The 106,158-nt window shown below is 47.2% G+C and overlaps 1 protein-coding gene across 2 annotated transcripts; it reads left to right on the forward strand.

Annotated features, from left to right (window-relative positions):
• Positions 1–6,160: 6,160 nt before the first annotated feature.
• PRDX4 (peroxiredoxin 4) lies at positions 6,161–98,208 on the forward strand. Of its 2 annotated transcripts, XM_063956234.1 has the most exons (8): positions 6,161–6,500; positions 25,908–26,025; positions 27,217–27,333; positions 28,773–28,895; positions 40,266–40,396; positions 59,881–59,915; positions 60,562–60,608; positions 98,073–98,208. In XM_063956234.1, exons 1-8 carry the CDS (start codon positions 6,269–6,271, stop codon positions 98,074–98,076), a joined length of 807 nt encoding a protein of 268 aa, XP_063812304.1. In that variant the 5' UTR covers positions 6,161–6,268; the 3' UTR covers positions 98,077–98,208. The 2 variants fall into 2 exon arrangements, with proteins under 2 accessions (XP_063812304.1, XP_063812303.1); XM_063956233.1 differs by lacking the exon at positions 60,562–60,608 and having other exon boundaries at positions 6,163–6,500.
• The last annotated feature ends 7,950 nt before the right edge of the window (positions 98,209–106,158 follow it).

The following is a 106,158-nucleotide window of genomic DNA, read 5'->3' on the forward strand; positions in this document are numbered from 1 at the left end:
CCAATCACACCGTACAACTTGTGATCTGAACCCAGTTAACAGTATGACAACGTAGGAGCCTCTGAACAGACGGCTCACAACAAGAACAACACGATTTTTTTGTAACAATAACTATGTACAAGTATTGCAGACAATCCGCACTTGGGATGGGCGCCCAGCATCCACTACGGACTACGAGAAATAGATTTATCGGTAAGTAAAATCTTATTTTCTCTAACGTCCTAGTGGATGCTGGGGACTCCGTCAGGACCATGGGGATTATACCAAAGCTCCCAAACGGGCGGGAGAGTGCGGATGACTCTGCAGCACCGAATGAGAGAACTCCAGGTCCTCTTTAGCCAGGGTATCAAATTTGTAGAATTTTACAAACGTGTTCTCCCCCGACCACGTAGCTGCTCGGCAGAGTTGTAATGCCGAGACCCCTCGGGCAGCCGCCCAAGATGAGCCCACCTTCCTTGTGGAATGGGCCTTGACAGATTTAGGCTGTGGCAGGCCTGCCACAGAATGTGCAAGTTGAATTGTGCTACAAATCCAACGAGCAATCGTCTGCTTAGAAGCAGGAGCACCCAGCTTGTTGGGTGCATACAGTATAAACAGCGAGTCAGATTTTCTGACTCCAGCCGTCCTTGAAATATATATTTTCAATGCCCTGACAACGTCCAGCAACTTGGAATCCTCCAAATCGCTAGTAGCCGCAGGCACCACAATAGGCTGGTTCAGGTGAAACGCTGACACCACCTTAGGCAGAAAATGAGGACGCGTCCGCAGTTCTGCCCTGTCCGAATGGAAAATCAGATATGGGCTTTTATACGATAAAGCCGCCAATTCTGACACTCTCCTGGCTGAAGCCAGAGCCAGTAGCATGGTTACTTTCCATGTAAGATATTTCAAATCCACCGATTTTAGTGGCTCAAACCAATGGGATTTGAGAAAATCCAAAACTACATTAAGATCCCACGGTGCCACTGGGGGCACAACCGGGGGCTGTATATGTAGTACTCCTTTTACAAAAGTCTGGACTTCAGGAACTGAAGCCAATTCTTTCTGGAAGAAAATCGACAGGGCCGAAATTTGAACCTTAATGGACCCCAACTTGAGGCCCATAGACAATCCTGTTTGCAGGAAATGTAGGAATCGACCCAATTGAAATTCCTCCGTGGGGGCCTTCCTGGCCTCACACCACGCAACATATTTTCTCCAAATGCGGTGATAATGTTGTGCAGTCACCTCCTTCCTGGCTTTAACCAGTGTAGGAATGACCTCTTCTGGAATGCCTTTTTCCCTTAGAATTCGGCGTTCAACCGCCACGCCGTCAAACGCAGCCGCGGTAAGTCTTGGAATAGACACGGTCCCTGCTGAATCAGGTCCCGTCTTAGAGGTAGAGGCCACGGATTTTCCGTGAGCATCTCCTGAAGTTCCGGGTACCAAGTTCTTCTTGGCCAATCCGGAGCCACGAGTATCGTTCTTACTCCCCTTTGCCGTATAATTCTCAGTACTTTGGGTATGAGAGGCAGAGGAGGAAACACATACACTGACTGGAACACCCACGGTGTTACCAGAGCGTCCACAGCTATTGCCTGAGGGTCTCTTGACCTGGCGCAATACCTGTCCAGTTTTTTGTTGAGGCGAGACGCCATCATATCCACCTTTGGTTTTTCCCAACGGTTCACAATCATGTGGAAGACTTCTGGATGAAGTCCCCACTCTCCCGGGTGTAGATCGTGTCTGCTGAGGAAGTCTGCTTCCCAGTTGTCCACTCCCGGAATGAACACTGCTGACAGTGCTATCACATGATCTTCCGCCCAGCGAAGAATCCTTGCAGCTTCTGCCATTGCTCTCCTGCTTCTTGTGCCGCCCTGTCTGTTTACGTGGGCGACTGCCGTGATGTTGTCTGACTGGATCAACACCGGCTGACCCCGAAGCAGGGGTTTTGCCAGGCTTAGAGCATTGTAAATCGCTCTTAGCTCCAGTATATTTATGTGAAGAGACATCTCCAGGCTTGACCATACTCCCTGGAAGTTTCTTCCCTGTGTGACCGCTCCCCAGCCTCTCAGACTGGCATCCGTGGTCACCAGGACCCAGTCCTGTATGCCGAATCTGCGGCCTTCTAACAGATGAGCACTCTGCAACCACCACAGAAGAGACACCCTTGTCCGTGGCGATAAGGTTATCCGCTGATGCATCTGCAGATGCGATCCGGACCATTTGTCCAGCAGATCCCACTGAAAAGTTCGTGCGTGGAATCTGCCGAATGGGATTGCTTCGTAAGAAGCCACCATCTTTCCCAGGACTCTTGTGCATTGATGCACAGACACTTTTCCTGGTTTTAGGAGGTTCCTGACAAGTTCGGATAACTTCTTGGCTTTCTCCTCCGGAAGAAACACCTTTTTCTGAACCGTGTCCAGAATCATTCCCAGGAACAGCAGATGTGTTGTCGGGGTCAACTGAGATTTTGGGAAATTCAGAATCCACCCGTGTTGTTGCAGCACTACTTGGGTTAGTGCTACTCCGTCCTCCAGCTGTCCTCTGGACCTTGCCCTTATCAGGAGATCGTCCAAGTAAGGGATAATTAATACGCCTCTTCTTCGCAGAAGAATCATCATTTCGGCCATTACCTTGGTAAAGACCCGAGGTGCCGTGGACAATCCAAACGGCAGCGTCTGAAACTGATAATGACAGTTTTGCACCACGAACCTGAGGTACCCTTGATGTGAAGGGCAAATTGGGACATGCAGGTAAGCATCTTTTATGTCCAGGGACACCATAAAGTCCCCTTCTTCCAGATTCGCTATCACTGCTCTGAGTGATTCCATCTTGAACTTGAATTTTTGTATGTACAGGTTCAAAGATTTCAGATTTAGAATAGGTCTTACCGAGCCGTCCGGCTTTGGTACCACAAATAGCGTGGAGTAATACCCCTTTCCCTGTTGTAGGAGGGGTACCTTGACTATCACCTGCTGAGAAAACAGCTTGTGAATGGCTTCCAATACCGTCGCCCTGTCTGAGGGAGACGTTGGCAAAGCAGACTTTAGGAACCGGCGAGGGGGAGACTTCTCGAATTCCAACCTGTAACCCTGAGATACTACCTGCAGGATCCAGGGGTCCACCTGTGAGCAAGCCCACTGCGCGCTGAAATTCTTGAGTCGACCCCCCACCGCTCCTGAGTCCGCTTGTAAATCCCCAGCGTCATGCTGAGGGCTTTGCAGAACCCGCGGAGGGCTTCTGTTCCTGGGAAGGGGCTGCTTGCTGCCCTCTCTTACCCTTTCCTCTGCCTCGGGGCAGATATGACTGTCCTTTTGCCCGCTTGTTCTTATAGGACCGAAAGGACTGCGGTTGAAAAGACGGTGTCTTTTTCTGTTGGGAGGGGGTCTGAGGTAAAAAGGTGGATTTCCCGGCAGTTGCCGTGGCCACCAAATCCGATAGACCGACGCCAAATAATTCCTCCCCTTTATACGGCAATACTTCCATATGCCGTTTGGAATCCGCATCACCTGACCACTGTCGTGTCCATAAACTTCTTCTGGCAGATATGGACATCGCACTTACTCTCGATGCCAGAGTGCAAATATCCCTCTGAGCATCTCGCATATAAAGAAAAGCATCCTTTAATTGCTCTAAAGTCTGTAAAATACTGTCCCTATCCAGGGTATCAATATTTTCAGTCAGGGAATCCGACCAGACCACTCCAGCACTGCACATCCAGGCTGAGGCGATGGCTGGTCGCAGTATAACACCAGTATGTGTGTATATACTTTTTAGAGTAGTTTCCAGCCTCCTATCAGCTGGATCCTTGAGGGCGGCCGTATCAGGAGACGGTAACGCCACTTGTTTTGATAAGCGTGTGAGCGCCTTATCCACCTTAGGGGGTGTTTCCCAGCGCGCCCTAACCTCTGGCAGGAAAGGGTATAATGCCAATAACTTTTTAGAAATTAGCCCTTTTCTATCTGGGTTAACCCACGCTTCATCACATACATCATTCAATTCCTCTGATTCAGGAAAAACTACAGGTAGTTTTTTCACCCCCCACATAATACCCCTTTTTGTGGTACTTGTAGTATCAGAGATATGCAAAGTCTCCTTCATTGCCGTGATCATATAACGTGTGGCCCTACTGGAAAATACGTTTGTTTCTTCACCGTCGACACTAGATTCAGTGTCCGTGTCTGGGTCTGTATCGACCGACTGAGGTAAAGGGCGTTTTAAAGCCCCTGACGGTGTCTGAGACGCCTGGGCAGGTACCAACTGGTTTGACGGCCGTCTCATGTCGTCAACTGATTTTTGTAATGTGCTGACATTATCACGTAATTCCATAAACAAAGCCATCCATTCCGGTGTCGACTCCCTAGGGGGTGACATCACCATTACCGGCAATTGCTCTGCCTCCACACCAACATCGTCCTCATACATGTCGACACACACGTACCGACACACAGCAGACACACAGGGAATGCTCTATTGAAGACAGGACCCCACTAGCCCTTTGGGGAGACAGAGGGAGAGTTTGCCAGCACACACCCAAGCGCTATAATATATATGGGAACAACCCTATATAAGTGTTGTATCCTTATAGCAGCTTAAATATATTAATATCGCCAAAAAAAGTGCCCCTCCTCTCTGTTTTACCCTGTTTCTGTAGTGCAGTGCAGGGGAGAGTCCTGGGAGCCTTCCTCACAGCGGAGCTGAGCAGGAAAATGGCGCTGTGTGCTGAGGAGAATAAGCCCCGCCCCCTATTTCGGCGGGCTCTTCTCCGGAATCTGTGAGATCTGGCAGGGGTTAAATACATCCATATAGCCTCAAAGGGCTATATGTGATGTATTTTTAGCCATAAAAAGGTATTATATATTGCTGCCCAGGGCGCCCCCCCAACGCCCTGCACCCTCCGTGACCGCTGTGTGAAGTGTGCTGACAACAATGGCGCACAGCTGCAGTGCTGTGCGCTACCTCAGGAAGACTGAAGAGTCTTCTGCCGCCTGCTTCTGGACCTCTTCCATCTTCGGCATCTGCAAGGGGGGTCGGCGGCGCGGCTCCGGGACGAACCCCAGGGTGAGACCTGTGTTCCGACTCCCTCTGGAGCTAATGGTGTCCAGTAGCCTAAGAAGCCAATCCATCCTGCACGCAGGTGAGTTCACTTCTCTCCCCTAAGTCCCTCGATGCAGTGAGCCTGTTGCCAACAGGACTCACTGAAAATAAAAAACCTAAAAAACTTTTTCTAAGCAGCTCTTTAGGAGAGCCACCTAGATTGCACCCTGCTCGGACGGGCACAAAAACCTAACTGAGGCTTGGAGGAGGGTCATAGGGGGAGGAGCCAGTGCACACCACCTGATCCTAAAGCTTTATTTTTGTGCCCTGTCTCCTGCGGAGCCGCTGATCCCCATGGTCCTGACGGAGTCCCCAGCATCCACTAGGACGTTAGAGAAATATTATTAGACTCACAATGTCCCCATCACTCTAGACAGGGTGATATACAATGATTTGGATGCCTATTGTTTTATCACACCCTGGGTAGAGTTTAGTTAAAGTGTTGGGCACGACCCGATAAGTGTCATTTGGGTGCCCAGACTGGTCATTTTTTTCACATTTCTGCTCGCCAGCAGCAGAAATTTTCTCAGCTCTCCCATTGGCAGAAACAATTGGGGGTATGCGATAACAATTGAATTGTCCCCTTTGTTTTCTCTTTTTGTTGGATCAATTTTGATTCGAAGTGTAGCTATCCGTAGACTATTCTTTCAGCGAAAGGAGCTTAGTGGCAATCACAGTCATTACTTGCTGGTTTGTTCCATTGGAAAGATGCAACATTTGCAAGGGATTGCAAATCCTACAAAATATAATGCGTGTAGATCCTGCAGAGCTATATACAGATAGATCTCTGTACATACATGTACTATATACATACCCTCCAACATGACCCGCCCCACTAGGTACAAAATGCTCTGTTTCTGGACTTCCCTCTTAATTTATTATTGCCATCACCTGTGAAGAAACAGCTTTCTTATACATCTTATCAAGTTCAACACAGGTGATGGAAATCATAAATTAAGAGGGAAGTCCAGAAACAGAGCATTTTGTACCTAGTGGGGCGGGTCATGTTGGAGGGTCTGCTATATATAAATAAATATAGAGTGCTGTAGGGTTAATGTGCGCCCCTCCCTGCAGCCACCACCCCCTCCCTCATATCTCCCCAGGATTCCCGCCTCCTGCTCCTGCACTGAGTGGTGTCAGCTGTCGGTCACACACAGGCCCCTGTACGAGTGTCTGGTTGCCGCACAGGATGGAGTCCCAGCAGCATCAGCGCCGGCACACAGTGCTCCTGGCTTTCTGCTTTGCAGTGCTCCAGGCGACCGTTGCCACCGCCTCTGCCCCGGAAGACAAGGAGCAGCCTCGGCCTGGCCGGGCCAGTCAGGACGGGGAGTGTCACTTCTACGCCGGAGGACAGGTGTACCCCGGGGAGGCGACCCGTGTGCCGGTGTCCGACCACTCCCTGCACCTCAGCAAGGCCAAAAGTGGGTAATTCAGCGCGACAGGGACCGATGCTGCTGCCCCCAGTGCCGCCTCCTTCCCCGCTAGTGCTGCGCTGTGCTTCTCCCATTGGTGCAGTTGCTCATCTATTAGACTCAATCCAGCAGCTGAACGCAGCGTGTGTTCTCTCTCTGTTCTGGCTCCTGACTTTCTGACATATAGATATTCTATCCCTTTTCTTTGTTTTTCTTTTTAACTATGGTTTTAGAACACTTGCAGAATGTTAGTTGCAGCTGACTTAGCTGTGGGATTGTTTTCCATCACCCAATCAGGGTGTTTCCTGCCTCTGCAATGGGATCACTTGACTTATACCCCTTCTCCATCTATGATGTGAGTCGCAGCCGGGAGCCTGACACTGGTGCTACCCGGCTGCGACCCGCATCGATGGCCCCTTTCCCATCAGCAGTCACCATCTTGGCATATTGCCGGGTCGGTGGCGGCGCTGGGAGCTCACACGATCTCCCAGCGCTGCCCTTCCATACAGTCTAAACGGGAGCTGTGTCGCATCGACACGGCTTCCGTTTACACTACAACCTTACCCCGGGTCATTCCCGTGTCCTACCCGGGTAGGATTCCCGGGTCACTTAATCTGGGTTTTTGCAGAGAGACCCTTTTCCACTAGCAAAAAACATGGGTTTAATGCGCGCCCCGTGCATTTACCCGTGTGTTTTGAGCTAGTGGAAAAGGGGTACCAGTTTCAAGGTATTGTTGTGGCTTTAATCAATGAGGACTAAGGGGTCTATTTACTAAGCATTGGATGGAGATAAAATCGCTAGGGATAAAATACCAGCCAATCAGCTCCTAACCGCCATGTCACAGGCTGTTTTTGAAAAATGACAGGAGCATATTGGCTGGTACTTTTATCTCCAGCGACTTTATCTCCATCCAAGGCTTAGTAAATAGACCCCTAAATACTTTAACCCATTTGACTTTATTTAGTGAATAGATGTTACAGATGTCTCCCCCCCCCCCCCCCCCCTTTTTAAACTTTTTGTGCTGTGGGACCAGTTGCATCAAGTAGCCCCTCTTGGCAATGGTGTATCTATAATGGGTGCGGTGCACACGGGCCCCTGGGTCCAGAGGGGGCCCACACTGCACCCATTTCTTCTATACTCCTCTTTCCGGCATCCATTGGCGACTGTGTGTGGGCCCCCTCCTCTCCCGTAGCCGTCACCGCCGCTGCTAGTGCACTGAGCACTAGAGACTCTGGCACAGTGCCAGAGTCTACAGCGTGCCCTGTACACTCTGGCACTGTTCCAGAGTCTCCGTGCTGAGAGCGCAGACAGCGGCGGTGACGGCTACAGGAGAGGAGGGGTCCACACGGAGTCTGCCCACGGGTCCCCTCCTCTCTAGAAACGCCTCTGCCTCTTGGTGTACCAGGTCCTGTGACTTCAGTTGTGGCATGCGTCAGCAGTCACTAGATGGCACCCAACGGAGCAATTTAATTGTTGCTCCGTTTAAGTGCGATTGCTACCGGCACCTATACTTCAACTCGCAGCTCCCGGGGGTGACAAGGTGAAATGGGCAAAAAAGTGATCTGTTTGGGTGTCCAAATGTCTCTTTTCGTAATTGCGCCCAGCACTTTGGTCAAGTTTACCTGTTTGCACCAAGTAGCCCCTCTTGGTTTACCATGCCCTGTGCGGCTCGGCCACACCAAGGGCAGAATTCAGTTGTGGCATGTGCCGGCAGCCACTAAATGGCACCCAACGGAGCAATTAAATTGTTTCTCCGTTCAGGTGCGATGACTGCCGGCACCTGCATTTCAAATCGCAGCTCCCGGGGGTGACAAGCTGAAATGTGCAAAAAAGTGTCCTGCATGGGCATCCAAATGGCACATTTTGTAATCGTGCCCATGTCGTGGTCATGTTTAGCTGCTATATGTGACTAAACACGGTGGGCGCAATCAGTGTGAAAGAAAACAATTGAATTGTGCCCCACGATCTCCTGTCACTTTAGATGGGAGATCGAGGGCGTAAAACAATTAAATATCGCACCAAGTGTCTGTATTACTTGTGTTTAATCTACTTTCACAACTGCAATTGCTAGTGTACACTGACAAGTGAGTGTGCAGCATATGTGCGAGTTTGAATCTCTGTTAATAGAACTTTAATGCAAACATGTGTGGCTTTTCCTCCCGCCAAGTCCCATAATGTTTCAGGTGAGACTTTGTACATGTGTAATGGGCCCTACACACTGGCAGATAAAACAGAACGTTCATATCGTTCCGTGTGTAGGCACCAATGATTAACGATGCGTGGCCCCGCGCTCGTTAATCTTGGCGCCCCGTCGCTTATGCATGCAGGCCAATATGGATGAGACTGTCCATATTAACGTGCAGTGCTACGGAGCCGGGTGATGGGGGGGGGGAGAGTGAAGAAACTTCACTCCCCCCCCCCCCCCCCCCCCCCCCCCCTGCCGCCAGGACTTATGGGCCCTACACACATACCGATCCGCCGCCGAGCAGCCCGACGGCGGATTGGTATGTGTGTAGGGCCCATGAGACCAATTTCTGTGCAGTTAAAGTCACAGACTACCATCTCTAGAGTACACAGTGAGCTGCTGTTCACTGCACCTGTGATACGACTAAAATACAAGATGTGAAGAAAAATGAGGTACGCTATGTGACTCAGTCACTTTGTGTGTCTTGCTCCATATGGAGTAAAGCAGCCCAGTGTATGAGGACACATCTGTACATGTGGCCTTTTTCACAGGTACAATGAGCTGTGAAGGTTGCTGTTGAGTGATACAAAAAACAAAAACAAATTAAACCGTAAAAGTTGTGAGTCGATTTAAGTTATGTTCTATGTGCTGTTCTGATGCCATTGAAATGGTAGCAGTAGCGCTCTGAATAACACATTTTAGTTTGCAGCCAAACGGTTGTATATTAAAATGCACAATATTGGTGCAGCCATATGAATGGCTGACGTGTTCTGCATAGCCTGTATCAACACACACCACCCTTCCCCCCCCCCCCCCCCGCCCTTCAGTCTGCTATTTCACACTGTGAAAGCATTAACGCTAAGGGAAGTATTTATTAAGCTCGGAGCGATAAAATTATGAGGGATAAAGTGCTAGCTAATCAGCTTCTGCCTTATGTTTTACAAGGTGTTTGAAAAATGACAGGAGCTTTGCTAAATAGCCCCCTAATTCTTGTTTTTTTTGTTTTTTTTCTCCATCTAAAACTTTTCACTGAGAACAGAAATGTTAGTTTGGTAGCTTAACCTTCTCTTTTTTTTTTTTTTAAATTTATTTTACTGGTGATTTCGGTTTTAGAATTCTGACTGTTGTGTTCCAGGTACACGAGGTGTTGGTTCTTTGTACGTTCCCAATACAGCCTGTTTTTGCTTTGTTTATTTTAGCTTGCTAGAGATACTCGCTTGCTACTAAGGACACGTCATACATTACTATTAGAACTTGGTGAGCCTGTGCATGCGGGCTAATTCTTATCTGCTCAAAAATAATAATCCTTTATTATTGATTTCTTGCTTCTTTTTTTTTTCTTTCTATTTAAAGTTTATTTTATGACTAGAGAAAAAAAAGAGAATGACAATACCTTTTACTGAAGGTTAACACTGACCTACTCAGGAGAAATGAGTGGCTGCACTGGAGGTGGTTGATAGACAGTTACAAGATCGACATCATAGCGTCAACGGGGTCAAAAGATCGGCATGAAAAAGATTGACACTTTTTTGGGGGGGGGTTACAACTTTTGCTGCATTTATTATCCAGGTCACAAACTATTACCTTTAGTAACCTTGTGCTGAGCTAAATCACCAAGCCCAAAACGTGGCGAGTGAAGCATTTCACAAATTCAGGTTAATATGTTTAAAAAACACAAAAATAACATCCCCCAAAAAATGTCTATCCTCTGTGTCACACCCAGCTGCACAACTCTGTGCTTCATACGGTAGGCCATGGATGTGCAATGAGGTAAATGGCTCAGGAGGCACTGGCTAATACAAGAGCCAGATTTACACACTATGGGCCAGATTCAAATGTCCGTCGCCCCCCTATCGCGTCCGCATGCAGTATTCTAATGTAACTGCCGACGCGATCATGAAGAGATCCATTTGGGCGCCCTAACGGGTCTCTTCACGATTGTGACCATTACTTTAGTCAGGTTTAGGTGCTCTGCGCGCCTAAACCAAGACTGTTCTGGGCATGAGAACGGGGGCCATTTGAATATAGCCCCACTATCTCCCGTCACTTTAGACAGGGGGTGTGTGAACATTTGAATTCCCCCCTATATATTAGCCCAAGGGTTCATGTGGGCATTATACACAGTTGCAGCAGTATATACTGCTGGGAAATCTCAGTTTTGATCAGAGATGTGCTTAAAGGTAGGCAGTATCTCACCTGCCTTAAACTTTACTCCAGAGTTTTGACTATAAAAAATTATTGGAATAATACAAAGAAGGTATTTCTAATATATTCTTTGTATTTTTTTTAATATACTTTTATATAGTCAAAACGTTGGAATATATACTGGAGTATGACAGGAAAGTCTCCTTCTCACCTCACGGCATGTCACTGTAGTAGACCAACATTGTAGATTTTTCCGCACACTGCAATGAGGTGTGAGGAGAAAATGCAGTGTCGGCGGTCACAAGGTGCCGGAGAAATGGTCGGAATGCTGGCACTCTGCAGCCATCACCGCTCAAATACCCCTTATTGTGTTCATGCATATTTATAAATAAACTACTTACCACTTAAGTTTATAGTACAGAGGTTTTTAAACAATGTCCTCAAGGCACCCCAACAGTACCCACGGCTAAATTCTTAAGGGTACGCCGTACCCGCCCACTTGCACCGCTGCTGTTACATGGCATTTAGGAGCTGATTAGCTGGTACTTTATTGCTCTTGATCAATTTCCACTGTGTCACCTTTTTAAGGCTTGATACATTTGGGCCCTAGGGGGAGATGTACTAAGCAGTGAAAAGAGTGGAGAAGTGAGCCAGTGGAGAAGTTGGCCGTGGCAACCAATCGACTGCTCTGTGTTCTTTTATAGTATGCAAAATATAAATGTTACAGCAATGCTGATTGGTTGCCATGGGCAACTTCTCCACTTGCTCACTCACTTGCTCACTTCTCAATGCTTAATACATCTCCCTCTAGTCTTTTATTATATAGGGTGCCCCCCCCCCCCCCCTCACTTACATATTGTCCTAATGAATGACCAAATTATCTTGTCAGCATTGGACTGGTTCAAAAAGACTAATAAGGGGGATATGTACCAAGCAGTGATAAAAGTGAAGGAGTGAGCCAGTGGAGAAATTTCCTGTGGCAACCAATCAGCTGCTCCGTACAATTGTATAGTATGTAAATTAGAAATGTTATGTCAATGCTGATTGGTTGCCATGGGCAACTTCTCCACTGGCTTACTTCTCCACATTTATCACTGCTCAGTACATGTCCCCTTTGTGGCCTATTCATGAAGCAGTGAAAAGAGTGGAGAAACGTTCCAGTGGAGAAGTTGCCTATAGCAAGCAATCGGCTTTCAAGGAAGCCTTTATTAAGGCCATTCTATAAAATGTAAGGGAGATGCTAATTGGTTCCCATGGGCAACTTCTCCACTGGTCTATTTATCCACTCTTTTCACTGCTTCATGAATAGACCCCCAAAAAGGGAGCGATGTATCAAACCTTCTTAAAAAAAAAAAAAAAAAAAAAAAAAAAAAAATAATAATACATGTGGAGAAGTTGTCCATGGCAACAAATCAGTTTCCAGATATTATTTATCCGGTGCATTTTCCTCACTGTATTCCCCCTCAACTTACTTTAAACCAAATGGAAAACCTCACACAAGTCAGTGGATAGTGTTCAAAGTTCCAATGTCTGTATATTGTCATCAGGATACACAGCAAACGCAAACAACATACCTTTTATAGGTGCCCACCAACAATGAATGTTCCCATGCGTTCTTTGAATTTATGGAACGAGATTACAATAAGAAATTACTGGAAAAGTGCAAGAGTAAGGTGTTGTCCCTAGATAGAACGGCATTATTGGACACTCCTCGTCCTAACAACGTCTAGGGGAAAAGTACTACTTTGGGTTAATAAAGTTAACATGACATCACCAGTAATTAACAAAACTGCTAAAACTTTATGGCTATTGGTACAAAGGGACCCTAAATTACATTTGAGTGACAATAGATTGATGTCTTGCCATTCTCGGGGCCTTAATCTTAAGTATATACTAGTAAAAACTGATACTACTAGACCTATACATAAGAAAAGAACATTTTTGAGTAGCAATAGAGTTGCACTACGTGCCAGTTTTTGATAGCAGGCGACTCATTTAATCACCCACATACTGGGAAGGCATAAGATTCGCCACTATTGCAATTCTACATTTGTGATTTACCAAATAATTTGCCCGTGCGGCTTTTGTTATATCGGTAATACCAAAACTAAATTCAAAGAACGCATGGGTAATCATAGGGCTGCGACACGAGCAGCGTTGGCAACAGGTGTGAGTGACCAACTGGTTGCTCGTCTTTTTTTATGAAGCACGCCATCTGTTATCTAGTCTCCATTACAGGATGATTGATACTGTTCCGGTAAAAACTCGCGGGGGCGACTGCTCCCTACAACTTCTAAGTTGTGAGGCGCGGTGGATTTACCGCTTGAACGTGATTTACCCGAAAGGGTTAAATGAGAATATCTCATATGCTAATTTACGTTGAAACTATAGCCTTTTGTCTTGATTGGTTATATAAAAATATATCTTATGGAAATGATTCAAATATTAGGATTGCTGTTTGATGTTAATATTTCTTGTAATGCATTTTTCTCTGACGTCCTAGTGGATGCTGGGACTCCGTAAGGACCATGGGGAATAGCGGCTCCGCAGGAGACAGGGCACAAGAATAAAAGCTTTAGGATCAGGTGGTGTGCACTGGCTCCTCCCCCTATGACCCTCCTCCAAGCCTCAGTTAGATTTTTGTGCCCGAACGAGAGGGTGCAGGCTAGGTGGCTCTCCTGAGCTGCTTAGAATAAAAGTGTATTTCTCTGACGTCCTAGTGGATGCTGGGACTCCGTCAGGACCATGGGGGATTAGCGGCTCCGCAGGAGACAGGGCACAAAAATAAAAGCTTTAGGACTAGGTGGTGTGCACTGGCTCCTCCCCCAATGCTGGCAACAGGCTCACTGCATCGTGGGACTAAGGGGAGAAGAAGCGAACTCACCTGCGTGCAGAGTGGATTGGGTTTCTTAGGCTACTGGACATTAGCTCCAGAGGGACGATCACAGGTTCAGCCTGGATGGGTCCCGGAGCCGCGCCGCCGGCCCCCTTACAGAGCCAGAAGAGCGAAGAGGTCCGGTGAAATCGGCGGCAGAAGACGGTCCTGTCTTCAGACTAAGGTAGCGCACAGCACCGCAGCTGTGCGCCATTGCTCTCAGCACACTTCACACTCCGGTCACTGAGGGTGCAGGGCGCTGGGGGGGGGAGCGCCCTGAGACGCAATATAAACAGATAATACCTTAGGTTGGCAAAAGAATACATCACATATAGCTCGTGGGCTATATGGATGTATTTTAACCCCTGCCATTTTTACAGAAAAGAGCGGGAGATAAGGACGTCGTGAAGGGGCGGAGCCTATCTCCTCAGCACACAAGCGCCATTTTCCCTCACAGCTCCGCTGGAAGGACGGCTCCCTGACTCTCCCCTGCAGACTTGCTACAGAATCAGGGTAAAAAAGAGAAGGGGGGGCACTATTGGCAGCTAAAAATAATATAAACAGCAGCTATAAGGGAATAACACTTATATAAGGTTATCCCTGTATGTATGTGTATGTATATGTATATGTATATGTATATGTATATATATATATATATATATATATATATATATATATATATATATATACACATATAGCGCTTGCTGTGTGCTGGCAGACTCTCCCTCTGTCTCTCCAAAGGGCTAGTGGGGTCCTGTCCTCTATCAGAGCATTCCTGGTGTGTGTGCTGTGTGTCGGTACGTGTGTGTCGACATGTATGAGGAGGAAAATGATGTGGAGGCGGAGCAATTGCCTGGGTTAGTGATGTCACCCCCTAGGGAGTCGACACCTGACTGGATGATCGTATTTAAAGAATTAAGTGATAATGTCAGCACTTTGCAAAAAACGGTTGACGACATGAGACAGCCGGCAAATCAATTAGTGCCTGTCCAGGCGTCTCGGACACCGTCAGGGGCCCTAAAACGCCCGTTACCTCAGTGGGTCGACAGATACTGAGTCTAGTGTCGACGGTGAGGAGACAAACGTAATGTCCAGTAGGGCCACACGTTACATGATCACGGCAATGAAGGAGTCCAAACGACATATGGAAGTATTGCCGTATAAAGGGGAGGAGTTATTTGGGGCTGGTCTATCGGACCTGGTGGCCACGGCAACGGCTGGAAAGTCCACCTTTTTACCCCAGGTCACTTCACATCAGCAGAAAAAGACACCGTCTTTTCAAACTCAGTCCTTTCGTTCCCATAAGTACAAGCGAGCTAAAGGCCACTCCTTTCTGCCCCGGGGCAGAGGAAGAGGAAAAAGACTGCACCATGCAGCCGCTTCCCAGGAGCAGAAGCCCTCCCCTGCTTCTGCCAAGTCTTCAGCATGACGCTGGGGCTTTACAAGCAGACTCGGACATGGTGGGGGCCCGTCTCAAGAATTTCAACGCGCAGTGGGCTCACTCGCAAGTGGACCCCTGGATTCTACAGGTAGTATCGCAGGGGTACAAACTGGAATTCGAGGCGTTTCCCCCTCGCCGGTTCCTGAAGTCTGCTCTACCAAAGTCTCCCTCCGACAGGGAGGCAGTTTTGGAAGCCATTCACAAGCTGTATTTCCAGCAGGTGATAATCAAGATACCCCTCCTACAACAGGGAAAGGGGTATTATTCCACGCTGTTTGTGGTACCGAAGCCGGACGGCTCGGTGAGACCAATTTTAAATCTGAAATCCTTGAACACTTACATAAAAAGTTCAAATTCAAGATGGAATCATTCAGAGCGGTGATAGCGAACCTGGAAGAAGGGGACTATATGGTGTCTCTGGACATCAAAGATGCTTATCTCCACGTCCCAATCTACCCTTCTCACCAAGGGTACCTCAGGTTTGTAGTACAAAACTGTCATTATCAGTTTCAGACGCTGCCGTTTGGGTTGTCCACGGCACCTCGGGTCTTTACCAAGGTAATGGCCGAAATGATGATTCTTCTTCGAAGAAAAGGCATCTTAATTATCCCTTACTTGGACGATCTCCTGATAAGGGCAAGGTCCAGGGAACAGTTAGAAGTCGGAGTAGCACTATCTCAGGTAGTGTTACGTCAGCACGGGTGGATCCTAAATATTCCAAAATCGCAGCTGATTCCAACGACACGTCTACTGTTCCTAGGAATGATTCTGGACACAGTCCAGAAGAAGGTGTTTCTCCCGGAGGAGAAGGCCAGGGAGTTATCCGAGCTAGTCAGGAACCTCCTAAAACCAGGCCAGGTGTCAGTGCATCAGTGCACGAGGGTCCTGGGAAAAATGGTGGCTTCTTACGAAGCGATTCCATTCGGAAGATTCCATGCAAGAACTTTTCAGTGGGATCTACTGGACAAATGGTCCGGATCGCATCTTCAGATGCATCAGCGGATAACCCTGTCGCCAAGGACAAGGGTGTCTCTTCTGTGGTGGCTGCAGAGTGCTCATCTACTAGAGGGCCGCAGATTTGGCATTCAGGATTGGATCCTGGTGACCACGGATGCAAGCCTGAGAGGCTGGGGAGCAGTCACACAGGGAAGAAATTTCCAGGGCTTGTGGTCAAGCATGGAAACATCTCTTCATATAAACATTCTGGAACTAAGGGCCATTTACAATGCCCTAAGTCAAGCGAAACCCCTGCTTCAGGGTCAGGCGGTATTGATCCAATCGGACAACATCACGTCAGTCGCCCACGTAAACAGACAGGGCGGCACGAGAAGCAGGAGGGCAATGGCAGAAGCTGCAAGGATTCTTCGCTGGGCGGAAAATCATGTGATAGCACGGTCAGCAGTGTTCATTCTGGGAGTGGACAACTGGGAAGCAGACTTCCTCAGCAGACACGACCTCCACCCGGGAGAGTGGGGACTTTCACCCAGAAGTCTTCCACCTGATAGTAAACCGTTGGTAAGAACCAAAGGTGGACATGATGGCGTCCCGTCTAAACAAAAAACTAGACAGATATTGCGCCAGGTCAAGGGACCCTCGGGCAATAGCGGTGGACGCTCTGGTAACGCCGTGGGTGTACCAGTCAGTGTATGTGTTCCCTCCTCTGCCTCTCATACCAAAAGTACTGAGAATCCTAAGAAGGAGAGGAGTAAGAACTCGTGGTTCCGGATTGGCCAAGAAGGACTTGGTACCCGGAACTTCAAGAGATGCTCACGGACGAACCGTGGCCTCTACCTCTGAGAAAGGACCTGCTCCAGCAGGGGCCTTGTCTGTTCCAAGACTTACCGCGGCTGCGTTTGACGGCATGGCGGTTGAACGCCGGATCCTGAGGGAAAAAGGCATTCCAGATGAAGTCATCCCTACCCTGGTCAAGGCCAGGAAGGACGTAACCGCAAAACATTATCACCGCATTTGGCGAAAATATGTTGCGTGGTGTGTGGCCAAGAAGGCCCCTACAGAGGAATTTCAACTAAGTCGTTTCCTCCATTTCCTGCAAACAGGACTATCTATGGGCCTAAAATTAGGGTCCATTAAGGTTCAAATTTCGGCCCTGTCGATTTTCTTCCAGAAAGAACTGGCTTCAGTGCCTGAAGTTCAGACATTTGTTAAAGGGGGTACTGCATATACAGCCTCCTTTTGTGCCTCCAGTGGCACCTTGGGATCTCAATGTTGTGTTGAGTTTCCTAAAGTCACATTGGTTTGAACCACTCACCACTGTGGACTTCAAATATCTCACATGGAAGGTGACGATGCTGTTAGCCCTGGCTTCAGCCAGGCGTGTGTCAGAATTGGCGGCTTTATCATATAAAAGCCCTTACTTAATTTTTCATTCTGACAGGGCAGAATTGAGGACTCGTCCTCAATTTCTACCTAAGGTGGTTTCTGCATTTCACATGAACCAACCTATTGTGGTACCTGCGGCTACTAGGGACTTGGAGGACTCCAAGTTGCTTGACGTTGTCAGGGCCCTGAAAATATGTTTCCAGGACGGCTGGAGTCAGAAAATCTGACTCGCTGTTTATCCTGTATGCACCCAACAAGCTGGGTGCTCCTGCTTCTAAGCAGACGATTGCTCGTTGGATTTGTAGTACAATTCAGCTTGCACATTCTGTGGCAGGCCTGCCACAGCCAAAATCGGTAAAAGCCCATTCCACAAGGAAAGTGGGCTTATCTTGGGCGGCTGCCCGAGGGGTCTCGGCTTTACAACTTTGCCGAGCAGCTACTTGGTCAGGGGCAAACACGTTTGCTAAATTCTACAAATTTGATACCCTGGCTGAGGAGGACCTGGAGTTCTCTCATTCGGTGCTGCAGAGTCATCCGCACTCTCCCGCCCGTTTGGGAGCTTTGGTATAATCCCCATGGTCCTTACGGAGTCCCAGCATCCACTAGGACGTCAGAGAAAATAAGATTTTACTTACCGATAAATCTATTTCTCGTAGTCCGTAGTGGATGCTGGGCGCCCATCCCAAGTGCGGATTGTCTGCAATACTTGTATATAGTTATTGTTACAAAAATTCGGGTTATTATTGTTGTGAGCCATCTTTTCAGAGGCTCCTTTTCGTTTTATCATACTGTTAACTGGGTTCAGATCACGAGTTGTACGGTGTGATTGGTGTGGCTGGTATGAGTCTTACCCGGGATTCAATATCCTTCCTTATTATGTACGCTCGTCCGGGCACAGTATCCTAACTGAGGCTTGGAGGAGGGTCATAGGGGGAGGAGCCAGTGCACACCACCTGATCCTAAAGCTTTTATTCTTGTGCCCTGTCTCCTGCGGAGCCGCTATTCCCCATGGTCCTTACGGAGTCCCAGCATCCACTACGGACTACGAGAAATAGATTTATCGGTAAGTAAAATCTTATTTTCTGCTGCGGGGTACACTGGGATCCACAAGGAAATAACATTGGGGTGTAGAGTAGGATCTTGATCCGAGGCACCAACAGGCTCAAAGCTTTAGACCAGGGGTGGGGAACCTCAGGCCCGAGCGCCGTATAAGGCCCGCAGAGCCACTTGATCCGGCCCGGCCAGGCTCACCTAGCCGGGCGCCCACTGAAATTTTGTTACTAGTGGGCGTCTGGCTTCTTACCCTCAGTAGCAGCCGGAGGCAGGAGCTCACTCCTGAGCTCTGGCAGTGTGCGTGTGCTGCTGTGCGGTGTTATGGGAGAGATGTCATGACTTCTCTCCCATAGTTCTGAAGAGCGAGTGGCCATGCGGAGGGCAAAGTCCAAAAGCAGGAGCGGGGCTGGTGAGTATTGTGGTTTTTTATTTCTTTTAATGTGTGTGTGTGTGTGTGTGTGTGTGTGTGTGTGTGTGTGTGTGTGTGTGTAAGCGGCGCTACTAGGGAGCATATATAATGGGGCATAACAACTGACTGGGGGCATATCTAATGGGGCATAACAAGTGACTGGGGGCATATCTACTGACTGGGGGCAGGCTCATTTTTAAGTTGATAATTTTTGTAAAATCTAACTGAGGCTTGGAGGAGGGTCATAGGGGGAGGAGCCAGTGCACACCAGCTAGTCTAAAGCGTTTACTTTTTGTGCCCAGTCTCCTGCGGAGCCGCTATTCCCCATGGTCCTTACGGAAGTCCCAGCATCCACTACGGACTATGAGAAATAGAATTATCGGTAAGTAAATTCTTATTTTTTGCATGGCCCCCGAAGGATTTTATAAATATCCAAATGGCCCTTGGTAGAAAAAAGGTTCCCCACCCCTGCTTTAGACTGTTCCCAAGATGCACAGCGCCGCCTCCTCTATAACTCCGCCTCCATGCCAGTGAGCATAGTTTGTAGTTGGTTCCTGCAGTAGCAGGTCACTTAACAGGGATCTGCCTCAAGTAGCCTATTTCTTAGCTTTAGCTTCAACAGAAAGGATTGTACCAGTGCTGCAGCAGGCTGTGTCAGAAGACGTCCCTGCAGCAGCTCCATCACCCCCAGCAGACTCTGTATATTCCCGCGCCGCGGTTGCCGGGTCACTACAGCGAAGGCGCCGGCTTTCATTCCTCTGTCCTCGTGAGTCACACATGCCGCCATCTCCCGGATCGCGGGGCCGCTGTCAAGAGGGAGGTAAGGGGCCTCTGTGCCAACGCTGTACATCGCGATCCCGCAGGAGGCGGGCCACGCACACAGATTACTGGGCTACTGTTCCACTGCCACCAGGGTGTTTTTATAGGGGCACAGGTCAGGGGGGACATTTGTACAATTACCCCCCCCCCCCCCCGCTTCTTTTACTGCCCGCACGCCCGGTGGGGATGCCAGCAGGGGGAGTAGGCAGGACCTGAGGCCCCTCCCCCCAGCCCCAGGGCACCATTTCTGTAATGTTCCCGCTCTGGAGCTGCATATCTCTCTCCCTCACTCCTGATCAGCGGCCATTACAGGTGGAGCCGAGCTGTTTCTAGGACTGCTGGGGCAAATCCTCCTCTGTGGAACCGCCTGACTGCCAGTGCTGTGCTTCCTACAGGACATTTAAGTATTCTACCTGTCACTGCGACTGTGCTAGTTAAGAGAGTGTATACTGTCAGGGTTGTGTGGTACAAACACCCTATGATATACATCCAGTGCTTACTGTGTTTGTTATATCTATTATCACATATAGCCATACTGAGTATTGCTTTGTATTGCTAGTCCAGTGCAGTTTATGGTACATAATTTCTGCATGGTATGTTTGTGACTATATACGTGTGTGTGCATGTAGCTGCTGCGTGGCTGCCTTATTGCAGGGTATTTCACTCAGCATGCTATTCCTATATTACTATATCTGTGGGGGCCAAGTGTTTCAGGGTTTTTTTCTCGGATAATATAGGTTTGTCTCACAAGATATATACTACTGGAGTATTTTTTTACTTGTGAGTTATAGTCACCATATATTTTATTCCTATTGAACCCTCGGTCTGTGCCAGCTGCGGCTGTTATTCTGAGAGTTGTTACTAGGTATAGTGCTACTAATTATAAATTTACTGTTTGTACCGAGTTGCCCTTTACTGTGCGCATTATTATGTCTGCTACACGTGGCAACGACGTTGGGGCCTCTCCCACACTGCGTGGTAGTGAGGCCACTGACGGAATGGAGGATAATTTAGCAGCTGAGAGTTCAGGTTCAAGGACTTCTTTGCCTCCCAGTGGGTCGGTAGCACTTGGGGCATCACAAGAACCACCTTGGGCTACATTGTTAAACACTCTTGTAACAAAATTGACGCCCTCTGTGGGACCACCTGTGCCGTTACCACAGATTATGGTCCCCGCTGTGAACCCGTCATGGGCGGATCAGCTTTCCACTCAGTTACAGCATTTGAACCGATCCATGTCCAAATCTAAGGGTCACTCTCGCCCGCATAAGACTAAGTCGTCTTCTAAAAGGGCCCTTACCACCTCCCGATCCGCGGCCTTAACTGATACGTCCTCCGAGGAGGACCGTGCTTATACTGATCCCTCGGACGCTGACCCTGATGTTTCAGATGGGGAGGGGAAATCGTCCGTGGATGTCTCGGATTTGATTGAGGCGATATGGCTCATTCTTCAGGTGGCTGATGATTCTGAGCCTGAGACTGTCTCCTAGAAACCCGTTTAAGCGTAAGAAGGTGGTTAAGCAGGTCCTACCCTACTCTAAACACCTGATTGACATACGTCAGGAATCCTGGGACAATCCGGGGACAAATTTTACACTGAATAAGAGACTGTTGGCTCGCTATCCTCTCTCTGCGGAGGTGTGTAAAAATTGGGGAAACACCTCCGTTTGTATATTCTCATGTGGCGCGTATGGTTGTTTCCTGTGCCCTACCAGTAACTACCGTCACCTCTCTGAAGGAACTGACTGATCGTCGGGTGGAGGGCTGTTTAAAAGCGATTTATACCCTGTATGGGGCTGTTCAAAGGCCAGCTATTGCAGCGACATGGGCTGCTGAAGCTGTTGAGGCGTGGGCTCAGGAACTCGAGGCGGAACTGCCTTCGGATGCTTCTGAGCATGCTCGACAATGTCTCTCGTATATTGCCATGGCTTCTTTGTACCTTAAGGAGGTGGCCTCCGATGCTGGGGTGCTCGCGGCCAAGGCTGCTACTGCATCCGTTTTGGCCAGGCGTATCCTTTGGTTGAGATCCTGGTCAGTGGATTTGGATTCCAGAAAAACCCTAGAGGTTCTTCCTTTCAAGGGAGACCTTTTCTTTGGAGAAGACCTCAATAAGATTGTGGTTGACCTGACTATGGCTAATACAGCTTGCCTACCTAGTACGCCTCCTTCCGCACAGAAGGCTAAAAGTACTTTCCCTCGGCCCCTTCGTACTCCAGGTAAAGCAAAAGGTCAGGCGTACCCAAAGCAAGCCCGTGCTTCAAGACCTGCCAAGCCCAGACCGAAGCGTGCTTGGGCCGCCCGTCAGCCAGCTTAAAAAACTGAGAAGCCTGCCGCATGTCGGGGCGGACCTCCCCCTGGGGGATCCCAGGGTGGAGGGCCGACTTCTAGGTTTTTCCCAGGAATGGTTGAAGACCACTTCGGATACCTGGGTGAGGGAAGTCGTTGCTCGAGGTTAAGCCATACCCTTCAAGAATCGCCCTCCTCATCGATTTTGCCTAACAGATGTGCCTCTGGATCTGGCAAAAGCAAACACGTTGCACTCGGTGGTATGTTCCCTCCTGTCCACAGGAGTGGTGGTATAGGTGCCTCTGACTCAGAGGGGCGGGGGTTTTATTCACCACTGTTTCTAGTCCCGAAACCGAACGGGTCCTCGCGGCCCATTCTCAATCTGAAGTCCTTGAACAATCCTGTGCGAATTTCCAAGTTATGTATGGAAACGCTGCGCTCTGTTCTGGCCATGGAGCCTGGGGACTATATGGTCTCCATGGACATACATGATGCCTACCTACATATTCCTATTGCGGTATCTCATCCGCAGTACCTGCGGTTTGCAGTGGGCAACCTTCATTACCAATTTCGGGCGTTACCTTTTGGTTTGACAACAGCTCCGCGAGTCTTCACCAAGGTTATGGCGGTCATGACGGCCACGCTATGCCGTCAAGGGGTCAGGATACTACCATACCTAGATGATTTTTTTAATCCTGGCGAGTTCCCCAGAACTTCTCCTGTGTCATCTCGATTTGACAATCCAGTGCATGAAAGCCCACGGATGGCTGATCAACTGGAAGAAATCCTCCCTGGTTCCAGCTTGGAGCATGGAACACCCACAACCAGCGGTTGTTCCTCTCTCAGGAGAAAGTCCTGAAGCTTCAGGACAAGATCTGATGCTTCCTATCCCGTCCGCAAGTGTCTATTCATTCGGCAATGCAAGTGCTAGGTCTCATGGTGTTTGCTTTCAACATGGTGGGGTATGCTCAATTCCATTCTCGCCCTCTGCAGAAGTTGATTCTGTCCAAGTGGGACTGTCTGCCTCACTGGATAAGATCTCGCATGATCTCCCTATCTCCGGAGGTCCGTCTGTCACTGAGCTGGTGGCTTCAGGACCAACGATTGAGCAGGGGCCGTCCCTTCTGGATATCCAACTGGGTCCTGCTGATGACGGATGCCAGTCTGAGAAGTTGGGGCGTGGTGTTGGAACAACACTCTCTCTCCAGGGTCGGTGGACCGAGGAGGAGTCTCTACTCCCAATAAACATTCTTGAGCTGCAGGCAGTGTTCAGTGCGTTGACAATGGCCCAGACCTGTTCAAGTACAATCTGACCGTGCCACCACGGTGGCGTACATCAATCATCAGGGAGGCACTCGAAGCTGCATGGCAATGAGGGAAGTATCAAGGATTCTTCAGTGGGCAGAACGCCATCTGACGGCCATATCGGCAGTGTTCATTCGGGGCGTTCTGAACTGGGAGGCGGACTATCTCAGTCGTTGGAACGTGCACGCCGGAGAATGGAGCCTACATCCGGAGGTGTTTCAACTTCTCATGGACAAGTGGGTCTCCCAGATGTGGACCTGATGGCGTCTCGACACAATCACAAGGTTCCGGTCTTCGGAGCAAGGACAAGGGAACCGCAAGCAGCGTTCGTGGATGCTCTATCAATCTAGTGGAACTTTCGGCTGCCGTATGTGTTCCCTCTGGTGTCCTTCCTGCCCAGAGTAATACGGAAGTTCAAGCAAGAAGGAGGAAACCTACTTCTGGTCGTTACAGCGTTGCCCAGGCGGCACTAGTTCTCTGATCTACAGGGCCTCTCGTTGGATCGTTCCCTTCTACTTCCGCAACGACCAGACCTCCTCGGTCAGGGCCCTTGTGTTTACCAGGATTTGGCCCGTCTGGCTTTGACGGCATGGCTCTTGATGCTTCTGTCCTGAGGGCCAAGGATTTTTCTGAGGCGGTCGTTCAAACTGTTGAAGGCCCGTAAGCTGGCTTCTGCTCGGATATACCATAGGGTTTGGAATGCTCCCTTTACTTGGTGTGCGTCTCACAATCATGACGTTTCCAAGTTTAGTACGGCTAAACTATTGGCCTTTCTACAACAGGGCCTAGATTTAGGCCTGCGTCTGGCCTCCCTCAAGGTTCACATTTCTGCCTTGTCGGTTTGGTTTCAGAGAAAGATCGCTACCCTACCTGATGTCCATACTTTAACTCGGGGTGTGCTGAGGATTCAGCCTCCTTATGTGCCACCTGTGGCCCCTTGGGATCTGTCGGTGGTCTTGGAGGCCTTACAAGAGTCTCCGTTTGAGCCTCTTACCTCTGCTGACCTTAAGTGGCTTTCCCTTTAAGGTGGTGTTTTTGCTGGCTATTGCTTCAGCTAGAGGGGTCTCGGACTTGGGTGCCTTATCCTATAAGTACCCGTATTTGATTTTTCACCGTGACTGGGCGGTTCTTCGGACACGCCCAGGTTATTTACCCAAGGTGGTGTCTTTCCATCTTAACCAGGAGATTGTAGTTCCGGCCTTTAATTCTCCTGAATTGTATTCCAAAAAGCGGTCTTTGGATGTGGTACGGGCTCTCCGTATCTGTGAAGAGAACTTCCTCCATTAGGAAATCCGATTTCTCTTTTTGTGTTTGGTTTTCACAAACGTGGCTGGCCTGCTTCTAAGCAGACATTGGCCAGATGGGTTAGAATGGTGATTGCACATGCTTATGTACAGGCTGGTCGTCCGGTTCCTGCTACCATCAAAGCCCATTCTACTCTGTCGGTTGGACCTTCTTGGGCGGCCCACCATGGTGTGACCCTTGAACAATTGTGCAAGGCGGCTACGTGGTCCTCGAGGAACACATTTATTAGGTTCTGTGCCTTTGATACTGCCGCTTCCCAGGATGCTCCCATAAGGAACGCACTGTACATCCCTGACTAGGTCATCTCCGATGTAATTTCCTTGTGGAGCCCAGTGTACCCCGCAGCAGAAAACGAGATTTATGGTAAGAACTTACCGTTGTTAAATCTTTCTGCGAGGTACACTGGGCTTCACAAGACGCCCACCCTGACACACTTTGATTTTTTTGGGTTGGTATTGGCATAGCCGCTGACGCCTTCTCCTGCGGTGAGTGTGGTGTAATTGGCTACGAGCGGTTGTCGTCTCTGGTACCTGCTACTGCATTGGGCTGGTTAACTAAACTGAGCTCACTGGCATGGAGGCGGGGTTATAGAGGAGGCGGCACTGTGCATCTTGGGAACAGTCTAAAGCTTTGAGCCTGTTTGGTGCCTTGGATCAACATCTGGATGTAGGGTAGGATCTTATTTCCTTGTGGAGCCCAGTGTACCTCACGGAAAGAGATTTAACGATGCGGCGGTGGGGAGGGTGAGCGGTCCCGGCCCTGACGCCCACAATCATTGTTGGTGAGCACCTATAAAGGTATGTTTGTGTTTGCTGTGTATCCTGATGACAATATACAGATATTAAAACGTTGAACACTATCCACTGACTCATGTGAAGTTTGTACAGAGCCTGAGTGCTGCACCTCTGCACGTTGTTTCACGTTTTTTGTGAAGGCACAGCTAAGTGGAAAGCATGGAGTGCCAGACCTGGAAATAAATGTATGTATGTTTAGAGGAAAGAGAATGGTCAAGTGTTTACAACCACTACATACAGCTAATTGTAAATTCAGAGTGCAGGTAGGGGGGCTTTTAAAGTAACTAATGAGTAAATACTGTATATTTACAAAATGGATTGCGCTAAAAGAAGAGCTTGGCACAGTTCTTTTCTGAAATGGAAAACCCACCCCACCGTTTTCAGGCGTATGCATGTTTATGTACTACACAGTATAAAGCTCTTTAAGCACGTGTGACCATTCTTTTTACTACTTTTTAGTTTCCAAGCCAGCGCCATACTGGGAAGGAACAGCGGTGATAAACGGAGAGTTCAAAGAATTGAAACTGACAGATCACAAAGGAAAATATTTAGTTTTCTTCTTCTATCCTTTGGATTTGTAAGTATAGTTAATCTTCTTCCTTTTTTTCTTTTTTTCCTTTTCTGTATGCGTGTCTAGAATAAGCCCTTTTTCTTCATTACTTATTGGCAGCATATGAGACAGCACTCTGCCCACCCATTCATTGCATGCCAATGGTGGCACGTGACCGTTGCCTGCACCCACCGTATGTTTGCTGGATTGTATTTTGTGACCTACTGGTCTAGCATCAAGTGGTACTGTAGATTTGAGTATAGAGCAGTGTTTAGGTAGAGAATTCGGAATGATTCAGACGGATGTTATAAAAAAAAAAAAAAATGAAAAAAAAAATATATTTTCTATCAGTCTGTCATGGTTTTTATTTTTGTAATTTTTTTTTTTATTAATAAGACTGTAGAAAGTTTAATGAAGGCCTAGAAACTTCAGATGCAATGCATTCCGTCTAGCTTGGTTAAGGTAGTTGTCCATGAGGTGTACTTTTGAGCCTTTGTTCTTTATTCTTTAAGCATATTGTATCATTGGTATTGATGTCTATGTTTAAGACTAATTAAGCGGAATTTAAATGTAATATGCGCTGGCAGCAAGCAGATGGCGCCCCATGAAGCTATTCAATTGTAGCATTGTTCGGTCATGATCGGCTGCTGGCGCTGACACTTTAGATCACACCCACCAAGGGTGTGAGCTGACGTGTGGAAAGTGACCCGTTTGGGCGTCCAAATGGCACTTTTTGGGATCGCGCCCATTAGGCTATTTGGGTGTAGCTGCTTTACATAACTAAAACCACGACTAATGGGCGCGGTAACGGTGATCAATTGAGTATCGCCCCTGTGATCTCCAGTCACTTTAGACAGGAGATTGGGGTGCGATAACAATTGAATTCCCCCTTATGTATTACGTAATCTCTTCTTAAAATTAGTTTGTCCTTTCTCCAGCTGATTCAATCCTCATTAGGCATCTAATCACTGTATGTACAAAAATTCTCTACAATTATTTAAGATTTATCGAGGTTCATTCGTAATGTTTGATGGGTTAGAATTTGTAGTGAGATAGCTGTGTCATGTTGCGCTACAGCAAATATGTTTTTTTTTTTTTTTTCAATTGATATTCGTATCAATCTCTTGAGATGCATTGAAGTTTTCTAATATTAGAAATGTCTGTTTTGTTTTCTTACTACAACTAACTGGAGTTTTGTTTTCTCCCATTTGTCTCTAGTACCTTTGTATGTCCAACCGAAATTATTGCTTTTAGTGACCGCATAGAAGAATTTAGATCGATAAATACTGAAGTTGTAGCCTGCTCAGTGGACTCTCAATTTACTCACTTGGCATGGTTTGTATCTCCGCACACTACACTTCTTTTTTTTTTTTTTTTTGTATCGGGGTCGTCCTGATCATGAAGTACAGGCAGCTTTTGGTGCTAGCTTTAGTGCTTTTTGCTTAAATACTTTAACGCAATTGGATGAAACACATTCTGTAGTTAACTTCATGTTAATAGATCTTTCATTCTTGTCTACAGGGACAGTAAGGCTATCCTGTTTTCTGCTCCATTTTAAGTGGTGGAAACAGGGCTGCCTAAAGGTGGCAGGGATGTGGGGGGGGGGGGGGGTGGACTGCAGTACCAATGCCGGACAGAGGAGGCCTGTCTGTGCAACTGCAAATGAGGATATCTGTATAGAAATGTCCTCAACAAAATGTCCCCCACCCTGGAGGAGACCAAAAATATGACAATATGGACAAACAAATACATAGGAACACAAAGAAGCATCACGCTTAACATTCTTCAGAGAGGAGGCAATATTATGTCTGCAGGATCATTGCAGACCATGTAGCACACTGGGAAAACCTTTCTGCCAGCAGTGAGGCAGGGCTATTGTATCTGTATGTATGAGGTGGATGGGACAGGACTGGGTTTAGGGGTCAGGTCCCCCCCCGATGTATAATGATATTGGCCGCTGAACATCCTGCCCCCCCCCACCCAGGGCTTAATAACTCACCAGCTGTACCTGTGCTTGGTACCTCTACAGCCATTCCTCCCAACCAGTTTGTCCGTCCACCTCTCCAACAGCTGCTGCTCCGGTGCGGCGGCGGGAGAATGCCGTGTTGTATCGCTGCTCTGATGCGGGGGGGGTGCGGTGACTGACTGCTGTATGCACGTTGCGCCAGGTAGAGCCCCCTTATGCACGTTGCATCAGGTATTTATTATTTATTTATTACCAACTATTTTTATATAGCGCACACATATTCCGCAGCGCTTTACTCACTCACATCAGTCCCTGCCCCAGTGGAGATTACAATCTATATTCCCTATCGCAAGTATACACAAGACACATTCACACTAAGGTTAATTGGCTTGAGTACCCGGAGGAAACCCACGTAAGTACGTGGGAGAATATACAAACTCCGCACAGTTAGTGCCATGGTGTGAATCAAACCCATGACCTCAGTGCTGTGTGGCAGTAATGCTAACCATTACACTATGTTTATGCACCAATTGATGCTCCACCCACATCCACAGCTCCACCCCCCAGGGGACACTGCTTATTTTGTCAGTCCCGGGTTCCACAATTTCTGATGACAGCCATGGGTGGCAAGGTGTTAAAGGATCTATGATCAAAATGAGAGAATGTTTTATTTTATTTTTGGCTTTCACGGGTATAGGTTGTATAAACCTGGTTAGGAATTGGAATTTAGACAGCTGCAATCATTGTGGGCACAATTAAAAGTGACCATATAGTGTTTAAATTGTTGGATACATGTTTCTTCTGATAGGATAAATACTCCAAGGAAGCAAGGTGGGCTTGGGCCCATGAAAATTCCTCTTTTATCTGACTTGACTCATCAGATTTCAAAGGATTATGGTGTATACTTGGAAGACCAAGGTCACACGCTCAGGTTTGTGCATCTAACTGCATTCATATGTCTGACTTACTTATAAATGTTCTTTCTCTATCGTCCTAGTGGATGCTGGGGTTCCTGAAAGGACCATGGGGAATAGCGGCTCCGCAGGAGACAGGGCACAAAAAGTAAAGCTTTACGATCAGGTGGTGTGTACTGGCTCCTCCCCCTATGACCCTCCTCCAAGCCTCAGTTAGATTTTTGTGCCCGGCCGAGAAGGGTGCAATCTAGGTGGCTCTCCTAAAGAGCTGCTTAGAAAAGTTTAGCTTAGGTTTTTTATTTTACAGTGAGTCCTGCTGGCAACAGGATCACTGCAACGAGGGAATTAGGGGAGAAGAAGTGAACTCACCTGCGTGCAGGATGGATTGGCTTCTTGGCTACTGGACATCAGCTCCAGAGGGACGATCACAGGTACACCCTGGATGGTCACCGGAGCCTTGCCGCCGGCCCCCTTGCAGATGCTGAAGTAAGAAGAGGTCCAGAATCGGCGGCAGAAGACTCCTCAGTCTTCTAAAGGTAGCGCACAGCACTGCAGCTGTGCGCCATTTTCCTCTCAGCACACTTCACACGGCAGTCACTGAGGGTGCAGGGCGCTGGGAGGGGGGCGCCCTGGGAGGCAAATGAAAACCTATTTTGGCTAAAAATACCTCACATATAGCCTCCGGAGGCTATATGGAGATATTTAACCCCTGCCAGAATCCGTTAAGAGCGGGAGACGAGGCCGCCGAAAAAGGGGCGGGGCCTATCTCCTCAGCACACAGCGCCATTTTCCCTCACAGAAAGGCTGGAGGGAAGGCTCCCAGGCTCTCCCCTGCACTGCACTACAGAAACAGGGTTAAAACAGAGAGGGGGGGCACTAATTTGGCGTTAGAAATATATAAAAAAGATGCTATAAGGGAAAACACTTATATAAGGTTGTCCCTATATAATTATAGCGTTTTTGGTGTGTGCTGGCAAACTCTCCCTCTGTCTCTCCAAAGGGCTAGTGGGTCCTGTCCTCTATCAGAGCATTCCCTGTGTGTGTGCTGTGTGTCGGTACGTGTGTGTCGACATGTATGAGGACGATGTTGGTGAGGAGGCGGAGCAATTGCCTGTAATGGTGATGTCACTCTCTAGGGAGTCGACACCAGAATGGATGGCTTATTTAGGGAATTACGTGATAATGTCAACACGCTGCAAGGTCGGTTGACGACATGAGACGGCCGACAAACAATTAGTACCGGTCCAGACGTCTCAAAAACACCGTCAGGGGTTTTAAAACGCCCGTTTACTTTAGTCGGTCGACACAGACACAGACAGGGACACTGAATCCAGTGTCGACGGTGAATAAACAAACGTATTCCTTATTAGGGCCACACGTTAAAGGCAATGAAGGAGGTGTTACATATTTCTGATACTACAAGTACCACAAAAGAGGGTATTATGTGGGATGTGAAAAAACTACCGTAGTTTTTCCTGAATCAGATAAATTAAATGAAGTGTGTGATGATGCGTGGGTTCCCCCCGATAGAAAATTATGGGCGGTATACCCTTTCCCGCCAGAAGTTAGGGCGCGTTGGGAAACACCCCTTAGGGTGGATAAGGCGCTCACACGCTTATCAAAACAAGTGGCGGTACCGTCTATAGATAGGGCCGTCCTCAAGGACCAGCTGACAGGAGGCTGGAAAATATCATAAAAAGTATATACACACATACTGGTGTTATACTGCGACCAGCGATCGCCTCAGCCTGGATGTGCAGAGCTGGGGTGGCTTGGTCGGATTCCCTGACTAAAAATATTGATACCCTTGACAGGGACAGTATTTTATTGACTATAGAGCATTTAAAGGATGCATTTCTATATATGCGAGATGCACAGAGGGATATTTGCACTCTGGCATCAAGAGTAAATGCGATGTCCATATCTGCTAGAAGATGTTATGGACACGACAGTGGTCAGGTGATGCAGATTCCAAACGGCACAAAGGTGTATTGCCGTATAAAGGAAGAGGAGTTATTTGGGGTCGGTCCATCGGACCTGGTGGCCACGGCAACTGCTGGAAAATCCACCGTTTTTACCCTAAGTCACATCTCTGCAGAAAAAGACACCGTCTTTTCAGCCTCAGTCCTTTCGTCCCTATAAGATCATATCTGCCCAGGGATAGAGGAAAGGGAAGAAGACTGCAGCAGGCAGCCCATTCCCAGGAACAGAAGCGTTCCACCGCTTCTGACAAGTTCTCAGCATGGCGCTGAGACTGTACAGGACCCCTGGATCCTACAAGTAGTATCCCAGGGGTACAGATTGGAATGTCGAGACGTTTCCCCTTCGCAGGCTCCTGAAGTCTGCTTTACCAAGGTCTCCCTCCGACAAGGAGGCAGTATGGGAAAAAATTCACAAGCTGTATTCCCAGCAGGTGATAATTAAATTACCCCTCCTACTACAAGAAAAGGGGTATTATTCCACACTATATTGTGGTACTGAAGCCAGAAGGCTAGGTGAGACTTATTCTAAAAAAAATTTTGAACACTTACAAAGGTTCAAATCAAGATGGAGTCACTCAGAGCAGTGATAACGAACCAGGAAGAAGGGGACTATATAGTGTCCCGGGACATCAGGGATGCTTACCTCTATGTCCCAAATTTGCCCTTCTCACTAAGGGTACCTCAGGTTCGTGGTGCAGAACTGTCACTATCAGTTTCGGACGCTGCCGTTTGGATTGTCCACGGCACCCCGGGTCTTTACCAAGGTAATGGCCGAAATGATGATTCTTCTTCGAAGAAAAGGCGTCTTAATTATCCCTTACTTGGACGATCTCCTGATAAGGGCATAGTCCAGGGAACAGTTGGAGGTCGGAGTAGCACTATCTCGGATACTGCTACAACAGCACGGGTGGATTCTAAATATTCCAAAATCGCAGCTGATCCCGACGACACGTCTGCTGTGCCTAGGGATGATTCTGGACACAGTCCAGAAAAAGGTGTTTCTCCCGGAAGAGAAAGCCAGGGAGTTATCCGAGCTAGTCAGGAACCTCCTAAAAACAGTGCATCATTGCACAAGGGTCCTGGTAAAAATGGTGGCTTCCTACGAAGCAATTCCATTCGGCAGATTTCACGCAAGAACTTTTCAGTGGGATCTGCTGGACAAATGGTCCGGATCGCATCTTCAGATGCATCAGCGGATAACCCTATATCCAAGGACAAGGGTGTCTCTCCTGTGGTGGTTATAGAGTGCTCATCTTCTAGAGGGCCGCAGATTCGGCATTCAGGATTGGATGCTGGTGACCACGGAGCCCAGCCAGAGAGGCTGGGGAGCAGTCACACAAGGAAAAAATTTCCAGGGAGTGTGATCAAGTCTGGAGACTTTTCTCCACATAAATATACTGGAGCTAAGGGTAAATTTATAATGCTCTAAGCTTAGCAAGACCTCTGCTTCAAGGTCAGCCGGTATTGATCCAGTGGGGAAAACATCACGGCAGTCGCCCACGTAAACAGACAGGGCGACACAAGAAGCAGGAGGGCAATGGCAAAAACTGCAAGGACTTTTCGCTGGGCGGAAAATCATGTGATAGCACTGTCAGCAGTGTTTCATCCCGGGAATGGAAACTGGGAAGCAGACTTCCTCAGCAGGCACGACCTCCACTCGGGAGAGTGGAAACTTCATCGGGAAGTTTTTTCCACATGATTGTAAACCGTTGGGAAATACCAAAGGTGGACATGATGGCGTCCCGTCTGAACAAAAAACGGGACAGGTATTGCGCCAGGTCAAGAGACCCTCAGGCAATAGCTGTGGACGTTCTGGTAACACCGTGGGTGTACCAGTCGGTGTATGTGTTCCCTCCTCTGCTTCTCATACCTAAGGTGCTGAGAATTATAAGACGTAGAGGAGTAAGAACTATACTCATGGCTCCGGATTGGCCAAGAAGGACTTGGTACCCGGAACTTCAAGAGATGCTTACAGAGGTCTTATGGCCTCTGCCGCTAAGAAGGGACTTGCTTCAGCTAGTACCATGTCTGTTCCAAGACTTACCGCAGCTGCGTTTGTCGGCATGGCGGTGGAACGCCGGATCCTAAGGGAAAAAGGCATTCCGGAAGAGGTCATTCCTACCCTGGTCAAAGCCAGAAAGGAGGTGACCGCACAACATTATCACCACATGTGGCGAAAATATGTTGCGTGGTGTGAGGCCAGGAAGGCCCCACAAAGAAATTTCAACTCGGTCGTTTCCTGCATTTCCTGCAAACAGGAGTGTCTATGGGCCTCAAATTGGGGTCCATTAAGGTTCAAATTTCGGCCCTGTCGATTTTCTTCCAGAAAGAATTGGCTTCAGTTCCTGAAGTCCAGAAGTTTGTCAAGGGAGTATTGCATATACAACCCCCTTTTGTGCCTCCAGTGGCACTGTGGGATCTCAACGTAGTTCTGGGATTCCTCAAATCACATTGGTTTAAAACCAGTCAAATCTGTGGATTTGAAGCATCTCACATGAAAAGTGACCATGCTCTTGGCCCTGGCCTGGACCAGGCGAGTGTCAAATTGGTGGTTTTTTCTCAAAAAAGCCCATATCTGTTTGTCCATTCGGACAGGGCAGAGCTGCGGACTCGTCCCCAGTTCTCTCCCTAAGGTGGTGTCAGTGTTTCACCTGAACCAGCTTATTGTGGTGCCTTGCACCTACTAGGGACTTGGAGGACTCCAAGTTGCTAGATGTTGTCAGGGCCCTGAAAATATGTTCCAGGACGGCTGGAGTCAGGAAAACTGACTTGCTGTTATCCTGTATGCACCCAACAAACTGGGTGCTCTTGCTTCTAAGCAGACTATTGCTAGTTGGATGTGTAATACAATTCAGCTTGCACATTCTGTGGCAGGCCTGCCACAGCCAAAATATGTAAATGCCCATTCCACAAGGAAGGTGGGCTCATCTTGGGCGGCTGCCCGAGGGGTCTCGGCTTTACAACTTTGCCGAGCGGTTATTTAGTCAGGGGCAAACACGTTTGTAAAATCCTACAAATTTGATACCCTGGCTAAGGAGGACCTGGAGTTCTCTCATTCGGTGCTGCAGAGTCATCCGCACTCTCCCGCCCGTTTGGGAGCTTTGGTATTATCCCCATGGTCCTTTCAGGAACCCCAGCATCCACTAGGACGATAGAGAAAATAAGAATTTACTTACCGATAATTCTATTTCTCGGAGTCCGTAGTGGATGCTGGGCGCCCATCCCAAGTGCGGATTGTCTGCAATACTTGTACATAGTTACAAAAATCGGGTTATTATTGTTGTGAGCCATCTTTTCAGAGGCTCCGCTGTTATCATACTGTTAACTGGGTTCAGATCACAGGTTGTACAGTGTGATTGGTGTGGCTGGTATGAGTCTTACCCGGGATTCAAAATCCTTCCTTATTGTGTACGCTCGTCCGGGCACAGTACCTAACTGAGGCTTGGAGGAGGGTCATAGGGGGAGGAGCCAGTACACACCACCTGATCGTAAAGCTTTACTTTTTGTGCCCTGTCTCCTGCGGAGCCGCTATTCCCCATGGTCCTTTCAGGAACCCCAGCATCCACTACGGACTCCGAGAAATAGAATTATCGGTAAGTAAATTCTTATTTTCCAACATTAACACTGAGATTATATAAATGTCAAGCCACTTTCTACTGAAATATTTGTTCTTGGCCCTTCTGTTTTGAGGTTTCATCAACAGTGGCTCTATGAAGAGAGTACTGACAGGTTTTTGCTAATACTCAGGGATTCTGAAGATATGTTTGGTTAATTTACACTGATTCTCTTAGATGTTACCCAATAGCCTTATGTTATTTTGCTGTTGTGAACAAATGGATGTTATTTGTTTCCCTATTGTACTGTACATATGAAATGAGTCTCACAGATACTGATTTCTCTTATTAACTAGTGCAGGCCTGGCCAACGTGTGTTTCCAGCTGTTGTGGAACTGATCACACTCTATATACTAGCTATAACAGAAACATGGCTCACACAAGGTACATTCTACTAGGATTTTCACCCCTTTCTCTCTGCGTTTTGCAGCTATCTATTGCCCAACTGGGCAACCCAAAAAGTTTCTGGAAGATTTTTCTGTTTGGCTCCCTCACTTTTTATCCTCTGACATATCCACCATCATTATGGGTGATTTCAATATCTATGTTGACAGTTCACATTCTCCCGATGCCTCCAAACTACTCTCTCTAACCACCTCTCTTGGCCTCTCCCAATGGACTGACTCCCCTACTCATCAGGAGGGCCACTACCGTGATCTTGTATTCACCAGACAATGTTCTGTTTCTGAACTTACTAACACTCCTTTCCCCCTCTCAGATCACAACCTTATCACCTGCATACTCTCCTCCATCAGTTCAAGCTCAATGTCCCTGAAGTCTTCCAAGCCGCTTCTAACCCACAGAAATAACGCTATTAAGTTTCAACAACTGTCTACCTCACTGCAACCACTGCTCTCACCAATTTCTACATTCATCTCTCCTGAGACTGCTGTACCACACCTTAACCAAACTCTAGAAACCGCACTCGATGAAGTGGCTCTGGCTACCCCTACTCCACATAGACTTAGATGTCAACTGTGGCACTCTAAATACACAAGGCACCTACAAAAACTGTCAAGTAAAGTAGAACACCAGTGGCGTAAATCTCATAGTTCAAGTGACTTGCTCACATATAAGACCATGTACCACTCTTATCGTAATGTACCACTGTCAAACAAACATATTTCCAATCTCTCATCTCTGCTGAAGCCTCTAAACCCAAGCGACTTTTTAATACATTTAAATCGCTTCTTGTCCCTCCCTCACCCAACCCACCAGCCGCTGTCAGTGCGCAAGATCTTCTTCCTATTTCAAGGATAAGATCTGAAATGAAATGGTATGCTCTTTCACAGCCAGTGACCTGCTCAACTCCCCTTCCTGAACCCTCGAACACCTTCTCTTCATTTGATCCTACAAATGAAGATGAAGAATCTGCACTCTTCTCATCTGCGTACTCTACTACCTCTCCCCTTGACTCTATACCCTCACAAATTAGTGAAGCTCTGTCTGCTGTGCTCATCCCAAACTTTACAGATTTTAGTTCTCTCTCTGTCTACTGGTATCTTTCCTTCTCTGTACAAGCATGCAGTGATTACTCCCATTCTGAAAAAACAAAACTCTGACCTGAACACTCTCTATAACTACCATCCCATTTCTCAGCTCCCATGCCCCTCCAAGCTACTTGAGAGACTTGCCTACACTCTCCTCACACACTTTCTTAACTCACACAGCTTACTGGACCCACTTCAGTCAGGATTTCATGCCCAACACTACACAGAGACAGCACTGACTAAGGTAGTGAATGATTTGGTCACTGCTAAATCTAAAGGCCATTACTCACTACTTAATCTCCTTGATCTCTCTGCTTTTGACACTGTTGACCACTCTTCTCATACAAACACTACAATCGCTAGGTCTGCAGGACACAGCCCTTTCTTGGTTCTCATATTACTTATCTAATTGCTCCTTCAGTGTTCGTTTCTCTGATTCCACCTCCTCTTCACTACCTCTATCAGTTGGAGTACCGCAAGGCTCAGTCTTAGGTCCTCTGTTTTTCTCTATCTATACCACATCTCTTAGCAAACGAATCAACGCTTTTGGATTTCAGTACCGTCTGTATGCGGATGATACTCATCTACCTATCCTCCCCAGATTTGTCACCATCTGTATTGGGCCATGTCACTGAATGCCTTTTTTGCCATTTAATCTTGGATGACATCTCACCATCTCAATCTTAATATTTCCAAAACAGAATTAATTATATTGCCAATAGTAGTTACCAACCTGATATCTCTAGCAGTGTTGAGAATTCTACAATCATCCCTACCCCTTAAGCTTGCTGCCTAGGTGTCATTCTTGACTCTGAACTGTCCTTTGTTCCCCACATTCAATCTGTCTCAAGATCATGTTACATACATCTAAAAAAAACAGCCAAAATACGACCATATCTTACACAAGACACAGCAAAAACTGTAATCCATGCTCTCATTATCTCCCGCATTGATTATTGCAATAGTCTTCTTACTGTTCTTCCCATACATAGGCTCTCACCACCACAATCCATATTGAATGCAGCTGCGAAGGTAATCTTCCTCGCTAGACATTCATCGTCTGCAGATCCGCTCTGTCAGTCCCTCCATTGGTTACCGGTATTCAGTCGTATTAAATATAAAATACTTTTACTTCCATACAAGGCTATTAACCAAACTGCACGAACATGCATCTCTTCACTCATCTCAGAATATCTCCCTACCCGACCTCTCCGCTCTGCACAAGATCTGCGTCTCTCATCCACATGTTTTACTTGTGCACCTTCAAAATTACAGGACTTTATCCGGGCTTCACCCACTCCGTGGAATGCCCTCCCACGCACAAAAAGACTCACCTCTAGTCTCCAAACCTTTAAACGTTCCCTGAAAACTCACCTCTTCAGACAAGCCTACCAAATTCTAGACCCACCCACATAACCTTCAGTGATTCCCTATCTAATTACATCCTCTCTGTACAGTACACATAACATCACATATCTTGTCTTTCTTTACTCTCACACCCTCCTGACCCTTGGCCAACATTGCTGGGTGATCATATCATACAACCCATTAAGAACCTAGCAATCCGGTGGATCATTATGCAATAGGTAGCATCTATCCTTGTGTATCAATTCCTATTTCCCTATAGATTGTAAGCTTGTGAGCAGAGCCTTCCTACCTCTCTCTGTTTTTACCCAGTTTTGTTCTATTACTGTTGTTCTAATTGTAAAGCGCAATGGATTATGCTGTGCTATATAAGAAACTGTAAATAAATAAATAAATAAATCACTGGGAGCGTATGCTGGGACTTGTAGTTTTGCAACAGCTGGAAAGCCACTGGTTGGCTAGGCCTGCAAATGGGACCCTGCATATGCCAGGTCCTCTTAGTCCAGCTGCTATCATCCCACCCCTTCCTTGCTGTATTACTTACCTTACCCACTACAATTGTGCTCAGACTTGCATAAATAGCTGCACTGCCAATGTACACATTGCGCATGGAGTTTAAGTTGAGTATGTTATACTTGCGCTAGGAGAGTGGGCTCATTGGCATGTTTGTAAAAGTTCAGTACACTTTTTTTTTTTTTGTTTTGTCTTTAAGGTTGATGCACTTTATTGTAATGTATGCAGGGAATAGTGATGACTTCTCAGTGCACCAGGAAATTCGTCTTTCCCCATGTTTTAAACGTGACCCGGGTCAGATGACCTGTATTACCTGTTTACACTGTAGATCACGTGGGTCCTTCCCAAACAAAACCCTGCTAGCTACCACTGAAGGATTGCCAGGTCACTCGACTGTGTGTTTTGAGGGAGCAGTTTTATCACTGACCATAAATCCAGGGTTGATTCACGTGCAGACACCTGGGATTTTTAGATCTGTGGAAAAAGGGCTATAAGGCATCAGGTGTAGATGTGTCTACATTTTGGTTAATTTTATTATGACTACCAATGTTTTGACCCTGCCTTTTATAGGGTTGATGTGACTTCTTTTATATCTGGCACAAACAATCTCTCTTGTTTGTATTAGGAGTATAACCCTACCTAAAGGGCCCTACACACTTGCCGATTACATTGAGCGATATGAACGATCCTGTTCATTAATGAGCAAGAAATCGTTCATATCGCTCAGTGTGTAGTCACTAACGGTGAACGATGCGCGGCCCCGCACTCGTTCATAGTTTGTGCCGGCTCGTGTATGCATGCAAGCCAATATGGACAAGCTCGTCCATATTAGCATGCAGGGCTATGGGGCCGGGTGACATCAGGGAGTGAAGAAACTTCACTCCCCTCATCACCCCCTGCCACCACCGCGTTGACTGTATCGGCCGTCGGGCACCTTGACCAATGTGTAGGGCACATAAGTGAACTGGCTTTGGAAGTTGCAACGTATTGATAATGTATAAAATACAGGCTACTCGGTAACGACACTGAACACCTCACTGCCTGATAAACTGCAGCTACTCGTTACATTGTATCTAATCCTGGGCTTATGTGCAGTCTGATACTTTAGCTACAAGCAGATCTATTATACCTTTATTATTGCAATGGAAAAGGAACCAAAAATGCCCTGGTGCTATTTTATCTACACAGACAAAATAACATTAAATATATAATTATTTGATACATTTGGGTAACTGCTTGTGAATGGAACATGGCTGTATTTCATATTAATTTACTATTCTGTCACTCTTGTATTTTTTTTCTAGATATTTTGCTTGATATTAAGTTAAACGGCAAAACCATTGTTTTAAAGATAAAGAATTAACTATATTTGAATCTGATATACAATCCTAGTGTACTGCCAAACAGCCTTTTTTTATTTTTTTTATTTAATTCCACAAGTGCGCATAACTTTGGGCGGCTGGTAGCGTAAATCCCCAATCAGGCCTCCTGTTTGGGTTGTTGTTGTTCTGCCAGATGTCACCGCTAACATCCCATTATTGCAGGCATGGCCCACATGTGGCTTTCCAGCTGTTCCGGTAAACATCCCAGCTTGCCAGGGGCAAATGCAGGATTTATAGGGGGGTGTTTCCAAATGCAATCCACAATCTCCCACTCTGCAGAACATTGGAGCAAGTGCAGGAGTCTTGTGGAGCTGTAGAATAACCTAATGCAGACCCTGGTCCTTTTATACATTGGATACTGTATAGAATACAATATTAATAATTAACACTATAGATGGTCTCTAGTATAGGCTGTATAAAACATCTTTATCTAAAATAACAAGTGGTCCAAAAAAGGATCAACATACCATAATAAATAAATACGCAAACATAATAGATCCAGAAGGAGACGGAACTGCACTTTCTAAGCACACATTCTTCCACCTCATGGTAAAGCACCTGTCATTTCTTACTGGCGGCTACTCTCTGGTCCAGTGCACTGATGGAGTATTCAGAGCCACACACGGCAAACCTGGCAGAAGAAGCTGCTACCACTGGGCATGTGCATCAGCTCTGCTCTGTCCCTTTAAACTGCACTGGTGGCATATACTATTGCTATTTTGGTCATAATTTAAGATGCTGGCCAGGTGGAGGGGGGTTGCCAGGCAACTGGAAACCCCCTTGCTCCCTGCATTTTCCCCATGCATGCCCTGTCATAGTGTTAGCATTTCCTAATGACAAAACTGTGTTTTGCAACAGCTGGAGAGCCACAGGTTGACCAGGTCTGCCGTAGTATTTTCATTACCTCTATCTTGTACAAGACTTGGCTGTAGAAATGTCTTTACAAGAGCTTGCAGTCTTGTAAAAATAGGGTGGAGACACGCAAGTGCCTGCCTGCTCCATTAGTCACTAAATATTGAGACTACTATTTCTTTCTCTTAGAGGGCTTTTCATAATAGACGACAAGGGAGTCCTCCGGCAGATTACAATGAATGATCTTCCTGTTGGGCGATCTGTAGATGAGACTCTTCGTCTTGTCCAAGCATTCCAGTACACAGACAAACATGGGGAAGGTAAGTGATGTGCTGTCTAACTGGGGTGAAACAGTGGACAGCATTGCTGCCTCACAGCACTGGTACTATGTATGCAATAGTGTGTGTGGATAACTTAAAAATATTATTGGATTTCTCCTATTAAGAAGTAAAATCTATATAAAAAAAGTCACATTTAATTGAAGGCACAATGTGTTTATTCTCCTCCCCCTACTATTGAACGTTTCTTCTTATTGGTTTTCCTTGTTTCCATCCAATTTAAAAAAAAAAATGGTTTCGACACATGGTACGAGAGTAGTAATGTGTGATGGCTAAGCTTTTCACCTTTATAACAGCCATAATGTATGGGTTAATTCTGTAGCTGCATAGAGACTCCTCCTCCTTCTCTTTGGTGGCCCATTCCTTTTCTCGGCAGCATATGTAGTGAAGGACAGGGACATGCGGTGAGCTAAACGGCTCAAGAGGCACTGGTGAGTACCAGAGCCAGATTTACACACATTATATGAGCCAAAGGGTTCATGCGGGCATTAGATACAGGTGCAGGAGTGTATACATGTGGGCATTACACACAGGTGCAGGAGTGTATACATGTGGGCATTATACACAGGTGCAGCATTATATATACATGTGAGCGTTATGATAAAGCTAAATATTTATCTTACTTAAAACCCTTTAAGAGGTCAAAGAACACAGTACGCTATTGGCGTACGGAATACCGTAAGGGTACGCACGTTGCGTAACAATCGCTTAGCCGTAGTCGAGACGCTCAAGCGTCACGTTCGCTCACGGCCAAGAGATCACAGGCAGGCACGCTATTGGCTGCCGACTAACGTAATGATACGCTATTAGCGTAGCGGACGCTCGGGACCACGAGATCACAAGCGGCGCTGACGCTCAGTGTAAAACCTTTATATCTATACCATAAAACAATGTATTATGCAGTAAACCTTGGTGTAGTGATAGGGTGTAGATGTAACACAGTGTAACCTTATTAACTTAAAAGCTGTTCGAGCGTCTCCGACGCTCTGAGAATACTTAGAAATATAAGAAATACACAGATACCGATCTTAGGTTCTAACACCTTATATAAACGTTCTATTTGCAAAAGAATAATACAATACAAGTCATACACTACCAATATAACATAGACTAACTAACCAGATAACTACACATGAAATACAATACAATACAATTACGTTTAAGGGAAAATGAGAGAGGGAGAGTAGAGAGAGAGAGAGAGAGAGATATGGCTCACAATAACAATAAAGACAATATGATTGCGGAGAAAACTTACGCACAAAGGAAACAATCGCATGCGCCTCTGGATATCCAGCTCCCGATTATCAGTGGTGAGAACCGTTGAAGAGAATAGAGAGCTGGATCAGATCGGCTTGTCCTTTTATACACTACACACAATACAGTACAATGGTCCCTACAATCTCATTGTTCATTGGACACAGGAATTCGTCTTCGCATTATAACAAAAGGTCATAGGTTGATTCATACAGGTGGGCTGTGACTATTTCCAACTGCTCAGGTGGGTGGGAAACTAGGTTTCCCGCCGCATGGATAATAAAGTGCAAATAATAGTAAAAGTCCATAAACTTCTTATGTCCATAACTATTCGCACGAGCGATTAATCAGCTTCAAACCAACACCGGAATATTGCTAATTAAATACTCTTCCGATGGATACTAAACTCCACTGTATAACCCTTGTCCAACCCTTCGTATCAAACAAAGAGGGATCTCTTTGTTCATGAACATGCTACATTAACTAAACTTTCAGATTCTATCAAAGGGACCATAATCTACAAAATACATTATATGGTTAAAATATGTAACGATCGAGTCGCACGCTAGACGCACATAAACTCTACCGTAAATGCGCATACCGTGCGGGTGCACGTAACAGCGGGTATGCGTACGCACGGGAGAGCGCACGCATACGCAGCGCGGACATGTATGAGGTGCAAATATGGCGGTGTGCATCATGATATTTTTCTGACTTTGACAGTTATACAAAGGTGCAGCAGTAAATACTGCTGAAAATTTTGGTTAGTTTTGATCAGATGTGAGGAAAAGATAGGTAGGAGAGGTACTGGCTCACCCGTCATAGACTTTTTACTCCAGACTTGACTATAAAAATGATTAGAATAATACAAAGAAATATTTCTAATATATTCTTTGGATTTTACATATTCTTTATATAGTCAAAACTCTGGTTATAGGTTCGTATGACAGGAAAGGCTCACGTGCTTCACCCCACCGCATGTCGGTGGTGAAGGAGCCTTTTGTGAGTGCAGGAGGTCCCTGTGATGCACCACATGAAGTGCATGCAGGGACTACTGTGGCTCCCTGTGAACACTTAATTGCATATTACAAGTTTTGCTGACGATGGGGAATTCTGTATACAGCGCTATGAACTGCTCTGTGACAATTGATGTTACATGGATGATTTATACTCTGAGCCTGGGCTCCACCCCAAAAAGCTGAAGAGTAACTGTTCTATGTAAGGTAGTAATGTGGATAGGTTAATTAGTAACCCTTTCATTCTCTGTACTCCTAAAACTTGCTGAGGGGGGAAAAAAGGTAACACGTCTAATGTTTGTGGTGCATGTGTTACTCCTTTCATGTGTGGATTGTAACCCAATCCCAAAAACTCCCAGCCCCGCTGCATGTACAAATGAAACAGATCACTTTCTGGGTTGGTGGTACAAATGTCAGTTGGTTTGCCACTAAAGAGAACTTATACGCAATTTGGATCTCATTTGTCCCTGTATATTAAAGTACGGGCTAGATAAGGTATTTTCAACTCCAGTCCTCAAGTACCACTAACAAGTCATGTTCTATGGATTTCTTTAATCATGCTGAGGTGAGTTAATCGATTGTGCTGGTCAGTTATTATCCCACCTGCTTCCACAGACAAATCCTCAAAACATGACCTGTTGAGAAATCTTGAGGGTTGAAATTGAGAACCACTGGGCTAGATGTACAACTTGGTCTCTCTGGTGGGAGGGTTTAATTCCCAGGTTACTGGACTTGGGATGAGCCGTTTTCACTGACATATCCCAGGTCCATGTGCGGTGGAATAGGGGTATTATTGATCCTGATGGATCTTATATACCCCTTTCAGACCGCAAATGACGTGTCTCACCCGGGAGCCATACACGGTGCTTCCCGGTGTGACCCCCCCCACCTCAGACCCCTTTCACACTGGCATCAGCAGCCTGTCCATACAGTGTGAACGGGAAACGTGTCTCATAGACCAATCAACCTGTTCACAACGACCAGGGTTGAAACAGTCACTACCAAGGTTGAAATACTGGGTCGCTCGACCTGGGACATCTCCCATGGGCCCTTTCAGACCGCACAGCATCCCGCTCATGTGTAATAACCCATGTTACAAGCTGTCATTCTAAAAGGGGTATTAGCGGTAAGTCAGATGAGATCAAGGAAGAGCCCTGGATATTTAACCCTGATACTGTGCATGTTCTTATTAAACTTAGGCTGGGTACACACACTAGAATTTCATACTTATAACACAATGAAAAAGATAAAAAATGATTCAGCAGTATAGATAACAATATGCTACTCAATCATCAGAATGAAATCTCCAACAGGTATGTATTCAGTCCTGAAATAATATTGAGTTTGGTGTATAGCAATAATGAACAATATGGATAGCGATTTGTCTCCCACAGTTAAGTGATTGGAAACAGTTCACAGCAATTTGTAATTTTGAGTGATATAGAAGTTAGGAGAATTATATATGCAAACAAAGGTGTATTTACCTTTCATTGAATTAATGACACTCACTGTCCTCGTGGCCACTGGGGCTAATATCCTTTAAAGGCGGCCATATCCAGAGGATTATTTGTAGGACAAATAATTTTTATCTCGCTCTCCACTTCACCTCTTTATTTGATTTGCGTTGTATCCCCTTACGTTGTTGTATCCCTTTACGGGATAATATTCACCGTTGCCAATGAACTGCTACTGCAGTAACTGATGAAAGGCTTTGTAGCGCTATCTGTGACAATTCTCTGCTACGTGTGTATGTTTCCTGCAAGGTAGCTGGTGGCTGGGACGCTCCCGCTGCACACAGCAGCTAGGCGCTCTCTGTTCCTCGGTTCGACTTTAAACGTATCCGTCTGTGCCGCGGCCCAGTGCTGCCAGTCTGTGCTCACTCCGCAAATGATGTGGTGACATGTTTCTCCGACTAAACTATCATCGGCGGCTTCCTCAGACCAACTAAGTGATAAATCATAGTTACTTAGTGAGGTTGAAAAGAGGCAAAATGCCCATCTGGTTCAACCTGTATTCTGTGTTAAGATGTTCTTTATTATAAAGCACCTGCTGAAGTATTGGTTTAGTGCACAGGTTCTCAATCTGTCCTCAGGATCCCACACAGTGCATGTTTTGCAGGTAACCCAGCAGGTGCACAGGTGTATTAATTACTCACTGACACATTTTGAAAGGTCCACAGGTGGCGCTAATTTCACTTGTGGTTCTGTGAGGAGACCTGCAAAACATGCACTGTGTGGGGTCCTGAGGACCGAGTTTGAGAACCTGTGTTCTAGTGTATACATATTTAACCTAGTAAGCTTTTCCTCTTATTCCAGTGTCTCTAACCCCTTAATCAATTTAGTAGCTCGCCTTTGAACCCTTTCTAGTTCCCCCCAATACCTTTTTTTTTTTTTTTTTTTTTTTTTATATATATATATATATATATATATATATATATAGTATGGTGCCCAAAATTGAACACCATATTCAAGGTGAGAATGTACCAATGATGTGTACAGTGGCAGGATTACATCCTCGTCCCTTGTCTCAATGCCGCGTTTTATGCACGCAAGCACTTTTTCTCTATCGTCCTAGTGGATGCTGGGGTTCCTGAAAGGACCATGGGGAATAGCGGCTCCGCAGGAGACGGGGCACAAAAAGTAAAGCTTTAGGATCAGGTGGTGTGCACTGGCTCCTCCCCCTATGACCCTCCTCCAAGCCTCAGTTAGATTTTTGTGCCCGGCCGAGAAGGGTGCAATCTAGGTGGCTCTCCTAAAGAGCTGCTTAGAAAAGTTTAGCTTAGGTTTTTTATTTTACAGTGAGTCCTGCTGGCAACAGGATCACTGCAACGAGGGACTTAGGGGAGAAGAAGTGAACTCACCTGCGTGCAGGATGGATTGGCTTCTTTGGCTACTGGACATTAGCTCCAGAGGGACGATCACAGGTACAGCCTGGATGGTCACCGGAGCCTCGCCGCCGGCCCCCTTGCAGATGCTGAAACAAGAAGAAGGTCCAGAATCGGCGGCATGAAGACTCCTCAGTCTTCTTAAGGTAGCGCACAGCACTGCAGCTGTGCGCCATTTCCTCTCAGCACACTTCACACGGCAGTCACTGAGGGTGCAGGGCGCTGGAAGGGGGGCGCCCTGGGAGGCAATGAAAACCTATTTTTGGCTAAAAATACCTCACATATAGCCTCCGGGGGCTATATGGAGATATTTAACCCCTGCCAGAATCCGTTAAGAGCGGGAGACGAGGCCGCCGAAAAAGGGGCGGGGCCTATCTCCTCAGCACACAGCGCCATTTTCCCTCACAGAAAGGCTGGAGGGAAGGCTCCCAGGCTCTCCCCTGCACTGCACTACAGAAACAGGGTTAAAACAGAGAGGGGGGGCACTAATTTGGCGTTAGAAATATATAAAAAAGATGCTATAAGGGAAAACACTTATATAAGGTTGTCCCTATATAATTATAGCGTTTTTGGTGTGTGCTGGCAAACTCTCCCTCTGTCTCTCCAAAGGGCTAGTAGGTCCTGTCCTCTATCAGAGCATTCCCTGTGTGTGTGCTGTGTGTCGGTACGTGTGTGTCGACATGTATGAGGACGATGTTGGTGAGGAGGCGGAGCAATTGCCTGTAATGGTGATGTCACTCTCTAGGGAGTCGACACCGGAATGGATGGCTTATTTAGGGAATTACGTGATAATGTCAACACGCAGCAAGGTCGGTTGACGACATGAGACGGCCGACAAACAATTAGTACCGGTCCAGACGTCTCAAAAACACCGTCAGGGGTTTTAAAACGCCCGTTTACTTTAGTCGGTCGACACAGACACAGACAGGGACACTGAATCCAGTGTCGACGGTGAATAAACAAACGTATTCCTTATTAGGGCCACACGTTAAGGGCAATGAAGGAGGTGTTACATATTTCTGATACTACAAGTACCACAAAAGAGGGTATTATGTGGGATGTGAAAAAACTACCGTAGTTTTTCCTGAATCAGATAAATTAAATGAAGTGTGTGATGATGCGTGGGTTCCCCCCGATAGAAAATATGGGCGGTATACCCTTTCCCGCCAGAAGTTAGGGCGCGTTGGGAAACACCCCTTAGGGTGGATAAGGTGCTCACACGCTTATCAGAACAAGTGGCGGTACCGTCTATAGATAGGGCCGTCCTCAAGGAGCCAGCTGACAGGAGGCTGGAAAATATCATAAAAAGTATATACACACATACTGGTGTTATACTGCGACCAGCGATCGCCTCAGCCTGGATGTGCAGAGCTGGGGTGGCTTGGTCGGATTCCCTGACTAAAAATATTGATACCCTTGACAGGGACAGTATTTTATTGACTATAGAGCATTTAAAGGATGCATTTCTATATATGCGAGATGCACAGAGGGATATTTGCACTCTGGCATCAAGAGTAAGTGCGATGTCCATATCTGCCAGAAGATGTTTATGGACACGACAGTGGTCAGGTGATGCAGATTCCAAACGGCACAAAGGTGTATAAAGGAAGAGGAGTTATTTGGGGTCGGTCCATCGGACCTGGTGGCCACGGCAACTGCTGGAAAATCCACCGTTTTTTACCCTAAGTCACATCTCTGCAGAAAAAGACACCGTCTTTTCAGCTTCAGTCCTTTCGTCCCTATAAGAGTCATATCTGCCCAGGGATAGAGGAAAGGGAAGAAGACTGCAGCAGGCAGCCCATTCCCAGGAACAGAAGCGTTCCACCGCTTCTGACAAGCTCTCAGCATGACGCTGAGACCGTACAGGACCCCTGGATCCTACAAGTAGTATCCCAGGGGTACAGATTGGAATGTCGAGACGTTTCCCCTGCGCAGGCTCCTGAAGTCTGCTTTACCAAGGTCTCCCTCCGACAAGGAGGCAGTATGGGAAACAATTCACGAGCTGTATTCCCAGCAGGTGATAATTAAATTACCCCTCCTACAACAAGAAAAGGGGTATTATTCCACACTATATTGTGGTACTGAAGCCAGAAGGCTAGGTGAGACCTATTCTAAATCTAAAAAAATTTGAACACTTACAAAGGTTCAAATCAAGATGGAGTCACTCAGAGCAGTGATAACGAACCGAGAAGAAGGGGACTATATGGTGTCCCGAGACATCAGGGATGCTTACCTCCATGTCCCAAATTTGCCCTTATCACTAAGGGTACCTCAGGTTCGTGGTACAGAACTGTCACTATCAGTTTCAGACGCTGCCGTTTGGATTGTCCACGGCACCCCGGGTCTTTACCAAGGTAATGGCCGAAATGATGGTTCTTCTTCGAAGAAAAGGCGTCTTAATTATCCCTTACTTGGACGATCTCCTGATAAGGGCAAAGTCCAGGGAACAGTTGGAGGTCGGAGTAGCACTATCTCGGATACTGTTACAACAGCAGGGGTGGATTCTAAATATTCCAAAATCGCAGCTGATCCCGACAACAAGTCTCCTGTGCTTAGGGATGATTCTGGACACAGTCCAGAAAAAGGTGTTTCTCCCGGAAGAGAAAGCCAGGGAGTTATCCGAGCTAGTCAGGAACCTCCTAAAATCAGTGCATCATTGCACAAGGGCCATGGTAAAAAAATGGTGACTTCCTTCGAAGCAATTCCAGTCGGCAGATTTCATGCAAGAACTTTTCAGTGGGATCTGCTGGACAAATGGTCCGGATCGCATCTTCAGATGCATCAGCGGATAACCCTATATCCAAGGACAAGGGTGTCTCTCCTGTGGTGGTTACAGAGTGCTCATCTTCTAGAGGGCCGCAGATTCGGCATTCAGTTTTGGATGTTGGTGACCACGGAGGCCAGCCCGAGAGGCTGGGGAGCAGTCACACAAGGAAAAAATTTCCAGGGAGTGTGATCAAGTCTGGAGACTTTTCTCCACATAAATATAGCTAAGGGTAAATTTATAATGCTCTAAGCTTAGCAAGACCTCTGCTTCAAGGTCAGCCGGTATTGATCCAGTGGGATAAAACATCACGGCAGTCGCCCACGTAAATAGACAGGGCGGCACAAGAAGCAGGAGGGCAGTGGCAAAAACTGCAAGGACTTTTCGCTGGGCGGAAAATCATGTGATAGCACTGTCAGCAGTGTTTCATTCCGGGAATGGAAACTGGGAAGCAGACTTCCTCAGTAGGCACGACCTCCACCCGGCAGAGTGGGAACTTCATGGGGAAGTTTTCCACATGATTGTAAACCGTTGGGAATTACCAAAGGTGGACATGATGGCGTCCCGTCTGAACAAAAAACGGGACAGGTATTGCGCCAGGTTAAGAGACCCTCAGGCAATAGCTGTGGACGTTCTGGTAACACCGTGGGTGTACCAGTCGGTGTATGTGTTCCATCCTCTGCTTTTCATACCTAAGGTACTGAGAATTATAAGACGTAGAGGAGTAAGAACTATACTCATGGCTCCGGATTGGCCAAGAAGGACTTGGTACCCGGAACTTCAAGAGATGCTCACAGAGGACTTATGGCCTCTGCCGCTAAGAAGGGACTTGTTTCAGCAAGTACCATGTCTGTTCCAAGACTTACCGCAGCTGCGTTTGACGGCACGGCGGTGGAACGCCGGATCCTAAGGGAAAAGGCATTCAGGAAGAGGTCATTCCTACCCTGGTCAAAGCCAGAAAGGAGGTGACCGCACAACATTATCACCACATGTGGCGAAAATATGTTGCGTGGTGTGAGGCCAGGAAGGCCCCACGAAGAAATTTCAACTCGGTCGATTCCTGCATTTCCTGCAAACAGGAGTGTCTATGGGCCTCAAATTGGGGTCCATTAAGGTTCAAATTTGGGCCCTGTCGATTTTTTCTTCCAGAAAGAATTGGCTTCAGTTCCTGAAGTCCAGAAGTTTGTCAAGGGAGTATTGCATATACAACCCCCTTTTGTGCCTCCAGTGGCACTGTGGGATCTCAACGTAGTTCTGGGATTCCTCAAAACACATTGGTTTAAAACCAGTCAAATCTGTGGATTTGAAGCATCTCACATGAAAAGTGAACATGCTCTTGGACCTGGCCTGGACCAGGCGAGTGTCAAATTGGTGGTTTTTTTCTCAAAAAAGCCCATATCTGTTTGTCCATTCGGACAGGGCAGAGCTGCGGACTCGTCCCCAGTTCTCTCCCTAAGGTGGTGTCAGTGTTTCACCTGAACCAGCTTATTGTGGTGTCTTGCGCCTACTAGGGACTTGGAGGACTCCAAGTTGCTAGATGTGGTCAGGGCCCTGAAAATATAGGTTCCAGGACGGCTGGAGTCAGGAAAACTGACTTGCTGTTATCCTGTATGCACCCAACAAACTGGGTGCTCTTGCTTCTAAGCAGACTTTTGCTAGTTGGATGTGTAATACAATTCAGCTTGCACATTCTGTGGCAGGCCTGCCACAGCCAAAATATGTAAATGCCCATTCCACAAGGAAGGTGGGCTCATCTTGGGCGGCTGCCCGAGGGGTCTCGGCTTTACAACTTTGCCGAGCGGCTATTTAGTCAGGGGCAAACACGTTTGTAAAATCCTACAAATTTGATAACCTGGCTAAGGAGGACCTGGAGTTCTCTCATTCGGTGCTGCAGAGTCATCCGCACTCTCCCGCCTGTTTGGGAGCTTTGGTATAATCCCCATGGTCCTTTCAGGAACCCCAGCATCCACTAGGACGATAGAGAAAATAAGAATTTACTTACCGATAATTCTATTTCTCGGAGTCCGTAGTGGATGCTGGGCGCCCATCCCAAGTGCGGATTATCTGCAATACTTGTACATAGTTACAAAAATCGGGTTATTATTGTTGTGAGCCATCTTTCAGAGGCTCCGCTGTTATCATACTGTTAACTGGGTTCAGATCACAGGTTATACGGTGTGATTGGTGTGGCTGGTATGAGTCTTACCCGGGATTCATAAATCCTTCCTTATTGTGTACGCTCGTCCGGGCACAGTATCCTAACTGAGGCTTGGAGGAGGGTCATAGGGGGAGGAGCCAGTGCACACCACCTGATCCTAAAGCTTTACTTTTTGTGCCCTGTCTCCTGCGGAGCCGCTATTCCCCATGGTCCTTTCAGGAACCCCAGCATCCACTACGGACTCCGAGAAATAGAATTATCGGTAAGTAAATTCTTATTTGCTGCATTTTGACATTGTGTACTGTTACTAAGCCTATTATCTATGAGCACCCCTCCCAAATATATATATTTTTTTTTTTTAACCACGGTTACCCCTACATTTTACCCATTTAGAGTTTAGAGTGTAGCATGCATGTGTTTTTTTTTTTGTCCCAAAATGCATAACTTTGCATTTTTCTATACATCTGATATAACGTACTGGTGCATATTTGAACAATATTTCCTTTATATTGCTCAATTGCACGCTCCCGGCAGTCATCTGTGGGGCTGTTCCATCTGATGTGCTGACATATCACAGAGGCGTACAATATATCGTGCAGTGTGTATGACCGGATTGGTATATTGGTTTAGCCGTTGCTGGGTACACCATGGTGTGTGTATGTGGATACCCAACCTTAGTGAACCCCCCCCCCTCCCCCCCCCCCCCTCCTACAAAAACTATGGTTATAAACAATGCCTTTGCCCAGTGGTTTCCAAACTGGGTGCCTTCGCGACATAGAGCGCAATTGTGCACTTGCAGGTGGGAGGTGGGTAGTCTGTTCTCAGATCAAATTCTGATCTGGCATATGCGTAGACTGGGTCTCTTGCCTGTTTCCATAGAAAGGCAACCTGTCCCTCTCTGAACCAGAATGGACGGTTCTTGCCCAAGACTATCATTCTAAATCTTGGGGCTTTCCTTACAGAAATGCAATGAGAACAGTCTGCATGTGAGCTGTCTGGAAAAGAGGGCAGTATGGAATGCAATTTATATTAAACACTTACAACCTCCTTTTAAGACCCAAAACTTTTAGGCTCTTTGCCAACAACCTGACTATGATTGCTCTCATAAACTGCCCATGTACCATAGGAAGCAGGACCCTAATGGCAGAAGCATCAACAGGATGAGATCTCTCTGTACTGCACGTAGCAGGATAATACAAGAGGATAGCAGACTTGGTTCCATCTAGGAGAACAGTTCTTACCTGAGCACCCCCCCAACAATAAACAATTTATTAACACAACACCTTCCAATTAAAAACAGGGATAATATACTATATACATGAGCCTCAGTGCTCAGATGTTATATTCACCAGTCTCAGTAGGAGATTGAAATCCTGGGTTGTCTCATGCTCCAAAGTGGGACCAAATTGGTGCTAGATGGGATTGTAGATGATATGTGACCACTTTTTCATATTGAATGTATTTCATCTAGCATCCCTGACGGGAGTCGGTGCTATTTTTGTAGAAAAATAGGTTCAGGAACTCCCGTGGGTGGGTAATGTGGGGGGGCACCTTTGCAAGAATAAAGAATTTGTGCGTGTGCCAACCAAAAAAGTGGCGTAGCTGTGCTGTAAGGGGCATGACCTTGCAGGAAAAAAAAACTGCCTTATACCCCAGTTTTGAAACCCAGACACTACCTACCACAGGAAAAAAAAATGCTTATTTATGCCCCTTACATTTTTGTCATTTTTCCTCCTTATAGTAATGCGCATTACGCCACACACCGTAATGCCCATTACGCGTTATGCTATACACCGTTATGGCCCTTACACCATTTTATGCATCTGACAAATTATGGCACAGTGTAAGGCTCCTAATTACTTTTAAATTACCTGCGCATTGCCAGGGGTTTCATGCGCGTTGGCAGGGGTCTCCTGCTCATTGCCAGGGGTGAGGGTAGGTGCGGGCTGTGAGTAAGCATACCGTTAGCCCACGCAGTGGATTGAGACGCGCCGGCTGCGGAAGCGCTTCTATCCGTAGCAGTGTAAAAGAAAAAAAAAAAACCTCTTAAAATGCCCGCTGCCGAAGAGACAGGAGCTAGAGGTCAAATGTGACCTTTAGCATCTGTCTCCTCTTCAGCGGTGGCCATTTTTGGTGGGTTATTTACACGAATTCAGACGGAAGTGCTTCCGCAGCCCCCGTTGCGCATCTCAATCCACTGCTGGGGCTGCTGTGACTTGTGGTATGCTTACTCGCAGGCCGCAACTTTGCTCCCAAACTTTGCTGTTTTTCAGAACATCTTCAGGAACGGCGTTCCTGAGCATTCCATCTGAAAAATAGCTCTGGATGGGGTATATGCTGTAACATCACGCTCCCAGAATGGACATGAGTATCATGATAAATCCTGTTTGGGTATTTTACTGCTTTGTGAACAATATGCTGCCAATGTATGGATTATTAGCACTTTTTAAAACCTTTCCTCTGACGTCCTAGTGGATGCTGGGAACTCCGTAAGGACCATGGGGAATAGCGGGCTACGCAGGAGACTGGGCACTCTAAAAGAAAGATTAGGTACTATATCTGGTGTGCACTGGCTCCTCCCTCTATGCCCCTCCTCCACACCTCAGTTAGAATCTGTGCCCGGCCCGAGCTGGTTGCACACTAGGGGCTCTCCTGAGCTCCTAGTAAAAGTATTTGTTAGGTTTTTTGTTTTCAGTGAGATCTGCTGGCAACAGACTCACTGCTACGAGGGACTAAGGGGAGAAGAAGCGAACCTACCTGCTTGCAGCTAGCTTGGGCTTCTTAGGCTACTGGACACCATTAACTCCAGAGGGATTGAACACAGGCCCAGCCTCGGTCGTCTGGTCCCGGAGCCGCGCCGCCGTCCCCCTTACAGAGCCAGAAGCAAGAAGAACATCCTGGAAATCGGCGGCTGAAGACTTCGGTCTTCATTAAGGTAGCGCACAGCACTGCAGCTGTGCGCCATTGCTCCCTATGCACACCACATACTCCGGTCACTGATGGGTGCAGGGCGCTGGGGGGGGGGGGGGGGGGGGCGCCCTGGGCTGCAATTAGAGTACCTTAACTTTGGCAAACAACACATAATATAGCCTAATAAGCTATATATGTGTAAAAATCCCCTGCCATAATACAATTATAAGAGCGGGAGAAGTCCGCCGAAAAAGGGGCGGGGCTATCTCCCTCAGCACACTGGCGCCATTTTCTCTTCACAGTGCAGCTGGAAGACAGCTTCCCAGGCTCTCCCCTGCAGTTTCTAGGCTCAAAGGGTTAAAAAGAGAGGGGGGGCAATAAATTTAGGCACAAACTGTATATAAAAAGCAGCTATAGGGATAAATCACTTTCTATTAGTGTAAATCCCTGATTAAATAGCGCTGTGGTGTGTGCTGGCATACTCTCTCTCTGTCTCCCCAAAGGACTTTGTGGGGTCCTGTCCTCAGTCAGAGCATTCCCTGTGTGTGTGCAGTGTGTCGGTACGGCTGTGTCGACTTGTTTGATGAGGAGGCTTATGTGGAAGCGGAGCAGGTGCCGAAAAATGTGATGTCACCCCCTGCGGGGCCGACACCAGAGTGAGTGGATATGTGGAAGGTATTAACCGACAGTGTCAACTCCTTACATAAAAGGCTGGATGACGTAACAGCCATGGGACAGCCGGCTTCTCAGCCCGCGCCTGCCCAGGCGTCTCAAAGGCCATCAGGGGCTCAAAAACGGCCGCTACCTCAGATGGCAGACACAGATGTCGACACGGAGTCTGACTCCAGTGTCGACGAGGTTGAGACATATACACAATCCACTAGGGGCATCCGTTGCATGATTTCGGCAATGAAAAATGTGTTACACATTTCTGACATTAACCCAAGTACCACTAAAAAGGGGTTTTATGTTTGGGGAGAAAAAGCAGCCAGTGTTTTGTTCCCCCATCAGATGAATTGAATGAAGTGTGTGAAGAAGCGTGGGTTTCCCCCGATAAGAAACTGGTAATTTCTAAAAAGTTACTGATGGCGTACCCTTTCCCGCCAGAGGATAGGTCACGTTGGGAGATATCCCCTAGGGTGGATAAGGCGCTCACACGTTTGTCAAAAAAGGTGGCACTGCCGTCTCAGGATACGGCCACCTTGAAGGAGCCTGCTGATAGAAAGCAGGAGGAAATCCTGAAGTCTGTATATACACACTCGGGTACTATACTGAGACCTGCAATTGCCTCAGCATGGAGGTGTAGTGCTGCTGCAGCGTGGTCTGATACCCTGTCAGATAATAGTGTTACCCTCGACAGGGATACTATTTTGCTAACCATAGAGCATATTAAAGACGTCGTCTTATATATGAGGGATGCACAGAGGGATATTTGCCGGCTGGCATCCAGAATTAATGCAATGTCCATTTCTGCCAGGAGGGTATTATGGACCCGGCAGTGGACAGGTGATGCTGATTCTAAAAGGCACATGGAGATTCTGCCTTATAAGGGTGAGGAATTGTTTGGGGATGGTCTCTCGGACCTCGTATCCACAGCAACAGCTGGGAAGTCAAAATTTTTACCTCGGGTTCCCTCACAGCCTAAGAAAGCACCGTATTATCAGGTACAGTCCTTTCGGCCTCAGAAAAGCAAGCGGGTCAAAGGCGCTTCCTTTCTGCCAGAGGCAAGGGAAGAAGGAAAAAGGCTGCACCAGACAGCCAGTTCCCAGGATCAAAAATCTTCCCCCGCTTCCTCGAAGTCCACCGCATGACGCTGGGGCTCCACAGGCTGAGCCAGGTGCGGTGGGGGCGCGTCTCCGGAACTTCAGCGACCAGTGGGCCTGCTCACAGATGGATCCCTGGGTTCTGCAAGTAGTATCACAGGGATACAAGCTGGAGTTCGAGGCGACTCCCCCTCGCCGTTACCTCAAATCAGCCTTGCCTGCTGCCCTCAGAGAAAGGGAGGTAGTACTGGTGGCAATTCACAAGCTGTATCTTCAGCAGGTGATAATCAAGGTACCCCTCCTTCAACAGGGACGGGGTTACTATTCCACAATGTTGTGGTACCGAAACCAGACTGTTCAGTGAGACCCATTCTAAATTTAAAATCCTTGAACATTTATATAAAAAAAGTAGTTCAAAGTACCTCAAGGGTGTGGTACCAATTCCAGACGTTGCCGTCTGGTCTGTCCACGGCACCGTGGGTATTTACCGAGGTAATGGCCGAAATGATGATGCTCCTCCGAAAGAAGGGAGTCATGATTATTCCGTACTTGGACGATCTCCTTATAAAGGCGAGGTCCAAAGAGCAGTTGCTAGTCGGCGTGGCACTATCTCAGGAAGTGCTGCATCAGCATGGCTGGATTCTGAATATCCCAAAGTCGCAGCTGATTCCGGCGACGCGTCTGCTGTTCTTGGGCATGATTCTGGACACAGAACAGAAGAAGATATTTCTCCCGGAGGAGAAGGCCCAGGAATTATCATCTCTGGTCAGGGTCCTCCTGAAACCAAAGCAGGTGTTGGTGCATCACTGCACGTGAGTCCTGGGAAAGATGGTAGCTTCTTACGAAGCAAGTCCCTTCGGCAGATTCCATGCAAGGATCTTCCAGTGGGATCGGTTGGACAAGTGGTCCAGATCGCATCTCCAGATGCATCGGTTAATCACCCTGTCCCCGAGGGCCAGGGTGTCTCTGCTGTGGTGGCTGCAGAGTGCTCATCTGCTCGAAGGCCGCAGATTCGGCATACAGGACTGGGTCCTGGTGACCACGGATGCAAGCCTCCGAGGTTGGGGGGCAGTCACCCAGGGAAGAAACTTTCAAGTCGGGAAACTTCCCTACACATAAATATTCTGGAACTAAGGGACATTTAAAACGCCCTGAGTCAAGCAGAACCCCTGCTTCAAAACCAACCGGTTCTGATTCAGTCAGACAACATCACAGCGGTCGCCCATGTAAACCGCCAGGGCGGCACAAGAAGCAGGGTGGCAATGGCAGAAGCCACAAGGATTCTTTGATGGCGGAGAATCACGTGATAGCACTGTCAGCAGTGTTCATTCCGGGAGTTGACAACTGGGAAGCGGACTTCCTCAGCAGGCACGACCTCCACCCGGGAGAGTGGGGACTTCATCCAGAGGTCTTCCAGCTGATTGTGAACCGTTGGGAACGCCCACAGGTGGACATGATGGCGTCCCGCCTCAACAAAAAGCTAAAAAGATATTGCGCCAGGTCAAGGGACCCTCAGGCGATAGCTGTGGACGCTCTAGTGACACCGTGGGTGTACCAGTCGGTTTATGTGTTCCCTCCTCTTCCTCTCATACCCAAGGTACTGAGAATAATAAGAAGGAGAGGAGTAAGAACTGTACTCATTGTTCCGGATTGGCCAAGAAGAGCTTGGTACCCAGAACTTCAAGAACTGATCTCAGAGGACCCTTTGCCTCTGCCGCTCAGACAGGACCTGCTACTGCAGGGGCCCTGTCTGTTCCAAGACTTACCGCAGCTGCGTTTGACGGCATGGCGGTTGAACACCGGATCCTAAAGGAAAAGGGCATTCCGGAGGAAGTCATTCCTACGCTGATTAAAGCTAGGAAGGATGTGACCGCAAAACATTATCACCGCATATGGCGGAAATATGTTGCTTGGTGTGAGGCCTGGAAGGCCCCAATGGAGGAATTTCGGCTGGGTCGATTTCTGCGCTTCCTACAGTCAGGGGTGACTATGGGCCTCAACTTGGGTTCCATTAAGGTCCAGATTTTGGCTCTGTCGATTTTCTTCCAAAACGAACTGGCTTCACTGCCTGAAGTTCAGACTTTTGTTAAAGGAGTGCTGCATATTCAGCCCCCTTTTGTGCCTCCAGTGGCACCTTGGGATCTCAACGTGGTGTTGGATTTCCTAAAGTCGCATTGGTTGAGCCACTTAAAACCGTGGAGCAAATATATCTCACGCGGAAAGTGGTCATGCTGTTGGCCTTGGCTTCGGCCAGGCGTGTATCAGAATTGGCAGCTTTATCATGTAAAAGCCCTTATCTGATTTTTCATATGAATAGGGCGGAATTGAGGACTCGTTCCCAATTTCTTCCTAAGGTGGTATCAGCGTTTCATTGAACCAACCTATTGTGGTGGCTGCGGCTACTCGGGACTTTGAAGATTCCAAGTTGCTGGACGTAGTCAGGGCCCTGAAAATCTATGTTTCCAGGATGGCTAGAGTCAGGAAAACTGACTCCCTATTTATCCTGTATGCACCCAACAAGCTGGGTGCTCCTGCTTCAAAGCAGACTATTGCTCGCTGGATCTATAGCACAATTCAACTTGCACTTTCTGCGGCTGGACTGCCGCATCCTAAATCGGTAAAAGCCCATTCCACGAGGAAGGTGGGCTCTTCTTGGGCGGCTGCCCGAGGGGTCTCGGCTTTACAGCTTTGCCGAGCTGCTACTTGGTCGGGTTCCTACACATTTGCAAAATTCTACAAGTTTGATACCCTGGCTGAGGAGGACCTTGAGTTTGCTCATTCGGTGCTGCAGAGTCATCCGCACTCTCCCGCCCGTTTGGGAGCTTTGGTATAATCCCCATGGTCCTTACGGAGTTCCCAGCATCCACTAGGACGTCAGAGAAAATAAGAATTTACTCACCGGTAATTCTATTTCTCGTAGTCCGTAGTGGATGCTGGGCGTCCATCCCAAGTGCGGATTGTCTGCAATATTTGTATATAGTTATTGCCTTTCTAAAGGGTTATTGTTATGAGCCGTCTTTTCGTGAGGCTCAGTTGTTATTCATACTGTTAACTGGGTATAGTATTATGAGTTATACGGTGTGATTGGTGTGGCTGGTATGAGTCTTACCCGGGATTCCAAATCCTTTCCTTATTGTGTCAGCTCTTCCGGGCACAGTTTCCCTAACTGAGGTCTGGAGGAGGGGCATAGAGGGAGGAGCCAGTGCACACCAGATAGTACCTAATCTTTCTTTTAGAGTGCCCAGTCTCCTGTGGAGCCCGCTCTTCCCATGGTCCTTACGGAGTTCCCAGCATCCACTACGGACTACGAGAAATAGAATTACCGGTGAGTAAATTCTTATTTTTTTTTTCCAGTGATGGTGGTGTGCTGGTCTCTTTTGGCTACTTCCTAGTGTATTGAAAGTAGGATGACCATGGTATTTCTATGTGATTGCAGCATCCGGTGTTATGTCTAAAATTTGTGCGGGTATTTTTTTTTTTTTTTTTCTTCTTACCTCTTTGTGTCTGTATATAATATAATATTACATTACACACCCACACACTGTGTCCCATAATGATGGGACACATTTTAAATGTAAGGAACTGGAACAAACACATTTATTAAGAACTGTGTAATACCTAGAACAGGTACAGGAGTTCATGCCAGTGTTAAAGGTTTGAATATAACATCCCTTAGATGGTCACCACCTTGAGGAGAACATTCTTGGGTTCTGTTAGCGACCACCACACTATGGTGGGCGCTATTTCTCTCTGCAACTTCTGTTTGCGTCTATGGTGACATCATTAAGTGCTGTAACCTTGATATGTGGGTAGCAATCACAAGAACAAAGAGCGACCAAATATTCCCTCTGTGTTGACCGAGCTTGGCGTGACAATTCACGGGCAAGACAGCCGACAAGGATTAAAAAAGGAGGGAGTGACACCATATGCAGTGTGTTTGTTTGCCTACGACTATACTAGTCAGCCAGTGGATGAGAGCTTCTCTGCTCGGTTGAAGCATACACAATCGGTCTCACGTGGGCATGTGTCTACAGCCTGACTAGTCAGCATGTGGGTGAGGGCTTCTTTGCTCGGCCATAACTTTAAGGATCAATGTCCTGGAAAGTCAGACTTTGAAATACAATACACGCTCTTGTAAATTAAAAGTAAAATGTGTCCCATCAATATGGGACACTATGTACAGAATTTTAATATAAAACGTTAACAGTTATGATGTAGACATCTGAAATCATGACATTCTCAGAATGTTAACATTTGGATTTGCCAACAGGGGGTGGGGGATAAGGGTAGGGATTAGGGTTAGAAATAGACTGGATAATACTCATGGGAACACCAATCCATCAGATGACTCTTCCGGAGGTTGCTGCTGTCTGGGACAAGGTAAGAGACCAGTGGGCCACAAGCGACGATATGTTGACATTTTCTTCAGCTGACATGAATTTACCTTGTGAAGGAGGCTTTTATTTTTTTTTTATTTTTTTTCTTTCTTTCTTTTTTTGTTAAAGCTCTACTCAGGTGTAGTGTTATCCCATACATTATGGAATATTTTATGCAAAATAAGCGGTCATTCTATATCTAGAATGGATGCATATGAATTTTTAGGATAAATACATCTTGATTGGTTTAATTCCACTTAGAAATGCTATATTAATTTCTGAATTCCTAAATGTAATTCATTCTGGCTAAGTGGATTTTTTTTTTTCCCCTTTGTCTTAAGTTTGCCCTGCAGGGTGGAAACCTGGTAGTGAAACGGTAAGTGTACTACTACTTCTTTCTTTTTTTATTCTCGTATGTTCAAACTTTTTATTATTTTTTTTTAAATATTTTTTTATCTTTTTTATTTAATTTTTTCTTGGCCAGATTTACTTTAAATGCCTGTGTTTGGCAGTTGCTGAAGGAGACTGATATTCAAGTGTGATTCTTTGTAGTACTGTCTATATTTTTCCTTCTCTTGAAGAGGCAGTTCTGTCTGTATCAATTATAAAAGAATTTCCCCGCTTCTGGGGGATATTGCATCAAACTCTGTGGATAATTGCCGGTTAAAATCCCTATAGAAAAGCTCTTCTATTAAATGTTTTTGTTTTTTTTTCCGTGCGCCTAACAGGTTTCAGGCGCGGAAACCCACTGATTCCGTGTACATTATGGTGGGTTTTCCCTGTGCACGCACCCCCTGATTTTGCAGTTTACTTACAGACTTTGTGGTTCAGTCTGACTTTGGACAGTGCACTGGATAATCCCCACTGAATCAATTGCTCTGGCCTGGCAGTTAGCTGCGGGGTTTGAATATCCGCCTGTGTAGCTAGTGCATGAAGCTGCTTATTGTTACAGAAAGCATCTCTACTATAGGCGCGTTCTACCTATAATTTCATTCTGAAAGTACTACATTTGTTTAAATTAGATCAGACCTGATGATATTATGAAAGTTTGGTGGCCAAAGCAGGAACTGTAAGTTAATTTATAGAGCACACAATTTTTAAGATTCATTGATCTGTTAAATTTCTGTTAATTAGTATTCAGTATTATGAATGCTTGTCTTAAAAATGTCAACAAAGAAGCTGGAAAATGCTGTTGGCTGTGGAGTCAAATAAAAAAAAAAAAAAAAAAAAAAAAAAATATATATATATATATATATATATATATATATATATATATATATATATATATATATATATATATATATATATATATATATATATATATATATATATATATTTCTCTATCGTCCTAGTGGATGCTGGGGTTCCTGAAAGGACCATGGGGAATAGCGGCTCCGCAGGAGACAGGGCACAAAAAGTAAAGCTTTTCCAGATCAGGTGGTGTGCACTGGCTCCTCCCCCTATGACCCTCCTCCAGACTCCAGTTAGATTTTTGTGCCCGGCCGAGAAGGGTGCAATCTAGGTGGCTCTCCTAAAGAGCTGCTTAGAAAAAGTTTAGCTAGGTTTTTTATTTTACAGTGATTCCTGCTGGCAACAGGATCACTGCAGCGAGGGACTGAGGGGAGAAGGAGTCAACTCACCAGGATGGATTGGCTTCTTGGCTACTGGACATCAAGCTCCAGAGGGACGATCACAGGTACAGCCTGGATGGTCACCGGAGCCGCGCCGCCGGCCCCCTTGCAGATGCTGAAGTCAGAAGAGGTCCAGAATCGGCGGCTGAAGACTCCTGCAGTCTTCTAAAGGTAGCGCACAGCACTGCAGCTGTGCGCCATTTTCCTCTCAGCACACTTCACACGGCAGTCACTGAGGGTGCAGGGCGCTGGGAGGGGGGCGCCCTGGGAGGCAAATGTAACCTATATAAAGGCTAAAAATACCTCACATATAGCCCCCAGAGGCTATATGGAGATATTTAACCCCTGCCTGATTTCTCTAAATAGCGGGGGACGAGCCCGCCAGAAAAGGGGCGGGGCCTATCTCCTCAGCACACGGCGCCATTTCCTCTCACAGCTCCGCTGGTCAGGACGGCTCCCAAGTCTCTCCCCTGCACTGCACTACAGAAACAGGGTAAAACAGAGAGGGGGGGCAAATTTATGGCGATATTTTGATATAACAAAGCAGCTATAAGGGAGCACTTATTATAAGGCTATCCCTGATATATATATATATATATATAGCGCTTTTGGTGTGTGCTGGCAAACTCTCCCTCTGTCTCCCCAAAGGGCTAGTGGGTCCTGTCTTCGTTAGGAGCATTCCCTGTGTGTCTGCTGTGTGTCGGTACGTGTGTGTCGACATGTATGAGGACGATATTGGCGTGGAGGCGGAGCAATTGCCAAATATGAGGATGTCACCCCCTAGGGAGTCGACACCAGAATGGATGCCTTTATTTATGGAACTACGGGATAGTGTCAACACGCTAAAGCAGTCGTTTGACGACATGAGACGGCCGGACAATCAATTAGTGCCTGTCCAGGCGACTCAAACACCGTCAGGGGCTGTGAAACGCCCTTTGCCTCAGTCGGTCGACACAGACCCAGACACAGGCGATGACTCCAGTGGTGACTGTGACGAATCAACCGTATTTTCCAGTAGGGCCACACGTTATATGATTTTGGCAATGAAGGAGGCGTTACATTTAGCTGATACTACAGGTACCACTAAACAGGGTATTATGTGGGGTGTGAAAAAACTACCTATAGTTTTTCCTGAATCAGAAGAACTAAATGACGTGTGTAATGAAGCGTGGGTTGCCCCTGATAAAAAGCTGATAATTTCAAAGAAATTACTGGCATTATACCCTTTCCCGCCAGAGGTTAGGGAGCGCTGGGAAACACCTCCTAGGGTGGACAAGGCGCTAACACGCTTATCTAAACAAGTGGCGTTACCCTCTCCTGAGACGGCCGCACTTAAAGATCCATCAGATAGGAGGATGGAAAATATCCAAAAAAGTATATACACACATGCAGGTGTTATACTACGACCAGCTATAGCGACTGCCTGGATGTGCAGTGCTGGGGTAGTTTGGTCAGAGTCCCTGATTGAAAATATTGATACCCTGGACAGGGACAATATTTTACTGTCGTTAGAACAAATAAAGGATGCATTTCTTTATATGCGTGATGCACAGAGGGATATCTGCACACTGGCATCACGGGTAAGTGCTATGTCCATTTCGGCCAGAAGAGCTTTATGGACGCGACAGTGGACAGGCGATGCGGATTCAAAACGGCATATGGAAGTTTTGCAGTATAAAGGGGAGGAGTTATTTGGAGTCGGTCTATCAGATTTGGTGGCCACGGCTACAGCCGGGAAATCCACCTTTCTACCTCAAGTCACTCCCCAACAGAAAAAGGCACCGACCTTTCAACCGCAGCCCTTTCGTTCCTTTAAAAATAAGAGAGCAAAGGGCTATTCATATCTGCCACGAGGCAGAGGTCGAGGGAAGAGACAGCAACAGGCAGCTCCTTCCCAGGATCAGAAGCCCTCCCCGGCTTCTACAAAAGCCTCAGCATGACGCTGGGGCTTCTCAAGCGGACTCGGGGACGGTGGGGGGTCGTCTCAAAAATTACAGCGCGCAGTGGGCTCACTCGCAAGTAGATCCCTGGATCCTGCAGATAATATCTCAGGGGTACAGGTTGGAATTAGAGACAGATCCACCTCGCCGTTTCCTGAAGTCTGCTTTACCAACGTCCCCCTCCGAAAGGGAGACGGTTTTGGAAGCCATTCACAAGCTGTACTCTCAGCAGGTGATAGTCAAGGTACCTCTTCTGCAACAAGGGAAGGGGTATTATTCCACTCTTTTTGTGGTACCGAAGCCGGATGGCTCGGTAAGGCCTATTCTAAATCTGAAGTCCTTGAACCTGTACATAAAGAAGTTCAAGTTCAAGATGGAGTCACTCAGAGCAGTGATAGCGAACCTGGAAGAGGGGGACTTTATGGTATCCTTGGACATCAAGGATGCGTATCTCCACGTTCCAATTTACCCCTCACACCAGGGGTACCTCAGGTTCGTTGTACAAAACTGTCACTATCAGTTTCAGACGCTGCCGTTCGGATTGTCCACGGCACCTCGGGTCTTTACAAAGGTAATGGCCGAGATGATGATTCTTCTTCGAAGAAAAGGCGTATTGATTATCCCATACTTGGACGATCTCCTAATAAGGGCAAGGTCCAGAGAACAGCTAGAGATGGGATTAGCACTGTCTCAAGAAGTGCTAAAACAGCACGGGTGGATTCTGAATATTCCAAAATCCCAGTTAATGCCGACAACTCGTCTGCTGTTCCTAGGGATGATTCTGGACACGGTTCAGAAAAAGGTTTTTCTCCCGGAGGAAAAAGCCAAGGAGTTATCAGAGCTTGTCAGGAACCTCCTAAAACCAGGAAAGGTGTCTGTACATCAATGCACAAGAGTCCTGGGAAAAATGGTGGCTTCTTACGAAGCAATTCCATTCGGCAGATTCCACGCAAAAATTTTCCAAAGGGATCTGTTGGACAAATGGTCAGGGTCGCATCTTCAGATGCACCTACGGATAACCCTGTCTCCAAGGACAAGGGTGTCTCTTCTGTGGTGGTTGCAGAGTCCTCATCTATTGGAGGGCCGCAGATTCGGCATACAGGATTGGATCCTGGTGACCACGGACGCCAGCCTGAGAGGCTGGGGAGCAGTCACACAAGGAAGAAACTTCCAGGGAGTATGGACGAGCCTGGAAACGTCTCTTCACATAAACATTCTGGAACTAAGAGCAATATACAATGCTCTAAGCCAGGCAGAACCTCTGCTTCAAGGAAAACCGGTGTTGATCCAGTCGGACAACATCACGGCAGTCGCCCATGTGAACAGACAGGGCGGCACAAGAAGCAGGAGTGCAATGGCAGAAGCTGCAAGGATTCTTCGCTGGGCAGAGAATCATGTGATAGCACTGTCAGCAGTGTTCATCCCGGGAGTGGACAACTGGGAAGCAGACTTCCTCAGCAGACACGATCTTCACCCGGGAGAGTGGGGACTTCATCCAGAAGTCTTCCACATGCTGGTAACCCGTTGGGAAAGACCAATGGTGGACATGATGGCGTCTCGCCTCAACAAAAAACTGGACAGGTATTGCGCCAGGTCAAGAGATCCGCAGGCAATAGCTGTGGACGCGCTGGTAACGCCTTGGGTGTACCAGTCGGTGTATGTGTTTCCTCCTCTGCCTCTCATACCAAAAGTATTGAGAATTATACGGCAAAGAGGCGTGAGAACGATACTAGTGGTTCCGGATTGGCCAAGAAGGACTTGGTACCCGGAACTTCAAGAGATGATCACGGAAGATCCGTGGCCTCTACCTCTAAGGAGGGACTTGCTTCAGCAGGGTCCCTGTCTGTTTCAAGACTTACCGCGGCTGCGTTTGACGGCATGGCGGTTGAACGCCGGATCCTAAAGGAAAAAGGCATGCCGGAAGAAGTCATTCCTACTTTGATTAAAGCAAGGAAGGAAGTAACCGTGCAACATTATCACCGAATTTGGCGAAAATATGTTGCGTGGTGCGAAGATCGGAGTGCTCCGACGGAGGAATTTCAACTGGGTCGATTCCTACATTTCCTGCAATCAGGATTGTCTATGGGTCTCAAATTGGGATCTATTAAGGTTCAAATTTCGGCCCTGTCGATTTTCTTTCAAAAAGAATTGGCTTCAGTCCCTGAAGTCCAGACCTTTGTTAAGGGAGTGCTGCATATACAGCCTCCTGTGGTGCCTCCAGTGGCACCGTGGGATCTCAATGTGGTTTTGGACTTCCTAAAATCTCATTGGTTTGAACCACTAAAAAAGGTGGATTTGAAATATCTCACATGGAAAGTGACCATGCTTCTAGCCCTGGCTTCGGCCAGGAGAGTGTCAGAACTGGCAGCTTTATCTTACAAAAGCCCATATCTGATTTTCCATTCGGACAGGGCAGAACTGCGGACTCGTCCGCATTTTCTCCCTAAGGTGGTGTCAGCATTTCATCTGAACCAGCCTATTGTAGTGCCTGCGGCTACAAGTGACTTGGAGGACTCCAAGTTACTGGACGTTGTCAGAGCATTAAAAATATATATTGCAAGGACAGCTGGAGTCAGAAAATCTGACTCGTTGTTTATATTGTATGCACCCAACAAGATGGGTGCTCCTGCGTCTAAGCAGACGATTGCTCGTTGGATCTGTAGCACAATCCAACTTGCACATTCTGTGGCAGGCCTGCCACAGCCTAAATCTGTAAAGGCCCACTCCACAAGGAAGGTGGGCTCATCTTGGGCGGCTGCCCGAGGGGTCTCGGCATTACAACTCTGCCGAGCAGCTACGTGGTCAGGGGAGAACACGTTTGTAAAATTTTACACATTTGATACTCTGGCTAAGGAGGACCTGGAGTTCTCTCATTCGGTGCTGCAGAGTCATCCGCACTCTCCCGCCCGTTTGGGAGCTTTGGTATAATCCCCATGGTCCTTTCAGGAACCCCAGCATCCACTAGGACGATAGAGAAAATAAGATTTTCCTTACCGATAAATCTATTTCTCGGAGTCCGTAGTGGATGCTGGGCGCCCATCCCAAGTGCGGATTATCTGCAATAATTGTACATAGTTATTGTTAACTAATTCGGGTTATTGTTGAAGGAAGCCATCTTTCAGAGGCTCCGCTGTTATCATACTGTTAACTGGGTTTAGATCACAGGTTGTACGGTGTGATTGGTGTGGCTGGTATGAGTCTTACCCGGGATTCAAAATCCTCCCTTATTGTGTACGCTCGTCCGGGCACAGTACCTAACTGGAGTCTGGAGGAGGGTCATAGGGGGAGGAGCCAGTGCACACCACCTGATCTGGAAAAGCTTTACTTTTTGTGCCCTGTCTCCTGCGGAGCCGCTATTCCCCATGGTCCTTTCAGGAACCCCAGCATCAACTACGGACTCCGAGAAATAGATTTATCGGTAAGTAAAATCTTATTATATATATTATATTCCAAAATGACCGGCACTCTGTCTCTATTAACAGCTCCCCCCGTGCCTTCCCTGGCTGCATGCCAATGTAAATCATTCAAAAACGGGTGGCACTCACGAGGACTTGTCACAGCAGAAAGAAAAAACGAGAGAGACTGAGCTCTGGTAACGTTTCAGCTATATTCTAGCTTTCGTCAGACCAAACATATACATACAAAAAGCAAACATTTATACCTTACCCCACACCTAATGACCCTCCTCCCTGGTCCGGTGCGCTGGCGAGGGGAGATGACACTGTTCACCCCAATCGCGTGTGTTTGTCTCACCTGCTGCCTCGCGCCATACACCTCCATCCTGCTCATCGGCAGCGGCTAATTGACGTCACCACGCTCTGACTGCGGGACGCGTTCACTCCTCCTACCCGGCCCCGGTTACCTAGGGAACCAATAAACAAAATACAACAACGTGTTACATAGACAAACCATAAGCATAATCCCACATGCATGACACCAATATACTAACTGTCTTAGACTATAATAGTAACAAAGATGCTAGTTCTGATACTATACTATACGATAAGTTAAATACTAAGTTTCGGGAGAGAATGGCCATGCATAGGTCGGCGATAAGAGCGGCCTTGGGTGGCGAAAGTCAGGCGCAACCAGTAGCGCGCCATTTTGCTAGGTTTAAACATAATTTATCATGCCTGAAATATAAGATCATAGATCAGGAACCTGAGAGATTAAGAGGAGGTAATAGAGAGAAATTGTTATTACAACGTGAGGCGAGATGGATTCATTTTCTTAACACGCTATCACCCGGGGGGTTGAATGAACAAATGCCTCTGAATTGCTTTCTATAGTTAAATTAGGTCTGTTTGTCCAGTTTATTAGATTAGCGAGGAATCTAAACCTCATATGTGTAGTGACTACAATGTAATGAGACTAGATTAGCCATATAATGGTTAGCAATCATAGGGAGTTGTAGGTTATCCGTTTAACATTGGACATATAATGATATAGTAAAGTCAATGCTATTTGTAGGATACAAAATTAACATATTGGTAGATACATTGCTGTATAGTACCAGAACTAGCATCTTTGTTACTATTATAGTCTAAGACAGTTAGTATATTGGTGTCATGCATGTGGGATTATGCTTATGGTTTGTCTATGTAACACGTTGTTGTATTTTGTTTATTGGTTCCCTAGGTAACCGGGGCCGGGCAGGAGGAATGAACGCGTCCCGCAGTCAGAGCGTGGTGACGTCAATTAGCCGCTGCCGATGAGCAGGATGGAGGTGTATGGCGCGAGGCAGCAGGTGAGACAAACACACGCGATTGGGGTGAACAGCGTCATCTCCCCTCGCCAGCGCACCGGACCAGGGAGGAGGGTCATTAGGTGTGGGGTAAGGTATAAATGTTTGCTTTTTGTATGTATATGTTTGGTCTGACAAAAGCTAGAATATAGCTGAAACGTTACCAGAGCTCAGTCTCTCGTTTTTTTCTTTCTGCTGTGACAAGTCCTCGTGAGTGCCACCCGTTTTTGAATGATATATATATATATATATTTATTTCTCTAACGTCCTAAGTGGATGCTGGGGACTCCGTCAGGACCATGGGGTTTAGCGGCTCCGCAGGAGACAGGGCACAATAATAAAAGCTTTAGGATCAGGTGGTGTGCACTGGCTCCTCCCCCTATGACCCTCCTCCAAGCCTCAGTTAGATTTTTGTGCCCGGCCGAGAAGGGTGCAATCTAGGTGGCTCTCCTGAGCTGCTTAGAATAAAAGTTTAAGTTAGGTTTTTTATTTTCAGTGAGTCCTGCTGGCAACAGGCTCACTGCTACGAGGGACTTAGGGGAGAGAAGTAAACTCACCTGCGTGCAGGATGGATTTGCTTCTTAGGCTACTGGACACCATTAGCTCCAGAGGGAGTCGGAACACAGGTCTCACCCTGGGGTTCGTCCCGGAGCCGTGCCGCCGACCCCCCTTGCAGATGCCGAAGTTGAAGAGGTCCAGAAACAGGCGGCAGAAGACTTTCAGTCTTCATAAGGTAGCGCACAGCACTGCAGCTGTGCGCCATTGTTGTCAGCACACTTCATACCAGCGGTCACTGAGGGTGCAGGGCGCTGGGGGGGGCGCCCTGGGCAGCAATGTATTATACCTTTTTTATGGCTAAAATACATCACATATAGCCCTTGAGGCTATATGGATGTATTTAACCCCTGCCAGATCTCACAAACTCCGGGAGAAGAGCCCGCCGTTTTAGGGGGCGGGGCCTATTCTCCTCAGCACACGGCGCCATTTTCCTGCTCAGCTCTGCTGTGAGGAAGGCTCCCAGGCTCTCCCCTGCACTGCACTACAGAAACAGGGTTAAAACAGAGAGGGGGGGCACTTATTTGGCGATATGATTACATATGTGAAAATGCTATAAGGGAAAACACTTGTATAAGGGGTTGTCCCTGTATAATCATAGCGTTTTTGGTGTGTGCTGGCAAACTCTCCCTCTGTCTCCCCAAAGGGCTAGTGGGGTCCTGTCCTCTATCAGAGCATTCCCTGTGTGTGTGCTGTGTGTCGGTACGTGTGTGTCGACATGTAGGAGGACGATGTTGGTGAGGAGGCGGAGCAAATTGCCTGTATTGGTGATGTCACTCTCTAGGGAGTCGACACCGGAATGGATGGCTTATTTAGGAATTACGTGATAATGTCAACACGATGCAAGGTCGGTTGACGACATGAGACGGCCGGCAAACAAATTAGTACCTGTCCAGGCGTCTCAGACACCGTCAGGGGCTTGTAAAAACGCCCATTTACCTCAGTTGGTCGACACAGACACAGACACGGACACTGACTTCAGTGTCGACGGTGAAGAAACAAACGTATTTTCCTTTAGGGCCACACGTTACATGTTAAGGGCAATGAAGGAGGTGTTACATATTTCTGATACTACAAGTACCACAAATAAGGGTATTATGTAGGGTGGGAATAATCTACTTGTAGTTTTTCCTGAATCAGATAAATTAAAGTGTGTGATGATACGTGTGTTTCCTCCGATAGAAAATTATTGGAGGTATACCCTTTCCCGCCAGAAGTGAGGGCGAGTTGGGAAACACACCTTAGGGTGGATAAGGCGCTCACACGCTTATAAAAACAAGTGGCGTTACCGTCTCCAGATACGGCCGCCCTCAAAGAGCCAGCTGATAGGAAGCTGACAAATATCCTAAAAAGTATATACACACATACTGGTGTTATACTACGACCAGCAATCGCCTCAGCCTGGATGTGCAGCGCTGGGGGGGCTTGGTCGGATTTCCTGACTGAAAATATTGATACCCTTGACAGGAACAATATTTTATTGACTATAGAGCATTTTAAGGATGCATTTCTATATATGCGAGATGCGCAGAGGGATATTTGCATTCTGGCATCAAGAGTAGATGTGATGTCCATATCTGCCAGACGATGTTTATAGACACGACAGTGGTCAGGTGATGCAGATTCCAGACGGCACATGGAAGTATTGCCGTATAAAGGGGCGGTCCATCGGACCTGGTGGCCATGGCAACAGCTGGAAAATCCACTTTTGTTACCCCAAGTCACATCTCAGCAGAAAAGGACACAGTCTTTTCAGTCTCAGTCCTTTCGTACCCATAAAGGCAGGGGGCAAAAGGCCAGTCATATCTGCCCAGGGTTAGAGGAAAGGGAAGAAGACTGCAGCAGGCAGCCCATTCCCAGGAACAGAAGTCCTCCACAGCTTCTGCCAAGTCCGCAGCATGACGCTGGGGCCATACAAGCGGACTCAGGTGCGGTGGGGGGTCATCTCAAGAGTTTCAGCACGCAGTGGGCTCACTCGCAAGTGGACTCCTGGATCCTACACGTAGTATCCCAGGTGTACATTGGAAATTCGAGACGTCTTCCCCTCACAAGTTCCTGAAGTCTGCTTTACCAACGTCTCCCTCCGACAGGGAGGCAGTATTGGAAAAAAATTCACAGGCTGTATTCCCAGCAGGTGATAATCAAAGTACCCCTCCTACAACAAGGGAAGGGGTATTATTCCACACTATATTGTGGTACTGAAGCCAAACGGCTCGGTGAGATCTAAAAGATTTGAACAATTACATACAAGGGTTCAAATCAAGATGGAGTCACTCAGAGCAGTGATAGCGAACCAGGACGATATGGTGTCACTGGATATCAGGGACGCTTACCTACATGTCCAAATTTTGCCCTTCTCACCAAGGGTATCTCAGGTTCGTGGTACAGAACTGTCACTATCAGTTCAGACGCTGCCGTTTGGATTGTCCACGGCACCCCGGGTCTTTACCATGGTAATGGCCGAAATGATGATTCTTCCTAAAAGAAATATGGACCCTTTCCTGATAAGGGCAAGGTCCAGAGAACAGTTGGCGGTCGGAGTAGCACTATCTCAAGTAGTTCTACGACAGCACGAGTGGATTCTAAATATTCCAAAATCGCAGCTTTTTCCGACGACACGTCTAATGTTCCTAGGAATGATTCTGGACACAGTACAGAAAAGGATGTTTTCTCCCGGAGAAGAAGACCAGGGAGTTATCCGAGCTAGTCAGGAACCTCCTAAAACCAGGAAAAGTATCAGTGCATCATTGCACAAAGGTCCTGTGAAAAATGGTGGTTTCTTACAAAGCGATCCCATTCGGTAGATTTCACGCAAGAACCTTTCAGTGGAATCTGCTGGGAAAATGGTCCGGATCGCATCTTCAGATGCATCAGCGGATAACCCTGTCTCCAAGGACAAGGGTGTTTTCTTCTGCGGTGGCTGCAGAGTGCTCATCTATGAAAGGGCCGCAGATTCGACATTCAGGACTGGGTCCTGGTGACCACGGATGCCAGCCTGAGTGGCTGGGGAGCAGTCACACAAGGAAAAAATTTCCAGGGAGTGTGATCAAGTCTGGAGACTTCTCTCCACATAAATATACTGGAGCTAAGGGCAATTTACAAGGCTCTAAGCTTAGCAAGACCTCTGCTTCAAGGTCAGCCGGTATTGATCCAGTGGGACAACATCACGGCAGTCGCCCACGTAAACAGACAGGGCGACACATGAAGCAGGAGGGAAATGGCAGAAACTGCAAGGATTCTTCGCTGGGCGAAAAATCATGTGATAACACTCTCAGCAGTGTTAATTCCGGGAGTGGAAAACTGGGAAGCAAACTTCCTCAGCAGGCATAACCTCCACCCGGGAGAGTGGGGACTTCAGCGGGAAGTTTTCCACATGATTGTAAACCGTTGGGAAAAACCAAAGGTGGACATGATGGCGTCCCGCCTGAACAAAAAACTAGACAAATATTGCGCCAGGTCAAGGGACCCTCAGGCAATAGCGGTGGACGCTCTGGTAACACTGTGGGTGTACCAGTCAGGGTATGTGTTCCCTCCTATGCATCTCATACCAAAAGTACTGAGAATCATAAGAAGGAGATGAGTAAGAACGATACTCGTGGTTCCGGATGGGTCAAGAAGGACTTGGTACCCGGAACTTCAAGAGATGCTCACGGAAGAACCGTGGCCTCTACCTTTAAGAAAGGACCTGCTCCAGCAGGGGCCTTGTCTGTTCCAAGACTTACCGCGGCTGCGTTTGACGGCATGGCAGTTGAACGCCGGATCCTGAAAGGGCATTCCAGATGAAGTCATCCCTACCCTGGTCGAAGCCAGGAAGGATGTAACCGCAAAACATTTTCACCGCATTTGGCAAAAATATGTTGCGTGGTGTGAGGCCAAGAAGGTCCCTACAGAGGAATTCCAACTGGGTCGTTTCCTACATTTCCTGAAAACAGGACTGTCTATGGGCCTAAAATTAGGGTCCATTAAGGTTCAAATTTCGACCCTGTCAAATTTCTTCCAGAAAGAACTGGCTTCAGTGCCTGAAGTTCAGACGTTGTAAAAGGGGTACTGCATATACAGCCTCCTTTTGTGCCCCCAGTGGCACCTTGGGATCTCAATGTTGTTTTGAGTTTCCTAAAGTCACATTGGTTTGATCCACTCACCACTGTGGAATTAAAATATTTCACATGGAAGGTGAAGATTCTATTAGCCCTGGCTTCAGCCAGGCGTGTGTCAGAATGGGCGGCTTTATCATATAAAAGCCCTTACTTAATTTTTCATTCTGACAGGGCAGAATTGAGGACTCGTCCTCAATTTCTCCTTAAGGTGTTTTCTGTTTTTCACATGAACCAACCTATTGTGGTACCTGCGGCTACTAGGGACTTGGAGGACTCCAAGTTACTTGACGTTGTCAGGGCCCTGAAAATATATTCCAGGACGACTGGAGTCAGAAAATCTGACTCGCTGTTTAGCCTGTATGCACCCAACAAGATGGGTGTTCCTGCTTCTAAGCAGACGATTGCTCGCTGGATTTGTAGTACAATTCAGCTTGCACATTCTGTGGCAGGCTTGCCACAGCCAAAATCAGTAAAAGCCCATTCCACAAGGAAGTGGGCTCATCTTGGGCGGCTGCCCGAGGGGTCTCGGCTTTACAACTTTGCCGAGCTGCTACTTGGTCAGGGGCACACCCTGACTGAGGAGGACCTGGAGTTCTCTCATTCGGTGCTGCAGAGTCATCCGCACTCTCCCGCCCGTTTGGGAGCTTTGGTATAATCCCCATGGTCCTTTCGGAGTCCCCAGCATCCACTTAGGACATTAGAGAAAATAAGAATTTACTTACCGATAATTCTATTTCTCGTAGTCCGTAGTGGATGCTGGGCGCCCATCCCAAGTGCGGATTGTCTGCAATACTTGTACATAGTTATTGTTACAAAAATCGGGTTATTCTTGTTGTGAGCCATCTTTTCAGAGGCTCCTTCGTTGTTATCATACTGTCAACTGGGTTCAGATCACAGGTTGTACGGTGTGATTGGTGTGGCTGGTATGAGTCTTACCCGGGATTCAATATCCTTCCTTATTATGCACGCTCGTCCGGGCACAGTATCCTAACTGAGGCTTGGAGGAGGGTCATAGGGGGAGGAGCCAGTGCACACCACCTGATCCTAAAGCTTTTATTATTGTGCCCTGTCTCCTGCGGAGCCGCTAAACCCCATGGTCCTGACGGAGTCCCCAGCATCCACTACGGACTACGAGAAATAGAATTATCGGTAAGTAAATTCTTAATAAATATATATATATATATATATGCGCTATATCGTGCATAAAATGTTTTATATTCGTTCATTAATCACTTTAAAACCAGGTATAGGACATTGCTTGTACCAATTATAAGAACACTGTGGGCTCAATACCACATGGCATATTACTTCACTAGAACGGTGTATCCAAGGCAAGCTGCTCCCCCATATGCCGGGACCTGCACACCGCACCAACGCTCTCACAGAACGACAGTGCGCCGGGACCTGGAGCCGTAGGAAACAGACAGGTTGATCACCCGGTGAAGGTCGCGTCAGCCAAGCCACGACCGACCGGTTTCGTCAGACTTCGTCAAGAGGCTGGCTAGGCTGATGCTGGAAATTATATTTATACAGAGTGACACTAATCAGGTCTCAATAACAGTCAGGTTTGCCAATACAAAAAAATAGGATTTTGGTACTTACCAGATAAATACTTTTCTTTAACGTCCTAGTGGATGCTGGGAACTCCGAAAGGACCATGGGGAATAGCGGGCTCCGAAGGAGGCTGGGCACTCTAGAAAGATTTAGGACTACCTGGTGTGCACTGGCTCCTCCCACTATGACCCTCCTCCAAGCCTCAGTTAGATTTTGTTCCCGGCCGAGGTTTGATGCACACTAGGGGCTCTCCTGAGCTCTTAGAAGAAAGATAGTCTTAGGTTTATTATTTTCAGTGAGACCTGCTGGCAACAGGCTCACTGCAGCGAGGGACTAAAAGGAGAAGAAGCGAACTCGCCTGCTTGCAGCCGGATTGGGCTTCTTAGGCTACTGGACACCATTAGCTCCAGAGGGATCGACCGTAGGCCTAGCCTTGATGTTCGGTCCCGGAGCCGCGCCGCCGTCCCCCTTACAGAGCCAGAAGCAAGAAGATGGTCCGGAAAATCGGCGGCATGAAGACATCAGTCCTCACCAAGGTAGCGCACAGCACTGCAGCTGTGCGCCATTGCTCCTCTCACACTTCACACTCCGGTCACTGAGGGTGCAGGGAGCTGGGGGGGGGGGGCGCCCTGAGGCAGCAATAAAAACACCGTGGCTGGCAAAAATACCTCAATATATAGCCCCAGGGGCTATATATGAGGTAAATACCCCTGCCAGATTCCATAAAAAAGCGGGAGAATAGGCCGCGGAAAAGGGGCGGAGCTATCTCCCTCAGCACACTGGGCGCCATTTTCCCTCACAGTTCCACTGGAAGGAAGCTCCCTGGCTCTCCCCTGCAGACTACTCTACAGAAAAGGGTAAAAAAGAGAGAGGGGGGGCATTTAATTTGGCGCAGTATATAGTTATATTAAAAAGCAGCTATAAGGGTCATAACTCAGTTAGTCCCTGCCTTATATAGCGCTCTGGTGTGTGCTGGCATACTCTCACTCTGTCCCCCCAAAGGGCTTTTGTGGGTCCTGTCCTCTATATAGAGCATTCCCTGTGTGTGTGGAGTGTCGGTACGGCTGTGTCGACATGTTTGAGGATAATGAGGTGGAGGCGGACCAGATGCCTTTAGAAGGGATGTCACCCCCTGGGGGGCAGACACCTGAGTGGATGTGCTTATGGAAAGAAATGAGTGCACGTATAGACTCATTACATAAGAAATTTGACGACATGCCGACTGCGGGACAGCCGAGTTCTCAGCTCGTGCCTGTCCAGGTGTCTCAAAAGTCATCAGGGGCTCTGAAACGCCCGCTATCTCAGATGGCACAAGTAGATGTCGACACGGATACTGACACCAGTGTCGACGACGATGAGTCAAATTTAATGCCCATTAAGGCCATTCACTGCATGATTGAGGCAATGAAAGAGGTGTTAAATATCTCTGATTTACATCCAGGTACCACAAAAAAGGGTATTATGTTTGGGGAGAAAAAACTACCTGTAGTTTTTCCCCCGTCAGATGAATTAAATGAAGTGTGTGAAGAAGCGTGGGCTTCCCCTGATAAGAAATTGGTAATTCCTAAGAAGGTACTAATGGCGTTCCCTTTCCCGCCAGAGGATAGGTTACATTGGGAAACACCTCCTAGGGTGGATAAAGCGCTCGCACGTTTGTCTAAAAAGGTGGCACTACCGTCTCAGGATACGGACGCCCTTAAGGAACCTGCTGATAGAAAGCAGGAGGCGATCCTGAAGTCTGTATATACACACTCAGGCATTATACTTAGACCAGCTATTGCGTCAGCATGGATGTGCAGTGCTGCCGCTGCGTGGTCGGATAAACTGTCAGAAAATATTGACACACTAGACAGACACGATTCTGCTAACAATTGACCATATCAAAGACTCAGTCTTATATATGAGAGATGCACAGAGGGAAGTCTGCCGGCTGGCATCTAAAATAAGTGCATTGTCCATCTCTGCTAGGAGATGCTTATGGACTCGCCAGTGGACTGGAGATGCAGATTCCAAAAGGCACATGGATGCTCCCTCAGGCAGGGAGGCGGTGCTAGCTGCGATTCACAAGCTGTATTCCCAGCAGGTGATAATCAAGGTACCCCTACTTCAACAAGGCCGGGGTTACTATTCCACACTATTTGTGGTGCCGAAACCGGACGGTTCGGTGAGACCCATTTTAAATTTGAAATCCTTGAACACATACATAAAAAAATTCAAGTTCAAGATGGAATCGCTCAGGGCGGTTATTGCAAGCCTGGAGGAGGGGGATTACATGGTATCCCTGGACATCAAGGATGCTTACCTGCATGTCCCCATTTACCATCCTCACCAGGAGTACCTCAGATTTGTGGTACAGGATTGCCATTACCAATTCCAGACGCTGCCGTTTGGACTCTCCACGGCACCGAGGGTATTTACCAAGGTTATGGCGGAAATGATGATACGCCTTCGAAAAAAGGGAGTTTTAATTATCCCATACTTGGACGATCTCCTAATAAAGGCACGATCCAAGGAACAGTTGTTAGTGGGAGTGGCACTATCTCAGGAAGTGCTGCGCCAGCACGGCTGGATTCTGAATATCCTAAAGTCACAGCTGGTCCCGACGACACGTCTAATGTTCCTGGGAATGATTCTGGACACAGTCCAGAAAAAAGTGTTTCTCCCGGAGGAGAAAGCCAGGGAGTTGTCTTCTCTAGTCAGAGACCTCCTAAAACCAAAACAGGTATCGGTGCATCACTGCACGCGGGTCCTGGGAAAGATGGTAGCTTCTTACGAAGCAATTCCATTCGGCAGATTCCATGCCAGGATTTTTCAGTGGGACCTGTTGGACAAGTGGTCCGGATCGCATCTTCAGATGCATCGCTTGATAACCCTGTCCCCAAGAACCAGGGTGTCTCTTCTGTGGTGGCTGCAGAGTGCTCATCTTTTGGAGGGCCGCAGATTCGGCATACAGGACTGGGTCCTGGTGACCACGGATGCCATCCTACGAGGCTGGGGGGCAGTCACAAAGGGAAGAAACTTCCAAGGACTATGGTCAAGTCAGGAGACTTCCCTTCACATAAATATTCTGGAACTAAGGGCCATTTACAATGCCCTAAGTCAAGAAAAATCCCTGCTCCTACACCAGCCGGTGCTGATCCAGTCAGACAACATCACGGCAGTCGCCCATGTGAATCGACAGGGCGGCACAAGAAGCAGGATGGCAATGGCAGAAGCCATAAGGATTCTCCGATGGGCGGAAAATCATGTACTAGCACTGTCAGCAGTGTTCATCCCGGGAGTGGACAACTGGGAAGCAGACTTTCTCAGCAGGCACGACCTCCACCCGGGAGAGTGGGGACTTCATCCAGAAGTCTTCCAAATGATTGTAAATCAGTGGGGTCGTCCACAGGTGGCCATGATGGCGTCCCGCCTAAACAAAAAACTAGAGAGGTATTGCGCCAGGTCAAGAGACCATCAGGCGATAGCTGTGGACGCTCTAGTGACACCGTGGGTGTACCAGTCAGTTTATGTGTTCCCTCCTCTACCTCTCATACCAAAGGTATTGAGAATAATAAGAAAGCGAGGTGTAAACACAATTCTCGTGGTTCCGGATTGGCCAAGAAGAGCATGGTACCCGGAACTTCGAGATGATCTCAGAGGACCCGTGGTCTCTGCCGCTCAGACAAGACCTGCTACAGCAGGGGCCCTGTCTGTTCCAAGACTTACCGCGGCTGCGTTTGACGGCATGGCGGTTGAACGCCGGATCCTGAAGGAAAAGGGCATTCCGGAGGAAGTCCTTCCTACGCTTATTAAAGCTAGGAAAGAGGTTACAGCAAATCATTATCACCGCATATGGTGGAAGTATGTTGCATGGTGTGAGGCCGAAAAGGCCCCAACAGAGGAATTTCAACTAGGTCGTTTTCTGCATTTCCTGCAAGCAGGAGTTAATATGGGCCTAAAACTAGGCTCCATTAAAGTACAGATCTCGGCTCTGTCGATTTTTCTTTCAAAAAGAACTAGCTTCAGTACCTGAAGTTCAGACATTTGTGAAAGGAGTGCTGCATATTCAGCCCCCATTTGTGCCTCCTGTGGCACCTTGGGATCTCAACGTGATGTTGAGTTTCTTAAAATCACATTGGTTTGAGCCACTAAAAACCGTGGATCTGAAATATCTCACGTGGAAAGTGGTCATGTTATTGGCTTTGGCTTCAGCCAGGCGTGTGTCAGAATTGGCGGCTTTATCATGTAAAAGCCCTTATCTGATTTTCCATATGGATAGGGCAGAATTGAGGACTCGTCCCCAATTTCTCCCAAAGGTGGTGTCAGCGTTTCACCTGAACCAGCCTATTGTGGTGCCTGCGGCTACTAGGGACTTGGAGGACTCCAAGTTGCTAGACGTTGTCAGGGCCCTGAAAATATATGTTTCCAGGACGGCTGGAGTCAGAAAATCTGACTCGCTGTTTATCCTGTATGCACCCAACAAGCTGGGTGCTCCTGCTTCTAAGCAGACTATTGCTCGCTGGATTTGTAGTACAATTCAGCTTGCTCATTCTGTGGCAGGCCTGCCACAGCCAAAATCTGTAAATGCCCATTCCACTAGGAAGGTGGGCTCATCTTGGGCGGCTGCCCGAGGGGTCTCGGCTTTACAACTTTGCCGAGCAGCTACTTGGTCAGGGGCAAACACGTTTGCAAAATTCTACAAATTTGATACCCTGGCTGAGGAGGACCTGGAGTTCTCTCATTCGGTGCTGCAGAGTCATCCGCACTCTCCCGCCCGTTTGGGAGCTTTGGTATAATCCCCATGGTCCTTTCGGAGTTCCCAGCATCCACTAGGACGTTAGAGAAAATAAGAATTTACTCACCGGTAATTCTATTTCTCGTAGTCCGTAGTGGATGCTGGGCGCCCATCCCAAGTGCGGTTTATCTGCAATACTTGTACATAGTTATTGTTAACTAACTCGGGTTATTGTTGAGCCATCTGTTGAGAGGCTCAGTTGTTTCATACTGTTAACTGGGTTTCATATCACGAGTTGTACGGTGTGATTAATGTGGCTGGTATGAGTCTTACCCGGGATTCAAAATCCTTCCTTATTGTGTACGCTCGTCCGGGCACAGTGTCCTAACTGAGGCTTGGAGGAGGGTCATAGTGGGAGGAGCCAGTGCACACCAGGTAGTCCTAAATCTTTCTAGAGTGCCCAGCCTCCTTCGGAGCCCGCTATTCCCCATGGTCCTTTGGGAGTTCCCAGCATCCACTACGGACTACGAGAAATGGAATTACCGGTGAGTAAATTCTTATTTTTCTTTGAATCCATAGGGGGCGCTGGAGTACTCTTGGGATATGGACGGTGCTTTAGCAGGGATAGACATATTTTAAATTAGTAACTCTACTCCCTCCTCCATACACCCATAGTACCTCAGTGGTTTTTACCGAGCCGAATAGGAGCGATGGAGAAGATGAACAATATAGAATTACATATAACATTATACATAACGGACAACAATGAAGTTGACCCATAACGTAACGGTCAACTAAACAGTTGACACGACAATAGATGACAATCACCTTAACATTCGAACAAGTCGGTGAGATTGTGTTACCATAAGATCCACTGAACTTACCACAAGACAGGTAAAACTGCTCTGGGTGGGCGTCCAGTGCCCCCTATGGATTCAAAGAAAAGGATTTATCTGGTAAGTACCAAAATCCTATTTTCTTTTTCATCCACTAGGGGTCACTGGAGTACTCTTGGGACGGACCAAAGTTTCCCCCGTGGGCGGGAGAGCTATTTGGCACCTGTAACACAAGACTTCCAAAGCTAGATGCTGATGCCGCAAATGTATTAAACTTGCAAAAGCGCACAAACGTGTGCACTGATGACCATGTAGCCGCACGGCAAAGTTGTGTCGTAGATGCTCCACGACCTGCTGCACATGACGTTCCCACAGAACGTGTGGAATGAGCTGAAACTGATGTAGGTGGTTGTAGCATAGCATGAAGGTAAGCCTGACGTATGGTCAGCCTAATCCATCTGGATAATGTCTGCTTGGAAGCTGGCCAACTCATTTTGACTGCATCATGGAGAACAAACGATGTATCTGTTTTACGTACAGTAGACGTTTGGGCTACATAAACGCGTAGTGCGCGTACCACATCCAAAGTAGCTGAAGTTCCTGAACCTACTGATAACCATAGAACTACGATTGGTTGATTGATGTGAAAAGATGATACTACCTTTGGTAGGAAAGCGGGATTCGTCCGAAGTTCCGCTCTATCACCATGAAACACCCGATACGGTGGCTTTCATGACAAGGCACCCAATTTTGAAACACGCCTTGCTGAAGCTAAGGCTAGCAGAAAAACTGTTTTCCAAGTGGAAATCTTAGCATCCACTTGTTGTAAGGGTTCAAAATATGAAGACTGTAAAAAAAATCTAAAACCAGATTCAAGTCCCAAGGCGCTGTAGGTGGTATAAATGGAGGTTGTACTCTGAGGACACCTTGCAGGAAGGTGTGTACGGTCGGCAAAAGAGCCAAACGCCTTTGAAAGTAAATTGACAAGGCAGAGACCTGCACCTTTAGTGTAGATAAACCGTAGTCCTCCATCTAACCCCGTCTGTAAAAATAGCAAAAGACGGGATAACTTGAAAGATGATATCGGAAACTTCCGAACTTCACACCCACCTATATAGGCACGCCAATTTATGTGATAATGAGCTGCCGTAACTGGCTTCCTAGCACGTAACATGGTTGGTATAACAGATTCTGGAATACCCTCTCGTCTTAAGAGGGCGGTTTCAATCGCCACCCCGTCAAATGCAGCCGCGCTAAATCAGTGTTAAGGAACGGACCCGGTTATAGCAGGTCCGAACGTAGCAGGAGTGACAAAGGATAGTCAGCGAGTAGACCGCAGAGATCTGTGAACCATGCTCTCCGAGGCCAATGAGACGCCACTAGTATGACTGTCGTGGACTCTCTTCTGATCCGTTTTAGCAACCGAGGAAGCATCGGAAATGGTGGATAAAGATACACAAGGCTGTACGGCCACACGATCGTGAGAGCATCCACTGCCACTGCCTTTGGATCTCTTGTTCTGGACACATACTGGGGTGTTTGATGTTATTGGCGAGATACCATTAGATCCTCCTGTGGGTAACCCCACCACTGGAGCAACGTCTGGAACACCTCTGGATTAAATGGCTATTCCCCTGGATGAAAGTCCTGACGGCTGAGATAATCCGCCTCCCAGTTGTTTACTCCTGGAATGAACACTGCTGACAATATCACCTGGTGATGCTCGGGCCAACTGAGGATGCGATCCACTTCCCACATGGCCATGCGGCTTAGAGTTCCTTCTTATTTGTTGATCTATGCAACTGCTGTCGCGTTGTCTGACTGAACCTGGACAGTCTGAGACCGGAGCATGTGCACTGCTTGTCGCAGCGCATTGTAAATTGCCCTGAGTTCCAGGATATTTATTGAAAGTAATCTTTCTCGGTCTGACCAGAGACCCTGAAGCTGACAATTTTGGATCACTGCTCCCCCCACCTCTGAGACTCGCGTCTGTCGTCAGGATTATCCAATTCCAGACGATGAACCTTTTTTCAATGGTGAGATTGTGTACTTGGAGCTACCAGAGTAGTGATACTCTGACCCTTGGAGACAACCGCACCCTCTGTTGAATTTGTAGATGCGAGCCTGACCACTGTGCGAGAACATCCAGTTGAAAAGGACGCGAGTGAAAACTTCCGACCAGGAGTGTTTCGAAAACGCCACCACCTCTCCTAACAGTCGAATGCTCCAATTCACCGAAACTGTCCGTGGTTTGAGCACTAACTGTACCCGATGACGAATACTTTGTGCTTTCTGTTCTGGCAGATCCACCGTATCCAGAATCATTCCTAGGAATTGAAGTCTGTGAGATTGAATCAGGCTTGATTTCTTGAAGTTGACAATCCAACTGTGCTGAACTAGTACATTGTACGTCAGTAAGGCATGTTTGAAGGAGTATCTGTTGAGACGGAGCTTTGATGAGCAAATCGTCTAAGTACGGAACTATCATCACTCTCAGGGATATGAGATGAACTATCATCACAGACATCACGTTTGTGAATACCCGAGGTGCTGACGAGAGGCTAAACGGCAGTGCCTGAAATTGATAATGGTTTTGTTGTACTGCAAACCTTAAGTCCTTGATGTGTAAGTACACTTATTTGAGATCCAGCTAAATCATGAATTCCTGTGGCTCTAAACCTGCTATCACTGACGGCAGATATTCCATCTTGAATGTGTAGTCAGTGACGTACTAATTGAGCCCCCTTTTGGTTCAATATCGGTCTGACAGAGCCATCCGGCTTTGGTACTACAAAAAGACAGGAATAACCCTGACCCTGTTGGTGAACTGGAACCGGAATCAAACTGCTTAATCTACGAGAGATTGAATTGCGGTCTGCAGAACCGCCGTTTTGTTTCCTGACAGAGGCAGACCTGTCTTGAAAAATCGCATTGGTAAAAGACAATTGAACTCTATTTGTAATCTTTGACCACCAAATTGCGGAACCACCCATCTGTTCTCCGAATCCACGCCAAGTGTAACGTCTGAAGGCGTGCTCCCACAACTGAAGAACTGAGATGGGCTGGAAGCTCGTCATGCCACTGGCTCTTCGGTGGTCTTCGCGTCCTGACGACGGTTAGTGGTTTGTTGAACACCACGTCCTCTATCACACCAAGTTGTGGCACGATGTGCACTTTGGCAGCATTCCTGTCATGCGGCTGGGCCCATAAGAAGCTCACGTTATAGTTCTAGCTGATAACCTCTGTGAATGGATTGTCTGCTAGTAGGCCAAGAATGAATGTGTCCAATGAAGGACCAGATAACATAACTCCAGTATAAGGCAATGCTTGAATTCCTTGTTTGGACTCTGCCTCGGATTAGAGCTGCCATACTCAACTCTGCCGAATTCCCAAAGATGATTGGCTAGCAGTATATTTGCAGAAAGACCGTAATGTAGGTCTTTATGGATTATGCAATTACCGCCGTGGTAATTTAAGTGCAACTAAAGCAGGTGTAAGCAACATCCTGCGGCTACATATATGCATTTTAACTTTAGCTGGACTCTAACACGGGTATGACCGTTTACTAATACAAGGGATTAGCCCTGTAGGCCACAGGGACCTCAGTATTTTGACAAGTTGTTTAGCTTACGCTGCTACACTTTAAGCGTTGTTGCAGCTGGGACTGGAATGGTTTACCTTTGTTGTAATACGTTGACACTGAAAAATCCCTTTTCTATTGATGTCAATCTGTGTGAAAAGGTAGGTAGACAGAAATTGTCTTGGCACAGTAAAGCATTTATGCGTTTCGTGATTAAAGAAAAACATAGTCATCCGTAGCCCTTAAACTTCAGTTTGTGACCGATTCTATCGTTTAGGCAATATCGGGCATTGTGTGGCCTCTCAGACTGTCTGAGTTAGATCTAGCTGGGCCATGGTCTGTACGTGAAACGGACAACTGACAGTAAAGCAGCCATTACATATGCCCTCATCGGTCAAGGAGGATCCGGCAGGGGTCCTTATTGGACACATATTGACACAGATTTGGAAACCCCACTGCTTGTAAACATTATTACAGTTAATGCAGACAAGCATGATACACAAGTTCTCTAAATAAATAAATCATCAGTGTGTGTATAAGCTAGAAATACACGTCACACTGGTGCAAAGTACATGTGCTGCCCTGAACGTCCTAGTAACACCCCTGCCCCCTCCAGAGGCCATGTGTAGTAGGACCAACACCAAATGCCTGAAGAACCAGGAAGTCATTGTTAAAATGGCATGTCACCATGTGGGTTTTTTTTTTTTTTTTTTAATGCGCTTACTATGATATAGGCTTAATATCCTGTGTCCCCTATGTAGACAGGAACTACCACGAGCACTCCCTGGTTGTTTCTACGAAATGTCCCCATCCACCGCTCATTGTACTTACATGCGTGTAGTCCCGCTGCGTAGGAAGCCCCTAACTGTTTGAGGTGCCGGCCGCATAGACGCGTGGCAGCTGGAGCTTGCACTGGCAGCGTTATGTGGAGCGGTGCCGGGCATCGCTCCCCAGGCAGCGGAGGTGCTGCAATACATCCGGCAAGTTGGTGGTAGGGTCTGTGGAGAGGTGTTGGGCGCAGGCCGGCGGCACCGTTCCCCAGGCATTGGAGGTGCTGTGTGGCCGTTCAGACTCTGTGGAGCGGGGCCGGGCGCAGGCCGGCGGCACCGCTTCCCAGGCATTGGAGGCGCAGCAAGTGGGCGGCAGGGTCTGTGGAGCCGTTCCCCAGGCATCGGAGGCCGGAGGAGCAGCAAGTAATTGCGCCCATGCTGCAGCTGTAGTACAGTCTCTCTGTACCGGTGCGGCAGCCCTCATGCTCCCACCTGTAACTGGACCATAGAGCGGTACATAAGTTACAATACTCTGGTATGTAGCTCTTTCCATGCGCCATTCACGCTGGTCAGGAAAATCTAGACTGATGGGGCTTCTCAGCAAGCTCCGTTCCTGCAGTCTGAGCCCAGCTTCTACGCTGGTTCAGGGAAATGTAGGCTGACAGGGCTGCAGTCACATCATGGAGGCTGACGGGGCTTCTTTATAAGCTCCGACCTCCTCCGTGCAGCCAGTTTACACTGCTGAAGGTCTATGGCGGGGCTTCTCCACATAAGCACCGACAAGCCTTGTGCTGTAGCAGCACACACACAATCCCGGACCCAAGCTTCTTTAGTAAGATGGGAAGGGACCTGTGTCAAGAAAAAATAAAAATACAATTTTTTCATAAAAAATTAAGGCTGGAGATCTCTCTCCAACGTATGCTATCCCGGCGAGACACAAACACTGAGGTACTATGGGAGTATGGAGGAGGGAGTAGAGTTACTAATTTAATATTTAAATGTGTCTATCCCTGCTAAAGCACCGTCCATATCCCAAGAGTACTCCAGTGACCCCTAGTGGATGAAAAAGAAACAGTATATACAAAAACACACACACATAATAATTGAACCCTGAGTTCAATAATATGTAGTGCTCGTATTGACCTCAAAATATTTAACAATTACGTGGTGGTAATCTCATATCATACGGCCCACATTTTTAATCAATGGAACACACATCAAAGAACAGAACATACATTTAAAACTGCATTCTCGTGCAGAAAGAAAAAAGAATACTTAGTAACATTCATTTGTATCAAAGCATAACTGATATTTTGACATTTAGGTTTCCAAAGACACATTTTAAATGTTACATTTTAGCCTGGAGGCAATCCATTTATAAATAGAAAGTCAAACAGCGCACAGAATATTAAATAATAATCTTATCTATGTATAATAAAGAAAATTTTATCTCATGCTTACTAATGCACCATAAAAATTCTCACACAATTTAAAAAAATTCAGTACATTATTTTATCAGCAAGAATACCGCAGGGAGGATATTTATTCTGTAAAGGTAGTGATTTTCATACCCCTCATTGTACCCCCTAGGCTGTTTGGTATCAAGTGTAATTATCCAAAACGTTTCTTGCTTCATCAAGAGCTTATCCCTATTGCCACCCAGAGGGGGAACATATTCAATACCCGTAAATTTTAACCCCTCATGGTTACTATTGTGGTATTGCTTAAAATGAAGTGAGACACTGTGATTCATAAACCCATGCTTGATGTTTCTAAGATGTTCTAATAATCTAATTTTCAATACCCGCTTAGTTTTTCCCATGTATTTAAGCCCACAAGGGCATATTAAAAGATAAATGATGTGTGGAATTACAATTAATGTAACTTTTGATATTATTATTATTACTACCTTTAATACCCCCCTCAAAAGTCTTGGTTTTAACCCAGAATGGACACATCTTACATGACCCACACTGCAAAAAACCTTTCAGGACTTGCAAAAATCCTTTTCCTTTGGTATGCTTAGTTTGCACCTCAAGTCTACTTTTTGACATAATAGATTTAATGGTTTTAGCCTTTTTAAAATGACGTCTAGTTGATCTGAAACATGATTGGCCTGAACTGGATCCATCTTAATAATATGCCAGTTCTTTCTTAATATGTCTTTAACAACCTTTTCTGAAGTGTTATACTGAGTCACAAATGGGCAAAACCATTTGGTTTGCTGTTCTATATCTGATCTAACTTTCTTATCGTATTCTAAAAGATCTGATCTATTCCTATTTCTAGCTTTAGACATGGAGTTTCTTACTAGTTGTGGTGGATACCCCTGTTCAATAAATCTACTGAAGTATACTTCAGATTGCTTGTCAAACACATCCATACTGGAACTGTACTGTAACAGGGGGTTAAATGAGGGGTATAAAATCACTCCCTTTATAGAATAAATATATTCTCTGCAGTATTCTTGCTGATAAAATAATGTTCTGCATTTTTTAAAATTGTGTGAATTTTTGTGGCGCATTAGTAAGTATGAGATCTCATCTATGTATATAAAGAAAAATTTTTTTATTTTATTTTTCATATTCTGTGCGCTGTTTGCCTTTCTATTTAAATGTATTACCTCCAGGCTAAATGTAACCGCATTTAAAATGTGTCTTTGGAAACCTAATGTTAAAATATCTGTTATGCTTTGATACAAATGAATGTTACTAAGTATTCATTTTTTTTTCCTTGCTGCATGAGAATGCAGTTTTAAATGTATATTCTGTTCTTTGATGTGTTATCCATTGATTATAAATGTGGGCTGTATGTTATGAGATTACCACCACGCAATTGTTAAATATTTTGATGTCAATCCGAATGCTGCATATTATTGAACCCAGGGTTCAATTATTATGTGTGTATTGTTTTTGTATATACTGTTTTTTGTATTTGCAAACCTGACTGTTGTTGAGACCTGATTAGTGTCACTCTGTATAAATTATTATTTCCAGCATCAGCCTAGCCAGCCTCCTGATGAAGTCTGATGAAACCGGTCGGGGCGTGGCTTGGCTGACACGATCTTCACCAGGTGATCCACCTGTTTCCAGCAGCTCCGGGTCCCGGCGCGCTGTCGTTCTGTGGGAGCGTTGGTGCGGTGTGCATGTCCCGGCATATGGGGGAGCAGCTTGCCTTGGATACACTGTCTGGTGAAGTAATATGCCATGTGGTATTGAGCCCACAGTGTTCTTATAATTGGTACGAGCAATGTCCTATACCTGGTTTTAAAGTGATTTATATTAGTTCATTAAACGTTTTTCATGCACGATATAGCACCCTCTCATTCATTTTATTATACAGATTCATTATTCCCGAGGATTCAGGGACAAAGGAGGAGCAGCTGATCAATTTATACCTAGACTGACCATTTGTGTTTCATGGAACTGTGGAACAGATTTATTAAACTTGGTGAAGTGATAAAGTGGAAAGTGATAAAGGACCAGATAATCAGATCCTAAATGCCATGTTACAGGCTGGGTTTGAAAAATGACAGGTAGGAGCTGACTGGCTGGTACTTTATCACCTTCCACTTTATTACTTCACCGAGCTTAATAAATCTGCCCCTGATTTGACAAAGGAGTTTCTTTGTATATAAAAAAAGACTGTCTTTTTATTCAGCACACATCAGGTGCTGTTTGGTAATTTTAGCGCATGGGGTATGTTTGTTTTATTTGAGAGAGATTTTATGTACACTACTCAAAAAAATAAAGGGAACACTAAAATAACACATCCTAGATCTGAATGAATGAAATATTCTTATTAAATACTTTGTTCTTTACATAGTTGAATGTGCTGACAACAAAATCACACAAACATTATCAATGGAAATAAAATTTATTAACCCATGGAAGTCTGGATTTGGAGTCACCCTCAAAATTAAAGTGGAAAACACACTACAGGCTGATCCAACTTTGATGTAATGTCCTTAAAACAAGTCAGAACGAGGCTCAGCAGTGTGTGTGGCCTCCTCGTGCCTATATATATATATATATATATATATATATATATATATATATATATATATATATTATTTGACTTGCCACAAGGGCATGCAGTGGCTAAGAGGGTGTAGCCCTTGTGACAGTGTGAAGAACGCCCGTAGGGTGCAATGAATCACCTGTAATTAATAAAGATAGAGATCTATTAATTATAGGTGATTAATTGCACCCTTCGGCGATCTTCACACTGTCGTAAGGGGCTACGCCCTCTTAGCCATTGCATGCACATGTGGCATGCAATATTTGTATTATATGGCGTATTACCTCCAATCATTATTTCTCTTACGTCCTAGAGGATGCTGGGGACTCCAAAAGAACCATGGGGTATAGACGGGATCCGCAGGAGCTTGGGCACACTAAAGACTTTTACTGGTTGTGAACTGGCTCCTCCCTCTATGCCCCTCCCCCAGACCTCAGTTAGACTTTGTGCCCAGGAGTGACTGGACACACACTAGGGGAGCTCTACTGAATTTCTCTAGAAAGACATTTGTTAGGTTTTTTATTTTCAGGGAGACCTGCTGGCTACAGGCTCCCTGCATCGTGGGACTGAGGGGTGAGAAGTCAGACCTACTTCTTCTTAGTTAAAGGCTCTGCTTCTTAGGCTACTGGGCACCATTATCTCCAGAGGGTTCGATCACTTGGTTCGCCTAGCTGCTTGTTCCCGGAGCCGCGCCGTCACCCCCCTCACAGAAGACAGAAGCCGGTGAGTATTAGAAGAACCGAAGACTTTAGACGGCAGAAGACTTCAGTAACGGAGGTACAGTGCAGCGGTAGCGCTGCGCTCCATGCTCCCACACACATCACCAACGGCACTCACAGGGTGCAGGGCGCTGGGGGGGGGGGGGAAGCGCCCTGGGCAGCAGTTACTGAGGTCATTGGGGCTGGCAAAAGGCATATTCGGTGCCCGGGCACCGTATATAATACTCCCGCCAGGATAAATGTTTCAAATTTGAGCGGGACTGAAGCGTGCCGGGAAGGGGCGGGGCTTAGCCGCACAGCTCACCAGCGTTACTTTCTTCTCTCCACAGCCGCTGCAGAGACGCTGGCCCGGGCCTCCAAACTCGTCACAAGTAAAAGGGAGCAAAATGGGGGGAGGGGGGGGGGCACAGATAATTTGGTGCTTTTCTTATTACAACGCTACTGACATATATTGTTGTGTGGTATATGGGCGCTGGGGTGTGAACTGGCATACTCCCTCTGTGTTTCTCTCCAGGCTTCCCTGTAGGCTGTCCCCTTTATTGGCCAGTGTGGAGGTGTCGGTACTGCGTGTCCACATGTCTGAGGCTGAGTGTTCCTCCCCGGAGTAAGTTACCGGGGGCGCGGGAAAAGAGATGGTAATGGCTCTGCCGGCACAGCCGACTGCATGCCGACACGGACTCTGATTCCGATGTCGATTTTCATGAAGCTACGTTACACCCAAGGGTAGTTAAGAGTATTCAGTACATGATTGTGGCTATTAAAGATGTTTTACGTATGGTCTTATGAACTCTGCAATGGACGGGCAAGTTGTGTCTCAGGGATACAAACTGGAATTCGAGGTGACGCCCCCTCACCGTTACCTAAAATCGGCCTTGCCAGCTTCCCCCATGGAAAGGGAGGTAGTGCTGGCAGCAATTCACAAGTTATACCTCCAGCAGGTGGTTGTAAAGGTTCCTCTCCTTCAACAGGGAAGGGGTTACTATTCCACTATGTTTGTAGTACCGAAACCGGACGGTTCGGTCCGACCCATCTTGAATTTAAAATCCCTGAACATTTATCTGAAGAAATTCAAGTTCAAAATGGAATCGCTCAGAGCGGTCATTGCAAGCCTGGAAGAGGGGGATTTTATGGTGTCTCTGGACATCAAGGATGCTTACTTGCATGTCCCCATTTATCCACCTCATCAGGAGTACCTCAGATTTGTGGTACAGGACTGTCATTACCAATTCCAGACGTTGCCGTTTGGGCTCTCCACGGCACTGAGAATATTTACCAAGGTAATGGCAGAAATGATGGTGCTCCTGAGAAAGCTAGGAGTCACAATTATCCCATACTTGGACGATCTCCTCATAAAGGCGAGGTCCAGAGAGCAGTTGCTGATCAGCGTAGCACACTCTCAGGAAGGGTTGCAACAGCACAGCTGGATTCTGAATATCCCAAAATCGCAGCTGATTCCTACGACGCGTCTGCCCTTTCTGGGCATGATTCTGGACACAGACCAGAAGAAGGTGTTTCTCCCGGCGGTGAAGGCTCAGGAGCTCGTGACTCTAGTCAGAGACCTCTTAAAACCGAAACAGGTGTCGGTGCATCACTGCACGCGAGTCCTGGGAAAGATGGTGGCATCATACAAAGCCATTCCCTTAGGCAGGTTCCATGCGAGGATCTTTCAGTGGGATCTGTTGGACAAGTGGTCCGGATCGCATCTTCAGATGCATCGGCTGATCACCCTGTCCCCCAGGGCCAGGGTGTCTCTTCTGTGGCGGCTGCAGAGTGCTCACCTTCTCGAGGGCCGCAGGTTCGGCATACAGGACTGGGTCCTTGTGACCATGGATGCGAGCCTCCGAGGATGGGGGGCAGTCACTCAGGGAAGAAACTTCCAAGGGTTGTGGTCAAGTCAGGAGGCTTGTCTACACATAAATATCCTGGAACTAAGGGCCATATACAACGCCCTGAGTCAAGCGGAGCCTCTGCTTCGCAACCAACCGGTGCTGATTCAGTCAGACAACGGCACCGTAGTGGCTCATGCAAACCGCCAGGGCGGCACAAGAAGCAGAGTGGCGATGGCGGAAGCCACCAGGATTCTTCGTTGGGCGGAGAATCACGTGCAAGCACTGTCAGCAGTGTTCATTCCGGGAGTGGACAACTGGGAAGCAGACTTCCTCAGCAGGCACGACCTCCACCCGGGAGAGTGGGGACTTCATCAAGAAATCTTCACGCAGATTGCAAGTCGGTGGGAACTGCCACAGGTGGACATGATGGCGTCCCGCCTCAACAAAAAGCTAAAAAGGTATTGCGCCAGGTCAAGGGACCCGCAGGCGATAGCTGTGGACGCACTGGTAACACCGTGGGTGTTCCAGTCGGTCTGTGTTTCCTCCTCTTCCTCTCATACCCAAGGTACTGAGAATCGTAAGGAAAAGAAGAGTGAAAACAATACTCATTGTTCCGGATTGGCCAAGAAGGACTTGGTACTCGGAACTGCAAGAAATGCTCACAGAGGAACCATGGCCTCTGCCTCTCAGACAGGACCTGTTGCAGTCTGTTCCAAGACTTACCGCGGCTGCGTTTGACGGCATGGCGGTTGAACGCCGAATCCTAGCAGAAAAGGGCATTCCGGATGAAGTTATTCCTACGCTGATAAAGGCTAGGAAGGACGTGACAGCAAAGCATTATCACCGTATATGGCGAAAATATGTTGCTTGGTGTGAGGCCAGGAAGGCCCCTATAGAGGAATTCCAGCTGGGTCGATTCCTGCACTTCCTACAGTCAGGTGTGACTATGGGCCTAAAATTAGGGTCCATAAAGGTCCAGATTTCGGCCCTATCCATCTTCTTTCAAAAAGATCTGGCTTCACTGCCTGAGGTTCAGACGTTTGTTAAGGGAGTGCTGCATATTCAGCCCCTTTTGTGCCACCAGTGGCACCTTGGGATCTTAACGTGGTGTTGGATTTCCTGAAATCCCACTGGTTTGAGCCACATAAGACCGTGGAACTAAAGTATCTCACGTGGAAAGTGGTCATGCTGTTGGCTTTAGCTTCAGCTAGGCGTGTGTCAGAATTGGCGGCTTTGTCATGTAAAAGCCCCTATCTGGTTTTCCATATGGACAGGGCAAAATTGCGGACTCGTCCGCAGTTTCTGCCAAAGATGGTATCATATTTTCATTTGAACCAACCTATTGTGGTGCCTGCGGCTACTCGTGACTTGGAGGACTCCAAGTTGCTGGATGTAGTCCGGGCTTTGAAGATTTATGTAACCAGAACGGCTGGAGTCAGGAAGACTGACTCGCTGTTTATCCTGTATGCATCCAACAAGCTGGGTGCTCCTGCTTCAAAGCAAACTATTGCTCGCTGGATCTGTAACACGATTCAGCAGGCTCATTCTGCGGCGGGATTGCCGCAGCCGAAATCAGTGAAAGCCCATTCCACAAGGAAAGTGGGCTCTTCTTGGGCGGCTGCCCGAGGGATCTTGGCATTACAGCTTTGCCGAGCTGCTACTTGGTCGGGTTCAAACACTTTTGCAAAATTCTACAGGTTTGATACCCTGGCTGAGGAGGACCTTGTGTTTGCCCATTCGGTGCTGCAGAGTCATCCGCACTCTCCCGCCCGTTTGGGAGCTTTGGTATAATCCCCATGGTCCTTACAGAGTCCCCAGCATCCACTAGGACGTTAGAGAAAATAAGAATTTACTCACCGGTAATTCTATTTCTCGTAGTCCATAATGGATGCTGGGCGCCCGTCCCAAGTGCGGACTTTCTGCAATACGTGTATATAGTTATTGCTTAACAAAGGGTTATGGTTATGTAGCATCGGTTGAGTGATGCTCAGTTGTTGTTCATACTGTTAACTGGGTAAGTTTATCACAAGTTATACGGTGTGATTGGTGTGGCTGGTATGAGTCTTACCCTGGATTCCAAAATCCTTTCCTTGTAATGTCAGCTCTTCCGGGCACAGTTTCCTTAACGGAGGTCTTAAGGAGGGGCATAGAGGGAGGAGCCAGTGCACACCAGATAGTACTGAATCTCTCTTTTAGAGTGCCCAGTCTCCTGCGGAGCCCGTCTATTCCCCATGGTCCTTACGGAGTCCCCAGCATCCACTATGGACTACGAGAAATAGAATTACTGGTGAGTAAATTCTTATTTATCCCCCCCCCCCCCCCCCCATGCAGCAGTGTTCAGTTAGAGGACAGAAAATGGGATATGGGAATTCTTAATTTATTATTTTTTTTATCACGCACCCCTGGAGCAAGTCCAATTTTTCTCCTAAAATCATTACTTTTAGGAAAAAACACTGGGACTTGGTCTAGTACCCTGGTGGCACTCCCCCTGACTACGAATTAAGCAATTGGAAGTTTCCAATTAGCTTAATTAGTCTGTAATTACTCACCTTCCAAAGTGGTATTTTTTTCCTCCAGCGTTGGAATCTGGACTCCTCCTGCAGCTGTGTGTCTGTGAGAGATTTCCCCCAACCTCCCGAGGGTGGCACTAGCTGGGAGAGCTACATCTCCCAGCAGCCCATCCGAAGAAGTGTCTATTTCAAAAGCATCGGGATCCGGACTCCTGCAACACTGCTGAGTGTAGGTAGGTGTAGGTCTGTTTCTAAGGGAGGGTAATTTAAACAATTTGAGGCTGTGTCAGTGCTCATCCTCTGCTGTTTCCACCCTGGATACTGTGTGTGAGTGTGTATAGTAGCATGGCCACTAAGGCAGTTTCTAAGGGCTCTCAAAAACTTTTTTCCTGCAGGCAGTGTAAAGAAAAATTTACACAGGCTCACAGGGAGGGGGCTTTACTCTGAAGCATGTGAGGCAGAGGAACTGACTCCTGCACAATTACAGGAGCCTTCTCCTGCCTGGATGATTCACTTTCCACAGTTATGGGCGACCTTTCATCTGAGCTAGCTAATGCCTGCAAAGACAGGGAAATGTTGCGCAGACAGCTCGACATGGCTGAACCAGCCTGGGCCCAGACTGTGGCTCGGTCTATGGACACCTTGGTACAGGTGGTCAGTTTTTCCTCTACTACGCACGTACCTCCTCCTAAGAGGAGATTCATGCCCGCAATTATGCAGTCTGAGGGTTCGGGGTATCCTGATTCAGAACTGGAAGGAGGAGAACTCCTTTATGGATCTGATACTGATCCCCTGCCGGAAGAATCTCTTAACGACGACAACTCACAAGGCATCGATGCCCTGAAGGGCGGTCAAGCAGACCTTGGATATTAAGGATCCGGAGAATCCCGCAACTACCTTACTGTTTGCGAAGTCTACTAAAAACACTATTACTTTTCCAGTAGCACCTGGAAGATGCCTGAATGAAAATTTCAGATTTCCAGATGACTTAAAGTTTTATATACTTTCCAGGAGGAGTCCGGGGCCAGATGGGTAAATCCACATCCTATCGACACTTCGGCTTCACATCTCTCCAATTAGACTACGCTTCCTGTCCCAGGGGCTTCATCCTTGAAGGAGGCGCTTGACCGTCACTCTGACTACCTTAAAGTCAATTTATACTATGGCAAGTGTTATAATTCGTCCAGCCCTGGTAGGATTATGGGTTAACAAAGCCGTAGAAAGCTGGGATAAACTCAGTCAAAGTTTGGAAGAAAACCATCCTCGTTCGGAACTTAGAACATTCGCCGAACATATAAGAGAATCGATGGTCTACCTGAGGGAGGCCTCCAGAGACGCAAGTCTCCTCAGCTCAAGAATTTCTGCATCAGCAGTGGCGGCACATTGTACCATGTGGCTTTTGTCATGGGATGCGGAGTCCAAAAAAGCTGTGGAATGCTTACCGTTTTTGGGAGACATCCTCTTCGGACCAGAACTTGACAAATGACTCCATCCCCTCGCAAACCCTTTGCTGGACTGTCCTTTCGAGGTTCCTCAATGTTCAGAGGTAAGCAGAGAGGTGCTTTTGCGGCTTCCAGAGGTCAGAGAAGCAGAAGGGTGTCAACCTCATCCTTCCATCCTCGGGAACCTAAACCAGCCGACAAACCAGTGGCATGATGGGCTACCAGCCCACCTGGTGGATCCTGGGGTGGGTGCATGTCTTTTGGACTTTAAAGATCTGTTTGATGACTTGCAAGGACACTTGGGTCCAGAACATCGTGACCCGGGGGTTACAAAATGGACTTTGCTTTTCATCCTCCTGCTTGGTTCTTCACAACCGGACTTCGGCAGTTACCTGACAAAAGATTAGTCTTACAGGTGGCCATAGGAAAACTGCTGACCTCCAGTGTTATCCAACCCGTGCCCATTTCGGAACGCGGCCAAGGCTATTTTTTTTTTTCAAATCTTTTTGTTGTCCTCAAGCCAGACTGATGAGTTCGTCCCATCCTCAACTTGAAGTCCTTCAACCAGTATCTTCTTTACAGTAAATTCAAAATGGAGCCCATAATTGCTTGCGTAGAAGCACAGGAATTCCTGGTGTCGCTGGATATAAAAGACGCGTACTTGCATGTCCCGATCTGGCTGCTGCATCAGGCTTTTCTGCGGTTCGCAGTGCAGGAAGACCAATACCAATTCAGGCCCTTCCATTCGGCTTGTCTTCTGTGCCCAGAGTCTTCACCAAGATCATGGTGGTCATGGACGGAGAACTTCGGGTGCAGGGATTATGGTCATCCCATACTTGGATGACCTTCTCTTAAAGGCTCCTTTTCTGGAGCAGCTTCTCCACGATGTTCATCAGGCCTATGAGTTCTTACTGCATCATGGTTGGATTATAAACTTCAAAAAGTCACAATTAACCCTGTCACAACGCCTCTTGTTCCTGGGCCTGATCTTGAACACTACTCAACAGAACGTGTATCTACCTCAGGAAAAGATACTCCATTCAACAGCTGGTGAGACAGGTACTCTGGCCTTGTAATGTGTCTGTTCACCTGTCTATCCACCTCCTGGGGAAAATGGTAGCCTCCTTCGAGGCCCTACACTTTGGCCGGTTCCATGCCAGGACTTTCCAGCTGGACCTGTTGTCCCAGTGGACATGCTGTCACCTACACATGCCTTGACTGGTATGCCTGTCATCCAAGACAACTGTCTCTCCAATGGTGGCTACAGTCCAGCCATCTTCAGCTGAGCTGTCTATTCAGAATCCTGGATTGGACCCTGCTAACGACTGATGCCAGCCTCAGGGGCTGGGGAGCAGTGGTCCTGGACCGCCAGTATTGGGGGCGATGGACTCGCCAGGAAGCGCAGCTCTTGATCATTGTCCTGGAACTTCAAGTAGTTTCAAACGCCTTAAGACAGGTGGATTCCCTTCTTAGAGGAAGGACGATCCGAGTTCAATCGGACAATGCCACAGCGGTGGCGTACATAAATTGCTAGGGAGGAACAAGAAGTCGGATGGCCTGAGAGGTCTGCCACATTCTTCTTTCGGCAGAAAAATGCACGTTTGGACTGTCGGCTGTCTTCATTCCCAGCATCGAAAACTGGGAAGCAGATTACCTCAGTCGCCAAGCTTCGCCCGTCTGTTTTCCACCAAATCACACTGAGGTGGGGCCTGCCTGAAATCGATTTGATGGCATCCAGGCTCAACAAGAAACTTCCACTGTATTGTTCCAGGTCAAGAGATCCAGCGGCGACAGTTGTGGATGCGCTGTCTATATTCCCTGGGGTTTCCGAATGGTGTATCTGTTTCCACCCCTACCACTTCTGCCGAGGGTCCTCAAATGCATAAAGAGAGAGGACGTCTCGGTGACTCTCATTGCTCCAGACTGGCCTCGCAGAGCATGGTATTCGGATCTGCAAATGCTTCTTGCGGACGAGCTGCTTTCGAGAAGCAAGGACCATTCGTCTTCCAAAATTTATAACAGCTTAATTTAATGACGTGGCTGTTAAAACCACACTGTTAAGGAGATGTGGCATCCCGCGTGCAGTCATTCCAACTATGCTGCGAGCCAGGAAACCGGTAACTTCTGCGCATTACCATTGCATCTGGTAGTCCTGTGTATCCTGGTGCGAATCCCATCCATTACCTACTACAGTGTTCAGCTTGTCCCGTCTCTTACGCCTTCTCCAAGCAGGTCTGTCGGTGGGTCTGCAGCTGGGCTCCCTTAAGGTCCAGATTTGGCCTTGATGGGTTTTTTTTCCCATTGCCGATTGGCTCTTCTCCCAGACATTCAGACCTTTTTTACAGGGGTCCTGCGGCTACAGCTGCCGTGTGTCGCACCGACGGAACCTTGGGATTTGTCCCTTGGTCTCTTCTTCCTACAGTCGGAGATATTTGAAGTGTTAGAATCTGTGGAGCTCTGTTTTCTTACCTGAAAGATGGTCTTGCTAGCATTTGCAAGACTGGTTTTGGACCTCAGCACCCAGTCTTGCAAGTCGCCATACTTGATATTCCACGAGGACAGAGCGGAACTGCGAACTCGTCTGGACCTTTTACCAAAAGTTGTGTCCGCTTTCCACATCAATCAGCCCATTGTGGTTCCAGCATTGTCAGGAGACTCTGGTTCCCTGGATGTGGTGCACATCTATGTGGACTGAACGGCATGTTTCCGCAAGACTGATGTACTCTTTGTCTTGTATGACGCATCTAAACTGGGTTGGCCTGCTTCCAGACGGTCCTTAGCTTGTTGGATATGGCTGACTATACATCCGGTGTATTTGGCTGCTTCGCAGCGGCCTCCTTCATCAATTTCTGCTCATTCTACTTGTTCGGTGGGCCCTTCCTGGGCAGCTGTCTGTGGGATCTCCCTTGCCCAAATGTGCCAGGCATCCACTTGGTTTGCCTCGCACACATTCATTCTGTTTTACAGGTTCGACACTTATGCAGCTTCTGCATCTCAATTTGGTTGCGTGGTGTTACGAGGGTCTCGGCACTCTAGGGTAGATTTGGAATGTCCCATTCGTGAGAGAGAACTCCAGTGTCCCCTATAGTCTGGAGGAGAAAACAGGAATTTGGTACTTACCGATAATTCCATTTCTCTGAGGCCATAGGGGACACTGGACGCCCGCCCAGATCTGCTTTCCTGTTACGGTATGTCTGTGTCTGGGCGGCTGAGTAAGGTGCTTCCCTCTTCGGATCATTTTTTCTGTCTTCGCCTGCTTCCTTCCTCTCGGGAGATTGCCTGGTCTCAAACTCCTCTCGAGCACCTTTCCAAGACTGGAGTCTGGGAAGGGGGGGGGGGGGAATAGAGGAGGAGGAGCCTGCTCCTAACTGTCACCACCTATTTCCCATTCATGAGCGAGGACTTCAGTGCCCCCTATGGCCTCGGAGAAATGGAATTATCAGTAAGTACCAAATTCCTGTTTACGTTTACTCTTCCTATTACATGTCTCTATATTGTAGTTGTGTTGCCCATAAGATATGGGACACTCGCCATTTATTTTATTTTTATTTTATTTTTTTTCTACTCACTTTTTTTCTTCTTTTTTTAGATAATTCCTGACCCAGCTGGAAAACTGAAGTATTTCCATAAGCAACACTAACCTTTTTGTAATGGCTAAACGTGCATGGAGTAGTACTTGTAAAAACTGGTTGATACACATTAAAATTCTATGAATTTTGATACTACATCTTGTACAATTTGTTTTTTTTCTGTTTTGCGTGTTTTCTTTGTGTTTTCCTGGACATGTGTAAAATTTTGACTGGTATCTAGAATTTCTAAAATGAGAGTTCAGTATGCGGAGAGGTAGATACTGCAATTGTGTAATGGAGTGACGCTGTACATTTGTGGGATTTTGAATGGAGTTATGGGGGGGGGGGGTGTAATGAAAACATGGTCCCCAAGGCACCCCAACAGTCAGGTTTTAAGTTTATCCATGCTTGGCCACTAGTTACTTAGCACCTCATTCAAATTGATTTAATTATCTGTGCTGAGCCATGGATATACCTAAAAGCTGGACCATTGGGGTTTCTTGAGGATCGCGTTTTGAGAACTAAACACAACTTGTGGAAGGATTTGAGCATGAAGGGCTAACTAATCCAGTCAAATGCTTTTTCTGCATCCAGCGAAAGCAAGTGGGTGGCAGTTTTCTCGGAAATAATGCAGTGACAAAGATTCACTTGTTTGGTATTATCCCGTCTCCCCAGCGCATAGCCGATTTGATCATTGTCTACAATCTGGAACAGTAGCAAGTTTGGATGGGTCACAAGCGACATCGGCCTATAAATCTTTGTTGGTATTCCTTTTTTTTTCCCACTAGAATTGTGGCCTTTGAAAATGCAAAAGTGCAGACCGTTAAGGATTAAGTAGTATTGTCAGACTGCTGTAAAGCTATCATCGCACAGAGCTTTGATATATTTCATATTTTTAATGACAGCCATTTTATTTTTCTCTGAAATGCCTTCAGTTAGCTTACCCCAACAGGGGTTAGTAACACTGATATAAACTACCTTATTTGGTGAGGTTGAATTCAAGTAGGTGAGTTACCTCATTTTTCATAAAATGTAAAGAAATTTCCACCTGATGTGTTTGGACTCATCTGCTTTATTTTTTTAGTTGAATAAACTCTCAATATCCTTTTGACACTCCCATCTTCCAGACGTGTGATAGTGTTATGTACAGTATGTGGTTTTCTACTTCTATGGATTGCTATCGAGTTGTGACATATGACCATGTTGAGAAAGATCCATCTGGTTTGAAAAGTCAAATGAGCCTTGTGGCAATAAGTAAATAAAATACTAACTTGTTAATAATTGAAGTGCATACTCTTTGTCTATCTCTAATTCAGTGTGTTCATTCTCATGAGCTCAGACATATACCTTCATGATGTGTGAAGATACCGGGTTCCAAATCACTCAGGCACGGTGGTAGATGAAAAACAGTGGTTTATTGAACAAAATGGGTTATAAACAGCTCAGCACACTTCTGTAATCCAATTCCACATGACTATTCCCACCACAAAGTCCTGACAGAACATGACTTCTTAGTCTAGGAGCAGCAACAGAGTCCCAGATAAATCCAATATAATGGGTTTCACAGCAGATCCCTGGCAGAACATTGCTACTTAGCCTAGGGTCAAATAGAATCCCTTCAGCTCTCTGGGTAGCTCTACTTATATCTCCCGAAGCTTCATATTGCAGGGGTGTGTGTGACCTCTGTGTCTTAGGATCTTACAGCATTGGAATACAATACATATTCTAATCAAGGTGATAACATCAGCCAGAGAGCCACCCTGTCTTGTCAGCTCACTTTTGGACAATAGGGAGTAAACTAAAAGGGACAATGGTACCTTATGACTCAACCTTTGAGTATCCACTGTGGTGTATGAAAACAATAGGAAATTAGGTCTAACATAAATACATTATCTAAAGGGTAACAGATAACATAACACAATTGCATATACAGGTTGAGTATCCCATATCCAAATATTCCGAAATACGGAATATTCAGAAATACGGAATTTTTTGAGTGAGATAGTGAAACCTTTGTTTTTTGATGGCTCAATGTACACAAACTTTGTTTAATACACAAAGATGTTAAAAATATTGTATTAAATGATCTGCAGGCTGTGTATAAGGTGTATATGAAACATAAATGAATTGTGTGAATGTACACACACTTTGTTTAATGCACAAAGTTATAAAAAATATTGACTAAAATGACCTTCAGGCTGTGTGTATAAGGTGTATATGTAACATAAATGCATTCTGTGCTTAGACTTGGGTCCCATCACCATAATATCTCATTATGGTATGCAATTATTCCAAAATACGGAAAAATCCCATATCCAAATTACCGCAGGTCCCAAGCATTTTGGATAAGGGAGACTCAACCTGTATTAACAATATTAAAGTTGATTTATAGTTTTCACTCTAGGATTCGGGCAGGGCACTGGTGAAAAAGGGGCGTGGCCATGCAAAAAATGTACACGCTGGGAGGGCAGGAAGCGGGCGGCTGTTCTACCAGGGCGACGCAGAAAGGGCAGGGCGGATTTTGCCCTTAAAAAATTAGGCAGGGCGCGGCGCCCTGCTAAAACAGCCTAGCGTGAACACTAGATTTAAACATGGTATTGGGTGAGCAGCAATGGACATGTTATGGAGAATGAACAAACGGACTAATTGGATGGATATGGGTATAAAAAGTACATATTTGACACAGGAAATGAGGCATAGCTATATTAATGGTCACAGATCTAATTTCCTCACAATATGGCAGGAAGACTGGAACAGGAATTAACAATATTTATTCTTTGGGTTCCATAGGGAGACAAAGGGTGTAGGTGGTGGTGGTAAAGACACCAAACAGTTAAGCTTTTAGGTATCCTTCTCAGTTTTGCTTTGGTGACGGCAGGAGCCGCACACACCATTTAACAATGGGGCTGCTTCTGAGCAGCCCCAAGCTTTTAGTTTATGGTTTTACTTTTATTTTGTATTTTTTAAAGAGCAGCAGCGCTAGGCTGTCCTGTGGACTGCAGCGCTGCTGCTCCATCACCCCCCCCCCCCCCCCCACATACCCCACTCCCCGGCGCTGAAACTCTGGCAGCAGGCCAGGTACTTCCGACAGGGCGCGGCTAGCACAAACTCCCAAGGGTTATTCCAGGACTGCGAGCCGGCATTGGGGGCCAGGTAAGGCGGGTTCACGTGCATCTTTTATGCAGTCCTTCCTCCGGTCACGGGAGACACAGGAGGAGCTGCTGTGGACCGCGGTATGTCTGGGACTCCACTAGACCACCAGGTCTCTTTTACTGGTGCAGGCTAACCTTTTAAAGGCCAGAGTACCGGTAGATAACACCAGCACAGGGGAGGCCAGCCCTTTGCCTGTGCCCCAGCTCTGGATGCCATTCCACTGCAGTTTGTCGCCGCTGAGCTGCTGCTCCTCCACCCTCCTCCCCATCAGGCACCCATGGCAGCCATCTTCAGTGCAGCTACAGGTCTCCAGTAACGCTGGGTCCAGTCTCCTTGTATACCTCTCCAAGGAGCCAGGTTATAAGCAATAATATCCTTCCTGCCACTGTGGCTGTGTAGTTGATTTAGTGCCCATTGCAGTGTATTTATATTGTATTCTGCGTTGTCTGTGACTTGTGCTAACTCTGCTTTTTCATCTTCCTGTAAGCATATGATTGTCCCTTGTTTCCTACCCTTTCAGTGTAAGACTAAGGGGTCCTACATTCTTCACAGCTCTCAGAGCTGGTGAAGTTAGTCACAGTGCTGTCAGCGGTGCATGCTACCTGTTGCCATTTTGTGTGCGATAATGCCCTTGCAGCTATGTCTGGCGAAGAGGCTGGGGCACCTCTGTTAGTCTACTGCAGGTCCTGTTCTGCAGGTTTATCCAGTCAGGACACTGTACATAATGTTCACTCTAGGATTTTTTTTTTTAGGGCATGGTGCTGATCATTGAGGAGGGCACATTTTAATTTCTCTAACGTCCTAAGTGGATGCTGGGGACTCCGTAAGGATCATGGGGATTAGCGGCTCCGCAGGAGACTGGGCGCAACTATAAAGAAAGCTTTTAGACTACTGGTGTGCACTGGCTCCTCCCACTAAGACCCTCCTCCAGACCTCAGTTAGATTCTTGTGCCCGGCCGAGCTGGATGCACACTAGGGGCTCTCCTGAGCACCTAGAAAGAAAGTTTATTTAGGTTTTTTATTTTCAGTGAGATCTGCTGGCAACAGACTCACTGCAGCGAGGGACTAAGGGGAGAAGAAGCGAACCTACTTAACAGGTGGTAGTTTGGGCTTCTTAGGCTACTGGACACCATTAGCTCCAGAGGGATCGACCGCAGGACCCGACCTTGGTGTTCGTTACCGGAGCCGCGCCGCCGTCCCACTTACAGAGCCAGAAGCACGAAGAAGGTCCGGAAAATCGGCGGCAGAAGACTTCAGTCTTCACCAAGGTAGCGCACAGCACTGCAGCTGTGCGCCATTGCTCCTCATGTACACCTCATACTTCGGTCACTGATGGGTGCAGGGCGCTGGTGGGGGGGGGGGGGGGCGCCCTGAGGGCAATAGATAACACCTTGGCTGGCAAAATATACATCATATATAGTCCCAGAGGCTATATAGATGTAAAATCACCCCTGCCAGTATCACAGAAAAAGCGGGAGAAAGTCAGCCGAAAAGGGGGCGGGGCTTCTCCCTCAGCACACTGGCGCCATTTTTCCCTCAGTTCCGCTGGAAGGAAGCTCCCTGGCTCTCCCCTGCAGTCTGAGAATACTACAGAAGGGTAAAAAAGAGAGGGGGGGGGCACTAAATTTAGGCGCAGTATAGATATATATGTAATATATATAAAAAAGCGGCTATAGGGAAAACACTCATTGATAGTGGGATCCCAGTGTTATATAGCGCTCTGGTGTGTGCTGGCATACTCTCTCTCTCTCTGTCTCCCCAAAGGGCTTTGTGGGGTCCTGTCCTCTGTCAGAGCATTCCCTGTGTGTTTGCGGTGTGTCGGTACGGCTGTGTCGACATGTTTGATGAGGCTTATGTGGAGGCGGAGCAGATGCCTGTAAATGTGATGTCACCCCCTGCGGGGTCGACACCTGAGTGGATGGTGCTGTGGAAGGAATTACGTGATAGTGTCGACTCCTTACATAAAAGGTTTGACGACATACCTAATGTGGGACAGCCGGCTTCTCAGCCTGTGCCTGCCCAGGCGTCTCAAAAACCATCAGGGGCTCTAAAACGCCCGCTACCTCAGATGGTTGACACAGATGTCGACACGGATACTGACTCCAGTGTCTACGACGAAGAGACTAATGTAACTTCCAGTAGGGCCACACGTTACATGATTGAGGCAATGAAAAATGTGTTGCACATTTCTGATGTTACCCCCGGTACCACAAAAAAGGGTATAATGTTTGGAGAGAGAAAACTACCAGTAGCTTTTCCTCCATCTGAAGAGTTAAACGAAGTGTGTGAAGAAGCGTTGGCTTTCCCTGATAAAAAGATGGTAATTTTCTAAGAGGTTACTGATGGCGTACCCTTCCCGCCAGAGGATAGGTCACGCTGGGAAACATCCCTAGGGTGGATAAAGCGCTCACACGCTTGTCGAAGAAGGTGGCACTACCGTCTCCGGATACGGCCGCCCTGAAGGAATCTGCTGATAGAAAGCAGGAGGCTATCCTGAAATCTATATATACACACACAGGTGTGATACTGAGACCGGCTATAGCCTCAGCCTGGATGTGCAGCGCTGCTGCCTGCGTGGTCAGATTCCCTGTCAGAAAAATATAGATACCCTAGACAGAGACACTATTTTGCTGAACGTAGAGCATATAAAAGACGCACTTTATACATGAGGATGCACAGAGGGAGATTTGCCGGCTGGCATCCAAAATTAGTGCTATGTCCATTTCTGCCAGGAGAGGGTTATGGACTCTGCAGTGGACAGGTGATGCAGATTCCAAACGACACATGGAAGTTCTGCCTTATAAGGGTGAGGAATTGTTCGGGGATGGTCTCTCGGACCTCGTTTCCACAGCAACAGCTGGGAAGTCTAAATTTTTTGCCCATGTTCCCTCACAACCAAAGAAAGCACCGTATTATCAGGTACAGTCCTTTCGGCCCAATAGGGGCAAGCGGGTTAAAGGCGCGTCCTTTCTGCCCAGAGGCAGAGGTAGAGGGAAAAGCTGCAGCATACAGCCAGTTCCCAGGAGCAAAAGTCCTCCCCCGCTTCCTCTAAGTCCACAGCATGACGCTGGGGCTCCACAGGCAGAGCCAGGTATGGTGGGGGCCCGTCTCAAGCATTTCGGCAATCAGTGGGCTCGCTCACGGGTGGATCCCTGGATCCTTCAAATAGTATCTCAGGGGTACAAACTGGAATTCGAGACGTCTCCCCCCCCCCCCCCCCCCCCCCCTGCCGTTTCCTCAAATCTGCCTTGCCAACCACTCCCTCAGGCAGGGAGGCAGTGTTACAGGCAATTCAAAAGCTGTATTCACAACAAGTGATAGTAAAGGTGCCCCTACTTCAACAAGGAAGGGGTTACTATTCCACAATGTTTGTGGTACCGAAACTGGACGGTTCGGTGAGACCCATTTTAAATTTGAAATCCTTGAACACTTATATCAAAAAATGCAAGTTCAAGATGGAATCGCTCAGGGCGGTTATTGCAAGCCTGGACGAGGGAGATTACATGGTATCGCTGGACATCAAGGATGCTTACCTACATGTCCTCATTACCATCCTCAGCAGGAGTACCTTAGGTTTGTGGTACAAGATTGTCATTACCAATTCCAGACGTTGCCGTTCGGTCTCTCCACGGCTCCGAGGGTCTTTACCAAGGTTATGGTGGAAATGATGATACTCCTTCGAAGGAAGGGAGTTTTAATTATCCCGTACTTGGACGATCTCCTGATAAAGGCGAGGTCCAGAGAGCAGTTGTTGGTAGGGGTAGCACTATCTCGGGAAGTGCTACAACAGCACGGCTGGATTCTAAACATTCCAAAGTCACAGCTGGTCCCTACGACACGCCTGCTGTTCCTAGGGATGGTTCTGGACACAGAACAGAGAAAAGTGTTTCTCCCGGAGGAGAAGGCCAAGGAGCTGTCATCTCTAGTCAGAGGCCTCCTAAAACCAAAACAGGTGTCGGTGCATCACTGCACGCGGATCCTGGGAAAAATGGTAGCTTCCTACGAAGCGATTCCATTCGGCAGGTTTCATGCAAGAACCTTTCAGTGGGACCTGTTGGACAAGTGGTCCGGATCGCATCTTCAGATGCATCGTCTGATAACCCTGTCTCCAAGGACAAGGGTGTCTCTGCTGTGGTGGCTGCAGAGTGCTCATCTTCAAGAGGGCCGCAGATTCGGCATACAGGACTGGGGTCCTGGTGACCACGGATGCCAGCCTTCGAGGCTGGGGAGCAGTCACACAGGGAAGAAACTTCCAAGGACTATGGTCAAGTCTGGAGACTTCCCTGCACATAAATATTCTGGAACTAAGGGCCATTTACAATGCCCTAAGTCAGGCAAAACCCCTGCTTCAAAACCAGCCGGTACTGATCCAGTCAGACAACATCACGGCAGTCGCCCATGTAAATCGACAGGGCGGCACGAGAAGCAGGACGGCGATGGCAGAAGCCACAAGGATTCTCCGATGGGCCGAAAATCACGTGTTAGCACTGTCAGCAGTGTTAATTCCGGGAGTGGACAACTGCGAAGCAGACTTCCTCAGCAGGCACGACCTCCACCCGGGAGAGTGGGGACTTCATCCAGAAGTCTTTCAAATGATTGTAAACCAGTGGGAAAAACCACAGGTGGACACGATGGCGCCCCGCCTAAACAAAAAGCTAGAAAAAATATTGCGCCAGGTCAAGAGACCCGCAGGCGATAGCTGTGGACGCTCTGGTAACACCGTGGGTGTACCGATCGGTTTATGTGTTCCCTCCTCTTCCTCTCATACCAAAGGTACTGAGGATAATAAGGAGAAGAGGAGTAAGAACTATACTCATTGTTCCGGATTGGCCAAGAAGAGCGTGGTATCCGGAACTTCAAGAAATGATGTCAGAGGACCCATGGCCTCTACCGCTCAGACAGGACCTGCTGCAGCAGGGGCCCTGTCTGTTCCAAGACTTACCGCGGCTGCGT

Source organism: Pseudophryne corroboree, chromosome 2, assembly GCF_028390025.1.
Source record: "Pseudophryne corroboree isolate aPseCor3 chromosome 2, aPseCor3.hap2, whole genome shotgun sequence".
Taxonomy (NCBI): domain Eukaryota; kingdom Metazoa; phylum Chordata; class Amphibia; order Anura; family Myobatrachidae; genus Pseudophryne; species Pseudophryne corroboree.

Bases quoted from the DNA above. Each gene is read 5' to 3' on its own strand.
- PRDX4 (XM_063956234.1), top strand. From the start codon at position 6,269: ATGGAGTCCCAGCAGCATCAGCGCCGGCACACAGTGCTCCTGGCTTTC. The intron at 6,501-25,907 runs GTGGGTAATTCA...ACTACTTTTTAG, and splicing joins GCACCTCAGCAAGGCCAAAA to TTTCCAAGCCAGCGCCATAC. The intron at 59,916-60,561 runs GTAAGTGTACTA...TGTTTAAATTAG, and splicing joins GGAAACCTGGTAGTGAAACG to ATCAGACCTGATGATATTAT.